The 134,010-nt window shown below is 41.4% G+C and overlaps 3 protein-coding genes across 6 annotated transcripts; all 3 read right to left on the bottom strand.

Moving 5' to 3' along the window:
* Positions 1 to 29,589: 29,589 nt before the first annotated feature.
* Positions 29,590 to 74,673, bottom strand: ZC3H13 (zinc finger CCCH-type containing 13). 3 transcript variants are annotated; one of them, XM_059493436.1, is made up of 20 exons: positions 74,446 to 74,673; positions 68,500 to 68,622; positions 67,953 to 68,062; positions 62,671 to 62,782; positions 56,398 to 56,506; positions 54,622 to 54,761; positions 53,736 to 53,896; positions 52,218 to 52,415; positions 50,617 to 50,790; positions 47,521 to 47,831; positions 46,053 to 46,517; positions 44,883 to 45,065; positions 41,250 to 41,793; positions 40,467 to 40,570; positions 39,003 to 40,019; positions 37,626 to 38,135; positions 34,694 to 34,849; positions 33,884 to 34,084; positions 30,668 to 30,831; positions 29,590 to 30,087 (listed from the first exon to the last, which is right to left on the bottom strand). In XM_059493436.1, the coding sequence occupies exons 2-20, from the start codon at positions 68,614 to 68,616 to the stop codon at positions 29,917 to 29,919; spliced, it is 4,947 nt and encodes a 1,648-aa protein (XP_059349419.1). In that variant the 5' UTR covers positions 68,617 to 68,622; positions 74,446 to 74,673; the 3' UTR covers positions 29,590 to 29,916. The 3 variants fall into 3 exon arrangements, with proteins under 3 accessions (XP_059349419.1, XP_059349418.1, XP_059349420.1); XM_059493435.1 differs by having other exon boundaries at positions 68,500 to 68,625; positions 74,446 to 74,669; XM_059493437.1 differs by having other exon boundaries at positions 34,700 to 34,849; positions 68,500 to 68,625; positions 74,446 to 74,669.
* A 1,193-nt stretch (positions 74,674 to 75,866) lies between these two features.
* CPB2 (carboxypeptidase B2) lies at positions 75,867 to 88,960 on the bottom strand. Its single transcript, XM_059466127.1, has 11 exons — positions 88,864 to 88,960; positions 85,464 to 85,539; positions 83,471 to 83,595; positions 83,271 to 83,379; positions 82,646 to 82,747; positions 82,017 to 82,121; positions 79,293 to 79,409; positions 78,752 to 78,842; positions 77,369 to 77,571; positions 76,259 to 76,343; positions 75,867 to 76,135 (listed from the first exon to the last, which is right to left on the bottom strand). The coding sequence occupies exons 1-11, from the start codon at positions 88,938 to 88,940 to the stop codon at positions 75,951 to 75,953; spliced, it is 1,275 nt and encodes a 424-aa protein (XP_059322110.1). The 5' UTR covers positions 88,941 to 88,960; the 3' UTR covers positions 75,867 to 75,950.
* A 9,490-nt stretch (positions 88,961 to 98,450) lies between these two features.
* On the bottom strand, positions 98,451 to 128,976 carry LCP1 (lymphocyte cytosolic protein 1). Of its 2 annotated transcripts, none has more exons than XM_059466249.1 (16): positions 128,780 to 128,976; positions 119,300 to 119,389; positions 117,262 to 117,413; positions 116,441 to 116,570; positions 115,338 to 115,470; positions 114,665 to 114,746; positions 112,431 to 112,596; positions 109,238 to 109,380; positions 107,126 to 107,221; positions 106,423 to 106,618; positions 105,891 to 105,969; positions 105,576 to 105,690; positions 104,605 to 104,738; positions 103,507 to 103,630; positions 101,276 to 101,400; positions 98,451 to 99,898 (listed from the first exon to the last, which is right to left on the bottom strand). In XM_059466249.1, the coding sequence occupies exons 2-16, from the start codon at positions 119,364 to 119,366 to the stop codon at positions 99,766 to 99,768; spliced, it is 1,875 nt and encodes a 624-aa protein (XP_059322232.1). In that variant the 5' UTR covers positions 119,367 to 119,389; positions 128,780 to 128,976; the 3' UTR covers positions 98,451 to 99,765. The 2 variants fall into 2 exon arrangements, with proteins under 2 accessions (XP_059322232.1, XP_059322233.1); XM_059466250.1 differs by lacking the exon at positions 128,780 to 128,976 and adding an exon at positions 128,476 to 128,593.
* Between the last annotated feature and the right edge of the window lie 5,034 nt (positions 128,977 to 134,010).

Genomic DNA, 134,010 nt, shown 5'->3' with positions numbered 1-134,010 from the left:
CATACGTAAGGCTGTGGAGATATGCAGGCAAAATTGATTGCTTAACATCTCCATTTATTAATTGCCTTAATTTAACAAAGGAGGGCTCAGATAGCAAAGCTAAATGTAAAGCGCAGGGAAAAACCCCTCCAGTGAAACTGTTGCAAAGTAGCAAAAATAGGTTAAGCAGACTATGTTTTAATGAGGGAGAAAAATCAAATATGCAAAGACAGTTACAGCTCCTTGCAGGGGTTAAGCAGAAGTAGAGCTTGCTACATAAATAGATTCTTACTGTCTGTGCATTCACAGGCTTCAATTTGGATTTTCACTGCTCTGAAGTTTTCTAAATTTTATATCCTGCTACTTCACAAGAGTCCCAGCACACAAATAACATTTTCTCCATCATTGAAAAGAGGAGAGGTCAGGTCTCAGGTCTGGAGTAACTTGGAATAACTCCATTTAGAGACAGCAATGTTTCCCTGATTTACACTTGCTGGTGGATCAGGTCTGTTGGACACAAAACATGGTAATTACTGGATGCTGGAACTATGGGAGCATAAAAAGGCACAGAGCACGCTTCTAAAAATTATGAAATATGTGATGCATGAGAGCATCGCACACACAGAGAAACTTGAGCTGAGGGAAAAGTGGCTTTTAAATCAACAGAATAATTAAACATGCAGAAGGCTTTTCCTTGTCATTCATCTGCATATCAGTGAGCAGGAAATTACGAATTAGCCATTAGATAGTCCTAGGCATTAAAAAGGAATTAGGGAAGTGCAACGAAAATAAACATGCTTTTAGGTATTATTGCCAGTGCATATCTCTGCTGGTGGGCAGGGATCCTTCTCGAGCCATTGAGTCTCATTAAACTGGAGTCCCTGTAGCTGGGTTTTCTGGGAGGTGACTGAGCTGAAGCAGCTGAGGGAATCAGAAAGCACATTAATTTCATGGGACAATCCTGTGTGATGTGTTGCTCTGCTTGTTAATAAATCAAAGAGAGTTAATTTAATTAGCTCTCTGCCAGAACTTCCTATCAGAGTACTATTTAGGCTTGCTAGCTAAGTACTCAGATGGCTTATTTAGCCTTGGTAATCCTTTTTCCCTTCAAAGCAGAACAGAGAAAAGTAGCTTTTCTTTCTTTTTTTTTTCTGCTTTTTAAAAGTGAGCCCCATGCTGGAGGTGAGGCTGCTGCTGCGGACAGAGCAGCTCCCATACAGCACGGGAATTAGCCTGGGACTGTATTGTCACAACTGCCTCTTCCTAAATCAATACTGCAATCCTGCCTCTGCCAGACTGCAGAGGCTGTGCATTAAAAAAAAAAAAAAAAAAAGAAAAAGGAAAAGACATCAGTGGATAAATAAGTGCAAATTGTGAATGCTGGAACAGCTGACTACACAACCCTTAAAAACTGCTAAGGATGGGAGGAATATGTATCCCTCAGTTCCTAGCATTTGGTTGTAAATGAAAACAAGAGATAATTTTTGCAGTGCTGAGTGACACTTTGAGAATATTTTCAGACAGACTTGAGGACAAGTGAGTGAATCGATTTGCCTAAAAACGTATTCTTTCTCTCTCTGTTCCCAAAGTAACTGTCAGTGAGCCTCCAGCAAGTTATTATTTGTTTTTTCCTGATTTGTAGTTAGTAGCCGCACAAACCTCGATACCAGGAAATTTCAGTCTGCAAGTTACCAGTGCAAATATTCTGCCATCAAAGCCATAAATGAGCTAAAGGTCCTTGCTATTTACACTGGTTATTCCAGTGGAGATCATTTCTGTTTGACTACTGACTAAATGCCAAGACTTGGGGAGCACCACCATATCCATGGGCAACAGAGATGGATCCCCCCATCCCTGCAGTCCTGCTAACCTCAGAGCTCTGGGAATTCTGTGATCCGCCCCCCTTGAGACCCAGCTGCCCTCCAAGAAGAAGTATCCCTAATCCCACAGGCACATAGAATCATCTTCAACCTGAAAATGTGTTAGTGCCTCTGGGCTGGTATACAAAAAGGATTGTTGTTCTCCAAACAAAAGACCACGTTCAAGGATGGGTGAGGGACCTTTGCAGTGCCCAAATCCCTGTGTGCATCTGTGTCCATCGTACTTGCTACATGTGACTTTCTGAGGAGCATCTGTCTGCCACCAATATTTGTGGGGAAGGATGAAAATGAGCATTCAGTGCATCTGAAGGTAACTTGTGCTCAGTGCATGAGCTTACATTCGTGATGGCACATCTGGAAAATATTTTACTGCCCATATTTTGTCCAAAGATTGTCACACAGCACCTGCTTACTGCATTTCAACACTTTTAGCACCTGCTTGATGAGGGACCCAGCATCCACTAAGACACAGCAGCTGGCTGTGCAAGCAACTTCTCTTGCAAACAAAAATCAGCAGCATCATCTGGCATGTGGGTGTGGATCCAGCTCTTTCTTCTGCTTTCACATACAGAGGCTCCGGACCAGCATAACTCCATTAATTTGAGCTCATGGTGGTCTCACCCAGGCTTGGGAGTCCAAGGTCTGCTGCCCCACCTGGCCTCACAGCATGGAGCAGTGTGACATTCCTTAATGCCATTATTTAGCTGTATGGATGCAGCCAGAGAGAGGAAAATGTGTTCACCTGCAAGGGGTGCTTGGTGAACCCCATTTCACTGCTGGCTGCAAATTTCTGGTGACTGCAGCTGTTACTTCCAAGATAGTTAATTCCATAGCAGACAAGTGGGAGGTGGCAGAAGTCCATGAGCTAAACCTCCATTAGGATCTAGATTTTGCCAAATTAGCAGCTCAAGTGGCATCACTGTAACATGCACAGGATTATAATGCTCTAAGCACTGAGCTGCTGCTGCAGCTGCCTCAGGTTTGCAGGGTAATAGGATCAGCCAGGCACAAAAGCAATAGCTGTCCAGTTTTTCAGTCTGAGCTGCCAAGGTGAGAGCAGAATCCTCCTGGGAAACGTCAAGTGTCCAGGCACTGTGTGACTTGGCAGGATGATGGCCTGGAGATGGGCTACTCCATCCAAACCCAACATGAGATTTTGGGTTTCAATCAGATTTGTTTGTTTTTCTGACTGGGCACTTTTGGGAGTCACCTTCCTGCATGCTGCCTTCTCTCTTCAACAGCCATAGGGGAAACCTAACCTGCCACATTACCAACACTAGTCTTTGTCCCAAAAAAGGAGAGAAGATGCTGCTTGGGGGTATCAGGAGTGTCCATTCAGGCCCCTCAGCAGCCTGCCCATGTGTGTGAGTGCTGGTAGGATTTCTGGCAAGGCTGGCTGATGCAGGACGTCCTCTGGCTTCACACTTTGTATTTCCCTGAGAAAGGAGCCAGAGGACTTGCTGCCTGGCTGGGACATCAGGCAGTTTTCTGCATCCTTTGGATCCAAGCAATGTACAAAGCTTCATGTGCTCTCCTGGCCCTCACAGCAGGTTTTGAGGAGAGGTTTTTGCACTGTTATCATTTTCCTGTGTTGTCTTTTAGGCAAGAACATATGAAAAGTCTCACTAGGCCAGTGCAATGACTCCTCCAGCCCAGCACCCTGTCCCCTGCAGTGACAACAGGAGATGGCACATTGAGTTGACTTGTGGACAAGGATCACCACCTGCTGTCCATTCTCCTAGCATTCCCGAAGCACCTACAGCTGTCATCTTGGGGCATTGGAGGGCACGTACATAAGGAATCAGAGCCTTTTACAAGCAGCAGCAACTTTTACAACTGGAACAAGCGTTGCAGTCCTCCAGCCTGGCCCCTGTAAAGCATGTGTCACTTCACACTGGCTGCTTTGTGCTTTGATTGGAGCCCATTCTTTCCAAAATGTCTGGCTTTGAAGATTCCCATGAAGGAGACCAGTGGCATCTCTTGCTAAGTTCTTCCAAAGATTATGTATCTTCACCACTGGCATTTTTTATCAAATTTTCGGTCTGAATTATTTTTCTACATGATCTTCTGACTCCAAAAGGTCATTGTGCTTTCCCTCACTGAGCTGGGGCAGTCTCTGCCATCACAGACTTTCTGCATGTGAAGACCCAGTTATTGCCTAAAACCTCCTCCACCAAACACAATAGACAGGTAGTGTTTGCTTCACAAAGCGCCTTTCTTGCCCAAGGTCAGGTCAGTCTTGCAGCTTCTCTGTGTATTTTCTCTACTTCTTTTTCCTCCTCTTCCTCCCCTTTCTCCTCTCTTCTCGAACCTGATCTGCTTCTCACCCCCAATGAGTAGAGAAGCAAAGAGACATCATGGTGCTCTGGTTACAAGCATGACCTGTCCACTCCTCGGGGTCTCCATTCCACACCTCCACTTTGCTTGCAGGGCAGGTTTAACACCAGTGCAGCTACAAGGAAGCCAGAGCTGCCTGTGGGCATGGAGGAGAATCACAGACCTCCCCCAAAAATGCAGGGAGGTACTCCCTCCTCTCATCTTATTGGGCGACTACAGTGATGGGAAGTGAGAATATAAGCAGATTTTTTTCTCTTGTTTAATAATCATCTGTCTTTTTTCAAAAGCAAAGTGTTGTCAGAAGTTGTTTGCTCTACCAAAATTCTTTATCTGCGGTGAATTATTTTGCCAAATAAGTTTTCAGAAATCCATTTTGACTACATTCATTGATATAGGCAATAGCTGCACTGGAACAGAACACATGCTTTAAGCTAAATGTCTCAACAGTTTTTATTTTCTCAGAAGAACAGTTTTAATTGGGCAAGAACTATCAAAATTAGTTAAATAACATGCCATTTAAGATATCAGTGATAAATGCCACAGACGATCTTTCAAAACTTGTGAGAAAACAGAATTTGCTGGACTGTAACCAATTTTGCAATTCTGACATTTTCCCCAGTGTTTCCTGAGTGCTGCCTTTCTGCTTCCTCTGGGCAGCTCACCTTCAACCGTGCATGGTCATTGCCCTCAGAGCTGCCTTGCAAGGCTGCAATCCAACACCATCATTGGAATAACTGGGGATGCACGCTGCCATTTTTTTACACCCTTGGGCCAGGTCTCCCCCATCTGTCACAGAGAAAAAGTCATTTCTGTACCCCCTGGCCACCTGCAGAGCATTGTCACTGCACAGCTGCTGAGCTGATCTCTTCCCTGCTAATCTTCCCTTCAGCAGAGACTTAAATTTCTCCCTGGTATTGGAGGGCACTGATGTGGCAAGATGTGTTTTTCTTTTATTCCTTTCAAAGCCATCCTTCCTACATTAATATTAGAACTACATGAGTTTTCTAGTTCTTGGGTCAAGAGGGAAATTCTTCATTTCTCCTTGGGGTACATCTGCTGCTGAGGGAAAAATGTTGCTGCTTCTACCGTCTTAATTTTGTCCTTTCACACAGCTGCATTAGGTATTCTCTGCCTTCCCCTACTCACTTATTAAAGGAGGAGTTTATGGCAGTATCTCATGCCACTTCTCTGCAAATGTTATACCCAAGAGAGCATCTCCTTTAACTCTCACCAGCAAGCCAGCAGCTCAATAAAGGCACTTCACATTTTCATGCTGTTACTCGATAAAGTAACTGCCATCATTTCCTATTCATAGTGGTTGCCTGGTGCCCAAATTACCATAAAGACCTATTGCTTTCAATTGCCAGCCTAACAGTGCCCACCGGAGCCTTCTGCTGCCCCAGGCCACAGCGGCTGGCTAGAGGGACCGTGTCTGCCTGGCGATGGAGCGAAGAAGCTCCTGGAGCCAGGAATGACGCATAGAGGAGACTCCTTTTCCTGCTGACAGTGTGAGCAACAGCTTCTTCAGAGGCAGCCTCTGACTCCGAGGAGGTTTTAAGGGATGAGGAGCTTTCCTGTGGCTGGGAGGCATGCCTGAGAAGCTGTCTCTGCCCTCTCTTTGCTCCCAGAGCAGTGCCGAGCCAGGGGAAGTGGCAATCAGCAATGCAGGCTGGTGGCAGCTGTGCTGCTGCCCTTTAATCTCCTCAGTGTGCTCTCAGCTCCAGTGCTGGTGTGCAATCAGGATGCTGGGGGCCTCCCTAGAAGCCTGCCAGAGTCCCAGTGGGCTTTTTTCAGTCCAGCTGCTTTAGAACAGACACAGAGGCACACGCATGGGGATGTGCAAAAGAACAGATAGGTAGCAGGAAGGAGACAGACTCGCTGCGCTCATGTCAAATGGTGAGAAGATTTTTGGGACTGCAGAGGAGCCCTGATAAACCAGGTACTGCTGCTCCTGTATAATCTGATTCCCCCACCAAAGAGGATGGCATGGAGGAAGAGGTGGAGGGCTTTTATCCAAATGACTCAACAACACAAAATGAAGTCCCTGCTCTTCTGGGTCACAAGAATGATAAATTATTCAAGTTGGGAATGGTTGGACAAGTGACTGAATTTCTGACCCCTTTTCTAAATTTCCAATCACTTTTCATAAGAGTTTCTGGGACAGATTACAGCAGTATCTTCCCTTGTAGTCCTGGTGAGACCAGGGGCCACCTTCACTCTCTGAGGGTCTCACCAGCTCCTGTCAGCTAAAGGCTCGCAGATCCCACAGATGACCACTTGCCAAGATGCACATGTAGCCTTTCCAAATCTGTATTTAGTCATTTGAAAAATGTGCCTGCCAAAGCCAGTGTTTCTGAGGCACTGCTGCAAAGCTCAATTAGCTAATGGCACAGAGACTGGGAGCGATGAGGATGAGAGGCAGCATCCAGTGCCAAGTGCTGTTAAGATGATTACCGTGTCCCAGCGTGCCACCAGAGGCGCCCGTCCTGCATGAGCTACACCCAGGAACAGCTTGCTTGGAATTGTCCTTTCACATCTGCACAAGTACCAAAGACATCCTGGCAGCTGGTGGCATTTTTCCAGCCTACACATAGCTTAGGTTGAGCTATCGAAGTCAGAGATAGCGCAGGGACCCATCTGCCCAGAAACTGGGCACAAAAATAGATGTTGAAGAAGAAGGAGGGACAGATCCTCTTCCTATGTTCACATGTGGTGGTCCCATGATGCCAGTGGCATTTGTAGACAGGTATCTGATGGCAAAACTTCACTCTTAGACTATTTATTTCACCCTCAGGATAACCTCAGGAGGAAAAAAATGAGGTGGCTCCCCTCTATTTCAGTCCTCCCTGAAACAAATTCTGGGGCTGTCCTTCAGCTCAATATACCCTTGTGATTATGCTGAATGAAGTGGAGATGAAGCAGAGCAATGATTGCAATTGCCAGGTGTCCAGGGCAGTGAAAGCCCCCCTGCTCCCTCTGGGCTACATTCTGCAGGGATTGTGTCTCCCTGTGCCCCTGGATTAACATCTCACAAGTCAGACACAGGCTGAGGTGTCCAGGTTCTGCATCACACAGCCCATCTGGCCTTGGATAACGTGGCAAATACCACAGCAAGAAATGCTGGGGAGGATTTTCCAAATATGACCTCTTTTTGACTCCACCCCAGGTGGAAGAGCAATGCAGTGCCATGTTTTAGGTGTAGCTGGAGTCATGGACAGGGCAAAGGATGTTGGTAAAGGAGTGGAGAGGGGCAGAAGGTGACAACTGGGGGGGGCAGGACTTCTGCCTATAAATAATTCACCTTCCTTGTGTGGTAGAAGGAGATATATCTGAAGTTATTAACCTTGGTTATAAACCCTTAATTCACTATTTCCATGGAGCAAGACAGCATAACTTCTCTTTGTGCTGGTGGGCATGTCACCCAGAGTCCCTCTGGACAGGTAATTCCTCACCATTATAGGCTTTCAACAGAGCTTGAAGTAAATTTAAAATATGTAGCACTGGAAATGACAATAACCAAATGAATACTTGCAGCCACATCACATTTCTGGTTTCCCTGGGGAGAGCAGTTTCAATACTGACAGAGTTGCCTGTTTTGGGGCACAGCCACATGACAGACCTTATTGCTTTTCTTCCCGCGTTTGTAAATGTAACTAAATTAATTTGATTTATATAGTCAATAAACAGGTGCTTTTGCCCCATGCTCTCAGACACAATTGTCAAGTGGACTGCTCCTGCAGCCACTTCTCCACCAATAATAACATCTTTTAGTGGAAAATAATAATTTTAAGGAGCAATGGCCCTAATTGCATAATGTCTTTATGGGGGCTCTGTTTCCCAGAGAACAACTGATGTTTTTCACAACGAGATCAGTTATCATCCCTGGGGATACAGCCACCTCCTTCCTGGAATGCTTTTTCATGCTGGGGGATGCTGCCTGAAACCAAGAGCGCTACTGTCAGCACAAATCCCAGCTGACACCACGCGTTCCTGGCTGTGACACAGCCAGCTCCCGAGGGGCGAGCAGGGCCTGACCTTGGGCAGCCAGCAGAGACCAAGGCTGAAAGCTCCCAGCCTGGGATATAACCCTGCTGCTTTCTGCGTTACTCTGGGGGGAAATTCCCAGAGCCTGCTCTCCAAGGTTTTCCCAGCAAAGCGACTACCTCGAGTGAAATGTCTTGGTGTGGAAGCGTCCCTCTGCTGGCGGGAGAAGCTGAGGGAGCCTTCCTGGTGTGATTTGTGTGCAGGAGCACTGGGACTAACAATGTGTGTGTTGATCCTCATGGCACACCACACTCAGGCAGTAATTCAAAGCCTGATTTCCTTTCTTTGGGGGCTCAGGGTTTCAGCTGCTTTTTGACATTTCTTACCAGGAGTCTAAGCCCTCAGTAAAACTGAGCATCCAGATGGCTCAACACAAAACCCTAAAGCAAGTTCTCAAGACCATCCTGACTATATCTTGACCTATTACTGGAAAATAAACAGCTCCTGCAGATCTCTTGCCAATAATTAGCCAGCAGGCCCCAAACTGCTCCTCCTCAAGCCCTTCCAGCACTGCCACTTTCCCCCTGAGCTGTTGCCCTCAATCAAGGAAGGCCCAGTGAGCAGATGAGCCCTGACCTCCGCCTCGAGGCCACCATGCTCTGGGCTCAGGGGGTCTCAGGGGACTTCCTTCCACAATGCTCATTGGTTTACATTTTAAATGGCAATTTAAAAGCCATGATACAGCTAACACTGAAAACACAACTTGTTTGAAAGCAATCCCTGTCACACTGCATAACAATGGCATGCCTCAGGGTTTGTCTTGTTTATTTTTTTTTTTTTTTTTTGGTTAATGTAAAGATATCAAATGATCAGCTGACTCTCGCGGTGTTATTTCACCTCTCCATATGAAGCAAGCCCATCAGACACACTTTTCTTAATTACTCAGCAGTCCCACTGAGATTCATTTATCTCCAAGGTTAAAATATGCCAGGCATTTAAAGTACAAACCAAATTATTGTATTAAAAGTTTGCCAGAAGGAGTATCAGCCTTTTAGGGGTGTAAACTTCCCTGTTTGAATGATTCAGAAAGGTGGCTGTGATATATTCAGTTTAATTATTTCTTTCACTGGCTTTATAAATGTCCTCTCTACTATCTACAAGCAGTGTACATCTCAATTATATATGACATGTTTGTTTTTAACCAAAAGCAAATCAATAAAGGGACTCCACTTTTTATTTAATCTTGCTGGTGCATGGCTGCACACAACCTAAAACCCCATGAATATAAGCTGAATCATAAAAATCCAAACAGCTACTTAACAAAGCATAAAAAATAGATGCCAAGTCTTTGTTTTTTGGAATTGGGCTATAAACCATGCCCCTGCATCTGAAAAGCAAAATAGCAGAACTGGAGGATAAGACATGAAGCAGAATCTTCTGGCATGGTGGCTTTGAATCAAAGTCCAAGATGAGTCATCCTGCCTCAAAGAATACCTACCACCCATCCTGGCCCATGGCCCACCATAAGAAAGGAGGAGCTGGGACAAATTGCAGTCTCAAAGTACAGATTGGAAATTTTTTTCCTTGAATTTTAATTTTTCAATTTTTAAAAATCCCAATATCATTCAGTGCCTGATCCAGTGTGCAGCCTGAGCATTGCCACCATATCTGCATTTCTGCTGTGCCTGCTGAGGGTGAGGTGTTCCAGTGCACAAGCACAAGTGGGATGAAGTCATGAAGGAGGACCTCACCCCTCTGGTGATCTTGGCTCCTGCATACATTTCCTTTGAGCAAAGAAAATAAGCACACTTTTGTTCCTCCAATACACCACTGGGGAGTCCTGGCCACCCTGTGTCTCTTGGCCTTTTGGTGCCTGGCTGAGCCTGCCTGGAGCTGGAGCCCTTCAGCAGGAGGGCAGAGGTGTGGGCTTGGGGACAGCATGGTCACATCCCCACGCCAAGATTTGGCATAGAATCTGCGTGCTCCAGGGTGAGGCAGGGGTGGGAGGTTCCCATGGCACCCTACTCTCACCAGAAGGAGCATTCAGACCACACATGGGTCCTCAAGCCCCTGGGAAATCCAGCCTTTCCCCGCTCATGCATTTTTCACAATCACAGTCCCGTTCATCTCCTGCTGCCCAGTCCTGGAGTGGTGATCTCTTGTCTCCTGTCGCTTGTCCGGGTGTGGCCACATCCGTGGGTGAGAGGGGCTTCTGTGCCTCAAAGGCCAGAGCATGGAATGTGGGGGAGGAGGAACACAGCACCCTGATTAATTCACACTTAGCAGCTGTTTCTAGTATTACGGGTTTCCATCATGAGAAATTGGGGCAAAGAAAAGAGCTTAAATGGCTTTTGCTTCTTGTACCTCTGATTTTCCACTGTTTGCAGATCTCATCAATTAATTTCTCCTGAAGAAGAGAAAGTCCTTATAGATGGTTTTCCAAGGCTTTGTGACTAATGTAATCAGAGCCCTGATGGGTGTTGAATTTGTGTTAGAATGTCAGTCTCATTTGCAGGTAACCTGGGACAGATCCACTCCACTTCACTTTGCTGGGCTGTAGCCCAGTCAGATCTGTGAGATGCACTTTGTTACTGCAGAGGTGCCCTCAGGGCACTGCATCAATTTGGGAATACTTTCTGCTCCTTTTCAACCCTCTGGACCACCAGGTTATTTCAATGGTGTAAATTAAATAAACTGTATTCAGTGGCTGACTGGGGTAAATAGGAATTTCTTTAGCTATTAATCTGGTGTGAGTAAGGCAGATGAATGTATCCTGGCAATATTGTCATTGCACATTGATATTTCAGCTGAGGATCTCAGGGAACATTATGTAACAGGGGACAGGGCAGGGGGGTGTTTTGACATTGAGTATGAGAGTGTCCCTCACAGATCAACACAGGGGTAGAGTGGCCCATTGCTGCCTGCAGCAGAACCTGTGCAGGGCCTGGAAGTTTCCCTCATTTCTGTGCCCTACTCCCTGTTTCCAGCTCCAGCCTTCTCCTGCTTCCAGAAGTAAATCTGTTAGTTGGTTTTCCCCTGACACCAGAGGACATGAAATTCCACTGGTCTCCAGGGCATTTAAATGATGCTGACAGGCTTCTGCAGGGCTGAGCCAGGGACCCTTTGACCATGCACTGACCCTTTGACCACAGCACCACCTCTGCGCTTGGGCAGAAGGAGGCAAAACATCTGGAAATGAAGCAGGGTAAGAAAGGAGCTAAGGCTAATGTGTGACTTGATCTGCCAGAACTGGTGAAGAAAATTGTCCCTGATGTTTTCCCGTGAAAAACAGCATTTGCACTCAATACATGTTTTCAAGTACATGATTATTTTAATGATTTTTCATGATCTGAAAAGTTTTGATTGTCAAGAAACTCCCAAATGTTTCTGTTTTGTAACCTATGGGTTTCTCATGCAGAAACTTGAAAATCAGCACAGGCAACAGAAGTCCCTAATTCCAGGGGGAAAAGAATCCCATCAGCTCTGGCTGCAGCCTAGAATCAACCCTGAAGGTAGTACCCAAGAACAATCTCCCATCCCATTTGCTCAATTCAGCATCAAGGAAAACTTTTCCCTTGTTTAGGGCTGCAGAGCAAGCTTCCTCCTGCATCCTCACCAGAGGGAGTAACTGTTACACCACATAGCAAAGGGAAGAGGCAATGACACCATGTCCTTCTTCTGGGCTCTTACAGAAAATATTGAGAGAGGAGAGAAGTGGGCCCCTCTTGCAGCAGCTTTCAACCCATTTTTGTGCTTGAATCACATTTTGATGAAAGCTGGGTCAGGAAAAGCCCAGAAGCGAGGGGCAGTAAAACTGGGATGTGCAGCAAATGCTAACAGGAGAGTGTATTAAGAGGGTTTAAATGGGCAGCTTACACACAAAGCATTTTAAATCCCATGGTAAATGACAATTCTGTTCCTTTGCGCCTTATTATTAAATTGTGTTGGATTAATTCAACATTAAGTGGTATTTCTGTCTCTCTCTGTCATGTGGATGCACCATTCCCATGATACACAGTGTTTCACTTGTGCCTCAACCAGCAGAGTGGAACCAGCTTCTGCTTGCTGAGGTAAGAAGTGGTTTTCTCTTCCCTACTGCTTTCATAGACTGTTTTGCTAGATACTATAGGGGAAAAGGAAGTCTGCAAAATGGGGATATTGACTGTTCAGGTTCAGCTTGGCTGCTTCCATTCTTCCTAATAAAAATCTGACTATCTTGGAGAAATTTTACACTCATGAAAATTGCACTGTGCTGCTACCAGACAGAATGGTGATGTTCCACTTTGGAGAACACAACAATTAAGAGATAGCTCTTCAGGGCCCATTTTCTCAGGTGCTCTGGGATGTCTTGGCATATAAGGAATGATGAACCCTCAGTTCAACACAGAAACAAATATCTTTTAAGAAAGTTCACTTTTCTTACACCCACACTGAAGAGTGAAAGGAGCAGCCCCGTGAGCTGTGTTGCTCCTTTGAAAGTGACCCTAGGACTGTAAACCAAAAGTAATGGGTTCTCTGCAAGATTTTCCACTGATCTCAGTCATTTGGACAACTTTCAATTATTCTGTTTTAGACCTCAAAGCTGGACTAAAAATAATAATTAAAAAAGAAATTTAAAATAGCAGCAATTCCTGGAAATTCTCCTGAGCTTTCTGGTACAGTCCTAGTGCCATGTATCAGGAAGCAGAGAGTGACTGCATAAAGCATCTGACATTGAATATATAGATTGGTGGTGTCTCAACCCCTGTTTTAATCTTTCCATTACCTATGATATTTTTTACAGAGAAAGTCTTGTTATTTAGAAAACAATTTCTTGCAGCCTTCAAATAGAGGAGAAGCTGCAGCATCTTAATGGAAGGTAAATTACTGGTGCTTTCACAGCCAAAGCCTCTCCCTGGTCTGATGGAAAGGTTACCCATTTAGCACCTCCTCTGTCTGAGCACTACTCTCCATGAACACGAATTTGGCAGAATTTGTCACAGTGCACTCTGTACTGGGAAAAGCTTCTCCACATTTGCTGTGAGGGGTAGTGATTTCATGCCAAAGGGGATGAAATAGCTAATAAATAAATAAAATTTCAGTGGTGGGGAAATCCCATATGGAGGGAGCATCTGGTAGGGGAACTGGCAGGGAGTCAATGGCCCTGGCTGCAGTGGCTGCCACCCCTGGCTGCCAGATGACCACACAAATTCACGTGGTCTGTCCCCACCTCCCTTCCCCGAAGCAAATGGGCAATTACATGAAAATCGGATTCCAGCCAAGGTGTCTAGGTGGGAAAGGCAATTCCTTTAATCCACTAAGCTACTTTAGTTCCCCATCTTTATCTGAAACTCACAGACAGAAAGTGTCACTGGGAACCTGATGGACTGAACTACTTAATGCAATCAGCATTTCGGGGCGCAAGTTGGGGTTTCTTGGTTACCTTGTTTAAAAGGGAAACAGCCAAAAAACCCCAAACATTTTATTACAACATTCTATTGGATGTTGGAGACGGCATTTTGGAACCAAATCCTCATCAGACAATCTGTGCAGGTCAAAAAAACGATTCAGCATAGGATGGGGAGGACAGAGTAGCGTGGCGTGTTTAGTCTCAAAATGTCTGCAAGCCTGAAAGTCTGTCTGCTTTTGAAAGCAAAGCAAATTCACCACAAATGCTAAAATATGTGGAGCTGGTTAAGTCCATTGGCCTGCTAGCAGACACCGTGTGACATGTTGATTTTCCTGTCTCTCGCTGTTATTTGGTAAACTACAGAGGCTTCCCACACCTCCACCCTGAATCCAGCTGTCACAGATCCAATTTGGGGAGTGCACCAGCATCGCAGTGCTTGGACGACAGCAAGCAGTGTGATGAAAGTCACTTTTGACATCAGGCTTTTAAAGCTGTCCCCAGCTCTTATTGTTCTTAGATTTTGGCATGGGAGAACTCCTCTGACAAGAGGTAATGCTCAAACTTGCCTCTAGCTCTTCCTGTGGGTGGGCAGCAGGTATGGGGCTCGGGGGATACTTCCTCTCTCCCGCACCCTTGTACCGTCTCAGCCCAAAATTTCCACGTGAAAGTCACAGAGAGACTAAAGAAAATTTGGGAAAAGATGTGGAGCTGGCATTGAATGGGGCAGGGAGTTCTCAGCTGAAACTGCTGCAGCAGCATTCTGACCCCACGGCTGAGCCTTGGGATGTCACACTCCCACCCCGGGCCCCTGCTCAAAGACATCTCAAAGCCTTGACCCAATTTCCCAAAGCCTTTCCCGCCCCCACCACACCAGTCAGCTTGACACAAAACTTAAAATGCTTCATTACCCTTCATGAGGTCATTAAAGGCAATAAAGTGGGGAACTCTGGGAGGGGAAGGTTACTTCCAGTGCCACTGAAGCAGGGAGGGGTGTAACAGCTGAACAACGTGCCCTCATAGGGCTTTGAAAGTCAAAGGCAGGGGCACCAGGATGATTTGTTGTTGTATTTGCCTTTGTAATCCACTCAGACATTTTACTCCATAAAGAGTCCATTCTGCATTTTGCTCTGACACCCTGATCATATTCCAGGGCTCCCTATTTGTCCTCTTCACTCACAGGATCAGGAGATGGCTGCTCTTGGGCAGCTTCACCCCTGCCTGTGTTTTACTGGGAAACAGCATTCTGCCCCTATGGCCATCAAGTCCATTTCCAAACAGTAGTCATTACCCAGAGTTTCCCTTCATCCATCTCTCCTTACTTCCTTTTCCATACACGTGCAATTCTGGAGCTTTTGTCCTACTATGTTTTCCCTCTTATTCCTTTTTCCTCTGGAAATTGACACTTCAGAAGTTTCTGGCTCTTCTCTCACCCTCAGGTCAGATCTTTGCTCCTCCCTGGGCAAAAGTTCCCAGCCTAGGACCCAGCTGAGGAGGCAGGACAGTGGTGCCCTGGAGAAGAGACCACAACCACCTGGAGAGCGATCTCCTATTTGTGCAGCCCTGAGTCTGGCTCCTGACCTGAGGACATCACAGCTCTCCCTGTGCTTCTCTCACCATCTCTACAGGGATCTCCAGCTGTTTCCTGAACCTCATGGCTGTCACAATCATATCTCCAAAACTGAGATGCACCACAGTTTAGAGGAAGTTTACTCCACAGCCCTTCCCAGGGGGGATTACTGGCAACAGACATGTGGGTGAGAACCAGGAGTAAACTGAAGGCCCCCTTGAAAACAGGGGAAACAGATGTTCAGAAGGCTCACACTCCTCATCATTAACTTCAGAATGTAAATGCCTGATAATTCCTCATTTTATTGCCCAGCCTCACAGCTAGTGTCAGGAGATCAGGCAGGGATGCTTCTTACCTCAGTTCTGAAGGTCAGAGCAGTGGTGGGAACATACCCAAACAGGAGAGGGAAAAGGGAGATGGGGACCACTCTGCAGTGGTTGGCTGTGGTTGGAAACAAGTGTCCTGAGCAACTGAGAAAATGAAATATCATGGTCTGAAAGCAAAGAGGGAAAGGGGGACACCTGTCCTGGACAAACAGGACTGCTGGAGTTGAAGATTATCCTCAGATGGATTCCTGATCATGGCTTTCCAATTTTTATCGGTAGAAAGACACAGTATTTTTTTGCTTAAAAAGAATCTTGTAAAAGACAAGTCCCTGAATCCAACGTGAATTTGTTGGGAGCTAGATCTGTCCTGGAAAGCAAATTGTTTTCCTCTGTGTAGATTTTTACTACCTGATGACTACACACAATACATGCTCTATAATTTTCTAACTCTTGCATATTTTTCCCCCCAGACATTTGTTTGTACTTTTGTCGCTTGCTTTTCCTTTTCATCTTTCCTTTCCTCTCTTCCCTAGCACTGTCACAGCTCAGACCCAGCTGACAGTGGTTAGGATCCCAGGTTTGGATGTGGTGGTGAGCTGGGAAGGAACAAGGTTTTGCACTCTCTGACCTTGTCACTGACCCCCACACTGAAGCTCACACTCCCTTGGGATCTAACTCCTTGTGTACAGAAAGGATCCTGCAAGAATAACATTGATAAGGAGATTTTACTGAGGACAGCACCTGGACAATTTCGTGGTGTTGTGTCTAGAAGGTTCCTGTGCTTACTGCAGCAGCTCAGCTGGCCTCTGCTGCAGAAAGAGGGACCTGGTATTGCTCATGGAAGAAGGTGCAATGGAAAGCAAGAGACTGGAAGACACAGGACATGGAAGGGGTCCCACAGCCCACAGCATGAAGGAGTGGCTTACTGGACCTTGATGCACAGTGGGAAGCACTGGACCTTGATGCACAGCAGGAAGCAGCACTGCTGATAATATTAAACCTGGATTTACAATGCAAAGGCTTCACCAGTGAGCTGTATTTCCATGCAAATGGATTTTTATGAATGCATGTAAGGAAAAACAGCAGCATGGATGAATGGAGCGGAGCTGAGGCAGGCAGGTGCATCCAGCATGAGCAATTTACTGTGTTAGTTGGGAGACCAGTGGAAACTCCTCTTGTGTTCTCTTAATGTGTAGAGTTTGGCTTAATAAGCATAGAAAACATGCATATTTATTCTAACCTTTAGCAGTGCTTACCCAGGATAGGTCAAATATATCTTTGAAGACAGCATGACCACAGCAGTATTTCTCAGGGATCTGAGTAATACAAAGGCACCTCTAAGTTTTCCACTTAACAGACCTCTGTATATCATCATGGACACTTGTCCACACTTGAAATGTGGCCATTTAATAACCATGAAGCAACTGGAAATAATAAATGAGAAAATGTCTGACTAGGGCCATACTAATTATTTGTAACAAAACCAATGTTTGCACTGCAGCCAATATGATGTTGTACGTGCAACATTAGCTTTGGTTACTGCATTAAAAGGTCAGCATGAAATGAGGGGTAGAAAAACATCTCTGGTTTGTGAACACGTGCTGTAGACAGTCAGGAGTGAGTTATTACAGCCCTCATCCTGATGTTTAAAAAAGCACAGGGGTGTGTTATTCTAATCACTCACTTACCATTTATGAATTTCAGCTCAAACTAACCAAACAGAAATCATGTGCACTTGCACAAACTACCTCTGATTAGTAGCTAAGGCCCATTCCCAAAAAGACCACAGGCACAGAGAGACTCTGCAGCTGTGCCTACAACCAGGATAACATCTTGGCAGGGAACAAGCCTCCATTATCCTTGAGGAATAAAATATGCACAGTAATCAGGCAAGGGAGATGTCCAATGTACAGTTAATTTTGGTGAGGCATATTGATCATTTTACAGTAGTAATGAAGTGAGGCAATATTTAGAGGTCTCCAAGGGTTTGCTAATCAAGAAGGTTTTGCCTTGGTGCTTCAATGTGATGCATTAAAGATCACATAGACAACAGAGAGAAGCCAGTCCATGGACCACTAAGTGATGATCTCTGCTATGACCACACTCCCGAAGTGCAAGACTCTTATCAGTATTCAAGTGTGCCTAGTCAAAGACCATGAAAGAAACCTGTGAGATGTCAAAGGCTGGTCACAGAGGAGTCAGGCATGCAAGGATCTGATCTCACCTAGACACATCCAGGTTTTGCCAAGGGGGTGTGTGCAGTGTGTTAAACATGAAGCCAGTGAGAATTCAGGCAAGATAAAACCTAAACATCAAAAATACAGGTATGCATGAATGCATTTTTGTCATACTGCCATTTTCATGTTATAAATTTTCTGCCTAGTCATTTTTGAGATCATTTCATACAAAACAAATGTAATCACACACTGAATGGGATATTCAGATCATGGGATGCAGGCACATACAGAGTCAACACCTCTGAGTGGGGAAGGGACTCTAGTGACAGACTGATATCCTTTCTGAATTACTAACACCAGACATTCAAGGACAAATTATTCCTTTCCAACCTTTCTTTTTATGGACTCTCTCTTCTCCCAAAAGATGTAATGTGTGTGTTAAAAGGGAGCTCAAGGCAGTAGGTAACTTCTCATGCAGAGAATTATAATGCCTTCCAAAACAAATGTTTAATATTAAGCATGGGCACCTTGCTCCATGGCTAAAACCTGAGCACTCACTGCTAAAAATGCTGTGAAGCACAAGGGCAATCTGGTCACACTGCCTTTTACTGTGGCATCAAATTGTCTCAAGCAGAGGGTTTATCCAGTTCATTAATATGAAGGGAGTTTTGATCTTGTTTGTCTTTTTAGGATGAGCAGATGACATTAGAGTTTGTGTCGGATTTTGCCTTCCTGATCAGTGGAACCTGCCTCCCTCAGATAAGTGTGACAGGTTTAATTTATGCCACAACATAACAGTGATGAACAACACTGAATCTAAATAAGATTTTTGACAAAGCTTTCTTACCAGAAGAGGAAAGAGCACAGTAATTCATACACACACATACACTCAGTTGTACATCCACAGCCACTGAACCTTATGACATTATTAATGGAGATGTTTGGCTTTGTTATTTTTAATGCCTAAAATATCTTCTTTGTTGGATGGCTAACTTTAATGTCATATTGGCCTTGGATTTCCCCCCGAGGGAACTTGCAATCTGTACGAACAACCCAGTTCAACAGAGAGGCCCATTTAACACTCTTATTAGCTCAGTACAAAGATTAATTAAGCAATGATCTTTTCCAAACATCTCCTCATCAGTGGTTAATAACATGTTTGTTAGTTAAATTCCTAAGGCTAGATCCATGATGAGGAATGTTCTAGTGTGCTGGTTAACTGTTTTAGCAATTGTTAAAGGTTTTATTGTCAGTGTAAATTGTACTTCAGAATTTGTAACAGAAGCAGTGCTCATAAATTTTTATCTGGAAAAAAAAAAGTACATTTAACCATGTAGATAGAAAGTCAGTCATTTAACCAGTGGGAGTCTAAGACTCAATTAGAAGGAAAGCCATATTAAAGATTACTATATCTCTAAAATGGTCTTTGCAATATTCTTTACAATGTATTTTAAGACATACCTAAGACTTCTTCTGGCTTTTTGAATGTTTTTTGTTTAAAATAGCTTTCTATTGCCATCTTCCATGACTCCTTTTCCAGCAAGCTTCTGTGCAGCAGCCAGCCTACAAGCAGCAGCACATGTCAGCACTGGAGGGATGGAGCAGGCCAGTGGTGACAGCTAAGAAATAATTGGGATCAGGCTTTATATTGCTCTGTCCACCACTAAGCCAGGTCAAAAGAAGTATGAAATTTAATTTTGTAAGTCTGGAAAAAAACTTTCCCAGCTCTTGATCAATGAATCACAAAGCTACCCTAGTCTTGAAAAAGCAAGAGGGAAAAAACCCCAACACTCCAAATTAATTTAGGGTTACATTGATTTCTCCTCCATCCCTTTATGGGACCGTGTCAGCATTTATCAGATTATTGTCTGCAGATAAAATATTTCTTTTGTAGCTGTGGACTTTGTGCTTTTGTGCCGTGCTTTAAAACAGTGACATCACGTAAATCCTCCTGAAGGTGCTGATTGCAAACATGCTTGGGATATCTCTGCCCACAGGCAGCCTGAGGTGTGACAGCCCCCTGGGCCATGGCCAGCGTGTTGGTGCTTCTCATTGGAGCTGTGCATGGCCAGGAGCAGCACACTGAGCCCATGGCCCCTCCATGGCACCAAGACCACCACGGGGGCACCCCACAGGCTCAAGCATGATGGCAGTAACTCCATGGCCAGATCAGAGAAATTACCCTCTGGGAGCTGTAGTAAAAATATATATGTGCATTCCAGTAACAATCAGTGACAAAAGCCAAGAAAACTCCTGCTCTTTAACTAATATTCCCTTTTGATACAGAAATCAATACTGTGGTGATTAGGTGCTTTCAGAACAACACAAAATACTTCTAAAGAAAAAAATAGCCCCACGTGATAAATCTTCCTCTGCTGCTCTCGGGTGAAGAGCTGAAAACCAATTTCTATGGTTCAGAAGCAAGCAGGGAAGGAAAACATCTTTCCAGATATTGGATTTATCACTTTGGTAGTACATCAATTTTATCATGTCATTCTCTTCACACTTCACATTGGTTTATACAGGTGAAAATTAGAGTTGAATCTCCCATACATAAATGTGATATTTCCTTTCTATCCAGATGTGCATGGTTGAGCTGAGCCTAGAACTGATATATGCTTGTTGCCAGAAAAAAAAAGTCTGACTCTCAAACTCTATCCAGTTGCCTTATTTATTAACTACCCAATACATTTTGTTATAGGCTCCAGCAATTTAAGCAAAAGCAGGCTGGTTTATTCTTACTGAATTTGAAGAGGCTTAAATTGCTTTTCCTCAAATGATGCTGAAAGTGGGACCCTAATTTGAGCATTTCCTTACGAACAGATCTTGTGTTTACGTAGCCCTCCCATGGTGGCATTTCAGTATAAATGGTGATGCCATTGGTACTATGTTCAGGAAAAGGCTCATGTGTCCACTCAAACCTGTACAACAAACAGAACAGCAGCACAACTCTGTTTTTCACAGGTTTAGAAATGTTTTAAAAGCACTGTTTATCCCTCTTCTTTTTTGTTTTAAGCTTCAGATCTGCTAAGGTTCCATGCTTCCACTTTGGCCAGAGGATACCGTGATTTACACCAAGCTGTCATCAGGCAGCACTCCCATTTTTTATGTGTAGTTATGAGTGCAGCATTAACTAGACCAAACAACAAGACAGGATTGTGCATCACACACTGCATGCACTTTAGATTCTACTGATGAATAGGCAAGGCCACATTCATAATTTGTGCACTAAGAAAGAAAAAAAAAGTGGGTGAGATTTTAGCAATAAAAATGGAAATTAAAGGCATGAATATACCAAATAGATTTTGCTATCATTCCAGAGCAGACAGTAGAAAAGTCACAGTTGCCCATTTATGTTTTGACAGTTCATGTATCAGATGAGATTTTAAAAGAGGAGTACCACTGTTTGGGGGAGTGGAGAACAGAATAGTTGCTGCAAGGTGTGGGTTTAACGGTGCATTTATTATATGCAACTTGCTGTTGGATAAGCTGGCAAAAAAAGCCAGTTCCCTAAAGAAGAAAAATTGAAATTCAGATCATGCAGGAAAAATGTCACAGTCAGACATGTTATCTGTCAATTTATCTCTCTCTTACTGTGGTCCTAACCAGACACCTCAAAGGGAAATTCAAAAACCATCAGACAGAGCCTCTTAATTTCTACCAGAGTTAGACACAGGCTGACATAGGCTGCTCAGCAGCTCTTACAGTCTCCAAGAGACGAGCTGTTCGTGCCCCACATATGATACCCTGAAAGTTTCAAACATGCCCAGGATGGTTCCCAAGTGCAGGAACGTGACTGAGTCTGAACGACTGTGTGATGGAACCTGGCTCGCCCCAACATGAATTTTTCCCAACCAAATGCTCTGTGTGATCTGGAGCTGGGTCAGGGACTTTTCCCAGCAGGCAGCTATCCCATTTCAGGAGTTAGGACAGCTTGCTCACACAGAAACAAACTGCTGGATACCACAAGCTCACCATGTCTGACAGCCTTCCCCACTGTGTAGAAGTTCATGTAATAGAAGCTGGTTTAGACACAGTCTTAGTTTACCTTCTAGAAACAGCTGTATATGCTCACAGCATGCCTAAATATTTTGAAAATTTTGTTAAGTTTTAGCTTTTGCCACATCCTACAGCTTGAACTCTAAACCTAATTAGACATTGTGAGAAAAACAAGAATTTCTATTTCATTGTTCAGTTCTGCCAGTCTTCAATTTTACTGAATATCGACTGAGCTTTGTCATAAGGAGCAGAAAAAAATTATCTTCCATGCTTCTTTTTCTGGACCACTACTTCACATAATTTAATAATATCTATTACTCCTTTCCTTTCTAAGGGCACAATCCCAAGAATTTTAATATCCTTGATATAAGATCTTACATGCCTTTCCCAAGTTCTCACCTGCTTTGCAATAAGCTTTCTTACATTAGAAACCTACTCACTGTGCAGTTTCTACCTCTGCATACATAATTTTTTTCTGTATATTCTTCTATTTTTGGCTTTACACATATCTCTCTACATCAGATTGAAGTTTCCTGTGAACTGTAGGTTTCCTTCTGGCACCAATACCACAAATTTATGGCACTACAAGGTATAGACATTGATTAAATTTTCTGCTTCAATGTTATGTCAATATGGTGGGTTGACCCTGACTGGACACCAGGTGCCCACCAAAGCCACTGGATTCACTTCCCTCAGCTGGGCAGGGGAGAGGAAATATAATGAAAGGATTGTGGGACAAGAAAAGGACAGAGAGAGATCACTCACCAACTACTGTCATGGGCAAAACAGACTCAAGCTGGGGAAATTTTATTTAACTTATTATCAGAGTAGAGCAATGAGAAATAAACCCCAAGTCTTAGACCCTTAGAGAACCTTAGAACCTTCCTTCATTCTTCCCCTCTTCCGGGGCTTAACTTTAGTCTTGAACTCCCTGTCTCCCCCACCTCAGCGGCACCAATGAATGGAGAATGGAGGCAGTGGTCAGTTCATCAGTTGTCATTTCTGCTGCTGCTTCCTCTTTCAGAAGGACTCACACTCTTACCTGCTCCAGTGTGAGGTCCTCCTCTGGAAGACAGTCCTCTATTAATTTCAACCTGCGAACTTCCCATGGGCTGCAGTTCTTCAAGAACTGCTCCAGGGTGGGTCCTCACAGGGTCACAAGTCCTGCAGGCAAGCAAGCCTGTTCCAGTCTGGGCTCCTCTCTGCACAGGACCACAGGTGCTGCCAGGAGGCTACTCCAGCATGCACTGCCCACAGGATCACAGCCTCCTCTGGGCATCCCTTTGCTCTAGTGTGGGCTCTTCTGCGTGCTGCAGGTGGATCTCTGCTTCCAAGGACACCCATGGCCTGCAGGGGCTCACTCAGCTGCCTCCCCATGCTCTGCACCAGGGGCTGCGGGGGAGTCTCGGCTCTGATGCCTGGGGCACCTCCTGCCTCTCCTTCTCCACTGGCCTTGCTGTCTGCAGGGCTGTTCTCTCATATATTCTCACTCCGCTCTCCATCTACAATGGTCCAGGCTTTTTCCTTCCCCTTCCTAACTGTGTTATCCCAGAGGCACCACCACTGCTGGGCTCAGCCTTGGCCTGTGGGGGTCTGTCCTGGAGCCAGCTGGCATTGGATCTGCCAGATATGGGGGAAGATTCCAGCAGCTTCTCACTGAACCTATCCCTGTAGACTCCTGTGAGCAAATCCATGCCGAGCAAACCAAATAAAGTCACTTTTGGACATCTTGATGCTGATTGGCAGGACTTGAAATGAGCTAAATGAATTAGCCACACGGCAGCAAACACATCTCTTTGGGTTTCCCTCCAGTTGCAATTGTGATTTGCAAATTTTCTCATCTTGCTTCTCAGTCAGCTCCTCCCCAAATCACAAATGTACAGGTCACACACTGTGAGCTGTTTGTGATGAGACATGATCAGTTAATACTCTGTTTTGCCTTCTGTTTCCTTGTTAATTTTAAATTAATGTCATTTCTTTATTCTTCACTCACCATACCCTAATTTTTTCCTGCTAACCTTGTGTGAGACGTTTCAGAAGTCCCCTGAAACCTCTTGCTAGCACATTTTCTGTGAGCATGCAAGGCACAGATGCAGGCACAATGTCTAAGAGCCAACCGTATGTTTTGTGCTGGCACAAAGCACCTCTGCAACTCAGAGAGAAGTTAAATCTTGTGGGCACGTACTCAGATCTCAGTAGCCATCTTAAAAATACATATCAGGAGCGTAGGTCCCTACCTGCTCTGTTTCTGACCTTCAGTTTTTTCTCCCCATTTCTCAGTTTTTCAGAAGACAGAATTCATATTCCATGCTCCTCCTCATGTTCAGAGCTCTTCGAGTCTGTAGGTTGAATCCAGCTTCTGAAAGCACAGGGAAGCAGACCAGGTGAGAATCCACAGGTACTACAGAGAGCAGTAAAACCACTCTTTTTCCTGCTGGAAACATCCATCTGGAATCATGTTACAGCCACACAGCCTGTTTCCAGAGCTATTTCACCAATGCTTCATGTACTCACCTAGCACACCTAGATCCTTCTGGCTCCTTCATTCTGATGAACGAGCTCCCAGCTTCTAGGACTGTAAAGCCAAGCTCCTGGGCTGAAAACTACAACCTATGCCGCTCAAATTCACTCAAATATGAAAAATGAAACCTGGGCTGAAAACTACAACCTATGCCACTCAAATTCATTCAAATATGGCCCATTTCTGTTACTCCCTTCCTCAAGTACTTTCCAGGCAGTGCCCCAAGCACTCCTCATACCCATAATATATCCAAACAATGAATTGAATCATTATCTCAATGAGAAGAACATTTTCAATTCCACTCAAAACTGAGAACTTTCTTAAAATCCTCATCCAAAATCCTTTGCTTCAGTCTTCCCGTGGTTAGGATTTGCATGCTTGCAGCTATCACAGCCCTTTCACAAATGAATATACACTTAAAATCTGGCAGCACATTGCTCTGTGCCTCACCAGTTTGTACTCACATGTATTCTGACACTTCAATTTTTATAGGTAGTACCTCACCTCCATCACCAATGAAACAAAGCAAGCCTGTGGTAGATGCACCCCCAGCAGTGAAAGCTGACATTAAGAAATTGAGCTTTTCCAGAAGATGTTTATCTTCCCCCTTTTATCAATTGATCCCTGCTGATAGGGCAGAGGCAACAATACTCGCTGTTCAGTACAAAACCAGTCTTCTTCCATAAGACTCTGGGCATTTGTTTTAGTACTTGTCTCTGCCACATGGTTGGTCTCCTTTACAGAGTTTGATGGGACCAATTTTCAAATTTTCTGGGGACTAGTTGTTGAAGAAACTCCTCACATTTTGACATTTGGTCACATTGCTTTACTTTGGAGTTTAGGGCTTTGTTTAGAGCTTTTTATTATTATTTTAACAATTCATTTGCCATTCTCAATTGCATCCAAATCCAAATTGCATCCAAAAACACCTTGGACACCCACACTGCCCACAATCCCTTACTCACTTTACAATGTGTGCAGCGAGACCAAGCATTTGGTACTAGAACTTTGGGCCTCCAATTGGCATTAAAACAAAGACTTGCACAGTAAAAACAGCTGCTTTGTAAAAGGACCCTTTGAAAAACAGACTTTGACTGCTACTGCAAAACAAGAGGTTCCTGAACTCTTTTAGCTGGTAGCAAATTTAAAATTGAACACACAGGCTGTGTCCAGCTCCACTCAGCCTGTCCCCTGCTGAAGGGCATCCCTACAGGAGAATACAACTGTGTCAAGGCAATTCAAATAAAAGCCTTAATCTATCAAAATTGTTAAAACTCTGCCTTTTGAGTACACTGTGCAGATGGCCCACTGTCAAAATCCCTATCTCCCTTCACTAGTTGAAGCAGCAATAGCCCTAAAGTACTGTTTGGGATAATGAATGTGACACTACCCCAAGATACAGGTCACAGTCCCATTTGTGTCTCGAGGCTCTAAAATCTGCTCTGCCTTTGAATCCTTTCTGGCTGCAGGAGCTGGGCCCAGCATTTCACTGAGACAAAAGCCTGGTTCATGCACCAGCACAGGCATAGCTCGTTGTTCTGCAGCACCACGTGCCAGTGGCACCTCAGGGATGCTTAAAACTAATTTATCATCCAACTAGGCACAGCATGGGCTTAGCAGCAGAGAGGGCAGACATCTCTAATCTGGTTCAGGGACTGCTTTAAAGTCGCTGCCACAGCTTAAAAGAAGAAACTGAGTAGGGAGAGATGCTTCTCCATGTTTTCAGACTTGAAGCCAGAGCACAAAGAGGCACCCAAGGCACTCATTTAGCCCCACTGCCGGATACATTACAGGCTCTTGTATCCTCCTGAAGCCTTGCAAAATGTGAAATGGACTTCTTCCACCCATTCTTTTTCCACACAAAATCAAGCTAGGAGAGAAATGGGAAGAAGGAGAAGATGCAAGAAGACCCGTCACAGAAATGATGATCAACACAGGGAAGGTGTGGAGGGTCCAAAGATGGGAGGTCCTAAAGCAAGGTCTGCAGTTCAGACAAGTTTCATGCCCTTGTCTGAAATTAGGATGTGGGCAATTCTCCTTTTCTTAAAGCTATTGTAAAACTATCCAATGACAGTTTTTAACTTGCATTCCCTGCAAACTAAACATTACTTTTAGTTAAAATGATGGAGACCAAAATAGTCATACACAGGAACTTCACACTTAATGGGCTCTACCTGTACAGTAATTCCTGCCAGGTGAAGGGAAATGCTTGAAAAAAATCTTAGTGCTTCCCACAGGAAAACACATTTCCTCCCTGTAGTACTGTAACATACTTTTTCAGTTACAAGTGTTGCAAATTGAATAAAAGTGAAGGTGTGTAAGAGGCAATTTCAGCACTGTTCTTTGTATAATCCCAACAAATGATGGTACAGGTCAGCACTGAATTTGATGGGACCATATAACTTCAGGACATACTCATAGTAGGCCATCAGACCTACTTTATTTTGCATTTTCTAGGGTAATGTGAAATATTCTTCTCCAAACTAAGTGTATACATACACCTTGACTGTTTTACAGGAAGATGGTTTAAAGCACAGTGTAATTAAATGCCACACCATTGATCTATTTTGTGTACTGCAGTCTTAGATAAGGCTGTTTCTAGCTATCAAATATTTTTATGTCTTTTAGAGACAGAGGTTAAAATAGGCTTTAACATAACTGGTAGCAATGATCTGATACTTTCAGCTTAATGGCAGCATTACTATAGCTATAAAACAGGTGAGAACATCTAAATGCTGAATAGAATTGGTTTAACTCTTGCTCAGGTGCTACAGCGTCTAAGATGTTATTTTTTATAAGCGTATATAAAATCATCAATGACATCGCAAATAATAGTTAGCAAGCTAAGAATGCCCAGCAAGTGAAAAACATAAAATTAAGTTTGGCCTGAATCACGTCATTTAGTAAGAGTATAAAAAAAAAAAGAAGGCAGTGATTTCTCACATTATTTATATTTGATATGAATACTATACACTGCTGTGTGGGCACTCAAAAAAATAGAATTAAAAACAGAACTAGAAACTTCCTCATGTCATATTCAACAATTCTTTAAATGTAGTGGAAGACCATTCAGGCACTGGGTGTTACAGAAAGCATGGTAGTAAGAAATCTCTGTACTTGAATTGCATTGCTGTTCAAAGTCAGGCCTTTGCCTGAAGCCAATACAACTGTCTGCAATCACAACAGATGTGAGACAGATCTGCTGTTAGCACACTCAACATCCCACCACAGTGTGCTGGTTCAAGTGGAGAAAAAGGATAAGAAACTGATATAAACTTGTCAAAAAATTTAGTGGTTCATAACTCATTTTCAACCTGTGTGAGAACAAAAGCAAGTTGCTCTGCAGCAATCCAGTATCAAGGTATAGCTATGGATTTTTATTTTTTTTTTTGATTCTCTATGAGCAGAATTCGAAGTAACAGTTCAAGTTTAATGCCAGGAAAAGTATAGAGGTGTACACAGAGACTTAGTCTGAGGTTTTAGAAGTCTTGGTTTCATATGGAGGACAACACAGACTACCTAAAGATACCTTACTGGTATGATCCAAAGATCCCTCACCCCTTTTGTAATAAAACAATTCTTACAAAATTGAGCCCAGGCTTGACAAGTCCCTAACATGCCTCTGAAATCTTAATAACCAGCAAAAACATAATTGATCACTGCCTCTACAGCTAACATACAAAACCTCCTGAAACTCAGCAACTGTGAAACACCCTCAGGCTGCTGCATAGGATTGATCTGCCCTGATAATTAACAGAATATAAAAATCATCACAGAACGTCCTGAGTTTGAAGGAACCTAAAGGAATCAACCAAGCCAGACTCCTGGCCCTGCAGAAAACACCCCAGGAATCACACCATATGCCTGAAAGCCTTGTCCAAATGCTTCTTGAACTCTGTCAGGCTTGATGCTGTGACCACTTCCCTGGAGAACTGTTCCAGTGCCCAACCACCCTCTGGGTGAGGAATATTTTCCTGACATCCAACCTAAACCTCCCATCTCAGCTCCATGCTGTTTCCTCTGGTCCTGTCACTGGTCACCAGAGAAGAGATCAGTGCCTGCCCCTGCTCTTCCCCTTCTGACAATGCTGAAAACCACAACGATGTCTTCGCTCTCCTCCAGGCTGAATGGACAAAGTGACCTCAGCTGCTCCTCCTATGGCACCCCCTCAGGGCCCTTCACTTTCCTAACTGTCCTCATTTCAGACACTCTTTAATAGTTTAATGTCTTGTTAGTATTGTGGCACCCAGAAGTGCCCCCAGCACTCGAGGTGAGGCCACCCCAGCTCAGAGCAGAGAGGGACAATCCCCTCCCTTGTCCAGCTGGTGATGCTGTACCTGATGTACCCCAGGACAGGGTTGGCTGCCAGGGCACTCCTGACCTGCCATCAACCAGGGCCCCCAGGACCCTTTCCATGGGGCTCCTTTCCAGCCTCTCATTCCCCAGTCTGTCTGTACTTCCAGGGCTGTCCCATTCCAGGTGCAGAATCCGGCACTTGCTCTTGTTGAACTTCACATGGGTGGCGATTGCCCATCTCTAATTTATCCAGGTCTCTCTTCAGGGCCCCTCTGCCTTCCAGGGAATCAAGAGTTCCTCCCAACTTAGTGTCACTGGGAAGCTTAGTTAGCCCTTAATGAAGATGTTGAAGAGCACATGGCTGAGGATGGAGCCCCACTAGTGACAGTCACCATTCTGCTGTCACCCCATTCACTATAACCCTGGGTACCTGATCCATGAGCCAGCTGCTCACCTATCGCATGATGCGCTTATCCAGCTGTGTCCCGGAGATCCCTTTTGTCCAGAATGGTACTTGAGAGACAGTACCAAAAACTTTACTGAAATCCAAGCAGATTACATCAACTGGCTTTCCTTGACCAACCAAGTAGGGTTACCTTATTGTAAAAGGAAATCAGGTTTGAAAAGCAATTTCCACACAAAGCCTTGCTGGCTGTGACCAATGACTGCGCTCCTCTTCAGATGTTTTTCAATATGCACCAGTCAGTCCCTTTCAAAGCAGGCAGCATTTCCAAAATGCAGTTAGTCTCATAAGTACAGACACCTAAAACTGGTCATAAATAATTTCTGCAAGCTTTTTTTTTTTTCTTGCCTTTTTTTTTTTTTTTTGGTTTAGTTTAATTTTTTTTTAACTTTCTCTTTAATCAACAAAAAAGGAGTCTTAACTGACTGGACTAGGTTTTTGTGTCCAGAAGGAATTAAAAGAAATTTCCTTTACATTAAAAACCTACGTTAAAGATGGAAAAGAGCTAGAGTTTGATCCAAATCCACACCAGAGGCTACTATAAGAAAGAGGATTTGGAAAAAATAAGGCAAATAGACTCACAGCTATTTAACAAATTTCAGAAGTGGACTGAGGGACCAAGGTGGTGGTGGATATACCCATTCATAATAAGGAAAAAGAGACACCGACAGTTTTCAGTTTTTCTCAGTTTAATATCATTTGATGTTATAAACTGCTAAACCCAGACATTTTCACATTATTACACTTGATGCACCATAAAACAGGTTTATGTTACAGTGTAAGGTTCAATATTACAAAAATTGCGAAGACCTCCACACAGAAGTCTCAATTTTTCACTCCTATTCACATCTAAAACCAATATTCTTAACTGTGTACAAATGGAATATTTCTTTTCATCTTCTAGAGCCACTTTACAACCACCAGTTCTAAACAGCAACACCAACACTGGTAGCGAGAAATCAACTCAAAATCAAGGAAGTGCCGCTGCAGCCATTTTCTCAAGTCACACACACTTCCTGCTGGAGAGCTGGCTGTGGAATTTTGCTGTCCTCTGTCTTTTCCTGCCCAGGAACCTGGCACACAGTCTTTCGTTTGAATAACCGTAGACTCAACCGTAACAAGTCGCTGTCCATTGCTGCAGAATTTGTGTAAGTTTGTTTTGTTGCACCCTGTTGAAATTGGAAATGGAATTTTAAAAAAGGAAGAACTGAAAACAATGTCTTTTAATATGCAAGCTGGGAAATTAACCTCAAGTACTCTCAATAATTACAGGTTAAATCATACTAATCATATCACTAGAAAAGACCTGGAGAATTAATGATTTTTCTACTAGCATACAAAATCATAAAACCCACTGCAGAATTTTAATTTTAACTTGGATTCTTACAATTCTTATAAAAGCACATGGAATCTTAAGCAAGAAAGTCATTCAACAGTTACCTTTGAAATAATATTTTGCCTAATTATTTTTATTATGTATACTCTAAATATAGAAAATGTATCTCCAGAATTTAAACACCAAAATGATAAGAAACAGGAACTAGCTTTAGTCTCAAATTTAAATTAAGCTCTCATTTTATATAAAAAATAAATACCTGGCAACCTCTCTAAATAAAAGTCAGTTTATTATTTAAAGGACTAGATCTCCTTCAGAACAGCAAACACAAAAATTATCTCTCAGAGAAAAGCTCTGCTTAGGGGCATCTGTGTTCCCACACTTTGCCCCAGCACTGTCAGCAGACCACTTGCCTTTTCATTCTTCATGAGCTGCTTCCGAATTGCAGAATCCCTGCGGAAGCAGAGTGCTTTGCAGCACGGACCCAGATTGCTGAGAAGACCTGCTCTCTCTTCTTTCCGCCGAAGTGCAGCCATGTTCAGTGCTCCCAGTTCGTGCTCAAAAAGGTTTTCTGCATCTAGAAAGAATTGAGATTTGCAGAGATTAATGTACACATGGTATTTTTGAACAGCACCATACAATCATATGAATTTTCTTAACGTTTTTACTATTTGTATTTCTGCCTTCTAAACAATATCAAGGTTTGGTAAAAAAAAGTATTTGAGTTTATAAAATAACACTAATAAATCCTTCACCATGGAAAAGGAAGGATGGATAGCCTTGTATTTAGTTTCAGCACTGGAAAGCAATATTGAGACAGCAATCACTGGGAAGCCTAAAAGTCAAGTGACAGCTTTGGACAGAAGACGGGGTAAGATTTATGGTGAGACGTGTGATGGACAAAAGGTGTTTGCTTACCACTTGCATTAATCATAAAGTAGCCCAAGTTTCACTTTGCAAGACATCAGGTAACTGTGCTAGTGTCAACACTGTTTTTGTATGGCTATGCAGAAGTGAAACACAACTATCTAGAATAATTTTTTCATTTGTGGTGGATGAACCTGGAGAACAAGTCAGCAGCTGCCAATGGACTACCCCTTCCTACTGGCTCACCTAAAGCATTTAACAGAACTCAAGGTGACAGGACCAGTCCTTCAACACATCAACCAGAAGAAACAGTGAGCAGATAGAACACTTTTTGAAAAGATGGCTGTGAGGTGAATCTTGCCCTGCAACAAGCCTGTTTCTATGAAATGCAAAGACTAAAAGAGCACACAGGGCTAGACCAGAGCTCCTTGATTTATAGCCCTTTTACAATAAATAGGAAGACTGTCATGTAATAGACAAAAAGCTGGAAAGATACATGGCTGAGTCCAATCCAGCTGCCTCTATATAGTAAAGCTGGGTGTTCAGCAGAGAATTTAACACCTCACTCAAGATGTGAAGAACCCTGGGGAAAATACAGCAAAGCAAAAAAAAAAAGGCAAAAACAAAGACTGCTTCAGCAGCTTGGCAGTATGAACACAGAAGAGGGCAAAGATGCATTTTTTAAACCTCTCAGAACATGGATGAAACTCAGTAGTTTTTAAACAAGGTGTAAAGAAACAAGAAAGTTACATGAAATGAAGGGCAGGTTAAAGAGAACTGCTCTGAAGTCAAAGACAACCTCAATGGACAATCAAAAAATGGAAATAAATGACAAGACACAAAAAGGCCACTTCAAAGGTAACATGGACAGCTTGCAGAGTCTTCTCAGATGCCTGCTGAGCATATCTTGCAAGTAAGCATGCCCATATCCTTAGAGGAACAATTGCATATAATAGACGGCAAGTCAGCTAAAAATCTCAATACCATCACATCACATACTACAGATTTTTGGTTCCAAAGAAAAAATAATTTAAAAAGCACACCCTGAAACAAGACATCATTTCCCTACTTTCTGCATTTAATAGTATTACGAGAAATATTTCAATTTATTCCTCAATAAGAACAAAGATGGGAACACCAACCTCAGGAATAAGACAGGGAGACAAACTATACAACCATGAAGTCTAGTGTGAAAATGCTACACTTGCACTGTTACACACACTGAGCACACCTAGCCCAGATTCATTCAGTTTTCAGAGCACTGTATTTGTGCCTTTCTTTAGACTACATGTGCTGGGGCTGTGTAATCTCTACACACAGAATATTCACCTGGCAGATTGCAGAGGAAGTGCATACACTTGAAAGCCTACTGGCAGTGTAGAACTCTGATGTGTGAGACTGCACACACACACCACAGGGAAATCAAGAGAGGCACTCCAAATCCCCTATCCTCTCCAGAGCAAAGTTCTGCTGACTCCAAGTATACTTAAGACAGTCCAAAGGCAGTGCTGGAGAGCCTCCTATCATCACTAAGGACTTTATTTCTAGGGAAGCATGCAAAGGTTGGTGAGATCAATTCAGGAATCATTTCAAACAGCCAGGTGGAGAGATCCTGCAGTGCAATTGCTGTTGCAAGGAATCCCTGGTAAGAACTGTTGAAGAATACAGTGAAATTAAAGCTCACAGGGAGAGAGACACAGTTCATACCTTGACTATATCAGTTTGTATGCTCAGGAAGACTCAGTGTTTTATTTGATTAAAAAAAAAATGTAAAAGCAGGGGTAATAGCTCACAATTCATACAGTTAAGTCATTTAAATGGCTTAAGATGGAGATCAGCACAGCTAAAAGTTTTGGATATTCCCCCCCCCTACTTATCTGAGACTGTGAGGTTCTCAGAACAAGACCACTGCACAAAGAATAATGTAAAGTGAAAGGCATTGTTTCAAATTAAGAACTGGAATTTACTGAGTTAAAACATAAGCTCCACAGATACTATTATTTATAAGCCACAATTTTCTAACATTTAGATCCTGCAACCATTTGCATAGAGGTCTTATAGAAAGCAAATGTTTCATAGTCCCAAAAGAACCATTCTACCATGCAAGTTGTTGCAAGCAGCTCAACTAGTTTCTGAGATGCGAAAGAGAAAAATTAGTACTCCTTCTCATGGAAACGCCCTGCTAACACTCAGAACTGTAATAAACAGCAATAGTACAACTGATGCCTATGTCATTTGTCATGCCTGTCTTATGACATACACTTTGTTCAAATTCCAAACCTGTAAATTATTGTATTTCCCACTTTTAGTAGAGGTATAATATACATATTTAACTTAGTGCCTTCATTCTGATCCAAATCCCCTATCTATGAATTCTAGAAAGGATTCTTAGAATGAAAATAAGAAATCTTGTTTCTTTTTTGAAATACTACTACTATGTAATAATACAGTTCACTGGAAAAGATATTTAGCTCTCTAAGAAACTGCTAATACACTTTAGGCTAGGAAAGCATGAATGGTCTCACAAGACGAATATTCTACTAAGATAAAATCAATTTTGTTGTTTATCAGTCTAGACTTCCTCACCATTGCTGAAATCAAAACACTAATCTGACTAACATGATGCTGTATCACATTTCTGTAATTTTCACACAATACTGATTATACACTTTCTGTGGTCTTTGAAACCTAAAGTAATGAACACATTTCATAAGGACTTTTTCACTACACCAAAAAGACAGTTTAATCCCCACAGAAGTTACCTTTAGGTTTTTCCAACACTCTCTGGCATGTCTCTTTTATTTTGGTGAAGAGCTCTGGTCCTGCCAATCGCTTGGAAATGCCAACTCTCAACATAACAGCACCTGGTGTGAATTTTAAGAGCGCAGCTCCAGGCTCACGTGGTTCTTTTGGCTGCTTTGGCATAAGACTGGACCAGTCTACATCTATAACATCCACTGGATCTGCAAAAACATTGACAGAGAATGAGTTATCACATCACCACCCCTTACTACAGCTGATGAATTTCACATGCTGTGCACACAGCTGTCTCCTGAAAGCAATATATATTAGACAAACTTTGTTCTGCAGACCTCTTGGACCTTTCATGTAAGATTGTCAAAACTCACTTGGATGGGTAGAAAATGGCAGAAATACAAAAAGAAATAGAAATAAAAAGCTATATGGATTAAAAAAAATTCAACCCATGCCTAATATTCTGTTTTATTTTTATTGCAATCCCTTTGTGAAAGGTTGCTCAGATCCTGCTTAGCCAGCAGGTTTGGAGATATTATTTATGCATTCAGAAAAGCCACAGTACAACTGAACATGCTAAGATGGATTCAAATTAAATGCTCAGAAAGGTAGTTCACAGAGCCCAGATTACCCAATTGAACTTAGGACAATTAAGCAATTCCATTCTTCCCAATGCACTTGGAAAGCATTCAAGTACAGACAGAATCTGCTCACAGACTGCACTCCTAATTCAGAAATACTGTCAACATCACAACAGCATTATGTGCACACCGATCTAATCTTTATATTCAAATAATCACAAAAGGGGGTTGATATACTTTTACCAGGCATCTTCTCATCCTCCTGTTGATCCTCACGCTTTTCAGCATCACCTGCCAGAATTTCATCCAGTTCATCGTCACTGATAGGCTCGTATTCTCCAGCACCAGACCCCAGTGACTGCACATCATTAGTCTTTGCCTCATCCTCTCCTCCTGCAGAGACAGATACATACTGTAGCTTAAAGCAATCATATTTGTTTTCTAAACATGCTGTACACTGCCTGAAGACAAAAAGGCTTAGCAAAATTAACTGTTAGCTTTTAAGAACAAGTATATTCAACATAAAAACTGGTATTAACCCAGAGAAACAGTGAAGTTATACCTCCCATATACAATGTAGCAGTTTGAATTTTACATACACTGGTCAATTTTTTGGTGCAGTATTAGTCAAACTACTCACAGAAGGCCATTTTCACAACATACATGTTGATGATCTGATATCTGACATGAAGTTTACAGTAATAAATAGTTTATAAAAAATTAAGTTACTGCCACAAAGTCTTTCAGATGCTTTAACATATTAATCCAAAATCAGGATTCAGTCCAAAGGCCCTAAAATAAGTAACAAAACTCCAAAATACAAAAGGTAACAGGTATCCTGAATGAAACAATATGTACAGAATTTTAGATTCTTTGTAGCAGTCACAAGAAGAGCTTCTAGAAAGCCATGTTAAACTTCTTTTAGTTGTTACCCTCCTTTCCATCCACATACTATCTGCACACACAAATACATGTGCTTAATGTGGAAATATTCCTTAGGACCTGTGAACACAAGACACTCAACCACTGAATTCTGCAGTTCACAAAAGGGACATCCTCTCACCTCCAAGACTGAAAGATCTGACTCAAGCACTTAAAAATTCCATTGCTCCAAACTCAGGCTTTATTATGATTCTCCACCATGGGTACTAACAATGAGCTGTGACACACAAACTGCACAGAATTGACAGGGATCCTCCTCTGTGAATGACTATTCTGATACCTTCCAGCTCCCTCAGCCAGAGTGAAACTGCTTCCAGTTTAAGTTCCCCACCTGTTCTTTGGGGTTATTTTCAGCTTGCTTTTGTGAGGGGAAAAAAAAGTAGCCCAAGTAAATACCACATACCTTCCTAACATCAGCCCATCTAACAAGTTTTTCCTTTTTAGAAAGGAGAATAAGGTGATCCACACTAGATTTCATTTTGTGTCTTATAACTTTAAATATTCACTGCCTGTAAGATCCATCTGCTGCATCCACACTGATATACCACATACATTAGTTCACCAGTACTATGTGCCTGGACCCATTAAAAATTTACTGTAATAAGAAATTTAAAATAATACAATTCATAGTTCTCAATGTGTAATTTTTAAAAATTATTTTGTATTCTGAATTTCAAGTAAAAATTTGATAATTTCTAGACTATCTTTTACGATTCTTATGTGGAGTTGTACTTATATATTAATTCTGCATTAAAAGCTCAACTGAATGGAGCAATGTAAAGACGAGTTACAAAGTAATGAAGATAATGAAGTATACTAAATCTTAGAAAATCATAACCATACTATATACAATATTTTAATAAAATGGAATGCCATCTAATATTTTACAAAATAGATTTTCCTAAAAAAAAATAAGAAATCCTAAATATACCATAACACCCTACAGATGATAACCTGCAGAGAATTTAGAACATAACCTTTGAAAAACAGACAAAAGCATACATAACAAAACTGAAAGGCTAGACCTAAGAACACATTTAACATGCACAGCCTATATGGTTATAGATGCCCCCTTGGAAACAAGTCATGCACCCAAGAATGGCCTTTCATGACCTCTTTTCTCAAGTTACATGGTACCCTCAGATTTATCACACCATGCTTTTCCTCTAGTTTAAAAACAGTTAATTCTGTCTATTGTAGCAAAATCAGGCTTTTCCAGGCTCATTTCAAATACTATCTTTGTCAAGTGCTTCCACTCCACTGGAAGGAGTGGAAGATAATCTCCTTAAATGAAACTTTCCCAACAGGATCTCTCACCTCTAAAGACCACTTTGTGAGTAATCAGGTACAAGACCTAAGTACTAAATATTCCTCACCATGCTCTTGAGACAGCATTTGATTTAACTGCCCAAATCAACAATGAACACTACAGGTAATTCTTACTAAGAACAGCAAACACAATGAGCATAACCATAACATACACCATTTACTCTGGATTTAGACTCTTTCTTTTATGTTGTTCATGTAAAAGCACTTCCCAACTCTCTATTCTTGCAAAGCTTAAGCTTCTAATCCATGTAACAAGCTGCTAGGAATTTGTCAGTGCTTGCCCCTTTGTAAGCACACTTACCTCAGTATCATTAGGGCCAGTAAAACAAAGCTGCATTTTCAGCTGATATTACTGAGATCACCTCAGATAAGGTTAGATCTGGAAAGATCTGTAAGATTACCTCAGGAAAGTTATTTTGGGACCATTGTGCCAAGCCATACATATGTTTCACCTACTAATCAAACAAATAGTTCTATGATAATTGGGCTCTGGCAGAAAAAACCCCCTAAGAAACAGTTCCAAGTCCACATTCTTTCTTTTTCACTCACTACCTGTCACTCCCAAAGTAAGAAATAAATCTTAAAATGATATAACAAGGCAATTAAATTTTGGTGTTATCTTTCAGTAAACTGCTTATTCAGAAACATTGCATTTTTGTGAAATTAGCTCGGATAATTTATGCTTCTTTGCCTCAAAACTTCTCTAGAAATTAAGAAACAGCACTGACATAACTAACAATAAGAAAGATGCTCATCAGATTTCTCTCACTGTCTGCTTCCACAGCAGAGAAGCTGAAGCCAATAAGCTTTTCCGTAAAAAATTATTCTACTTAGCGCTATGCTAAAAGAGAAAGAATAATACACTTGTTAGTCCAGGCTCTTTCCCAGAATAGCTCACCTTCTAGACTCTCTACCTTTTCGGCCTCATTTCCATCTTCAAAGCCTTGTGAAGGTCCTAAATCTTTGTCTGTTTTCTCCTTCTCTGAAGCCGCTGAGTCCCGGCAAGCACCATCAAACTCCTTTTCGTGATCTCTGTCCAGTTTTGTTTCACTGTGCTTTGTTGATTCCTTTTGAGAGGAGATGTCAAGAGTTCTCTCTCTCTCCCTTTCAGCAGGATCAGGCAGCTGCCGGTCCCTCTCTCTCTCCAGCTCCCGTCTTTTCTCCCTGTCCCTCTCTCGCTCCCTGAGTCTGTCTCGCTCCCGGCTCCTCGGCCAGTCCTTGTCCACATCTCGGTCCCAGTCCCTCTGCCTCCCCTCTCTCCTGTCTCTCTCTCGTTCCCGATCGTGGTCATGTCGATCTCGCTCCTGGAGCCTTTCCCTGCTATCAAAGGACCCAGATCTGGAATGAACCTGACGATCTGACTCAGGGGAACTTCTTCTTGAGCTGTGGCTTCTTGAATCTTGACGATCTGGATAAAAGATTATATATATAAGCATGACTATGACACATAAATGTAATACCATTTTACTAGACCAAAGCATTTTAAAGATTCAGGAATGAAAATATACTTCTCAAAAGAAGCATCATCAAATTAACAATGCTTTCACATTGCCTTAGAAGATTTAACCTTACTTAAAAACACGAAGTAACTTTTGCCACTTCCAAATTTTTATAACATGTCTTTTAAAAGCTACAAATGCCTTAGTTAACAAATGATGAATTCAGAAAAATAATTTCAGGCATGTAACCATGAGAAGAACAGAGAACCAAAATGCTTTCACAAGAAAATATTTTTGTATTGATGCTGTTTCAGTTTTAAAATATTTTACCTATTGTTTTTTGCACAGCAACTACACACAAAAAAATGTGACAATTTTGATTTGCAATGAAGATGATTTCCATGTGCATTAAAAGTATGCCTAACAGGAACCATAAAAAATGTACGTAATTTTACATAATTTCAGGAATTTCCATACCAAAATTAACACTAATAACGAATTTAAGAAGATTATTTAGATGATAAAATTACCTCAATGTTCTGTTAGCACAAGCATTTTCTCTATGAGGTTTTTCTGTCCTACAATTTACTTTCTTCCCCAGACAGCATGAACCAAATCCAACTGAATGTTTTGGTGTAAACAAAATGGTAATCCTGCCCACTGAGAATCAGCTTTTCAAATATATTAACACTTGCAGAAATCTTAATTCATTCTAGTTTTACAGTGAAATGCAGACAGGACCTCCCTCTTCTATCACACTAATTAGAGCCATGAAGAACAATTTGGGACTTGGACACAGAATGATAGGTCAGTGTCACTAAAATATAACTCATTACCTGAAGATGTGCTGCGACTGGGCTCCCCTCGTTTCAGCTGATCAATTCGGGACTTCCTTTCAGTGATTTCTAAGCTCTTCTTCTCCCTGTCCCTGTCCCTATCCCTGTCCCTAGAGCTACTGTGCAGGATCCTCTTCCGTGCAGTCTGATCATCTCCACTGCGATGCGCTGACTCATTGGAGGGGGATCTGAGCCTGCTGGAGGCGTGGCTCCGATTGCTGCCGAGGCTGCTGCTGCGCTTCTGGTCCACAGGCTTACGGTGTGCTCCATCCTCTATAGTAACATGAGGGGCTTCCACCTTTTCTACCCTCGTCCTGTGATTTTTTCTGTGGGAATCGTCAGCGGTTCTTTCTGGAACAACAATGTCACCACGTTCAGGAACATCTTCATCTGACCAGTCACTAAATGTTGTATCTTCTCTTTTCGTGGGGGCTTCTGCCACTGCTTTCTCAGGTGGTGCTTCAACCAGTTCTTCTTTAGTTACAGGAGGGGTTCTTGGGCCTTTTTTCTTTTTATGATGTGGAACAATTTCTTCGTCAGATACTTCAGAATCACCCTTGGATCTCTTCCGCTTTTTCTCCACATTTTTTCTTTTTTGACCTTTCTTAGGGGAAAAGACCTGGCTTTCCTCGGTTGCTGGTTCATTAGTGTACCTTTCCACCCCACTGTCATCATCTTTCTTCTTCTTTGTGGTCTTTTTCTGTATCTTAGATTTCTTCTTGCTGTCATCATGCATTCTATCAGAAGCATCTCTTTCTTCAGAAGGACGGTGTCCAAGATTTTCCTGAACCCTGGACCGGGAACCTTCTGAAGCATCTGGCTGTTCTCTTTGCTTATCTGCTGAAGAAACTCTCTCTTTAAACTCTGGCTCTTCATAGCGTCGGGAACTTTCCTTTCTGTCCAATTTTCGCTCTTCTTCTTTCCAGCGACTCTGCCGCTCCTCCGTGACGTGAGAGGGGCTCAGTGACCGGGATTCCTGTGGCCGCACAACCTGGCTCAGGAGTCTGTGCTTTTCATCTGCAAAATGAGAAGGAAATGAGAAAAAGAACATCCTGTTTTAAGAAGAACATTTTTTCATAGCCTTTATTGTGTAGGAGGAACATGTGAGCATTTGCTGTCTTCTGCATGCCAAAAAAAAGTATCCATTAAAACACATAGCCCATTACTTCAGTTAGATTTCTTAGGTTTTTCTACTGCTGCAGCAGCAAAAGACAATTTCCAATTTGGTAAACATGCACCTTACACAGAAGATGTGGAAGCCACTATCACCTTGTAGACATAGCACATAGTGACAAAATGAAGATAAATGACAAACAAAGATGAAGAAAAATTGTAGTGCTCATAAAAATATGGAGAACAGTTACAAAACTTTCCCCATGTTTTATGTGTTTAAAATTGCAAGTTATTTTCCATAGACAGAGGATAACCTGTGCCCAGCTGCAGAGAGAGCTCACTCCCACTTACTTTTATCATCTCCACTGTTGTAGGCATCACTATCAGGAGAATGATCACGGCGACGTTTGGGTGATTGACGGGGACTTGGACTGCTTTCGTTTCTGTGACGCTTCCTGCAAAAGGAACATGAACCAGCAAATTTCTTTAGGATGCTTTGAGTTTACCATCAATACAATTCCTGAAGTCTAAGCACCTCATACAGAAGACATTTAAAGATGTCATGAAGTTCTGTAGTTTCCTAAGTTGCCATTCCAAGTAACAGCTATGCACTTAAAGGAAGCACAAGACAACACTGAGGATATTTTTCGTGCCTTCACTGGTAGCTTTCCAGTGCTGGAAATTTGGTAGTACAAAGGGTAATGCATATTCCAAAGAAATTTAATTAACAAAGTCAACAAACCCTGACCCAGATGGCTGCTATTTGAATTTCAGACTTCATAATGTACCACAGTTTTCTACTATGTTTCCATTAGAGACTGTATTATTAAAGGCAAGACAACGCAAGCATACATAAAAGGGAAAATTACATTGTCAGACTCAACTCTTAGCTCATGAGCAGTTCCATGATTCAGCACTAACAAAACACTGGAATAACTTCACCAGCATAGTACCAATTTGGGGGCTACCAGCATGTGCCACACAGATGCAGGGGAGACAGTCCCACACCAAGCCTATGCATAAATAGGTTGTCTTCTTCCTTAAGATACTCCCCTGCCTACTAACTTACCAAATTCAGCAGTAAAAGACTACAATTTTTTTTCTTTGACTGAAGTAACATTTAGATCCACTCACTTGGATTTTCTTTCCTCGTGGACATCTCTTGAGCCTCTTTCTTCTCGAATATCTTCTCTCTTATCCCTGCGGTCTTCCCTTCCTTTTTCTTTGTCGTCCCAGTCTCTCTGGCGGTCTCTCTCTTTGTCTCTGTCTCGACCTCTCTCCCTTTCACGCTCCCGCTCCCGATCTCGCTCTCGTTCTCGCTCCCTTTCTCGTTCCTCCCGCTCTCGTTCCCGCTCCTTCTCCCTCTCCCTCTCTCGTTCCCTTTCCCTGTCGTGGTCTCTGTCTCGGTCCCGCTCACGCTCCCTGTCTTTGTCCCGCTCTCTGTCCCTCTCCCGTTCCCGAGCACGATCTCGTTCCAACTCTCTTTCTTTCTCCCTCTCTCTTTCCCGGTCTCTTTCTCTTTCTCTCTCTCGGTCCCTCTCCCTCTCTCGCTCTCTCTCCCGGGCCCTTTCATCTCTTCTGTCATCAGACCGATCCACCCTTCGCTCCTCTCTCCTCTCATCCCGCTCGAGATCGTCACTCCGTCCTTGGTGCCGTACCGGCGAGCTTGCTCTCTGATCTGCAAACACAAGCAGGTTTGATTACCAAGTGCTGAACAGATATACACAGCTTCCCCTGCACTAATAAAAAAAGAGCCTTTGTCTTGACAATCTAGATCTTGGTTTGCATTAAATGAAAAGCAACTCCCTGCAGAAACTTGAATATTCCCTTTGGGGAGGAAGGAAGACAAAAAGCAGAACTAATTTTGAAAGAATTTTTCAACATTGAGGAAGAGGGCTTTGCCTACTAAACCGAAAGTTGCCAAAAAATCTTTACTTTTTTACCGGATTTTTCTGAATAGCTTCAAAAGACAAATGTATGCATCACAATGTAGCTATTACTGTAGCATTACTCAGTGATTCCAAATCTGGTATAAAATCTTAAAAAGCTGAGAGGGAATGCATGCATAAGAAATGTTAAGACTTCTGTACAAAGATTTTACTTCCTAAATCTATTAGGAATCAAGTACTTTACAAGGATTCAAGCTGTTTACAACACAGAGTAAAAGTTTCTGCAAAATTAGAAATATTGGCTTGTCTCATCACAGACAAGATCCCTGCACAGAAACACACAACCAAATCTACAAGATAGGGAGAGGCAAGGATGAGATAGGGGAAGCAGAGCTGCCAGAAGTTTTAAATTGTGTTCATTGCAGAGTCTTACAGTTTAGAATCTGAGTTTCCTGTTGTTCAGACAGTGGATTAGAGTCAGAGGGAAAACTAAACATGTAGAAAATGACTGATCCAGAAGGATAGTGAAATCTGATTTGTCCAATTGTATTCATTCGCCACAGCCTTATCTATGTGTTCTTCATTGTATTTTGGATATTTTTGAGCATTTCTATAAGTTTTGACTACTTCATAGCAATTTCTATGCTCACATTAGTAGTATTTGAGCCACAACAAATCAATACAACTATTTTCCTACAACATATATAGAAGAACACTACACAAAAGAGGGAAAAAATGGCATGAACAGAGATTGGTATTTCTCGGTCCATTACTCTGAGGCTGAGGGCACTTTGCTGTAAATTGAGACAATGTCCACTAGGCGTGAGCGGGCAGAGTTTGGACAGAACTAAATCAATAAAACGTGCATTTCCATCAGTTTAATCAATTTTCATCCTTGAGTGAATTAACAATGATTTAGTGCTCCCCTGTTACCACATAAAATTAAAAGCAAAGCTGAGTGACATTTCTGCCTTTTTAAAAAGCGAAACCATCAATCCACGCAATCGGTTCTGTAAACAGGTTTCACATTTTTTAATGGGGCCTACAGCACTGTAATATGATTTACTCTGCATACCAAGTATTAGATTTTTATAAAGAAGTTCTGCAACTCCTATTTGTTATGTCAGTTTTGGTGACAAAACATCCACATGAAAGTCTTATCTGAATCAAACACTGCAAGTGTATTACACAATTAAATGCAGCTAGTCAGCACTTCTTATGTGACTTCATTTTTTGAAGTACTGCTCCAGTGGTTGTTTGAAACACTCGCATATTTGCCTTAGTTGAATAAAGACAGCTCAAATTTGCAAGCTTGCATTTAAAAATCATACTCCTTGGATATCACAGAATCAAAATATATCTCAATTTTTCTCAGAATGACAGACACTAAAACTGCAGTCTAATTAGGGAAACTGTCTTGAATTGTAAATCTGAGGACTTACTACTACAAAAAGTGATCTAAGTTTTTAAGGAAGAAGACAACAAATTTTGAATTTATGCTCTCTATTTTTCCCCTCAAAGGGAAACACAACCCATTCAAAGCAACTTCCCTCCTAGAAATTTATTTTGTTGTCATTGCATGCTTTTATTTCTAACTTTTTTTTTCTGTTGGTTTGGGGTTTTGTTTAGGGTTTTTTTGGGGTGGATGTTTGCTGTTTTTCTTAATAAATTAAATACCTGCTAAGACATGAAGAGTACAGAATTATACTATATATATCTGTATGATTTATTTGGGCTGGGGAGGTGAAAAAGATGAAAGCCAGACTGCAAAAGCCAACCCCCAGGACATGTTCAGTCTTCAGGATTTTTCAGCTGACATGAAAAAGGAAGCCTGGAGTTTAGGTCTGTTGAAATCCTGCCTTGAAGATGAGAGAGAATCCGAAGCAGAGCCTTTCACAGGAACAAGCCACAACAGATCAGTTTCAATAGGCTAAAAAGTATCTTTCGAAGTGGCATACAAAATAGGTCTTTGAAAAACTGAAATTACACAGCAGCTAGAATGTATCTGTCACCTGTAAATCAAAATTCAAGGCAGAAAATAACCCACTGTAATTTCATGTTTAGTCTTCACAGCTCCTCTTTCAATTTTCACGCTATTTTCATTTCCCTAACTCCTTCTGTTCTCTTAATTGGTGAGCAATACAAATATATTCCAGACTGTAAGCTGGTCCTAAGCTCCTTCAAGCCAACACCGTGCACTTTCTGGTACAGAAGTCTGACATCTTACATACTATGTCAAAATAAGTCTTGCACGCTGTTTTCCTGATCATTGGTATCTGTATCAATGCTTAGTTAATGATCATTGACAATAGCAAAGCACTCATCACTATTCAACTTCCCAGACAATAAATATTTGAATTAAGCATAAATTTAAACTGTCACTTACTTTAGTAGCAAGTAGTCCATAATTGTCAGTCTAGTTTAGGCTTTCTCCAAAACACACTCAAGCAATTTACAGAACAAAAACATAATGTTTCTATACAGGCAAACAGAATCAGTAACAAAACGCAATCATGACTCTAAGCTTAACATGCTTGTGAACCACGAAGTGGAGGAGGAGGCAATGGAGTTGTACAATGAGGTCCCTTGAAGTTTAGTTTTTTTAATAATACTTGGATGAATAAACACAGAAGATGCCAAAACCTAGCCATAGGGCTGGAGAAAAGGTGACAGCATTCATGCATACACTGCCAATGAATGATCTTTCAACAGAAGTTATCTTATGTAAAGGATAGGAGTAGTGTCAGTGTGTGGTGTCAGATGAGCTATTTTTGAATTGGTATGGGGGCAAAACAAGATAGAAAAAGGAGGGAAACACACACATTGATACATGTACATTTGACTAGAGATGTATGAGTAAAACCAGGCATTAAAATACCTCTTTCTCTGTTGTCACGCCTATCCCGTTCACTGTGTCGTCTCTCAAAGGACGAGTCCCTTGCTTGATCGCGACTGTCATAGCGATCCCGATCAGCATAGCTACTCCTCGATTCCCAGCTGTCGTGGTAGTTCCCACTACTGCTGTGACCATCAGCCTGGGATCCTCTGGTCCCCCGACTTCCTAATGGACATGGAGCAACACAAAACATGAGCTCCCACATGTGAGGAAATCCACTGATATTTTATACCAACTGATGTACTAACATCTAATAAATTTGAATTAGCTGCTCATGGGCTGAAGATTTTAACATCAAACTCTACTTAGCCAACAACTCAAATTTCATATGTTTTAACTGTTTAAAGTTATTATTTGCAAACTGCAAAATCAAGACTTTCTGAATCCTCATGCCCTGGTCATAGTATGAGGTCTCCTGACTAGAAGTATCAGTCCAAAAGCCAGTTCACAATTATTCTGAATAGGCTGTAAGCTAATAGTGCAGCAAAAATAGGCAGAGAAAGCAGTGATCATTCTCCTGTAAAAACTGCACATAATTTCCCCAACGAAAATGTTACAACAAGCCTGAAAAAGCAAAATAAATTATAGATTATTAAAAGTTGTTGTTTTTTATAATTATTATTATTAATGCATCAGACTTCAGAAACCATTTTAAAGAATAAAGTCACACTTTTTGGAAAGCAGATGGGGCAGGGTGGTGAAGCAGGGAGAGGTGGGTGTGTGTGAGAAATGGTTTCCAGGCACCACACACCATGCAGTTGTTTTTGAAAGAGCATAAGAAACCTACTGCCCAGTGCTCTGAGATGCACTACCACCTATGAATTTTCCACTACAGATCAGCATCTTGTATTTGTAGCCAATGGGAAAACCTAGGGTTCAGAAACATTAAACAGAGTGATGTAAGGGTTGGGCTTTGTTTTAAAATGGGATGGCAGAATACCAATGTTATGCCACTTTATTGAATGGAGAAGACAGAAGTGCTATAAATTTCAACAACAGTTTTAATTTAATGACAACAGAATTGAACACAGCTTTAAAAGCATGAACTATTTGGCAGTACTTGCATATCAAATATCAAACAAAGCAGTATGAATGCAAATCCTCAATGTCTTCAATGATAGGGACACATGAATTTTTTAAATTACGCAATACCTTTGTCAGATAATTCTGGACCTCGGCCTCGACTTCTGCCAATTCTATCACTTCTACTCTCATTTCTGGAGTCACTTCTGGAGTCATTCCTTGTTTCAGCACGAGAGCTCTCCTCTCTGCCATGGGATCTCCCATAGCTACGCAAGTCATCCTGATACTGGTCATCCTTTTTATGGGCATCTCGACTCTCTCTGTCCCTGTAGTCATGGGAGTCTCGCGTGGAGCGCGAGTCCCTCTGGTCACGGCTGTCCTTGGTGTCCCTGCTATAATCCCGCGTGTCTCTGGAGTCTCGAGTATCTCTGGATTCCCGCGGCTCCCGCCGATCTCTGGTGTCTCTCGCGTCCCTCCGGTCTCTTCCATCACGAGACTCTCTGTCATCCCTGTGGTCCCTGGAGGTACTCTGCTCTTGGTCATAGTCACGATCATCTCTTGTTTCTCTTTCTTTTTCTCTTTTCCCTCTTGTTTCTGTAAAACGTTCAAAAGAATGTTGCTTAATCTGAGCAAGCAAGTATTTAGCACACAAAGAACACTAAAACAACATACTCAAAATACACTTACCAAATCAAAATTAATACATCAATAGGACAAGATCGTGCTGGGTTAACCATCATACATTCAGTAAATTTTAATGATCTTATTCTGAATATTAATCTCTACAAATATTTACCCATTCAAAACACAGTAAGAATAATAAAAAAAATGTCAAACATACTAAAGAGCAAGAGCACTTCAAAAATTTTAAGGTAGGGTCATTATTCCTCCTATCATGGATTCCTCTTATTTTCTACACACACACAGACACACTCCCAAACCATTTGTGCTATATTTAGACCACTTCTAAGGCCCCAGTGCCCTGTTGAAATCTGTTGGTTTGGGTTTGGGGGTCTGTTTTGTTTTGGGCTTTTTCTACAACGTATTTATAGTATTACTGCCATAGAAAGGTAAGTTTACAGCCAGTCTAAAACACAGCTGACATACATACTCTTTGTAATCTGTCTCTCGAGGCAAACAGCATGTTTGCTCATCTCATATTACCCAAACAGAGGGAATGACTGTTTCTTTGCAGACACCTCACTTAATGTCAATTACAGAGACAACAGAAAGCAATCAGTGGGGACTGGATTTGGGCACCTCCCAGAAAAGAATAATAGTTACTTCGGTGTAGCCTGCTGTGAAAATCACTTTCGTACTGACACCGCCATTGCATTACACACAGAACACCTACACAGATACCTTCAAGCACCTTTACAATCAGCTGAGCCTACATAAGCAGTTCTGCCAGGGGTACATTATTACACAGTACCTGCAAACAGCATCACCAGCACAGCCAGAGTAAACACAGCCAGTATTTTCTTCAACTCCCAGCCACTGGGATGGGTGCACACAATGCCACAATTTGAAAATCAAGTTTCAAAATGCAATTTGCAAACAAACAAAAACCACCCTGAAGTGCTATTTTCATTCATACCGTCCCGCCTCTCGTGGCGCCTGTCATGAGACTGTGAAGTCCGATCGCGATCGTGCCTTCCCTTGTCTCTGGCAGGAGAGCGGTGTCTCGAAGGACTGCGCTTCCTCTGAGGCGGAGAGGAAGAGTGTGGGGGGTAGGGGGAAGATGACCGCCTTGCAGGCGGGGAGGCTGTCCTTTGATAGGATGGAGAAGGAGTCCTTTTGCGGTGTGGGGAAGGAGAATGTCTTTGAACAGAGGAGCCTGACTGTGAGGACGAGGAGTGATGTCTGGAGGATATGGGAGAATGGTGCTGACCTGATGGAGAAGCAGACCTGCAAGGAAGAGTTAAAACAGGCATAATAATTTGACTTAAAAGGTTCTTGACATACCATACAAAAAAGCAAATACAATAATTTTTGTATTCTCTACCCTCTGACCACTGAAAATACATGCTGTTTCTATAAAACATCAAACTTGGCTTCCCTCCAGGATGGCAAGTATATGTTTTCAAAATAGGCTTATCTTTAAATGAGTTGTTTATTTAATGCCCAGGAAAAATTTCTCCAATCCAAATTGTATTACATAGCTACCAGAATGTAGGGGAAGGAAGGAGGAGTCAGGAAAAAAACATCAGTATCTTCTTTCCCATTCCCAAGCAAAAACCAATTTTTCTTCAATATAAAATAGTTTTTTGGAGTTCATAATAAAACTACACAGATCATTTTTATGAGATGTAATTAAGATTTTTTGTTTACAACAGCATTGAATTTTTTTTACAAAAAAAAGTGTCTTCTCCCTATACACTTCTAAATACATTTTATTGTAAGGACTGATCTTTAAACAGTTCTTAGGTCCAGAAAAACCATACACATACCTACTTAAAATGTTAGCCAACATGACTACACAAACATGGAAAACTCACATCTGATAGAATAAGAAAACGTACACAAAATATTTCTGATCTTTGAAATTCTGTCACCAACAAAAGATAATTTACACAACTATAAAAAATTTCCTCATAATATGACTAACGTGGGCAAAAACACACTTCAAGTCTTTAGGCTCAGTAGTGGTGTATTTTTCCCCTTATCAGCACCAAAGTAACTTGCAAATATCTTTTCTCATTAAATATATACTGTCTTTAACTCCAACTCCCTTCTACTTCACAAAACTCCAGAGCTGACAAAGAGAAGAGTGGGAGTTATAAAGCCACACTGGACAACATATCTTCACAAATCTCAATGTTCCTGAGGAAACAAGTAGCCTGCATGCCTCTAAGATGACAATTCATATGCAAATGAAACAGATAACCTGGAATTAGTAGTAAAACTTCCAAAGTAGTCAATGTAAAATTCTGTCAAAGATAGATATGACTGACAGAATCCAAAATACTTTCATGACTTACTGTCTTTAAATTAAGATTACATTTATTTTTCCCTGTTGAATCATTATTTTGAGACTCAGAGTTACCAAGATTGGCTTGCATGGAATGCTTTCAATGGTATGGAGACAAAATATTTGAAATAGCCTTCCCTGCTTCTAGCAGAAGGCCCATTTATCTTCCCTGCTTAACATTCCCTTGCACAACATTTGATACAAGCAGGCAGTGATGAGCAAAATACTGGATGTCATGCTTTAACCCCAGACAGCAGCTAAGTACCACACAGCTGCTTGCTCACTCCCTTACCCACCCCCAGCAGGGTGGGGAGAAGAATGGGGAAAAAGTAAGGCCTGTGGGTTGAGATAAGAACAGTTTAAAAACTGAAATAAAGTAAAAGACAACCACGATGGTAACAATAATAGCAATCAAAAGGGAGATAACAAAAAGAGAGAGAAAAAGAAGAAAACCAAGACAAACGGTGATGTACAACATATCTGCTCACCTCAACTGATGCCCAGCCTGTCCCTGAAGAGCAATTGGATGCTCCTGGCGTCCTCCCTTAGTGTATACACTGAACATGATGTTCCATGGTATGGAATATCTTTTTAGCCAGTTCAGGTCAGCTGTCCTGGCCATGCTCCCTCCCAGCATTTTGTGCACCTGCTCAATGGCAGGCTGTGGGAGACTGTGGTAATCATTACTAAAACATCAGTGTGTTATCAGTCTTGTTCTCATGCTAAATCCAAAACACAGCATTGCAGTAGCTACTAGGAAGAAAGTTAACTCTACCCCAGCTGAAACCAGGACACTGGAGTAAGTTAAAAAACAGGGAAAAGGCTACAAAAGAGATGTTTTGCAGACTCCCTACTACTGCTCCAGGAAGAACTCTCTTCCCTATGAAGAATCCAATATAGCAAAAATGTCCAGCAGTCACATCTACCACAAAACAATCCAATGTTGTTGCAGCTGAACGGAGTCACCACAAGAGCCAAACAGTTTGCTTACAACTCTTTGGATTGCTGAATGGATGGGTTTTATTTTGCTTTTGATAAATCAGCATGCAGAAATATGTATGACGTCTGGAGCTTCCCCCACCCTTCAACAGAGGTGCAGAAAATAAGAATGCCTTGCTTTCCATTATACGTACATGGGACTACAGTAGTATTTAGCAATGTCATCCTAAACCTGAGCTTATACACTTTCAGGCCAAAATAAGGAGCCTACTCCATTTTTAATGGATGGTAAAACATTTTTCAAAGTCTCAAGAACTAACAGATATGATATCTTCCCTAAAACTTCCTGCAAGAAGCTTTGTACAGCATTCTTTAGCCAGTTGTGCCTGCTTCTCAAGAAAGAGGTGCAGAACCAGGACCTGTGTATCATTTTACCTGTTCTAGAAGAGAAAAACTCTGCCCATTTCCAATCTCAAAGGTAAAATATTTTTCCACGTTCCACTTCTTAAAAAGGGGAAGGTTAGGGAGGAAGAAAGTTCCCAAAGGCTCACAGACTGACTGTATCTCATATCAGACTTCTGAAGTTCTACCTGAAGGCAAAACATACGCATGACAGATACCCCCCCGTGTAGTAACATTGCAAAGAAAAAAAAAGTCTCAGAGCTTAAGTGTTTGAGGCACAAACATTCACAACAGACTCACAAACAAGTAGACAAACCAAGAGAGGAAGTTTCCAAACCAGAAGCATTAAAGGAAATAAAATCCACAGAATTGACCTCCCACCTGCGCGAGGGTGAGAAGTTATGTTTGTGAGTGGCTGCCTTGGCTGGAGCGCGGGAGGTTTGCTTTCGCCTTGCTGCAGGTGGTGAGTACTCCCTGGAAGGGGAAGAATTACTGCCAGAGTGATCTGCAGGACTGGGAGAACGCTTCTGTCGACGGGAGCTTTCAGACGGATCCCTGGGAAACACAAACAGAAGCTTGTTTAACAGGCTAAGAGGCATTAGCACAATTCTAAGAAACTACAGACACCTCCAAGACAGAACATGTGATTACCATATCAATTACCATATGTTATACAGTCATTTGTTATGATTTCACATATGAAATTACCTTAAGCTAGCAAATCTCAAGAATGCAAGATATGCACTAAATTTCTTGCTACACTGGACTGTAAAAACTAGAACATGGTAAAACAAAAAAAAACCTTATTGTAATTTTACCTAACATTTCATGTGGTGGTAAATCAGAATTCTTACCAATGGAGAAATATTTTGCTACCTTATTAAAAAATTTCTGTAATATCAGAACTTTATTTACGCAGCTCCAAGCTCAAACATATTTTTAAAGGCTAATCCCAGCAGCAAGTGAATGAAAGCAATCCATTAAAACCTTCAACTATTTCACTGACCATACCTCAAAGAAATTTGACATTTCAACTTCATTTTTATTATGTAGGAGAAAAAAATGACAAAAATCCAAAAGTGAAAAACAGAGAAAAAAATGACAAAAATCCAACAGAATACTACAAGGCTGTAGTCACCACAGCAATATCTGGTTATAGTACAATGATAATACAAGTACTGTCATGGTGCTTTCAGCACTACCTAGAATGTTCTTTTCTATTGCTTGTGACTTCCTTCCAGTAATGGAGAGTGTGCAGTCATGAGAGAAATAAAATACTTTCAAGTAAGTATGGTGGAATTTATGTAATCAATTAAAAATGCATGATTCACTGCTCTTCCAATCCTTAGTCTGCTATGCCAGTTACAAAGTACAACGTCACAACACGTACCCTACTTTCATCAGGAAAATTCAGGACATAAAAATGCAGATCATGTATTGTTCAGCTTAAGTGGACAAGTATGCTCCAGGAAATAACAGAATAGTCATAGTACTCCACCATTTTTTAATATATAAATATGTATAAATGCAAAAGTGAAGCAATTCTAAAATGTCACTAGTCTTGGACAACCTCAAAAATACTTGAATCTACTGAAGATTAGGGAGAGTTTAAATGCACACTGCCAACTTGTGAAGATATCAGTCCTCTAAGATTTCAGAACAGCATGCAATCAGACCAGTGAATGACTTCAATAAAGATTTTGGCAAACAACCTGCTCCACTGGTGAAAATCCAACCTCTTGAGAAATAATGAATCCTTCAAAGAGGCATTTCACAAACGTACTAAGTAATGCAATTAAAACCTACCAATCTGTTAGTTATAGTCTATCAACCCACCTACATAACATACTGAAAATACTTCACTGAGGATTGAAAAGGTTGTTGGCAAAGTAGGTAATACCACCCTTATTATTCAGTGTTCTATAGAATTTAATTTTAAAAGCAAGGTTAGAGTTAAAAGCTAATGATGCAACATAACTTACCTCTGCTTCTCTTTTTTCTCCTTGTGCCTTTCAAAGTCACGCCCTCTCTCTTTCACGTCCCTTGCCTTTTCTTCTGAACGTTCTTTTGCTTTATGTTTTTCCTTGTGTTTTTTCCCCAGGGGAGTTTCCTCTTGTACTGGAGGAGGAGGGCTAGGGGTACGAGGACCTTTCTTTTTACTCTGAGTACTTTTAGAACTCCTAGAGAGAAATTAACAGGGTGGGGGGGGTATAAAAATGAAGAGTTGACAACTATTTCAAACAATAATTTCTCAGACATTGACAGGAAAGTTATAACATAACAGGCCTTGAAGCTTTTAGGATGGGATTTACCAACTCCCTTAGCAAGCACGATTCAATAGCAGAACTTGACAGAAAGGTGAGTAGAGATGGTAAAAATTTATGTTGAGCTCCTAGATTTATAGCCTTTTTCTTCCAAAGGAAGTGAACAAAAATAGGAATTGCTCCTATTCAGAGAGAACCGGTTTTCAAAGATAAAATGCCCTTACATGAACTGTGTACATCAGAACACAAAAACCATACAGTACTTTGTTTATACTCCCATTTCTGCAATGCAATATCCTAATGACACACACAAAATTACTTGAACTACTCATGTTTTCAATTTAATGTTAACTACCAGACAGGATGAAGCATCTAAACATTCTTGAGTATGCATCTCACAATATGAAACATTATGTATTTTCTGCATAATTTACCACTAAGATAAATCCTATCAACTAGGTATCACTGCATAGGTCAGTAGTATACCAGCACATGCTATACCATTCCTGCAGCAGAAACAATGTCATTCTGTCCCTGTGTTAAAGGGGATTTTAACAAATAGGTTAAACAGGGGATTTTCCCAAACACAGATGTGTCTGGTTGTACAGCTGCAGTAATTTCTTTACTATCTAAAAGCTGCAAACAACAATTCAAAATATCTTATGGCCAGCAAGAACTTTAGAAGCAGCTTTGGTGATTGACTTTGGTGGCACTGCAGCCAGTTAAAATCCTCTGATTTTTACATATTTTATCCTTAATTCTTCCCTGCCCCCCCCCCACATCCATCACTTCTTATTCTCTCCTGAATTCTCAGAAATTCCCTGCTTAAAAGTCACATATTTTATCTTGAACAGTAACATGCAATACCAACAGAATGGGCAGTTGGTCAAATTTAAACATTTAGAGAAGCTGCTTCACAGGCTGCAGTATTTCAAACAGAAGTGTTTTCCTCTTTTCAATGGTTTGTATTTTCTCATTGTCTCACAAAGATTCTGGAGATTCAGAGAAAAGATCTACTTGTAAACCATGAAAATAATCAACTGAAAACTACATCCATATGACAATTATCTGCATAAGATGATTCACAATGCACAATTTAGAGATCTTCTCCTGAATTTATATAATCAGGGGCACTGAAAGGAAGGAAAATGCAAAACATTATTTATGAAAACTCCAGTAATAAATGTAAGTGTGGTTCTCTTCTCATTCTCTTGCAAGATGCATCTATATACTGACCTCTGCTGCTCCAAAAGTGGTGAAGAGACAGTAGATGCTTTCTTGTCTTTCTTACTAGCTGAAGATGATGATTTGGGACTGGATCTTCGTTTTGGAGATTTGCTGGACTTTCGTGGTGATGGTGATGGTGATAATTTAGATCTAACCACCTCTGGAGAAATCTTGAGGGAAAGAATATAATTAACCAGTAATATATCGATGCTCAAAAATGTAACTGCATGCCAATATGTGTGTCAAACATGTAAATTCAGCAAGTGAGAGAATATGAGAACCATGTACATCTCTCCTTCAACCTCACCACATTGTTTGTGGAGAACAGCATAAAAGGAAGACAACATACAAAGTGTGGAGGAAGAGAAGGTGATGCACTCTGTAATACATCACAAAAACTGTAACTTAAGGTTTAAAATCAGTATACTCACAACTAACACTCACATTTGTCTGAAAAAGAAAGACATCCTTAGAGGATTTTTTTTAGTCTTCCTCAAAATTTTAGATTTTCTAACAGCTACAGCTTTGTCTCTGCCACTCTATTCTGTTACTACAAGGCAAGCAGGAAAACGATATTAGGAAATGCCTTGTGTTTTCCTTTTTCTATCTTCTCTGTTACAGATCTTACTAGTTTTGTATCACTAAAATGCATTAAATCTTACTCATTTAATAGCTGACTTCACAAAGGAGAAAACTTGGTTACTGTGCTGGATGACTGATCAGATACTCACTTCAAGTACTCAAGTCACATACTAATTATATAGGTGCCAGTTATTTACTATGATGTAACACAACTGTGCATTTGTAGCTCAAAAACTAAGTCTTCTGGGAAACAATTACAAGCCTATGAAGTGGCTGATGATTTGTTTTTATTTCACATTTACATAATACAAACCTCTTTTTTAATTACTATTTCCTCTCGTTTCTCCATGTTTTCCTGTTCCAATTTCATGAGTTCTCTCTGAATCTTTTGGCGCTTCATTTCCAAAGACAGCTCATGGTCATAATCATAATTAACATCTCCATTATCAGAGTCTTTATTTGAAGAAAAAAAAATAAATTGATTAGTAGACAATTTTTTATGAAAAATACAATAACATTTAGCATACTAGATGCCAACCATAAATATTACACCATGACTTTTAAGCAGTGCATGAATTGACCAAGGAAATTTGGCATTCATGCCAAATTTCTTCTCCAATTCTGTGTACAATCCTGAAGTAATTCCAGTTAGTTCCATACAACCTGAAGTTCAACTCTTAAACTTCATTAAAAAGAACACCTCAACTTCTTTCATGGACATTCATCCGAGGAAGCAAGGGAAACAAAGTAAACCACTTTATATTTAAATAACAAGAAAATTAAAACTGTTTGTCTTCTCAGGGAGTGAAAATATGTAGAGCACTACATAACTGGGGAACTCACATGAAACGGATTCATATAATGATGCATGATACTGGAGGAGTTTAGTTAATACAGTGTCTTACAAAACAATTGAGATACTTAATTAATTACATGTAAACACTGATTTTAAAATAAGAGAGGAGTTATGTATTAACCCTTTCATTGGATGAACATACACTTCAGGAGTTTACATCTGGTTTTACAACACTACCACTGTTTGGTTTTCACAGTAGAAGAAATGTTATTTCTCACACTTTTTCACTAAGTCATGGACAGGTAATATCTTAAGCTTCCAACCTGGCAACTGAAATCTTACTGAAAATTGAATTTATTCACTCTGTTATATTAATTTTGTTTATGGATATTTAAGTCTAATATCCAAAAAGCATTTTGGGAAAATATCTGTCAGAGAAAAGACGACTTCATTAAAAAGTTATTAGCTTTCACTCCCTTCCTACATACAGGAACTACATAAAAGGTGAAATTCATTGCAAATATATTCATTATATGTGAATTCTCTCCGATGGGATCAGAATTCCCATTTTTTTCTTGCAACGTTGTAACTACTTCTGCAACACAGATTGTCAGAAAACTACAGAAACACCACAGCTCAGTAGAAGTTCCTGTAACATCACTATCAGGTCAACCTGGACTCTAACAGAAGTGAAACTTAGGAGAGAAAAAAAGTGCCCACAGCAACAATGAAACTTTCAGTAAGTACTAAAAGTCCTCCAAATTCAAAAACTCCCATCCAGCAACTCATACAGAAATGACTACAAAGGTAATGCAAGACACTTAGCATTCTTCAAGTATTTTTAAAACATAAATATTTCACTGATGTCCACCTTCAACTGTTGTTATTCTAATGGAGACCTCGTTAATGACAGCTTACACCATTAAAAATTATGCAACAAAAATGGCTGACTTTTGAATTCAAAGGAGTTCCACCTTCTTCTCAGACTAACAGGTTCCAAAATTACTTTAGATGCTACTTGGATTTATCTAGTGACCTTAATGTGAAAGATTAACCATGGAGTAGACTACACCAAAAAAAGCCTGTTTTTAAAGCTAGTTGGTTAACCACTGAACCACTGTAGCAGTCCAACTCAGGTAACTTGTTAGTTCTCCTCAAAAAAAAAAAAAATTACCAGTTACTGCATCAAAGTATTCTGCTTAGAAACCAAATCTTGAAGCATTCCACTTGACAGACAGCCCAGAAATCTCACAGTTCTCTGAGGCATCAGGGGACTGTCAGTTCAATACATACCTTCTCTGTTTGTTTCCCAATCCCCATTTTCCTCTTCGCTTTCTGGTGTTCGCTCCTTTGTAATTTTGATATCCTCCTTTTCTCTATGTCTTCCTCGTGAGGACTCTTTCTATAAAGGGAAAAATGCTGCATTAGAGTAAACAACTTTATTTCAAAAGAAGCCTGAAGAAGTAGGTGTATTTTACATGGTATTTTGGGCTTTTTTTTCATACCACAAAAAGCATTTTTCCCTTTAGCCTGTTGAACAAATACTCTCCTAAACAAGCAGAGACTCCACAGGCTACATGTTCTAATGCAATTTCATATAATCAGAATGCAAATAGCAGATAAGGAAAAGAGAAGAAAGGATTCATAAAATAAGAAGGCTTAAAGGCAGAGCAAGAGTCAAGCACATATCAGAGAAATAGGCACCAAAATAAGAGATTAAGTTCTAAAGACCAGAAGTTTAATGAACATTTTAAGAGTATATTTTTAACAGCCTGAGCAAGAATCCTCAGCCGTAAATAAGAATATTTACATTCAAGGCAGATGAGCCTCAGAAGTGGAACCATTTAACTCTTCAGAGGATAAAGAATATGGAAGGGGAGGAGATAATAAATAAACCCAGACACCCTTGGCTGGCAGAAGGGGAAAAATTCTAAAGCAACACAATCAAATGAAGTTCCACTGACAGCTTTGTGTTTGACTTTCACTGTCTCCAAGAGAAGTCTAACTAATGCAGTAGCACCCATTTCCCATGTCCTGTGAACACCTAAGAAAGCCAGAGACTATCTGTACAAGAAAAAAGACAATTTCAAGTCAACTGATGCTGTGATGCTCTTGTGCCCCTGCTAAATTCCAGTACAGCTACATAGCTGCACCTCTGCATCTGCTGAAGCAACATTCTCTGTGGGATGCACTTGGACTCAAGTCGAACACAGGAAAAAGTTTCTTCACTACTAGCAAAAGAAGAAAATTCAAGCTTAAAGCATCTCAGGTTAATTTAATAAATAGGAAACCAGAACAGCAAAATCTGTCCCACAGTCCTGTTGTTCTCAGCTCACATAGTGCCCTCTTGTTTTTCTGAGGATTCTTTCATGTTGGTATGTGGGAGAAACATCAAGAAAAGGAGATGCTTGAGAATTTCACTAGCTATTCCTTATTGGTACTTAAATCTTGATTTAATTTAAAACCTTAACATCACCTTAGAAATACACTGAGGAAACAAAATAAAATTGCAGTCAGTCAGTCACTCAAAAATGAGTAAAATTCAACTATTCCTTTTTATTCAGTAACAATGTTAAAAACTTATCTCTAATTAAATAATGTAAATCTCTAAAATTATGCAGAAGGTCATAACTTACTGAGTCATGCTGGTTTCTGACAGCAATTGCAGACAAGTCTATATCTACTAAGCTATTGTCTCAACATGTACTAAAGACATTCAGTCTTTGGGCCAGAATTCTACTATGCCCCAAAGAAAATTACTTTAAAAGAAAATTACTCTGATGAGATCTAAAAATATGTAAGCATAAGAAGTCTTCTCTGCAACCATTCTTTTCTTTTGTAAGACTGTTCTTATTTTTCTAGCCCACCGTCCATGAAGGCCACAGCCGTTCTATTGGGCTGTATACTTCTACATACTTCAACTATGCCCTATAACATAAACAAAACCCTAATTTCTTAAATATGAATCCTAGCTTCTATTAATTCAACACTACCTCTTACAAGCAAACTGAAACATGAACAGTAGGACAACCTCTCTACGCCAATTTAAAAAAATCTCCCAAAGAAAATTCATCAAATACCTTGTCATCAAAGAAAGTGCAGCAAGTCAGTGCTTCAAGTCCTGTTTAATGACCCATGTTAAAAATACTACACAACCTGTATGTATCATGCCTACCTCCTCAGACTTACAAGCCAATACAAGCATCTTGCAAGAGCCTGTATTTTATCCTTTCAGTGGAAAGATTCAGTAGTGGCACAATCGTATTTCTACAGAAGAACTGAGACCAAAACCAGCTATCAAACTGAAATACTGAATATAGGGGGAAGCATTTCACATTAATGTTGCTTAGTTGTCAAGAAAAAAGATTTTGACAGCATTGCACCTTGAAAAATAAATATCAGTTTAGAAATTGAGTATATTTTTCCTGGGGCATGCTAATCAAGAATTTAAGTTATGATGGTTTAGAACACATACCTAATTTTTCTCACTGAAAAGTCTTCAACATATTCCTTTTACTTGTTACACTTGTAACACATTTGATTCCCTCATACTATGGGAATTAAATATTTCCTTCATATACTTAGAGATCTTTTTTGTCCCTCCCCTAACAAGCCAAGAATAAAGTAAGTTCCTAAAGGCCAATAGCATGACTGTCACTGGTACCTGAAGATGCTGTATATTCACTCTTGTTAACAACTTCTCTGAAGACTCTGAAAAAATGCCATTTACTAGACAAGAACCACTATACTTACAGAATTATATATTTATTTATTAAAAAACAATGTAGCTTGTCTTAAGAGGAAATGATTTAGTAGACTTTGTCTATGCTGTTTTTAGGTATATGCTCACAGCTAAACATAGCAGGTGTTGGATAGATGTTTACAGTTTCATACGTTGATGTTTAGGAGAGATGCCATACAAGAAAAGGAAAAACTCATGACATTATGGCTGATTTCTGTGAGATTTTATTTAATGTCTATTCAAGTTAAAGTTCTATGTCCCATGTGATCAGCCCTCTACCGCACAAGACTTGATGTCTACTTGAATAAATTTCCCACTACTGCCACAAAAGCCTGGCCAAGTACAAAAGGACTCATCCAATCTGTAAAACATGCTTCTAGCCAAGAAGTGTTACTTTGCCAACACCGATGGTAAGAACAGAAAACTGATACAACCTACAATTCTTGCATTGCAGAAATCTCAGTTTCAACCTTATCAGATTGCACACGTACATGCAGCAGCAAAATAAAGTCATTCCAAAGCACAGATTCCTTTAAATCTACAGTAAGCTACATGTATTACAGCTACAACCTTCTGGGCAAGCTAGTACTACAGTACTACTTTGCTCCAGGTATATCTTTATAGTGTAAACTACTACCATGCTACAGAAACACATACGTAAATGAATCTGAAGTTCCCCTGACATTAAGTGGTATTTGTTCCCATTTCAGAGATGGAAGACAATGCTGAGTCCTATTTCCCGTGGAAATAAAAGCTACAGTGATAAAATCCACAGATACGAAACAAGTGATACACATTCCTTACAAAAACCTTCCTAAATGTACATTAAGCTCCTCCCACTGTTTCTCCCAAATCACACACACCTTCCACGTTTAGACTTTAGGTAAGACTTCATACACACCAACATAACTGTCTTCTCATAATTTAAAATAAAAATTTTCAACTGAAGAAGTAACAGCAGGAACCTCATCTAATTATTTGTATAATGATTCATACACTAACATACAGTGCTGAAGTAATTCCAAACACAAATCCAAGAAACACAAAAACAACTGAGTTTAATGTAGGTGTCCACATAACACAGCATATCGTCTCTGCAAATAATAATACAAAGCATGAAGAAATAAAAAGGGATATAGTGTATAAACTGCCAATATAGGAAGTTTCTTCCTAAATACATATAGATAGTACTAGTTATGCCTCCAAAGAATAAAAAAATCTCTTCTGAAAAGATTTTATCCTAGTTATACTGTCTTAGATTCTGGTGGAACCTATTCAGCTTTGCATGCCTATCTTCTGACAGCCAGGCAGAATTATTATATATAACATAAACAGCATTTCCCCTTGTCATTTTCAAATTTGCCACCCTTTCTACTGGGTTAAAGTACGAATATGACGCATCTAACTCACATTCTCTCAAACATACATTATATGCATTCATTCCATGTCCTTTCTTCTCTCCAGTTTATTTTTCACCTCTTTGCCCACTTCAGGAAGACCTTTGACGGTATTTTCTTGCACACAGGTGATGACAACCAAACAGCATTTCAAATAAAACTGGACCATGAATTTCTACAGCATATTATCGATCATTTTCTATTCCATTTTAATATACCTGAATGTTTGCTTCTACAACTGTGACTTCAATTGGAACACATGGTTTCATTGAGCTGTCCACAATAACTTATTTTTCTATTGAGTGGTTTCAGTTACTTTTAAAAAATTCATTCATTTTTTGTTTTAAATACTTTCTTCATTGTGCATGACCTTGCACTTGCCAACACCAAGTTTCAACTGCCATTGTACTGCCAAAAACTATCTTTCCCAACCCCCATGGCATTCCTCAGACTTCAGTAATCCCAAGTACTGTTTTCAAATCTTCTGCAAAGTCTGACATTTGGAATGTCCAAATCTTTTCTACATTCTTTAAAATTATAGTTCTTTAAATGAATTACAATAGAATTCTGTGTAATTCAATTTCAAATAATCTAAAATTTTCCCCTTAGCTGGCTTCTAAACCTAGAATACTATACCTTCTATTCTTTGACTATCTATACATATGCCTCAGAAGTCTCGTTTCAAAACAGGTCTGACCTATGAGAGGCAGTTCTCTCTTAACCACTACTCTCCATCGAAGTTTCAGTCTAGTAGTCTGGTGAAGCACAGATTTCATCTGCAGAAATGTTTCTGATTGGTCTTTTTTATTTTTAACCAAAATTATGAAACTTCTTATGGGACAAGCTACTTTTCATTATTTCAAAGTTTTCTTATCAAGCTCTGCTGTTACCCCAAAAGCTTTAATAAAGTATGCAAACATAACATATTAGATCTCCACCGTAACAGCAGCTGTACCGATGGAGCAAGATTTCTCTCAGCAGTTCAGCCACTTGAGTCTTCTGTCCTTTTAGATATCCTGGTTCTTTGCAAAGCAACTCTTGACGACTGTCCCTCTTCATCTATTTGTTCCAGAATATTTTCTTTGATATCCTGTATTTTGAGAGTTGCCTCCATGGAACTAAAACAAAAGGTCAGCTGTTTCCTCAATCTTCCATTTTATGAGATTGAAGCAGAGTATTTTTTAATCTGCTGTGTGCTTAATCTATAAATAGTTCTTTGATTCATTAACACTAATTCTCCAATTCCTTTAGATTCTTGCTTCCAGTTCACTTTCACTTGGGTTTTAGTTGTTTAAGAGTATTTTATTATTACATTAAGAGTACACTATAAAAAGCAAGGTTAACTAATCAAAAGTAAGAATTACATCAAAATTAGAGTTGCACCAGGACAGAAGTTACAGCGAATTTTTAATGACGGTTGGAAAAAAAATTTTCCCACCAACCATGTACTCAATAACTGAACAGTTTATTCAAACTATTAGAAAATAAAATAAACACATTTCAGTAAAAAGATTGAGAGTTTACAAAAATTAACAGCAACTGAAAACATGATTGGAAGGTAAGCCATTCAGTTAAATTTAATGATAGCAGCTGCTGCTGATTTATTTACAGCTGACATAAAAAGATTTATTTCACACAACAAGTAGGAACAGATCAAGAGGAAATGATAGAACATTGTCAGTACCTGCAGAAGCAAAACTTAATTTTTACAAATAAAACCTTTTAAAAATTATTCATATGAAGACGATGTTAAACATGGTGCAGGAACACAGTGGTGCTACTGCTTCATAGGTACAGGGTCACACTACGAACTCTAACCCTATTTGTCTGTAACATCAGAAACAGGTAACGCAATTTGAAAATAATTAAATTTTGATATTTGAGGGCCACAGGGTTGCAGAAAGATGCTTACAAAATAAGAACAATAATGAATTTTTTGCAAAATTCATTAATTAAGCAGTTGGGGTGACTGATGAGTGTGTGAGGGGGAAGGGAAAATGAACCAGCCCAATCGTAACTGCATGGTTAATCATCAAAGGCAAATTTGGCGTGAACAACTTAGATCAGGATGCATGAGTAAGTGTTTGGGGGGAAATAGTGGACAACTGAAACAATGGTTAGTATACTTTCTTGGTAATAATCAAAGAGTCTGCACTGTTATTAAATACCTGTTTATCAGTATTTATAACACATTTTATGTCTGTGGGGTTTATAAATCTTTGGGAACCAAAAGACCAGAAGCACTACAAAATTGCAAAACAGTACAATTGTTAAGACACTTCATAACAAAAAATGTGATATGCTATGTACAAAATGATCAGTTCCTTAAAACATTTTCAATATTACAAGTCACAACAATAAGGTTTCTAGGACACACTGCCCAATTGTTACTGAGGGATTCTGGAGTTCTGCAAACTCCACTCTTACCCTAACAGGAGAGGATGATTCCTCTGTACTTCGTTTCTGTGGCTCTGCCTCAACATCTTGACGTTTGTTCTTCATTCTTTCCCGAAGATCTCCAGTGGGTCTTTCTGGTGACCTGTATAATACAGAAATATAATATAACCAGTTCTATGGGACTATTTTTAAAGGAGTATTATCTGTCTTTTAATTAGTATTTTATTAGTATATCCAGCAAAATCTAAACCTCCCACCCAGAGGCAAGGTTGATGAGTAAGAAAATATTCCATTCTAAAGGGCTTAAGCATCATAAAAACTTTCCTTTCAGAAAGTCAAGGAAGACTTGACTCTAAGAAGAAAAATTATTTTTATGTATATATGGCATTACTCAGTTACTACTCTAGATCAGCTTCCCATCCAGAATAACCCTTTTCTGACCATCATGCAGATGTGCTTCACAATCACTCTTACCAAATACTTGAAGATTTAGCCTTCTCCTTAATCTAAGCTGTAACAACTTTTATATAAATTACATAAATATGTCTCTCTATATATTACATACATGTAAAATCACAATTAATGCAGAATCAAACTACTATAGACTAGCAATGAAAGTCACAGAGAAGCACAACTCTGAATGTGGATGAAGTCTGCAAGCAGAGATAACCTAAGCACCATCCTCCCATGGTCTAGGTGAGGCTGCTAAACAGGAAAACATTGCTGCAGGACCATGAACCAGAAATGAACTCCTGGAGGCCTCTTCCATTTTCCATCTTGCACTAACAACTATTTCATTATTTAATTACAAAATACTGGATGAACTCTGCTAGTCATGAACCTTTACGATATAGTTTCTGTAAAAGATATTACTGTGATGTGGGAGGAGGAACATCCTACACTACTGTAATTTTAGTATGGATTCATGAGCTCATTCACCCCTTACGTGTTAGAAGAGAACAACCATTGCATTGCTGAGGCACTGGCACAGGTTGCCCAGAGAAGCTGTGCATGCCCCATCCCTGGCAGTGCTCCAGGCCAGGCTGGATGGGGCTCTGAGCAGCCTGGTGGAATGGAAGGTGTCCCTGCCCACGGCAGGGGGGTTGGAATCAGATGATCTTTAAGGTCCCTTCCAACCCAAACCATTCTGTGATTCAAACAAATTCCTAAGCTAAGGAAATGTAGGGACTGTTTCAGAATACCTTTCAGTTCAAGAAAACAAATCTTCTCTTCATATACATTTGTCTTGATACTGAGTTTTGTACTTCTGTGATGGCTGTTTCACAGTCAAGGCATACAAAAATTTAATATCATTTCATTTTCAATCTGCACATATTTGAAAAAGTAATTTTTTTCCATTTCCTCCTCTGCACTGTTTCCTAGATTTAATTCTTTAAACTGCATCACGGGGTTAAATGTACGAGGATCTACAGAGACAAAGATCAATGACTGCTCTAATTTTTTATAGCATTTGATTCTCCATGAAATTGTAAGTACAGGGCAATCTAGATCAGAGGAAATGTACAGAAGAGTAGAGCTCTGCTTTTTTTCATCACCAAGGATCAAATAATAACCAGCATACAAATATAAATAAGTTATTTTCTTTGCATGCATGACTATATGATCCTTAAAGTGTCTGGATTTAGTAAAGGTTATGATTCAAAGTATTTTTCCCCTTCCTCCATATTAAAAAGGTAATCATTTGCATTACCAAAACTCTCCGAAGCATTCCAACCATCAGCTATCTCAACAAATAAACTGTCTTTCAGCATTAAAGTGTAATTCAACACCTTAATTTTTAATAATATTTAAGCCACAAATGCAAAGGATTTGGATTAGTGAAACTGAAAATTAAGCTAAGGAGCAGAACGATTATCAATAATGTATTTGTAATATTGTTCCTCAAGAGGAATACCTTCAGGAAAAAATCCCCTTAGCTGAAGGAGAAAGCAAGAGAACACGCACTGAGTGCAGCTCATGTACCTTAGAGAGTCACATCTGACATTTTAATACTTTTATTTAAAGTTACAAGCTGGGGTACAAAACAAAGTATCCAAACCACTTGGATACAAAGTATCCAATTTTACCGCCAATTAAAAAAATTTTTGTTCCCTCCCATGCCGAAAAAAAAGTATTGTGCTAAAGCATTATTCAAATCTACTTAAATATTATAAAAGCTATGAAAAAAACCCACAAAGTTAAAAGGTACACATTCAGGGCTGGGGTTTGCTGGACAATTTTTTGTTTGGTTTTGCTGTCACTGGGTAAGCTTTTTTCAGCTTTAGGAGAACACCAGAAAGTCATGGTAATCACCCTATCTCTCCTTCCCCAAAGACATCATAACCCTCCAAAAACTCTAATTAAATAAGACTGACAATTAGTCAAACTTTAAGAAATAATTACTCATGAAGCCATGACTGTTTTCAGATGCTTTGGCTGAATGCACAGAAAAACAAGCTGGTCTACTAGCTGATTTTCTTTTATGTGTGCCACAGCTTCAATTCTACATAACTTTCCCCCAGCTCCCTCCAAAAGGGATCTTTGGTTATTCCAGGTCCTGCTCACTGTTGAGCTTCAACAGTTCATGACAAATTATCTCTGCAGCTTAAGACAATGTAGCGAGACTGCAACTTTCAGTTGCAGAAAAACTGAAAACAGAACCTTTCACACAAAAGGCATTATGCAATTTCTTTCTAATATTTTGAGCTGGGCCTATCTTTTACATAAGGCCTGAAATGAAGAATTTCCTCGTTTCAAGTTCTAAGGCAGTTAAGTGATTTCAAACAGCATTACTTCCTGCAACAGTTCAGTTCTCCATGTTCAACAGCATTTAGGAAATGCACATTTGTAACAGTGACTTGATTTGCTCCTGTACTTCTTACAGTGTCAGGAACAGGTACCCAGCAACAGGCAGACCTTGCAACACACCTACCTGAAGATATTTCTGTATGCCTGTGTGAGAGCACACTTGTGCATAGAGGCAGATGACCAATATTTGTGTATTATATACACGTTATGACTGCTCAAGAAACACCGCTCTGTTTCCAGTTTCCCATATTTGAAACTTTCAAAATCCATACATTCTTTCCTAGTATGACTGATGGTTTGGTTTGGTTTTTAAAAGCAGTGTGATGATCCCAAATAAAGAGGATCAGTCAGACTAAGAAAAGAGCCCAGCAATGGCATAGATCCCAACAATCGTATAAAGGAGCCAGCCAGGAAGTTGCCAAGCAACTAACCAACAATCTACAAGTGCAGAAAGAGCAAAATTCCTCATGGGACAGCATGTTTACACACAGCTCTTAGCTTCACCTAAATTCTGATGTTGGGAAGACTGGCAGGTCTAATACTGAATTCTCAATACTATCATCAGGTATGCTTCATGTAAAAACACGTTAGGATTTATTTTTATAGCAAGATTAAAATTCATGCTGTGAAAGGCAGCATTAGCGCTAAAATCAATCTTTATCATACTTCAGAATCAAGTTTTCCTCCCATGTTTTGAACTATGGGAGGCATTATGGTCAGATAAAACCATTAGCAAAAGGACTGACTGCAGGCAGGTATGGAACTTGAGGCAGAAGGTATGAAGACAGAAAGGCAGCAAGAGATGCTCTGTCCCACCCAACTCATTGCAAAGCAGACAAGAGCTCCCTGGCAGACTGACTGAACACAGGCAGACACACTGCCACTTTGCTATCCCAGATACTTGAACAAGAATATTGCTTTAACTGAACTGATGCAGAAGCAGCATTAGTTTGGCTTGCCTGAAGCCAATAAAATTGCATTTGAAATGCCTGGATAACATTTGTGAAAATCTCTCTAATGTTAAATGGCATGAAAATGCCACCATTTTATTATGTATATATTATGTACCAGCTTTTTCTATGCCTGGCCAAGAACTATTAGTGGAAACTTTTGAAGACAGGCACAACTCTTTCATTTGTCTGGTTGGGGGGGGGGGCTTCCTCCCCCTTTTTACTTTTAAGAACATCTTTATTAAATGCTGAATGTGCCAAGCAAATAAGCAGGAAGGTTTGTCCTTTGACTTTTCAAATAGTCCTAGTAAAAAAGTTAGCAATAAGAAGAAGGAAATCAACGTTTTTCTTAAATGTCACTGGTGACAGTGAAGCAGAAACACAGCTTTAATCATTAAAAGAAATGTCACTTTTCTTCAAATGACCAAGCAGAACTACACACTGAGTGTTCCAAACACTAAAAGCAAGGAGAAAGTGACATTTTAACTGTTTTAAAATTTAATCCCTACCAGCAAATCGCTTACTTTATTCATTTGGAACATTCAGCACAGAACACAGTAAAATTTTTTACACACCAAAAGAAACATTAAACTCAGTATTATGCATTTTGTATCCCAGCTGCTAGCACCTAGGAAGCAATGGAAGATCAAACAAGCAAAGTCAAGATCATCCTAAGAGCAAGCCACATGAATAGGAAAAAGAACCAAAGACAGAACCCTAACATCAGGCCAACCTTCCTTTTGTTGCTTTACTCTTGAATGCTTCAGTGTGCCCATCCATAATCTACAGGTAATATTGGCATTATAAAGGACAGCTGTTTGTAAATTGTGACGCCTTCACAGAAAGAGATACTATGCTAAAATCATCTTTTTGTCCTTTATAGAAAGAACACTACAACCTTGCTGCCATACTTGGCTTCAGTTAAGTTAGGTGTTACGCCACACAAAGGACAGTTGAAAAAACAATTAAATTTTAGAAACATATGAAGAGACATGTAACAAAAAATACTCTTTTTTGAAAAATTAGGTAACTTTTTTGATCTCCCCCTACAGGACATTTTCCAATATCTGATAGGTACAATCACAAAGCCATGTATTGAAGAGAAGTGTCTTCTCACAACATGAGAGAAACAACAGACATTCATCATGTAACATAGCAAAGGCAGGAGGGCTGTGAGTGTAAGCACTGCTGTAAGTAATTGCAAACCAGCATTTTAGTACAGGACAGAAAAGTATACCAGAAAGCTGCAGTGACACTATGCCAAAACAAAAAAGTACTAAGGTACCTGAACTTCCCATTTCAAGTAATATATAGTTAATTTGCATCCAGTTGACTATTCATTTTTTAAAGCTGTATACACACAAAAATCCTGCACATTGCCAAAATAATTGTTTTAAGCAGCTTCATAAGGCAATTGGTTATTGATATAACACACAATTAGGCACACCACAGCATTTCACTTAAAAAAAAAAAAGACCAACAAAACAAAAGACAGAGTTGCAAAAGCTATTTTCCTACAGCATGTGAAGAATTCAAAGTGAGTTCTTGATTTACCTTCTATAACTGCTGCTATAGCCTTTACCTCGTGGTGAAGGGCCATGTACGAATCTACATGTGTTCCCATAGAGGCAGTTGCCAGTCTTCAGCCAGTTACGGCACTGTGTCTAAGAGACAGACATTACTGGGTGAATTTCACACTCCTTTCTGGAAATACCATTGGTGTGAGTGTGGCAGAACAAACAAATGACTCCACATTAAGTCCCATTTAGCTGTAATTTCTGCCCATCAGTAATATAATTGATTTTTTAAAAATAATCAACAAAGAGCATCAGGTCTGGCAGAGAAAAATTTAGGTTGGTGGAAACACTATTAATATGCACAGTACTACTGCTCCATCCAGAAGCTGGCACAACACACGCTATTTGAAAATTCTTGTATTGGCATGTTCAACAACCATATGTTAAGGAGTTCTTTTCACCTTTACTTAACCTCAGTAACATCTGAGTATTTGCTGCTTGTGAGCTACTCTTTCCCACCATATAAATCCTGGAAAAGAAGATGCTGGGGTGGGGAGGAAAAGAAGAACACTTTTACAACTCACCTCTGCAGTACTTCCAGTGCTGGGTCCAAGCCTTTCAAACACACTGGGTCTTCGGGATGTGCTATCGGATATGGTCTTGGTATTTTCCACTGTGACCTTCCTTCTAATTTTTGACATTTTGTACTACTTCAACCAAAAAAAAAAGCAAAACTGTAAAATCCTTCAGTTTGGGGCTTTGACACTGAACTTACATTAATAAAATAGTATGAAATACGTTGCAAGAGTTGCTGCAGAGGTGATGAAGAAAGAAAAAGAAGTCATAAATGAGTGAAATGTATCTAATAACACGGAATGTTTCTGACTTGAACTAGTCAGCTGAACACCAGTTATGACAATTTTTCATTTCATTTCATGACCTGCTTTGGATTCTTCAGCTTCCCCTTGGGAAAGATCATATGACATGTTATTCATTTAGGCAGCAAACACCACACAGGACAGATGCTTTCTTTCATTGTGTATTTTTGGTGCACGAACTCAAGTGACTTAAAGTGAATAGAACCTTTAATATTATTTCACCAACCTCTCAGAAACCAATTTCAACCACTAAAAACACCTCCCAGTTTTGAAACAAATTTTGAAAAATGAGAGCTTTATTTTTTTCCCCCCTTGTTGTGTATAACAACCTGCTGAAAGCCATCTTGCTATCATCCACAGCCTGTGTTTGTTGTCAGTCTGATTTCTACAACTATTTGGAATTACATGAGTTTAGGAAAAAAACAAAAAGACAACTCCATAATGATGATGCACTTCTTAATCTGCTCAAAAAGTAGCTCCTCCTCATTAAAAAAAAACAGATTTTAAAGTAAATACAACATAACTTTGATAAACAAGAAGCCACAATTTATCTTACCTGAGAAAGGAAGGAGTTATAGGGAAAAAAACCCCAACCATATTTAAAGAAAAGGAATATATATTTTTAGCACTACAGACAGATTGTACAAAAAGGGCCTCAAAAACTAATCTCTATTCTTTACATTCTTACTTGATGAAAACAAAAATAAAATCAATTTAGGAACATCTGCCAGGTACTCATCAATTTATATACCGTTCAAAAGCACACCTCTTTGTTGTGCTGCAATGTGCCATCACCCTCATTATTAGCCAAACACTACTCTCCTACCCTTCTGCTTCGAGGCGCTGCACGCATCACCACATCTAGAACACACGCACACACACCAACTACCTCATACACAAACAGGTTACGAATGACAAACTGCATCCATACAGCCAGAGTAATACACATTTAAACTAGCATCCACCAGAGAGGATTAATACACATTTTCACCATCTGATCAGCAGTATGTTCCCACAGTTTCCATACAGTAAGGTTATATTTCAGAGAAACAAAATATTATCGTGTCAAAACGTGGACACTTCATTATCTGAACCCTACAGTTATTGCCATGACAAGATTTCCCTAGGAGTCTGACACCTGTGCATTTTCTACAAGCAGAATGCTGTGTTGAAGCTCTTGAAGCACTTTAGCTCCTTTATAAACAATGGAAGAAAGAAAGCTTACACTGTCTATTTGAGATTTCTCAGTAGACCTCTGCTCTACTGACTCCTTCTCCAAGCCTCTGATTATCTGAAGAATTTTATCTCACAAAAAAGGTTCAGATAATCAAGACATTAACCAAGATGTTCAGGGAGGGTAGAAGTTAACCATACGGTGTATACCAAACATTAAAAACAATGGTTAACATCAATTAGTGGAAGCAGACAGTCAAACATTAGAATTTCCAGTAGTATGAAATTATTTGGGTTAGTAAGAACTGTGGAGAACAGAGATTTCCAGAAAGATCTGAGTTAGAGAATTGAGTAATACAACAGCAGATGAAATGCAAATAAATATAATGCAATGCACACAAGGAGAAATGACTTTGTCTAAATAGTTGATGAGACCAAATTAGTCCAGTCTTCTGAGAAAAATAATTAGGGGTCATTGTGGACAGCTCAATGTGCAGCAATAGTTAAAAAGTCTGACAGGATAAACCATTAAAGTTAGAAAGCAAAACAATACCACATCTCACCTAGCTGAGCACCCTTCCATTTCAGGATTCTCACAGAATCTCAGAAAAAAACTACTAAATTTCTACAGCTTCACGCAGTCACATTCTTTTAATAGAAGATATAAAAATCAACTGACACATGCAAAAGCATTTTTAATAAGACAATCATATAACAAATGCCTAATTTGGATTCAATATTTACAGTTAAAAGAGCCATATCTGAAATTAAAAGAGTTAGATAAATGACACTGGCAATGGCATTGGGAGAAGGTTCAACACATGAAGGACAGATGAGTCTAATACACAAGTACACACTGACATCGTAGCAGCATACAGAAAAATCACATTAATTTTGCCTCAATTCCAATGTACTTTTGTTGTCATAGAAACAGAGGCAAAACTTTCATTTTAAATGTTAATTTTTACCCAGCATTTAGTACCTTTTTGGAATTAGCCTGTATAGGAAGTTATGATGATGACTAGGCTTAAAAAGAGAGTACAAACACGGAGAGGATGAAGAGGCACCATCATCCTAACTGAACGGATAATTTTCCAACCACCTTTTTCCCTGCATTTTTGCAGATGGAAATTAGGAGGAATACCATTCAACCCTAAATCTTCTAAGGTTTGTAAAACCCCCTATTTAAAAAAAACAAAACAACTGAAAATGAGAAACAAAAACCTGTGCTATTTTGGGTAGCAATCTGTCAGTTCTAACCTCATTGTCTGGTCCATATCTACCAGTTTGCAATTAACAACAGATCCTTTATTAACAGAAGAGGTATTTCATGATAGATTACTCTAAAGAAACAAATCCAGCATGCTGTGAGTGCACAGCATATTATTTTTTGTATGCACATACTATCACATGAGGGCCTCCCTCGTGTAACAAGAACTGCAGTTCCACTGCTCAGTGAATACAGATGTTATCAAAGGCTGCAGGATTAGAGCCCCGACACATTACTCTGAGGCAAACTGAGGAATTTCACTTTGTCAAACTATGCATTTCAGAGACTGTGCTTGCAAATGCAGTCAGTCCCATTTTCATTCTTTGAGAACGAAGTGAGTTGGAAAAATACAGAGATTATTAAAACAATACTGAAAATCTCGAATGGATAACGACGTTTTTTTTTGTTTCTGAGAAGGTTCCTTGCTCATAAACAAGTACTGTAAGTTGAAAAAATTATGTGTTTAATTTCCAAATTTCTCAGACTGCACATTAATGGACAACCACGAACAATTTAAATGGAACATCCCACATAGGTTCCCCTTCTGAAACATTTTCACCTTGTGCTGTTTTGCCACTGATGATCAGAGCCCTGCTATCAATCCCACGCTGATGACCAGTGCAGGGAGTTCCCATCACACGTCTGTGCCTCTGAATTGCCATCTCCTTATGAAACACTAATGTGGGATTAGCTGTGAGCACCAGTGTGGACTGAGCCTTAAGCACTCTCAACATTTCAAATAATTACTACCAGGATTTAAAAAAAAAAAAAAATTAAGTAATTTCTAAGTAAAACATTATACACTATTTCGGGCACATGACATTGCACTGCTGACTCTTAGGGGCACTGAACTTTCTGCTACTTCCGAAACAGAATGAAGTTTCTGAAACTAAGCAAAGTTACCTTTATCTTTCTTAAAATAAATTCTATACCTAAAATTTTAACTGTAAATTATCACTTTTCCATGCATAAATAAGATCCATGACAACCATTAAAATAAATTAGAAATACCATAACACTAGGATAACTCATTCATGGATGCATCTATGTAATTCTTTAATAGAAATAACTTTCCCAGTTATTTCAGTTGCAGAAAAACTCAAAACAGAACCTTTCACAATCTGTTAATGACATTAATTACACTAGCACTTGAAGGAGAACATATCACAGTGTTATTTACATGAATCATCTAAAATGTGACAGACTTGAGAGGAGTGCACCTATTGAGCACTGACCAATGAACTGAAATCCATGAGGCATGATATAACTGACAGCATTCACTGAAATTCTGTAATTTTTATTACCAACATTCTTAAATTTTGGTATGCTTAACGTTTTTCTTCAAAATCAGTGTGATACTACTTAAGTCATAATCAAGAGATATCTGAAACACCTCATTTTCTGTTGGAAAAACCTAATCCAGCCCCCCCAAAAAATGAATCCTGAAGGATTCTACAGGAAACCTTGAAACTGAGATGTAACAGAACAAAAGCAAAGTTCAAAACCAAGAAAACATTTAAGGAGATAAAAATCTGTTTAGGAAGTCCAAGACATCACTCATAAGCATGTCAATGTCTGCACATGCACACCACACCACACAAAAGCTATGCACAACATCACTCCAGAAAATCCTACCTGTGAAGGGATAAACAATATGCCATTTCAAATAACAAGTGAAATTACTTCAGTCCTATAGATATTCAGATACAAACTCATTATTAACACTCCTTGATAAACTAAATACGTGTTGAAAACTAAATAACAGCTTTGAGAACGGTTCCCTGCACTTTTTAAAATTAAGAGCTTTTACCTGAAAATATTTTGGGTGCTATTACCATGTTAACATTTCTGTGTCACATCGCTAATAAAATAGCAATATTTGAAGAAGCTCCATGGGTTTACTACCTAAAAATATTACTCAAAATGGTAACATGCATTCATAATGAACCTTCCAAAAGAGCAGTCAAATACTCACACAGAGAAGCCTATTTGACAGAAAACTATAAACTAATCCAAATTGAAAAACTCCTTGCTGGTAACCCATCACCACAGTAACCTGAACCTATCCCTCTAACCTCACATAGGATATTCTCCATTAGTAGCAACAAGCAACTGCTAATTATGTTTGCACAGGTATAAAATCATGGTTGGCTTTCCACAGGCAAATAAAAACATGGGGCCCCAGTACCGTATCCGGAAATACAGAGTATTCCCTATCTTGTCTAACAAAGTCTTCACACTCAAAGAAGATGTTTCCCCAGACTAAGAGACAGTCTGTGAAGACTGGAGTGGACCAAGCTCACTGCCTTAGTGAACTGACATCACCTCCCATCTGCGAGCTGGATCAGCACATTGCCGCGCCGTCACTCTCAGCACACACGCCGAGAAGCAGGGTGTATTATCTCGGGCACAGCCACATAAAGCCACACTTGTTCAGTTCTCAGGTGCATTGGCTGAGTCTCCTACGTGCACAGAGGAACCGTGAGTGTTCCATCACCAGCCCAAGACCCCTCAAAGCGCTGGCTGCTAACTCACTGAGAGCCCAACACCTGACCTTCAAGCACTCTCGCAGGAGGCTGACAAGAAATCAATGGAGGAGCGAGACCCCATCGAGAAGCCACAGGCGAGGCCCTGAGTAGAGCACCCACAACACACTAACCCAGCGTGCCCGGCTACGAGCTCTGGAAAGGATGGGAGTCAGCTGTAGGCGCTACCTGAAAGGATGGTGGTGCGTGAATTCCTACAAGCGAAATCAGTAGTCCCTCTTGAGCACATAGAGCAGAAACTATTTTACTGCCAGAAAGTGGGAGAAGAGCACTACTGAAGTGGAAGAAAAAAACCCAAACAAAACCAAAATCCAACCAAACCCCCCCACGATCAGGGAATGTCCGACTACACGGGAAGCAGACTCCAGCACGACCACCGACTGACGGAAGGGCATCCCGGGCACACGGCGGGATGGCGCCTCCGGGCGTTCCCTCCGCCCCTCCTCGGGGAGCCCCGCGTCCGCCCCCGGCCCCGCACCGAGCCGGGCGAGAGCGCGGCCCTTCCCCGCCGCTGGCTCCGCAGGCCGAGCGCGCCCGAGGCCCGGCAGCCATGGGTCGGGGCCCAGGCTCGGGCCGCGGCCGGGCGGGGGGAAGGGAACGCGGGGGGCCCGCCCCGCCTCTCCGCCCCACCCTCCGCGCCCGCGGCCGCCCCGCCGCACTCACCTGCTCCTTGCGCTGCCGCGCCGCTCCCCGCCGCCTCCTCCGCCGCCGCCCGGGGCGGAGAGGGTGGGAGGGGGCGAGGGGGGGGTCCGTCCTCCCGAGCCTGAGCGCGGAGCGGCGCGGGCAGGAGGGGGAGGAGCGCGCGGAGCGGCGCGCGCCCCCGCGGACCCGCCGCTCCCGCCCCGCGCGCCGGGACAGCCGTCGGGGGAGCGCCGCCGCCGCCACCGCCTCCGCGCGCCCTTCCCGGCGGCCTTCGCGCCGCCCGCGCCGCCGCCGATGATGACGGCGGTGACGACGGCGGTGACGTGGCAGCTGGGAGGGCGGTGGCGAGAAGGGCGGAAGCGGCAGCGCCGCCATTTTGGGGAGGGCGGGGCGGGTTCCCGGCTCCGCCCCCGGGCAGGGGCAATGGGCGGGCGGGGGCGCTGGGGCAGAGTGAGGGGAGGAGGAGCTGAGGGAGCTCGCGGTGCTCGGCCTGGAGGGGGCTCGGGGGTGACCTGACCGCTCCCTACCACCGCCTGAAGGGAGATTTAGCCAGGTGTTCTCCCTGGCAACAAGTAACAAGACGAGAAGGCCTGCTATTAAGCTGCACCAATAGAGATTCAAGTGGCGCATTACGAATAAATTTCTTCGCAGAAAGGATGATTAAACATTGGAATGGATGCCTAGGGAGATGGTGGAATCACTGTAGCAGGAGGTGTTTAAGGAAATACTGTACATGTATTGTATTGTATTGTATTGTATGTACGTACATGAGTGTACCGCACACTACTCAGTGCCCTGGTGTAATTGACAGGGTGGTGTTGGATTGTAGCTTGGACACAATGGTCTCAGAGGTCTTTTCCAACCTCAATGAATCTGTGTTACCTTGATCTTCAACTAGAACAGGCTGCTCAGAGCCCCGTCCAACCTGTCCATAAATATTTCCAGGGATGGGGCATCCACCACCCCTCTGGACAACCTGTGCCAGTGCCACGCCACCTTTATTGTAAAAAATCCTTCTTTCTTAATCTAAACCTGCCCAGTTGTGGTTTGAATCCACTTTTCGGAGTCTTCAGGCCAGTGCTTGGCTGCAGGACTGTAGTGGAGCAGCCTCTGGGCACTGCCGCTCGCTGGTTTGGCCACTCGTGTGTCCCCGCCTTGCTGTGCAAATGGGGCTGTTCTGTTGTAACCAAATCCTGTAATAACACAAGTGACCTAAATGAGGCAATCTCTTCTGTGGAGGGAGTCAGAGACCCTTTCACCTGGAATTCCCACCATCTAGTGGGACATGTGTGCCTTTTCCCGCTTACACTACTCTCTATTATACTTGTGGTGCAGTGAGCTACTCTTATAGAGACAGGTATATAAGTATGGCTGAAAAAAACTGATATGTTCTAAAATACAAGGGGTGCAGTCATTCTGGGGTTTTGCCTATGTACAAATAATTTTAATAAAGGAGCAAGCTTTTTTTTTATTGCATTTTTGAGAGTAACTAAGTGCAGTCATGCTGGAATAAATTATATTCAAAATCACAAATTTTGTAGAACGTGTTGAGCTATCTCTTTGACAGCAGAAAGGGCTTCTAAGCAAGTTGGCTTGATTTCTCGAGGAGGAAGCAAAAATCCGTAAGTTCCTGTGTCACGAAGCTCAAAGGTAAAAGAATATTTAATGCCAAGATCGTAAGCCCAGTCGTCAGATCCTCCAGGAGCTAAATCTATGTGAGGAAAGGAAAACAGAAAAATTGCCTGAAAGCAGAACTTTTTCTGTTCAAAAGCTGTCTTCTGATCCTAGAGAGGATATATTGTCATGACTTTCATTGCCATAAAGTCATACTTACAGATTGTTTGTGCACCAGCACCAGGTCTGTAAGTTTTCCAAGTTGTCCTCTTTATAGCTTTAGCTGCTTTCTGTGCCAGACTTTCCTGAAATTAAACAAAACATTATTATCTTTAAGGCTGTGTGACAATAGATAAAATGTACGCAGTTAGAATTTACTTACAGCATGCTCAGGATTTCACACTAGTTAAATAATCATATAAAAGGTTCCAGAAAACCCACTGAATGTGGTAAAAGTTTTCAGCATATGCCCATGCTACAGATTTTATTTCTGCTGTAGACAGATAAAAAGTATAGATGGGACCTTATCCCCACTTCTGGCAGTAAACTGTTGTCAAACCATTTGTTCTCATTCATCTCATATTTTTTCTTTTCTGCCACAGTACTTAAGTCACTCTTTATTTAAGTAATATTGACAAATGTGTCAGGAAAATGTTTTAATTGTGAGAACCCTACTGTTAAGCCATGAAGAAGACTGAAATGCCCAGAATCAGTGCACCTCTCTGCTTTACAGGGAAAGAGCAACTGTTCTGTTTTGAACTCCACTGTTTTCAATGAGAGTTTGTGCTGTGTCATTTGGTGGCTCAAGAAAGTAAAATTCTACATATGCAGGATATATTTTCCATCCTACCAGTAATTTTGTATAAATATCCCTTAAACAAAAGCCTTAATAAAAGTAGCCAGTATCCACCAGAATACCTCATTGCTTAGGTATGTAAAAGGTGTTTTCGAGAGTCACACTCCCAATTAATTTCAGAGTTTATATAAACCATAAAACATAATGAAGAATTTGCACATATATATCTTTTCAAGATGTCCAGAACAACAGGACTCTGCTCTTCTAGCAGCACCTTCAATATCTTAGATGTTGTTGATGTATAATCAATCTGGAATAAATATTTTCATTTTTCTGTAGCTTTCAGAAGCAGCTTGCTGACTTGCACACTACTAGACCAGCCCAGACTTTTTAAATTTGTTAAGAACATCAAGAAAAATGTCATTTCCTAATTCTTGATCTTCCCAGCACAGTGACTCCTTCATTACAAGACTGACCAAGCTGGGTGAATAGTTCTGGAATAAGTGTGAAACTTCAGGAGGTGGGAGGACTTACCAGCTCTTCGTGGTCCTTGCTTTTGTTCGTAGTGTAAGAATATGGAAACAGCACCAGCTGGGAGTAGGAGTGCATGGTGATGTAGGCTTTAATGGTGTCCTTGTGGTCTCTGATAAAGCGAGCCACTGCTTTCACTTCAGGCTCAGACTCTGGGTAGGGTCCACAGTATGTCTCGTGGCATTCAAAGTGAGATGCTCCTGGACCTTTAACCAAAAAAATAAAAGTGCACAGTTTTACTCCTTTACTTCTTCACTTCTGCATTTCTGTTCATGAAAACTGCAAGAGTATGAAATGAAAGAGCAGAGTAAGGTGCTAATACACAAGAAATCGTGGATTCCACCATGCTATGGAAAGAACTCTCATGCTTGTAGAAATCTCTGCAAGCCTTCCAGGATTTCTCACCTACTGTGCTCTTACAAACAATCAAGAAGAAGATGTAAAAAAAAAAAGTATTCAGTGACTGGATAAGAAGTCTTAGAGGAGAGGATGAATATGCTTCATTTAAAATGATCACATGATTGTGAGATCGCATCTTAAATCTAGAATACTACAGAAAAAGGCAATTCTACATGATTATTTAATCTTGTGGGAAAGCAAACTCCCAATGGGAAGCTGAAGAAACAAAAATGAAAATTTTTAAGAAAAATTGACGCTGAAACAAATTATCAAGAAGACAAATAGGATTCACCACTTCTGTCTTCACAATAAGACCAAATAACTTTCTGGAAGCACTCAGGATCTTTAGGGAAAAAAATGTGCGTTTTTCTTGATATAACCACCATGGATGGTTTAGCAATGGGCTACAATGACTGAAATCCATTACAGGACTTTAGTGTCAGCCCTGAGTGAAGTTAGATCTGATCTATAGGGTAACATAGACAGCTATTCTGCAGGCTGAAAAAAACTTGTCAAGTACTAAAGTGCCTGCAGTATTAAATATGATATAATCTTCATAAGAATCACAAAGGGCTAAAAAATCTTGGTCGGCTAGGCATTATGGAAGGATGACTGAGCTGATTAGTTTGTACACCACAGTGGAGCAGCTGGATGGTGCAATAGGCCTTGGGTGACATGGCAAGGGCCACCTCTTCTCTTTTTCTTTCTACCCACAAACAGCCTCCTCAAGGTGTGTCATGGTGTGATGCAAGGAGCTCTGTTGGGCTGGGAAGAGGTTATTCCATGGTGTGTCATCTGAGGATGAAAAATCCTGAGTCCCAGAAACAATTACCTAAAGCTGGGAAAGTTGTCACTGGTTCATAACAGATAGCTGCATTTGTCTTTGTACTAACTTCATGGAACAGTACATGAAAATGTTTTCAAAATCAAAAATTTTAATGGCCAAAAGTGAGGCAGGGGTACAATAGGAAGAAAATGATGTCCTACCACACCAGTGTGCATCAAAATTCCTGTTCATGTCAGTACCGATGCACTTGCTGTTACCATGTGAGGAGCGGCTTTTCCTCCACAGTCGATTCTGTGGAAAGAGACACACAACACATGTTCAGAGGAAAGTGCTGGAAAAGTCAATGCACCACCTCACTGATTAGTTAAGTGTGACTTCCCACGTGGGCCTCTACAGTCCTGTGCTAGTGAGGACCGAGGAAGATTCTAAAACCAGTCTGCTTGCCAGCAAGGCTGGGTGATAAAAGGAAATGTTGGGAAGGATCTGAAATGATCACATTCTGATCTCAATGGAATTTGGACTGTGGAAGGAGGGCAGAAGACATACTGTTTGGCCAGGCATGTGAGTTTAGGAGCATAAATCAAACCTTCTGTGGGGAAAGATGCAGAAATTCCAAGCACAGAAGAAGAGTTTGGGGTGTGCAGTTTCAGGATGATAACTATGCCCTAACCATGCACAATGATAATCCCCATAAGTAGCAAATCAGTACCTTGAACAACCTTTCAAAAAAGGGCTACATACAGAGGGGTGGCTCCACGTGTACGCATAGCCATCCACATTTATCACAGGCATGACGTAGAAATCAAAGTGCTCCAGAAGCGTTGTCATGGTCCGATCTCTCTCACGCACATGGATTGCCTGTAAAGCACAGGGGAAACATATTAAGAGCATTTGTAATTGTTATTTTTCTTACCTTCCTGCAAAGGTACCTGGTGGCAGGTGTAAAATAATTGTGCAATTATCAGAGCAGACTACCTGAGTCTGATAAGGCTCATCATGGAAATGGTTAAATAGCAAAGTAGCTCTCTGCTCAGAAGTGCCACGGGGAAAAATTGACACAGTCAGTCAGAGACACTGCAGTTCTTTAGTGTTAGTGGGTGGTCATGAGACAGAAATGAAGCCTATTAATAGGAAAGTTTGAGCTTTTGCTGCCTGTGTAAGTAATAGAAACCCTCCCTCCTGCCCAAAATACAGCAAGCTCCAAAATAACAAGTAATACTTCAAATGGCTGCCATACATTATATTATTTATTCTGGTTGCATTGTGAGTTTAATGCAACTATGTGACAAGAGTCAGTATGATGTACATTGCTAATTTTGCCTCACGGCTTATTTTGAAGGCTTTAGTGATGTTGAACCTGGTTGTTGGTCCTTGACAAAGAAATAAATTTTAATCTAGATGAGTGGGTTTGTTACTATTAGAATAGACTAAGTCCTTCATCATCCTTGTTTTTTCTTCATGCCTTACTTAGATCACCTTTTTTCATTTTAAATCCTTCCTAGTTATCCTCAGGCAATGGGCTTCCTTTGACTAAATGAGAAATGTCAATCTTTCTACAATCTTAACGACAAAATTAAATTATAAAAAGTGGACCTATTATAAAGAATGCCTAGGATTTGCTAGGGAGAACTGATGATTTTAGTGCCTGTTTGTAGATGTGTATTAATGTCAGATTTAAAAACATTGCTTCATGAAGAGATACAGAAACAAAATTTGAATTTAAACCACGTAAATTAGATCAAAGGAATGGAGAACCTAAATGTTCGGCTTGTTACCTCTGAAAAATGCTGCAGGGACATGTCACTGGCAAAATGACAGCACAGCTGGTAATTATTGGGAGCAGCATGAAAAGGGCAAATGCATTTATATCCAGTGGAACCTTGCAAGCTGGGACTATCAGTGGGTCACAAGGTACATTCAGATGTATTTGTCCCTAATTCCTGAAATATCCTTTCAAATATTTTAGGCATTGAGATTTTATAGTTGTGATTGATAACAAAAATAAATAAATTTATTATATTTTTATTGTTATTATTGTTATCATCATCATCCACATTACTTAGCTCCATCATGGCCAAATCATAATTCATGCTTCAAGGACTCATCTATGTTGTTCCTCTGACTACAGTACTGGTGACTGTGAAGTCTCAGTGTCATGTAGTTTATTTTTACTGTGAACTTTGCTTTTGTGAAAAAGTAATAATAAATTATATCTCAGAACATTAACTGAGCAAAATGGGCAACCTTGTCTGGGCCAGAAAGGCTCAGGAGCCTTTTCCTGGTCCATCCCAGGGACTGGGTCAGCAGCTCAGCATAAGGAGTTGAGTAAAGATGCCTTAAGTTCAAAAAGACCAAGGCAATGTATTTTAAAATGCAGTTGTAAACTGTGGATGTTGTTTCTTTTGGTGCAGCTTTGTTCCGTCTCCTGAGCAGTGTAGATATAATAGACCTTATAATCCTTGTAGATTATAAAGATAATAATAAATATCTTTAGTATTTTGTAGATACTAAAGATAGATGTGCCTATTTGTCTGTGGCCCACAGACAAATGCCAACAAAACCAGCCACATCAAGGCTGGTTGACCTAAGCCCATGCCATCAGTGTTTAATCTACCAGCTCAACCCATCAGTGATTTTCTAGTATCCATGAACTGGTACTACAGCTGGATGTGGTTGGTCGTGTTCTGGAGGTCTGACATGAGGGTGTCACTAGGGATAATACCTGAAGAAGAACGTGGCTTATGTGGCCTTTTTCCCTGCAGATCCAGAAAAAAAGCAGGAGCACAAATGAAAAGCATGGAGTCAGGAGAAGCAGTGGCAGCAGACACAGGAGTAGGTGATGCATCACAGCCAGTGGATTGCTGCTGTGGAGCTGTGCCATGTCTGGAGCAGCCAGGTGTGGGGTACCTATTGCTCTAGGAAGGCATGTAGAGCAACACCAAGGGTTGTAGGACAGCTTGAGCTCACCCTGTGTGTCTTCTGACTGCCCAGGCAGTGCCAGTTGCAGTAACATGGACACAAGTCACCATGTGCTGCGTGACTCGGAGACAAGAGCACTGCTGCAATCCACAGGGCAGCACAGACATGGCCCTCGCAGACTACCAAACACATGCTTTTCCTGGCATGCCTTCTCCATCGCTGACCACTCACAGCAATAAATGTCTCTGCTGAATTTGCTGCACATACTTTGAGGTTTCTTTCTTGCTTGATCATATGTTTGAGCTCCTTTGCATTTGCTCCCAATGACTTTCTGTTTCTCTCACACACACATACCCTTATCTACTGGCACACACACACACACACACACACACACACACACACTGCTATGCTTGCAGCTTAGACATAAATATCATGTGTTGGAGTAAATGGATTAAGGCTTTATGGATGCAATTGGACAAAGGTAAATGGCATCAAGATTTTTTGCTTTGCTTTGAAAACAGTAATCAGATGTGATTGTGTACTCACATGACCTATGAACCACAGGCAAAAAGCAGGAGAAATCCATTCTCTAGCGTGGATACCACAGTCAATCCATATGGCATTTTTTGATTTTTCCTTGCTTTTAGAAATCTGACAAAAGAGACATTGCATTCAAATGTCACTACTGGAAAGGGTACCACATAAAAGTGGAAGTGAAAATGTAACCAAGATGGAAGAAGAAGCATCTGTCTTGTAAGGAGAGCTCAGACCGATCCTGGGCCAGGTTACATTTACATACAGTCAGAGCCATTCAGGCTGCCTGCAGAATCCCAACACAGGCACCAAGACTAGAGCAAGAGCTCAGGTCAGGGGAGTCTGCCATCAGCTGGGCAGGGCAACAAACTAGATTGGCTTCAACATCAACAGAGGAGGGTATCCAGTATTTCATGCCTTTGCATGATGGCCTAGATGTGGTAACTTCCTTTGAACCAGAGAGGAACCTAATCTGGTCAAATGCGTTTGCAACAGAATGCATCTTGCTAGAACAACTTAGGACTTCTAAAAATCACAAAAAATAAGAATGTAGGTATAGATTTAAGGAAATGTCCTGGCCAAACCCCATCATTTGCTTACAGTAGTACTTGGAAAGTTTTTGCAGTAAGTCACAGGTGTACCTTCAGAACATAAAGCGGTCGCTTTTCATAGGATGATCCAATATATATTTTCTGGAGGAGATCAGAATGGACTTTCACTATTGCCTCCATCCAACGGTATATCTGCAAGGGTGAAGTTAGTAAGTGGATCTACTTTTTACTTCCTCCCTGAAAGTAGTCTAGATTTAAATTCATTCTACCTTCCAAAATTTTTATCTGATGGAAAGGAAAAACTAATGATTTAAGCCACCTACCACATGCCTGACTCTAATTTTTGTTAAAAACAACGGTAAGATGCAGTCACAACACAGTCCAAATGTAGCCCTAAAATTCCTGTTTAGTTCTATTTGTTTAAATTGTTATTGATTTCATGTTTTAAATATTTACATGTTTGTTTTGTGACTTCATTTTGCTTCTCTGTTTACTGCCTTTGAATGACAGTTTGAGTCAATACACGTATGAGAGATTTTGTCTGGTGCTTCTTTCTATCTCTATGAAGGCATTACAATAAATAGACTCTTAATTGTTGTGCAATGCAGTGGTAATTATTAACTGCTGATGATTTCTTTCCCTTTATATCCATTCTCAACCATGAGACAAATTTCATCCTTTGCATCTACAGATGTTGACAACAAAAACAGCTTACTTCTTGCATTGAATGGTAGTTTTCATAGTATGAGGAAGATCCACGAGCATTGACTGTGTCATTGACAGTCTGTTTTTCAATAATTCCTTGAACATCTCCCATCAAGACTCTGAATAACAAAGGAAGAGCACAACCTCCTGTTAAATAAATGACAAACAACTTTAAAGAATCTTTCATGACAACAAATAAAAAATACATACTTGTGTTGGATGGCCAGTTGCCTTAACTGAGATTTTATGCTATTTATGCTGGATGCCCTGACATAGAAATGGACTTCTCTGTCCTTCTGGATGTTTTCAACCACAACAGGTTGCCAGAGAATGACCTACAAAGTTTCCAAAAACATTTTATTTTTTTTAACTGAGGAAAGAAAAAATATTCTTACTAACATTTAATAAGCATTTTGAAAACAATCAAAGCATGTTTTCAATTTAAGAGACTCCTTGTAACAAGCAGTTTAGTGTTCCTTGTGATGTGTAGCATTCTGCTACTTCTGGAAGTGAAATGTGTGTAGAAAGAAAGGTTTATAATGACTTCTGCACAGAAATTCATAAATCAAGAACAAAGGCAAGAACGTAACCTTTTCTAAGATAGTATTTCTAGTATAATAGATATATTTAGCTGGTTATTATATTACATGTTTTCAAGTCTGCTGAGAGTTATTTTCCCTGAGGGTATTTGGAGAATTAATGAAGATCAGACCAGTCTTTGTAGTTATTGTATTCTCTGATGACTTTGATCAGCGAGGAAATGAGTGCCAGAAGGAGTTTGAATATAAGTCAAGTTGAAGAAGCAATACAGAAATTAGAAATTGGAAAAAAGTAAGAAAATGAGATTGTTCTTTGTAAAATTAAATATTTTACAATAATAAAATCAGAAGCCAGCATATTCCATAAAAGACTGAAACTTCAGAACCAATAATACAGAAGGATCTGGGGGTGACAGTTAGCAGTAAATTAGGCATAAATTTGGAGTGTGGAAAAAGTCAGCATAATTATTGGATGAATTTTTGGGGCATACAGTATGAAGCCACCAGACAATAGGGTTTGTTTTTTTCCTTTATGGTTCAGCTGCACAAGGAATATTGTTTGAACAATAAATGGTAACCATTAAAATTGGTTGGGAGTTACTGTTTGTGTCTACCCTTTCCCTTTCTATTCTTTTCTTATAGCTTCCTCAATTTATAGTAATGGAAACAAATTGTCTGGTTTATAACCCATGAAAAATATTTGGTTGGCATATTCCCATAAATGACTTGGAATAAAACACCACAAGCCCTCTCGCATTGAATGTACTGCAGTTCTTCTTCCTGACTTCTTGGGGCTGCTTGTACAAGAAAGTGAAGAATGACAGCAGTAAATAAAAGATGGAGGAGCAGAGGTTTATATTGGTACAGAAAAAGAGATGTATATGTGACTTGACTTTTGAAGGTGGAAAAGAGCAAGGTTATCAAAATGTTACTGAGAACTTAAGGGAAGGATTAGAAGATGCTAGTGGGGACAGCAGAAGGATTTTGGAGTGGGCATAAAATGAATAGAAGCCAAGAGAGACAGAGAAAGACTGGGTGTAGACACCTTTAAAAGCTCTTAGTCATATGAAACCCATCCTCAATCATCCTGTAAATTATGTGGATTGAAGAAATTGTTACACTTTTGTTGCAGTGTTGACTTCAACCTGGGAGGGTGTGATTGGGTGAGAAAAGAGAAGTCTCACTTAAATCAAATACTCCTTTATCTAATGAAAGATGGAAGTAATAATAATACAAAAGTATTATTTAAGATATTTTTATCTTCTAGATGCTACCTTTAAAACAATACCACAAAAATCCAGTCCTGATCTTCAAAGGTGTGCAAGCCATATATAGGTCATGATCACATGGTCAAAAGTGCTGAGGCTCCCTAGCAAATGTTTTTCTACTTACTGTGTGTTGGTGTTTTCCCAGTTTTGCAGTGCCTTAATACACAAAATCAATTGCAGAGATATGAGCTCCGATATAATTAATTACTGAGATATTATGTAAATACATGTAAACCAGAAGGTAGTGAGAAATTAAAACCAAGCATTTCCTGAGCTGATGTATTAGAACAAATAAATGGAAGTGGGCTAGATCTTTCTTGTGAGGGAGAAGACGTATTAGGGCATTTGGGGGGAAAATCTGGCCTAGAGTTCAGAGAGACAGAATAATCTGTTTACCTCAGTGGTGTTCAGTAAATCCTGAAGAGCTTCAACTTGTTCATCAGTTTGTGGGAGAGCCCACAAAACTTCATCCCTGAAAAACAAGGGTATTTAGGTGAAGCACAGGTCCTTGGAACAGCTCCAGTTCATGCAAAAGGGAAGAAGCAGGCTTGGCCTCCCTCATCTTCCCTGGCTTGGGTGCCATGAACCCAGAGACACTTCAATAGTGAAGATGCTGAATCTGGTTCCAGCCTCTGCATCTACCAGTCATCAAAATCCATGAAAGAGACGGTGCAGGGCTTTGGTAGCCAATATTTACTGCTGAACACTGAGATTGCTCCTGAGAGCTGGCACCAGCACCACAGCCACCAACCCCAGCTAACCCACAGTGCAGCAGCAGCAGCTGAAAACTACCTGAGAACAGGAAGATGGCTCTCCTATGGTCCCCTGAGTTTCTCAGCCACCATTCAGCAGAGACATCAGCCCTCCCAGTCTGCCAAAAGCCCTCACAGGTTTGGCAAAAGTCAAACATGATGTTTTGTAGATGTGCATTCCTACTTTAGTCAAGTTTTTCTGGTCTCCTCATTTGTGTCCCTCTGCTGGTATTGTTTCAGATGGTCTGCACCTCTGTCCTCCCCTTTCCCCAGTAACTTTTATTCCCTTTCTATTTGAAAACCATGGTCTGGACATGCTGTCCATGACATGGTGCTTCCAAGCTACTCCATGCCTGATGCCACTGTTGGTGACAGAAGTGAAATTCACTTTCTGGAAAGAAAAAAAAACCAGCACTCTGCATTGAGTCCTGATCATCAGTGTACTTCAAGTCATGTAGTAAAAAATTGCATTGGATGGGTAATTAAAATAATTAGTGTGTGTAGAAGACGGTGACTCAGGAGTGTCAGACCCCTCTTTCCATTTCCTGGGCTGGGGTGGCTCTCAGCCATCTAATCACGTGCAGCTGGTGGCACTGTATAAACCAGATCAAACACGATCAAAGTCCCCACCAGCTCTGTCTGCAAAGACTCTCCTGAAAAGAAAACAGGCAAGGCTCTCAAAACTGAGGTTTTCAAGCAGCATAACATGATTGTCACAGCTTGTTGCTGTGACTGATTTCAAGCGGAAACCTGACAGCATCTGGCAACCAGGTGATTCATCTTTACTTTTAGCCAGGCTCCAAGCAATCACTGTTGTTTCTCATGCAGAACCAAAAACATGCCAACTCTATTTTTGCCTCCACCATCATTTGACAGAACATCAAAAAACAATCAGGGATAGGCAAGGTGGGCAGCTTGCCTATTTCTTTAGTGCACTCTGAAGTGTGTGTTTGAGGCTATTTTAAAAATGAATGTCTTCTCATAGCTGAGGGTGTCTTTTCACACAGGAGCCAAGAAAAGGCCTCCTGCATCTGGTTTCATTGCATGATTCCCCCAGCCTGAGAGCACCATAGTGGGGAAGCTGATGTGTACTTGTACCCCACGGTTTGTTGCACAGCTATTTCATCCCAGTGTGGTAAGTACTGAACAGGTGTTACAATTCCTCCCTAGCTCTTGTGATAAGACCTGAATACACTGAATAAGCTGATCAAAATTCTGCCCCTGCACTTCAGTGTGGCAAGTATTAACTGCCAAAAGTGTACTTGTTGCCCTTCTCAGTTCCTCTGCTTTGATTTGGCATTGTACCCTCTTCTTTCCCATTCTTTGTAGAAAACACCCAGACAAAAGCTTTAATTATTACCCTTATACCAAGCACAGAATCAGCCCTCCCAGCTTCCTGGCCCTGCCTGCTGCCCCTGTACAGCTGGACCTCTTTTCTCTCTGTTCTCATGCCCTCTTCCCTGACTGCTTTCAGTTTGTCCTTGAAAAAAGCCTTCTCATTCCTTCTTCCAGTGTTCTGCCAGAGACCCATTGGGCTCTGTCCCTGTTTCCCATTCTTTTTCCCTTCCCTTTTTCCTCTTGGTAGAAGTCCAGCTGCCATCCCCACACTACCTTACTCAGATCTTACCCTGTATGTGAGTAAGTTACACTTCAATTAATCTTAGATGGGTTTGATATCTTCATCTGAGCTAGGCACTCTTTTAATAAAGAAACAGGTGCTTTAGGGGTTGGATTAACCTGAGCTAATTTAGATGTGAGCTAATTTAAAATATGTGTATTTAGAAGGCAATTTATTTCAGGTGTGTGCTAACCTGACATGAATTGCCTTCCAAATACACATATTTTTTCCCACTAGCAGTACAGAAAGGTGAAGGGGACTTGTTCCTACACAAAGCTGTGTAAAAATTCCATCTGGTCAAAAATTCCATTCTTTTAGCCATTTTCATAACTGGGGCTGGGGGGATTAGGCTCCTGCTTTCCAGTGGGAAACACCATATTCTTCTTTGAGAGTCAGATATTCAGTGTTCTATTTAAACATGAAATAAATAAATCTTCAAGTAGCACAGAGCAATATTGTTCCACTGAATTCACCTAAACCCACATTTGTTTCCCCCCCTACTTTAACCCTCCCACCTGCATAACAATCCACAACAAAATATTATTGCAACACAAAAGGAGAGGAAAGATCCTCTTTTTAAGGCATAAACTCAATGGTGTTCACCTCTCACAAGTCTGTAGAGTGGTGCAAAATCACAGAAGGGATATGAAAAATAATTCACATTTTATTTGTGTAGATATTTCAGTTATGGGAGCAGGTTGTATTTAATCCTAGGTTGTTCAGCTTTGCTTAAAATCATCACATGAGGACCTTATCCTGTAAGTTCTACTTATTAAAACATCTCGGGTTTTTAAACCAGTGGAACATGCAGAAAATACAAGCACTTTGCCTGTCTTCATCTCTGACATATGTTCTCATCTTTTAAGAAAGCATTTGGTTTCAGGGCATTTCTGAAGTTTATCAATAGGTAACAATAAAGCTGGTTCTGAAACATTGTACAAATACCAAATGGTTATTCAAAAATGATTTATGCCTGGAAAAACCATCATAAAAGCTGCTTTGGAAAGAAAACAGATTGTTAGCACTTTCTGAAATGGTTTCTCTTTCTACCTCAAGAAGTAATTCATTTAAGATCTTGTTTTAAGGCGAATGAAGCAAATTATTTTTCCCATTAAGTTTCCAAATGCCCTTTATTAGCATTCAGAAGTACTGAATGAACAGAATTGATTTGCACTTAGACCAAAAAGAGTAGTCTTCATATGATTAAAAACACAGGATTTATGGATGCAAAGAAGACTTAAAATAATTTCATTTCCCCCACCATCTTTATGTTAAATTGAACCCCGTATCCAATTACAAGGGCAATAAATATATGTCAGCCTTTGACAAATGTTTTCTCATGCAACTCAGAATTATTTTGCATCAATACTTTCCCTGTCCCACCCACCACACACTAGAACACCCAGCAGCATCAGTAGATCTTTACCGTGGAATAGTGAAGGCATGCTTCTCTGGAACCAAGATAAAAAAGGTAAAAAAGAACAGGTAAAGCTTCATCTTCATGACGTTCACAACAAAACCAAATGCAATAGGAAAGACAAGGGTTCAGGACTCACATTATTGATTTTTAAAATGTTATTTAAAGAGTAGTTAAAATTTAATATTGCTTCTCACTTCAACCCCAAGCTCCTGGTGGCTAAGTCAATATGACAGAGCTCCCTGGGGAGGTGCTGCTCATATTGATGTTGTCCATGTAGGAGAGGATAAAATACATTTTGAACATTTTCATATTGACAAATCACTTTGTCATCTCAGCCTTTTATTCTATTGCAGCTACGAACCACAGACATAAGAAAGAACAGGAAGCACAAAGCTTTTGTGATCCTCTAATATTTGTGGAGGTCCAGCAGCGTGCTGTGCATCCAGCTGTCTTATAAAGCATCACAGCCAAGCATGAATCTGGTTCAAAGCAGTGGCAATGAGGTTAAGTCCAAACAGAAAAATTGTGAACAGGAAACCTCCTTTTCCTGGCATTTGCTAGTAGAAAAAACAAAGAGCAAGTGAGACATATGTTTTTGTGGTGCTTTGACATCCATGTATTTTCCTTCTGGATGTCACAAGTGTTACTTTTCAAGAAAAAAGTACAAGTGACTCTTCATCTCATTATTATTAATTTTTGCATGCCCCCAAGATTTTGCTTCTCGTATCTGTATCCACAGGTGTCCATACAGGACATGCTGAAGAGCTGTGTGAATTTGGCATGTCCAGAACAGATAGGGATCTTCATCTCAGTTCCATACTTGAACAAAAAATCCAAACTTGACTAAGACACAGATAATTATCCTGGTTTAAGTCCTCTTCCAGAAGGAATTCATTCCAGAAGAGGACCGAGGAGTGAATCAATATGTATGTAATGGGGACAGCAGGGAGCCAAGACCTGGATGTGAATGGGGGAACGAAATTATTTGATGCTCTAGGTGTGGCTTAGGATTATAGCTATACCCCAGCTAAAAAATGCCTGGGAACAAGTCCTGGAGCTAAGGTTAGGTGATGCAGACTAGATTGCATCCATGAACATCCTCTAGAACAGCTCTGAAGTGGTGTAGATCAGAGCCAATTCTCCACCTAAGCAGGCAGCCAGGCTTTTGGAAGTCAAACACAGCCCTGAGTTTGGTTTTGGTTTTGTTGGTGTTTTTTATTTTGCTTTGATTGTTTCAGAAGGGCAGCCCTGTGCTAAGAAGCCAGGCAGCTGAGTTTTAGGTGACTGAAGTCAACAGAGGCGAATCATGCTCCCCAGTGGGTGTGCTGGGGTTAATGTCTCTGTGAAAATACACCAACACTGAAAATCCCCAAACTGGAGTTAAGCACAAACCAGACACTAAGAGGAAAGGCAAAGAAAGGCTCATGGGAAGTGAAATCACTGATGCCTTACCTAGACTTTTTAGTTCTTATCTTTTCTAGATGTTGCTCAAACAAACAGGAAGTTCTGGTAAGGTACAGAGGCCATTCCCAGTAAGGGCAGTGCTCTGCCAGAAGGGTTGATTTTTAAACCAGTGGTTCAGATGCTCTTTCCTCACACAGGCAAAAGGAAGCTGTCAAATAAAAATAAAATGCAGGAGAGAAAACTTGCTCATCCAGACACCCTTTCATGTGGAATTGTTTCATGTACAGATACGACAAAAAATTTGATCTGCTGAGCTAGGTTTAACAGAAGAGATTGAAAAGCTGATGGAGTTGGGTTGCTCTTACTGAAGAAAGGAAAGGATCATATCTCTACATGTCTTAGAGTGTTAATTAAGTGGGAAAAGGGAACACCTTCTATTGTCTACTCAAAAAGAGAATTTTAGACAAACAGTAGTTTTAAGACTTTTTTTTTAGTGTTGGTGGCTTTTCCAGGAAATTCTCCAGTTTATTGCAAAGAGACTGTTCGCATGGTGTTTGAAAGCTACTGATTTCCTACTTGCTTTTTGGTTTCTGGAATGCAAAGGAAATATTTCATACAAGAAAAAGAAAAAAAAAAAGGTGTTTGAGGAAACTCTACCTGCAGCAGTAAATTTTTTCATAACCTTCAAGGACTTCTAAGTACCTGGGAAGTATTTCTCAGATTATCTGGGAAGAAAAAATGCAGTCTTAAAAAACACTATGAAGGACAACTGTCAAAACAATTGAGTTAATAAAAACATTTAATTTTGAGAGTTTTAACTGCTGCTTGATTTTTTCTAAGGCATTTAAATTACTTTATTGAAAATTAACTTGCATTTCTACAGACTGTTTTTAAAACCTGGAGGAAATAAGACTAAATTTGGAAACTGTTGCAAGGTGAGGTTTTAGTTGAATTTGAGGAGATTTGAAATCCTCCTTTCTTGAACAAATCTATTTTTCTCTAATTAGGAAATTCATCAAAACTGATCATTCCCAGCAACCCTTTTCACTTCTGCTAACTCAGCATTCCCTGGTGAAGAGTTGCTTGGTCAAAAATTCTGTCAGAGTTCAAAGATTTTGCTGCACTTGGATTAATTATTCCTTCTCCACTGGGTAGTCCGTGGGCTGTGCTGACCTGATACTTGCAAGTGTTGCCATAGCAAATGTGACCAGAGGCCTTGTACTAATGGGGGACAATTCCAGTTGTATTGGTTTGTGTTGACTTTTAGGGTCCCTTTGGGATATGCACAGGCTTTCATTTAAAGAGGGATGAGCAGGTCTTGGTTTTCAGAGCAGATAATTAATAAAGTATTCTCTTGATTTCTTTGTTGAAAAATATGCATTTGGGAATTAGGACTGGTAATATATATAGCCTCCTAATGCCATAATTATACTGCTTTAAAAAATGTAATCACACTTTAAAGGCAGTTCTAAAGAGATGTCTTCACTCTTTTGACTGGATGCTGTCTCTCCTCTCCCTCTGCACATTCACATGTAGTAACACCAGTGTCCCCTGCACAGAGACTGGGTGCTGTACCTCAGCCAGACCAGGCTCTGGTACATCTTTGTGTGGTGCTTTAAGATGTCAGTGCCCAAAATGGTGGCAGCAGCAGAGACCAGCACTCGTGTTCCTGCTAAGTCAGGGTGTCTATCATTGCTCAAGGTCCCTTTGCACACACTGGGATGCTGGGCTGTGCCTGGGCTCCTGCAGACTGCTCTTTCTGGTGAAAGAGAGCAGACCTTGAAAAGCTGTCAGATAAAGCAAGTCAAAGGACAAACTTCTTGAACTGCTGCAGCAAGATGGTCTCAAGCAGTTGCAGCAGTGCCACTGAGTAATGTCCAGTGACTCTCCTAAGTGTCACCCTTGGTTTTCTGTGGCTGTATTTCTCTTCACAGAGAAAAGCAAGGCACAACTTCCCAAGGATATTTTCTGAGAATAGCAGCGAGGAACCTCAGAGAAAGAAAAAACAATTCTTATCTCAATTGCTGCTCCTCTTGTTGTGCACAGGTGGAATGCATGGTGGAAGATTGTTTACCTGAAGAGAATTGGTAATTGGATTCTGGTGTGGGTGTTTTGACCAATTGAATCTACGTGTGTGTCGGGACTGTTGGCTGACAGTCGCAAGATTCTGTGCAGTTGAGTGGAGTGGAGTGCTTGTGCAGATTCAGTGTAATATGGTGTAGTAAAGTATAGAATAATATAGTATAATAAAGTAATGAATTAGCCTTCTGATATCAATGGAGTCAGATGCATCATTTCTTCCCTTTGTCGGGGGTCACTTTGCTTTTCCTATAGTTTTCAGCAACCCAAGTGTCATGAGATTTCCCTTATACTCAGCTGTAACCTAAGTGTGACTGTCTTCTTTGATCCTGGGGCTTGCACAGTATCCAGCAGCAAGATTTTAAATAACAAGTCTCATCAAGATCCTCAGATCTGAGTCTGTATTTCAGTGTGTGCTAGAGCCCATGCTAGGCTGCTGCTGTCTGTTTGTAACAGTACACCTGTTAACAAGCACGCCCAAGGGGCAGGAGGAGCAGAGGTCAGCTGTTATCAGCAACCACATCCCTCAGATCTTTTTCCTTGTTTGGGATTAGCATAGTCTGTTATGGTTTTGATCATCCAGAATCCTCTTGTTTCCAGTTAATCAGGGAGTCCCTCCAGGGATGGGTAATCGTGCTGATGCACGTGTGTGACTGAAGCAGAACATAAAAGCCAAGTGAGTCTGTGCTGTCCTTTCTGGTTCTTTAAATTCAGATGCAAATGCAAAATAATCTCATGAAAATTGCTGATGGGCCCTTGCCCTTTTTTTGGTGCATTATCACTACTGATGGGGCCAAAGGTAACCAGTGAGTATCCTTCCCACATGAGGCAGAAGATGACTAAAATCTAACTAAACTCTGATCTCTGTTGCTCACTGTGCAATGCAGCTGAGTGCTGTTGCTCATGAGCCACACAAGGATGCAATTAGTGTAACAGCTCTTTATTATGAATGTGGCAGAACAGAATTAGAACTCAATTTACAAGTCCCCCTTTCAAACCCATTCAGCCGTTAAGGCTGCATCATCTTTCAGTTTTCCAAGGCATATAATTGATAAATGATTTCTCCCTGCACACCTCAGCTCCTCATCTTTATTCATGAACCAATTAATCTTTGTAGGACACTGTGATCATTTGCATACATGGCCAATGTCACCAACCTCTGTTATTTCATTCAGGAAACAATTTTGCAGCCCATGAAACCACCAGGAGGGAAAAATCTGGACTATGTCTAAATTTCTGTTGTTCTGGAATTTCTCCCTCACATCATTCTCAAATATAAAATCAGATGCTGCTTGTGCTAGAAAATGATGGATTAACCTGGGAGGAAACACACCTCAGCAGTATGTTTCAATCATGGTTGATAGGTATGAGCAAAGGCTGGAAATACTTGTTTGAGGACTCTGTTGTGCCAACCTATTTTATTTATTAAATCTTTTCTTTTACTCTGTTTGCTAGTCAGCCCTCCTGGGTTAGCAGAGAGAAAGCTGCAATAGTGTATGCAAGGTTTGGGGCAAGTGGGGAGGTGTCTGTACTGTTTAAACACTTTCTCCATGAGCTCTGCCTCCTGAAGGTCTGTTAAAAACCACCACACAAACAACACGTTGTCCAAGCGACTCATGTTGGTTTTTTGCCAGTACACCTTGACTTATTTGCCAGTGTCTTAGCAAGGAGCACTTGCAAGGCAAGTTTTATTTTTGGCAAACAAAGGATATCAAAGAGAGTCCCAGGAGCACTCCAAGCAGAACTTCTGAGCACTTGAGGAAGGTGTCCAAGTGCCACCTACAGAGAGCACACTCAGAGAGCAACTTTGGCCGAGTTGTACGTGAATGCATGCACACCTGTCTCCCCCTCTGTGTACAAAGGTTATGTGTGGACATATCCAGAATGCAATTAGCCCTGGAGCAGGGATGTGTTCTGCCTGTCTCTGGACGGATCAGCAGAATTTGCTTTCTTCTTTGCACTCCTTGCACTTGCTCACATTTCTTGCACGGCGTCTGTCAGAGATTAGAAGAGTGGACCCTTCCTTTGGGCTTTTGGAGAATGCTGGGACCTGTTTGAAAGGTGCCATGGCCTGTTTGAGGATGCTGGTGAAGAGAAAGCCCACAGAGCAAAGGTCCTGCCCTCTTTCATTCACCCCTCTCCGCTGGTGTGGTCCCCACCACCATCAGTCTGTGCAAGCAGATCCACACTGCAGAGACAACCATCACTACTCTAGAATTTGGCTCCAAGTGCAAATTTGGGAAGTTTCTACACATTTTGAAATTTTCTAGAGGCATTTGACTGGTATGCAAGATCTGATCACTGCATGGACAGCATCAGCCCAGGAAGGTCTGAGAAGCATTATGGGCACTGAGGCCACGTTTCCCTAACGCCAATTGTGATTTGACGGTGCAGCAAGCAGCAAGCAGTGGATGTAGGACTGGTGGGCAGGGCCTGCATCCCTCCTCAGGATCTCTGTTTTCCCTGCTATGGCTGAGTGAGCCTTTCACAGGCACATTACCTAACCACAGGATGGTTTCACTGACACCCAAGCAAACACAGGCCTTGAGGAGAAGGCATGGCAAGGCTGGTGCTCCTAAGCCTTGTTCACCACCTCTCAGACATGCAGGGTGTTTTGCTTTTCATTTTCACATTGCTTCTCTGCCTGCGTGAATCAAAGCATCACCACACATGTGAAGCACCTGCTAGGAGAATTCCAGAGTGGATGTGTGGGGCTCCTCTCTGTGCTTTGTGCATTTACAGATATTAATTTCTGTACTTCTTTAGATCCTTAACAAATGCCCAAAGTTCAATGTGTCTAGGTGGGATTGGTTATGTAGCTTTCTGCTTTTTTCACAAATTTCAGGCACATTGTAGTAACACCAGTGAGCAGATGGCCTGTGTGAATTCTGGCCAAGCTTTGGACAATTTATCATAGATCTGGAATAGTAATAGTGGTTTGCATTCTGGGAACAAATTAAGTTTCCCATAAAGCACTTTGAAAAGTTTTCAGGGCACAAAAAGTAAATAAGATGCAATGAGAAACAGTCCTTTATAAATATAGTAATTTTACTTGCTGAGTACTAAGAGCTGTGTGTTACTTTCAGAGCAGCAAAGGAATTGCCAGGGGAATAACACATTTTTCCTGGTGGCAGAAGAGAACCACCACTGAGCACTGATTGACAATTATAAAAAATAAAGTAGAGCATTATAATGTGAGCTTGGCCCTAATTCACAGTTTTCTCACATTAAGCTGTACAAAGTCCACAGATGCAACCTTACCAGTACACAGTGCTCTTCTGATTCATGCCCTGCTAACAGCTTCTTAGGTTTGTGGGCAAACTTTAGCTCCAAAGTGGCTCACCACACAGCAGGCAATGAGAGTTAGGCATTCAGTGGTGCTGCTCTCGCTGCTTGCCTTGTCTGCTTGCCTGAAAAGCACTGGGCTTGAGTGGCTGAGCAGCCTGAAAGAAAACGCTCCCAAATTCTTGGCAAGTCTGTTCTTCATATGGTGGAGGAGACTGCCAGAAGTGGGACAAGACAGAGAGCTGACTCTGAGGAGCTCAGCATATGGGTTTGCAGCATTGGAGGCACCAGGATCCATTTCTCCACCAAGCTGAAAGCAGCAGTCACTGGTACTTGCTGCAGGACCAGCGCTGCTCCTGTGCTTTTTGCAGACAGCTGACTGAGACCTATTTTCCAAAGGTTCTATTTTCCAAGCAGAAGCCGGATCAAAGCTGCTGCTCATTTAGGCAGCAGTGGACACTAGACCTCAAGTTTGTGATTAGGCTCATGACAGAATTAAGCTGCACTTAGAAGGATGAGTGATGCCAGGTTGGGGTTTTGGTTCAGTCCTAGTTCTGGAGGAAATAGAGACAACCTTATCTCTACAAGAGCAGAGCAGCCAGCCAAACTGCTTGCTCTCCCCTTTCTAAGGCTAGAACAGATGATTTCTAGCTAGGGTAGATTATTTACAAGAAGGTGTAAAATCCTCATCATACACCTAATTATGCTTTACTACTCTTTGGGGGGACATTTCCTTCTAAGTCCATCTGGTGATCAGACTGTACCCTGAGGCATGTGGATTGATTGCCCTCATGGTTTTTCTCCTATTTAGTCTAAATGCTGATGCTTTATTTTTATTCGTGTGAGTGTCTAAGCCTTTTTGAAGCATTGAAAATTATGATAAATTGTGCAATGAAAATCAATAATGGAAGTGCTTACAAAGCCAGCTTGATTTGGGAATGAATCCCAAAGACAGCTGCTTTCTCTAAGAGGGATGGAAAAAGTTTGAGGAAAGCAACGGCAAAAAATTCCAGATCCTGGTTGGTATTTTTAGTGATGTTTGTCAGAGGCTTAACCCTTTCAGCACCTGCTGAGAGAGACCTTTATTACAGGCTGGTATTAGCAGTTCATGAAAGCAAAACCTCAAGTCCATCAAATAAGTAAGAATACTCGATTAAACAGAAATACACTGAAAAGTGAAAATATTTCTACTCCTGTACCAGAATGCAGCTATTCCCACACCTTCAGGGCCACGACAGATTTGTCTTTCAAGTGAGATTCCAGAGCCAGGGCTGAAGATCTGGGAGGGATTTACCGTGGCATCCCTGCCAGCAGCACTTACTCCCTTTCGTGCACGGGCGAGTGCTGGCTTTGTGCCGAGGGCTCAGGATCCAGGTTTGTTCCTCCGTTCCTCGGAGGATGGCAGGGCTGCAGGTGGTGTGGGAGCTCTGGGTGCAGGGAGTGCCATCTCGTGGTTATCTGTCCCTGCTGCGGAGTGCGGGATGGCACTCGGGGATGCTGCTCCCCAAAGCCCGCGGGCAGAGCGCTGCCGACGGGAAGGGATGCGTGCCAGGGAGCTGGGAAGCTGAGGAGGAGGAAAAGCAGCCCCTTCCACAAAACATGGCACAAATAACATCGTGCATCACCTGGCCCCTCGCCAGAGTCTGAGGCAGAGGCAGCTTTCAGTCCCCAGAGCCCCTGAAGTCCCATGCCTTGCCTAGTGGGAATGCATGATGTATGGAAACCTCCTCTCTGCTCATCTCAGCAGGCTCCTCTAAAAATCCTACCCCTGTGCAAAAAGCTGAGTTGCTAAGAGCTGGTGAATGGAAAATGCCTGAAAATCCCTTCTGCTCTCTGGGGATGGCAAACACCTGCATTCATTTGGGGTCAAGGGAAAAGCCGTCTTTCTCACCCTGGTTCTGCTGCCATGCCCAATCTGTCATCTACTTCATCCCTCATGACTGCCCCTGAGTCTGGGGTAACACCATCTCCCTGAAACAAGGAACCTGAAGCAGGGCTGTCTTCAGGCAGGGTTACCCAGTCCTTTCAGATCTACACCATTTATTCAACAAAAATTGGCCCCTTCATTTTGCAAACACACACACGTGCATGAGACTCACACAACAAATGGCCATCCCACCTGAGAGAAGCTCTGCAGTCAGAGTTTCCTCTCTCTGGTTTACCTCTGAAGGACTCCCAAGTCAATCACAAAGGAGGTGGAGCTGCCTTTTCAGTGCCCCCCCTCTTCTCTGGCAACAGCAGGTGCCACACCAGGAAAGAGGAGGAGGAGTAGTGCAGGGGCCATGGTCTCATAACTCCCCTTCCTGGGCAAGAAGCTGGGATGGCATCTCCATAGTATAGCACTTTGGATGTTCTCCTCCTCTGGAAGTACTGGGAAATACTGGGACCAAACAGAATGGGGTTTAGGATGCTGTACTTTTCTCATCTTGTATTAAATTCTTAAGAGGAACAGGGCAGTCAGATCAGATCAGGATCTGGCCATTCCTGCAGAAACAAGGCAGCATATTTGCATTGCAGAATGCTTAAAGAAGCAAAATTTATGGGTACCTGGGCAAAGGAAGAGGATGATGGGCAGTGCACCAAATGGGGAAATCATACTGTATGTCCAGCCAGAACAATGTCCCATCTTTGGCAGTGTCTCAGAGGGGAATTTTCACAAATGGCCTAGGAAAGAATTCTTTCCATTCTCTGCAATCTGTGGTTTCAGTAACAACGCAGAAGACACATTCTCAGTGAGCCCACAGATTATTTTTACCTCTGTCCCCATTTCAGCTCCATGACACACACCAACTAGCACATCCACTACTAAAAGCAAGGACTACACATTTGGCTTTATAGAACATTTTATTGGAGGGATTTCTCATGTCATAGACTATTGGTTCTTTGTTAAGGCAGTTCTGAAGGGCTGGAGGCAAGGTAGGGGGAGAGGGAGAGAACTGTGTCAACAGGAGTGCATTAAGGCAAAATTCCCTCCTTTTGCATTTCACCACAGTAAAATCCACATAAAGGCCAGTAAATGTCTCATGCCAAGGAAAAGATTCAGTGCAAATATATCCCACTGACTATCCATAGACAGGGCTAGGACCTCAACTGAGGCAAATTTACAGTGCCTTGTTAGCTGCAAAGCAAAACTGATTTAGCTCTGTTGAGGGTCCCAGCCCAGGTTCAGGGGAGCATTTTAGTACGTGTTTCTTATGCTAGCACAGGTATAAATGCTCTCCTCAATCAGAGCAACAGCCCCTTGAGTGCAAGTCTGTGAAGTTCACACTTGAATTTTTATTGTCTACATAAATATGTCATTCTGCATCCCTTTGTTCACTTCTCATTGTATTGCTACTGAGTACATTCCCTTAGTTTCTTTAACATGGCTTTCATTACTATCATTCTTTGCAATCATTTTAAAGCATATTATGACATAAAAATGAATTATCCTTTGGAGAATGTTTGTTGCCAAGGTTCCAGAGTTTGGATGTTCTTGGAGGACGAGGCTGCAGTGTGGTTTTTTTGGTGAGAAGTAATGTAATCTGTGAGCAATGCCATGGATGGCAGAGGCATAACTTGCAGGGAAAAGTACTGCTCAGTTTACATACCAGCAACACGTCACAGACACCAAACACTTATTTCTTTCCACAAGAAGTTCCTGAGAGGATCCTACCTCTGCAGAAATAGTCACTACTACTTGCATTGGCTTGAGGAAACTTGTTTTGTTATTCCAGGTGCAAACTGAAGGTAAGTATGGCAGAAATGCTACAAAAAGCATGACAACATTTTCAGGCAGAAGCAGAGTATAACATTTCACAGTCCTAAAAGCTGTCTGTCACTGGGTGACCTCCACAGAAAACCCTGGTATCCATTAATGAAAGGATATGCTTAGGCCTCAGTGTTGAAAACTTGTTTAGGAATATGAAATGGCTATAGCTAGCAAAGTGGAAAAATAAGGCAAAGAAATCAAGCAGAAAGTATTTCCTGGATACATGTGAATGAATACACAACTTCTGCATGGTTCTGCCTGGAACCATGTATAACACTCATGCCTTAAGAGCATGAGCACCTTGCATATTTATTTGATACAGAGAACAGCATCCAGTTTGAAGGAATCTATAGGACAAATAACAGACATCAGTGCAAGTCTTTTGTGCTTTAAACTTTCTTCATTCCTTTTCCCATAAGGCAAGCAAACACTGTCATGACCATTTTGGGTTTTACTTCGACCAGGTCTTCTGGAAGGGCATAGACTCTTGCTCCGATTTTTCTTGCCATAGAGATGGCATATCTGCATTGCAGACGTGGGAGAAAAAAAAAGGAAAAAAATAAAGACAGAAATTAGTGCAGAAGCAATAATTTTCCCCCTGTTAAGTGTTTTACATGATCAATACCACAGTGGGTTTCACTGATTTAGCAAAGTTAAACTTTTCTATAGGAACGTATTAGACAAGTTCATAAAGAACTACATTTCTAATAAAAGGCAGAGTGCATTCCCTGATGGTTAGAGCACTGATTACCTGCAGGATGGGATCTGCAGGTCCTGGTACAGAACATTTAATCTTCCATCCCCTAAAAGATTAGCCTCAAAACCATCCATTATGACCTTGCTCCCCCCTCAATCTTTGAGACTCAGACTTTGCACATAAACAAACTTGCAAGGATAGAAGCAGAAGGCTCATGTCAGTGGAAATCAGTGTTGTTGGAAATCAACATCTGGGGACTTATTTCAGTCATACCCAGAAAGTGCAGGTTGACATTCCCATCTACCTGCTCAGAGACACTGGCTGTTCTCCAGTGAGTTTGTCTCTTCTATGTTTTTAAAAAAGCTAGAAAATCCCAGGTTCTTTCCACTTCAGAGCACATACATTTGTGAAATTTCCTCCAAAATGCAGAGAAACATTGGGAACATGGGGGAACAGGGGTGAGAAATGAGGGAAAGAACAGCAGAGGAATGAAGAAATAAAGTACAGAGAAAAGTACACATAAGATTGCAAAAAAAAGGAGAACAGATGGTAGGAAATAGAAGGGAAAAGAACAGTGGGAAAAGTCTTTACAAAAATAATGGCAGCTCTGATTGCTTTACAATCATCCTTTTCTCCTTTGTAGTTACTGCACAGAAGAGAAGTTAAACTGATGATCAGACCAGGAGGTGATCTGTGTAACTCTGAAAGGAGAGGGACATGCCCCCAGAATTGACTCTCTGCTAGGAAATCATTTGCATTCAGGGAAAAAAAATCAATACCCACATCTAGAGAACCAGTTTTTCAGGCATGAATCTTGTTCTGCCCCTTCTCTCTTAAAGATGCCCTTTTTCTACCTGTAGGTGACTAAAGAGCTGTCACTAATCCCTCTTCACTATTGGTTGGCATTGTTCCCTGATATCTGAAAGAATTTTAAATTTAATATGAGAAAATAGGAGCTTGTGAAACCAAGTGATTTCAATCCTTTCTAGGGATTTATGAAGCAGGAACTACAACATTACACACTGTATTTCCATTGATACTCTTTTTACTACCTAACTCCCTGCCTTCATGCTTTTAACTCAGCTGGTATTTCTCACATGAGGTTGTGCCAGATGAAAAGGACAGCAGAGTCATTTTCAAAGACAGAGTTAGGACAATGTAAGCAGGTAACTCATGCTAAGTACCACTGGGCAGAAACATACTTAGCATTATTTAGTTTCTCCTCCTCATTCAGGTCCTCTGTTTTCAAGAGGTCATACTTGATTGACCCTGGTTGAATGGCATCAATGAGATCCAGGACTGGCATGCTGGTGCTGATTTTGCTATCCTGCATAGATAAAAAATAAAATTAAATGCAAGAACAGGATGACAGAACTCCCACAAAGCCAGAGTCTAGACTCAAGAGCAATGGACAATTCAGTCAAATACCATCTAGATCTTTACAAAGGGCTGCTTAGAATATTTTTTTTCCTAAGGCAGACTAAGGACTCTTTCTAGGATTTTTTGTTTTACCCAAGGGATGAAACATCACAGAATCATTTAGGCTTGAAAAGATTTTTAGGATCAAGTCTACCCTTAATCTAGCACTTCCCAGTCCACCACTAAATCACGTCCCTAAGCTCCACATCTACATATTTTTTAAATCCTCCAGTAATGGTGACTTCGCTAAACAGCCTGTTCCAGGGCTTGACAACCCTTTGAGGGAAGAAACTTCCCCTAATATCCAATCTAAACCTTCCCTGGCCGTTTGCAAACTCAAGATAATTTCCTCTTGTCCTGTCACTTCTTACCTGGGAGAAGAGACTGAGCCCCACCTGGCTACACCCTCCTTTCAGGCAGTTGTAGAGAGTGATAAGGCCTCTCCTGAGCCTCCTTCCCTTGAGGCTAAACACCCCCAGCCCTCTCATCTGCTCTTCATAGGCTCTGGAACACAAATCCTTTCTCAGCTTTGCTGCCTTTCAGACATGCTCCAGCGCCTCAGTGAGGTGCACAAGCTACAACTCAGCTTGTAGTGAGGGGCCCAGAATTGGACACAGGATTCAAAGTGTGGCTGAGAACAGGGGGCACAATCCCTGCCCTGGTCCTGCTGGCCACGCTATGGCTGATCCAGGCCAGGATGCCATTGGCCTTCTTGGCCCCCTGGGCACACTCTGGCTCATGTTCAGCCACTGTTGACCAGCACTCTCTGGTCCTTTCTTGCTGGGAAGCTTTCCAGCCACTCTTCCCCATGCCTGTAGTACTGCCTGGGGCTGTTGTGATACAAGTGCAGGACCCAGCACTTGGCCTCATTGAACCTCATACAACTGGCCCTGATCCATCAATCCAGCCTGTCCAGATCCCTCTGCAGAGCCTTCCTACCTTTCAGCAGATCACCATTCCCACCTAGCTTGGTGTCCTCTGCAAACTGACTGAGAATGCACTTGATCTGCTTGTCCAGACCATCCATAAAGATGTTAAACACCCCCAAAACTGAGCCCTGGGGCACCACTGGTGACAGACTGCCAGCTGGATGTAACTCTGTTCACCAACACTCTCTGGGCCTGGCCATCCAGTTTTTACCCAGCAAACAATGCAACTGTCCAAGCTATGTGCAGCCAGTTTCTCCCAGAGAATGTTGTGGAAAACACTGTCAAAGGCTTCACTAAAATCCAGGTAGACAACATCCACAGCTTTTCCCTCACCCAAGAAGCAGGTCACCTTGTCACAGAATACAGCGTCATTAAAGCAAAAGATGGGGTGCAGGGCTAGTGCATTTGCTTCCTGTGGGGAGATGATGCTGATAGACATCTACTGATGGGAGGGGTGAGAGGGACCAGCTGTGTGATTCCTGAACTCATTACATGAAGTTTGATGGATCTGTTCCTGCCTGGTGCAAACTGCTGATTTATGTCCATGGAGTGTTCCGTAGCTTGGGAAGTGTCATAGATACTGTGTGGTTAGTGGAATTGGAATTTCTAGAAAATTGTCCATCTCTGTGTATGTGTGGTACCTTGCAAAACAGGGCAAGGTACCCCTGGATGGTACTACCAGGTTATAAATATATTGCTATTGTTCATTTTAATACTGCCATTTGTAATTGCTGTTGATTCATAACCAACTACACAGCAGTTCTTTCTTAATTCCAGTCATCATTCCTGTCTCCATCCTTTGATTTCCCAAGCCAAACTGGAATTCGAGGTGTTTCCTGTAGTGTTCATATCATATTTCTATTACTTTTTCACAATAAAGTCCCTTGAATAAAACCTATATATTTGAACAAGCTTTTAAAAGGGAATGAAAAAATAATCAAGCTATGCAGTGAGTTATATCATAATGTAGAGTGTGTGTGTATAGGCATACACACATCTATATGCCATACACACATCTACATACCATACACACATGCACTCTGAATAAGATTCCTGAGCAGAGATTTCTGAAAAAAATCCTGTACCTTGAAACTGGAGATGGTTGAATTCTTCCCAGCTGCAGTGAGTGTTTCATTGACCCAGCTGACAATGATTTCATCATTGACCTTCTCTCCACCACCAATGTCTTCAAGGATATTCAGGGTGTACCTTAAGAGGGAAGCCAGGATATTGGCTCAAAGTCTGCTGTAAGCTCAGAACTGTCCTGTATGTGCACAGCTTGTCTGGGATCATCCCAATGATCTGATATTCCTCTGCCTCACACAGATTCACGGTGCATATGATTTATATTATAACACAATTGTTAATCTAAAGAGTTTAATTCATCTCCAATTCATTAATCACTGTTTTGAGAATGTTAAAAGTTTTGGTTACTTAAAATTCCTGGAATTCCTCTCAATGTATCTCATTGTAAAATTACTCATCCTCATAGTGCTTAAAAAATAATCACTGATTTTAGAGATAGAAGGGAATCCTTCTGCTCACCTAAGACGGACCTTCTGCATAAAAAACAAGCCTGGAGTATTTTGCTTATATATCAGCATACACCTTGGAAAGATATCCCAAACTGATGGTAAATAATCACCTCATCCGTATTTTAACTACCTTACTGATAAGCCCGTATCTTTCTCTAGAGTCTGAATTTAGTTTGTATCCAGTTCCTAACTAATGGGGCTCTTTACTTTCAGTAATGGCACTCTTAAACACAGCAACATGCACACACAGAGAATTATATTAAAATGGGGAGAGGTACTGAGTTATACCCATTCAGGAAGCAGCTTACAAAACTACTGCATCAATTCCTTGTTTCTGGGACACTGTCCCCATTCCCTGATACAGAGACTTTTTAACTTCTTTTCTTCTCTTCTATGCAACAAACATTTCTTGTTGCTATGCAGGTAGTGACAATAATAATCTTCTGCATGAGCTGACTGTAATGGCCTTGCCCACAAGATGTGTGCTCTGATCACATCCTTAAGAAGGAGTGAGCAGAAGGTCACTGTGCCCTGGAACTGAAGTGCAAACAGAGGAGTGAGAAGGCTGTAGCCTGTGGAGCCTCCTCAGTGAGAGCATCAGGAAACTACTGCAATGCAAACTGAGCACACCAAAATGCTCTGACCTACCTTCTCATCAGCTGCCAGATTAAGGCCAGTGTGAGCGTACGGTTTCCTTCATTCAGATCTTGCCCAGCAATGCCAACAAGGGAGAATTTGGCTTGATTCTTTCCCAGTTCCACTGCATAGTTGCAGTTTTCAAGCTGTTATGGCAGGGTCAAAAATATAGGAAAAAAAAAAAAAGAAAGAGGACAAGACACTATTACATTAAATTCTTTGGATCACTCAGCTAGATCCTCCTGGGCAAACAGGAACACTGGGCTCTGTGATAGAACAGCTGATTGACTACCAGCAGGCAGATCCATCCCAAAAATACCATTCTGAACATTTAACATAGAAGAAAATGCTATACTTCATTATTAGGGCCTGAAAAGCAGATTAGCCTGGAAAATAAAAGTGTATGGCTCATGGGTAGCTCCAGCATTGTGGCATTGCACTGAGAAAAAGGATTAGTGTCCCAGCCAATATTTTAGATTGGTTGATCACTCTGGCCTAACTGGATGCAATTACTCATCCAGATAGTTGGGAGAAAGCTTTGCATTTAGCAGCAACTGTGTGATTGGTTCTTGATGCATCTGATCAAGAATGCTTATCATCACTGTCTTCATTTGAAGTGGAGGGCAGTGATCCAGACAGCTGCAATTAAGCTGGTGCCATGCATCTCACGGTCCAGATGCATTACAATCAGTGCCTAAAGCAGTAGCAAAAGGGATCTGCAACTACAGTTTCTAAATACTGATACAAAAGTTGTCAAGTCTTTTTATGTAACAAATATTTTTTACCTGTCAACAGAACGAGTGAGTCTAATGTAGATTTCTTTTTCAGAATGAAAAATTATCCACTGACAAAGCACAAAAATCATTTAAGGTGCTCTCCTTGGAACTGTAGAGCAACATGAATACCCACACTGCCATTTGAAATTATTCAGGCATTCACTGAGGATAAGGCATCACTACTGGAGATATCCTAACTTTTTGTACCTTCTTCATGTTGCCACCCAGTTTAGGATATGGTGGTTTGTTCACCCTGTTCCAGTCTACTGGCACTTTGATCTTTTCATAGAGTTGGAAGATAACCAAGGCATCTGACAGGTCACTGAAAACAACAAAAAAGGTACATTATTGTCCAAAGAACAGAGGAAAGAAACATGATTCAACTATTAGCAGAGGTAAACTTAGTTCCCTGGGAAACACAAAGCAGCATATATTCTTATAGGGCCCAGAAGTTTTTATATTCTTGCAATCAACTTGCTGGCTGTATTTATCATCTGAAGGAAGTGTAATACCTCATCTTACCTGTACAAGTGATTTACTCGTGGATTAACACCGAGGGAGTTCATCCAGTTCCTAAATGTCCTTTCTTCCCTTGTCTCACCTAAAACAACAGACACATCAATCAAAGGCCTGCAGAACACCAGACTTCAGTAATGTGTCTTGAGAGGAAACCCTAAATGAATTTACAGCCCATTGTGTTGTCATCTTATTGCAGGGCTTCCATACTGTTGTCAACTTATCACAAAAGTTTCATATCTTCTTGGTGTTTCTCATTGTCAGCTCCTCAGAGCACCAACTCCAGCTCCCTTCTCAACCAGCCACCCCACTCTTTTATAGCGCTCTTCTTCTCATTGGTTACAGCTGTGGCCTGTTAAAGTCAAGCCTACTCCTAATCTTTCATAACTGGCCCAGCTGCAACTCCTTAGGGGTAAGATTGCTTTATAAACTATCTTTATTTTCTTATCTTCTATCCCCCAACAGCACTGAACCATGAACAGAAGGAGATGCAAGGGAAACACCACAGTGCACCGTGAGATATTTGCATTTTCCTGACCTTCAATGGAGCCCCAGTCAATGTCCTGGTTCTCTGGCTTATGCAGGGCAGGGTATTTGTTGAACAGGTTGGCGATGAAGGCCAGGTTGAGCTTGGGGTTGCCGCGGACGACGTCGGTGGCGGTGACGAACTGGCGGCAGCCGAGGCGCTCGGCCTGCTGCAGCATGCACTCGGCTCGCTGCACGTCATCCTTCTCCTGCCCAGCACAAATGGGATGTCAGCCTCATCTCCCCAGCACTGCACCCAGCCCACCTGGGTCTCCTTGTGGGCCTCTAGCTGCTAAAGCAGCTCCTTGATGGATTTACAGCTATTCCCGTTCCCACTTTTACTGATGGCAAGTCTGTGTTTTCAAATGGGCTTTGCCAACGATTCAGCCACCTCACTATATTGCTTTTACAGCCAAATTCCATATAAATGTGATGGACAGTTAAATGTATTTAAATACACTTGTTACATGCTGGTAGTTTATCAGTATGATTAAATGGTTGCTGAAGTTTCAGAGTTACTAGCTAACAAAAATCCAAACACATAATTCTTAATTCTTCTTTAATTCTTTGGAAGCTTTGATTTCTGATTTACAAGCGTGTTGCAATGCAAGAAAGAATTTGCTGGTTCTGACATCCCAGCGCAGCCCTGTGTTGGCCAGGAATGCAAGTAATGGACAGAAAATATTGGCATTTACTCCAAACTTATCTCATCTTACCCTTAATCCTGACATGTCAATAGTAATAGCTGGAATGCCTTCTTCATCTCCCTTGGGGGCAACTTGGTCCAGCAAATGGTAATAAGCTCTTGAGTCCTGTGACAGACAGAGAAATTAAAGGGAAGAAAAATTACATCTAAAGCTCAGCCCTTTGCTTGCCAGTGCTCCCCTGAACAATGTGCCTGCATGCTTCATTTTTATTACATCGATCATTGGGCTACATAATTAAATTAATTAAGCTGGAAGCACTTAGCAATTCCTACTTTATGCTGTGTTTGCCAAATCTATTTCTCCCCTTCTCCAGCACAATATATATGTGCTGGAGAATGCCCAACACACGAGACAAGAATGCTGTGTGTGGAACTTACAGAAGGGGCAGCAACAACAAAATGATATCAGAATTCACTTAATCTGAAGGTAAAATTAGAGGTAAGAAAATGCATACCTTTATAATGCTGTAGAAGTCAGGCTGCTGAGCATTTAATAAAAGAAAATGCAGAAGGAGAAAGCAGATGTTTAAAGTAGATTTCAAAGCAAGGCTGGAACAGTTGTGGAAGAGAAAGCATAGTTTTCAAGGACAAAAGTTAACACTGACAACAATACCAGCATTTTTCAGGCAAAAGGGCAAGAACAAGACAAGGGTTTATCATGTTGTGTCTTTAATCTTTTGTGAAATACAACGCTGCTTCCATATGTGAAAAATATTAACTCACTTCAAAAAGAGCTCAAAGAACTGAAAATGAAGCTACATTTTAATGTCTAGAGACTTGACTAACTAACCCAACTGATGCTCTTCAAAATATTAAGCAGAATACCTGAATTATTTTAAATATTTTACATCTGTATTACTATGTACTGTATCTAGGAAGTGGTTATTTACAACAGAAGTGAGGTGGGGAGACAGACTCAGTTAGAGAATGCCTGTAAACACTGAAATCTTGAAAATGTGTGCCTTCTTTTCCAACTGTAAACACCAGAATTGTGATTTAGCTTTCAGCTGTAGATAAGATTTAACCAGCTGAACCATAGTCTTTTTGGCCAGCACACAGAAAGATGGGAAAGACTCCATTCCCTTCCCTTTTCATGGATATTCTCCAGTCACCTCTACCCAGTCAACCAACAATCTGTTACAATAAAAACTGTACTATCAGATGTGACTCTCTACCCCTCCTGTTGCCTTCCCTGGTGGGTTTTTTCTGTATTTCAATTAAATGCTTGTGCTTATGTTTCAGTCCCTAGTGAAGCCTATGACCAGGTACCATGGGAGCTGGATTTTTCCCAAGCCATTCTGGGAGCAGAGAAGTCAGGTGACATTGGTGTGCTGGCCAGCCCCTGGCTTTCTTGTAAGCCAGCTCAGATACCCTCCCTTATACACCCTCTACAGATCTGGAATGCTGTCTGGGACTCACACTGGGTTTTAGGATCTGAAATTCATCAGTGGGCACCACTGAAGCTCAGCTACATCTGTCTGGGAACAACAAAGGTCCTACAGAGAAAGCTCTGCTGAAATCTGCACCCACAAGCTCAAGAGGTCCTGAGTATATGAAATAATGCTGCCAGACTACAGACCCAGCCTTGCACGAGTCTCCCTGTCTAGCTGTAGTCCCAGTGAATTATTGCAATAGTCCCAGTGAATTGAAACTCACAGAAAACTGCATTCAGGGCTATAGCAAATGTTGGACAGAGGAGCACATAGCCTAGGTGACGGAAAGATCAAGGGGAATTGGAAATGCTCAATCATCTTTACGTGTTTGAGTAAGGTCCAGGCTTTTCCAAACAAAAGTCAGATCAAGAGTAATTTAGGGAGATTTGGAAAGGAGCTGAGCAATAGAGGCAAGGAACTGAAAATACAGCATCTAATGCCCTGTCCAGAGCCAGCAGCCATTCCTTTCCCAGGCATCTGGTGTGCAGGAGCTGGCAGTGATAACTGGGAGGTCAGGAGGAAGAGAAGGAATACTACTAAGTGCAAAGGTAAACCCCAATGAAAGCATTTTATGTACCCAGCTCCACGTGTTCAGCTGTTAGGAGTGTTTCAGTGCACAGCCCATGTGGAGGGCAAGAATTTGGGTGTAGAGCTGCTGTTTTGCTTTTGTTGGTCAGTATTTCTCATACCTTAATGTCTGAGCTGAAGTTGTTGACTTTGTTGCATCCTGCATTTTCCAGATGATAGTTTGCCCATCTCAACAGCAGGTCCTCCGGAGACAATTTCATCAGATCCTCCAGGCTCTCTCCTTCTCTCAGAAGAGCAATCAAGGCTAAGCAGGAAAAAAAAAAATAAAAATAATGATGTGACTACTTGTCAAAGAAAATGTATAACTGTTTTCTCTCTTTCATGTTTTCTTGCCCTAGTTTGTAAAATGTGAGTTGCCAAAATGTTGCTAAAATTCAAGCTGGGTTAGCATGAGAGAGGATGTAAACAGAAAAAGAGTCTCACCAATAGAGTCCAAGGTTGCAATTTGTGTATCTAGTAGTGGATCATATTCAAGTGGAAGACAATTTCAGTGTGGTCTAAGAACTGCCCATGAGTATAAAGGTCTTATCAACCCTCCCTGCAATGAGCAGGGACAACTTCAACTAAATCAGTTTGTTCAGAGCCCCATTTGACATGACTTCGAATGTTTCCAGGAATGGGGCATCTACCACCTCTCTGGGCAACCTCTGCCAGTGTTTCACCACCTTCATTGCAAAAAATTCCTTCTTCATATCCAGTCTAAATCTACCCTCTTTTGTTTAAAACCATTACCCCTTTTGCTATTGCAACAGGCCCCACTGAAAATTATGTAATCATCTTTCTCATAAGCCCCTTCAAGCATTGAAGGCTGTGATAAGATCTCCCTGGAACCTTCCCTTCTACAGGCTGAACAATCTCAGCTCTCTCAGCCCACCTTCTTAGGAGTGCCCAGCACCCTGAGCCTTTCTGTGACCTTCCTCTGGACCCACTCCAACAGGTCCAAGTCTTTCTGTGCTGAGCAGTGCAGAGCTGGATGCAGTGATGCTGAGCACAGGGGTAAGCTTGGAATGAAAATATGAACACAGGCTTTTTGCAGCTTAGATGGAAGAAATCTCAGTGACCTTCACATTGAAACTGGATTCACACAGGCATTCTGCAACACTTGCACATGACCTCATGGGCTTGTGGGCCAGCAGGGCTAATTCATCTGTCAATTCAGGAGATACTCTTTTTACACAGACAAATTGATATTATGTTCACAAAAGGAGGAACAGGCAGGATGGGAGGATTGACCCTTGAAACTTGGACCATGAAAGGCTTTAGAATGAGTTTTGAAAGGAACTAACAAGGAAACTAACTATTAATGTGGTAAAAAAAGGAGAGTGTGTTACATTGCTCTGATTTTCTTCCAGTATCTTTTGTCAGACCTTGAAAGAATTATGGATTGGCTACATAAAGGAAACAGTGGAGACAGACCATAACTGGAGATAATTACACAGATAATTTGATATAGGGTGCAATGGGGTTAAAGTGGACCAGAGGGGGATAATAAAAGCATTTGAAAATAGACAGAGGATTTTATGAAGAGAACAGTGTTGACACTGCCAGAAGGCTGGAAGAAGGATTCTTGTGGAGTTGACTGTGGATTGATTTTTGGACTAATGTTTTCTCCTTTTTTTTTTGCATCAATTATCTTGGCACAAATACTTACAACATGCTAAAAATGTGAAGATGATAGTCAGTAGGTGGCATAGTCAATACAGAGGATGATCAGGAAACCAGACAGAAGGAACTAGATGACAGTAATAAAAATGGAATGCAATTTAATAGTGCCATGTTCAAAGACCACCTCTGGGGAATTAATATGAATAACTGCTATTAGCTAAAAGCTTATATGAACGAAGGATGAGAACCTGAGTGGATTAGATGTCTTCTAAGCTACTCTGAGCCACCATTTGATATGACGTGGGGAAAATCCAACATGATATTAAGTGCATCTTAGGTAATTCCCACAGAGGTTGGGATGTATTACTGCCTTGATATAATGTGCTCATGAAAATTCATTGGAAATACAGGTCTCATGTTCAAGAAAGGGGAGTTCTACCTGAAACAGCTGCAGAAAAGGGCTATGAGCGAAAGAGAGAACCTGAAAAAAATCAGAATTTTCTTGGCTTGTATAGCCTTAGATGAAGTCTTAGATGAGAAGTGAAGGAGAAAATACCAGAAAGGAAAAAAATAGCAAACAAGCAGGGCAAGGCTACCTACAAAGGAATGGGAACTGGTGGCTCTGGCAATGAAAGGGACAGAAATGTGAAAGGGGTGGGGCAATGAAGGTAACACCTGCACAGAAACTGGAGGAAAGAAGTGTCACTGTTGGGTGAGGGACTGTCCAGAGGCATGGGGAACAAAGCAGCAAGATGAGGTGCTGTGCGGGCTGCAGGTACACCCGCAGCCTTCGTGATGAAGCTACTTCATGGAGAATTTTGGCATTGGTGAGACACACCTGGAATGCTGGGTCCAGTTTCTGGCTCCCCAGTATAAAAGAGACATTGACAAACTGAAGCGAGTTTAGTGGAAGGACACAAAAATGTTTGGATGGAAGTTTGTGATATAATGGAAGAGGATGAGAAAACTGGGACTATTTAGCCTGGAAAAAGGTTTGAGAGGGGAGCAAGTATTGTCTTCAACTATTATAGAGAGGCCAGATCTGCACTTTTCCAGTATGCACAGGAAAAGGATGAGGAGCTGGGGACACAAGGTGCCAGAAGGGAAATTCCAACTAGATTCTAACTAGGAAAAAAAAAAATCAGAGCGAGAGTGGTTGGGCTCTGGAACAGGCTGCCCAGAAAACACAGGAAAAGGCCCTGAGCTACCTCATCTGACATTAAGATGTTGTACTTAAGATGTTGTATGGGTGAAAGCAGGTGGCTGGATGGGTGAGTCAGATCTCCAAGGTGCACCTCCACAGGTTACTTCCAGCCTAAATTATTCTATGATTCTATAATTATGATTTCACAAATAAAGATGTTTGGCAATCAAGAGCAAGAAGGAGTCAAGCTTCCTGAATGCAGATTTGCTTATCCCAGATTTAGCATCAATACACCAATATACTTGGATGCAGACCACCATTCCTGATGCAATGAGCATTGGGCTCTGAACACACAACTCTGCAGAAAGCCTTGGACTTCTGAGTGCTGAAGCTTGTGAAAAGCAAGGAAAATTAGACCAGTCAAGAAAACAGACAACAAATACTTGAAGAAAAAAATTAAAATCCAGTTGGTTTTTTTTAATAGCTTTATCCTAAAGACTCTGCAGTGATGACAGTGGGGCACTGAAAGGAAGAGCCATACATACCTTCATTCCTGCTGATCTCTATGTCAGCAAAGAGTCCAATTTTGATGACTTGCCACAAAAGACCCAGAACCAGGTAAGGTTTCCCTTCTTTTAAGTCTTCAGCTCCAATGTTAACAACATGGCACCCAATGGCTGAAGCAGAGTTCAGGGCTAGGTTCAGATTTTCCTAGGAAAAGATGAGGACTTTTGAATGATGCAGAACTTGAGAGCTGAGGCTACAGGAAGGGAGCACAGCCAAAATGAATGAAATCTGCAGGCAACTTCATTGCATTTAATGCAATTTAAGCACACAGAACCATGTCTTTCCGGAGGCAGTGCTCCAGGTGGGTGCTCTGAGTGCTCACCAGAGGGGAATACAAGGACAGAACCATTTCCCATGACCTGCTGGCCACAGTTCTTTTGATTCAGCCCAGAATACATGTCTGGCCACAGCAAGCAGGGGAATGCAGACTCCCCTAGGGATTTACAGACAGATTCTGGGTCTCAACACAAAGACAGAAAGGACCTCATTTTGGCAGAAGTGGCCAATGTCAGGTCACAAGGCACTGGAGCTCAGGGCATACAGCTACATTCACAGTGATGTCATGGCTCAATGCTGGTTACCCAGGCCAGGCTCTCCCCAGGTCTACTGCTCGAGCTCATGCTCAAATACAGATGTAGCTTTAGCATGGGGCAAACTCTCCTCTACTCAGTGCTGCACACGGGGAGGAGGAAAGGAGCTACAGCCCCATCAACTGGCAGATATTCCAGGCTCTCCTCTCCCTGAGCACTGCAAAAGCCCTGATACCTAAGACACAAGTAAGCTGTTGGCTGGCAGTGTTTGCAAAGAACACGCTGTCCCAGGAATCAGTGTGAACAAACCTGATGAGTTTTTAGCCTTACAGTTCAGACAAGGTCAGAACTGGTAATATCTGGACATTTTCTTTTTGAACTTTGGAGTATGGACTCCTGGTTTGGGAGCATGCAGAGGAAGCTGAGGGATTCAGTGATTCACAGTGACAGGCAGAAATAAAAGTGATATTTCAGGAACATTATGTTCCTTTGCCATTTCCTGTCCATTTAAAATAAAGGGAATAAGAAAATCTGATCCTCAGGTCTACCACTATACAAAAAGGTGGCTTTGTAAACAGAGGGCAAGCAAGGCAGGCAAAGAGGCCAGGAAAATATAATTTATCACACAGCTTTGCAGTTTTTCGCATGAATTTCAGCACTGCTGTCATGACAGGGAGATCTGATTAGATATAAAATGCAGAGAGAGACATAGTGTAAATTCTCATAAGCTAGAAAAATTGAACCATTTCAAATTAATTGCCTTTTCTCCAGCAGACAGCTGTAAAAGGGTTAAGTTAAAGTGGAAGCTATATTGATCAAATCATGTCTACATGTGACAGGGATTGATCTGAGCTGCATCATTAAGTTATGCTGCTGACCAAAATGATTAGAACTGAAAAATGAGGTATACAGCATAAAAATCCAATTTAATGGCTTCTGAGCTTACTTGAGTCTGGCTAATGTTCCATCAAATCAGAGTAGCTGAGGGCTAAACTGGGTTAGGTTCATATCTATTCCATATATCTATTTATACTCTGTACCAGGTAATAGATGTTGTTCATATAAAAATATCTCTTTACATACTGCTGTGTGAGAAGCACAATAAACTTTACGTAGTGAAAATTAACACCCTTTTTGTCCATTTAAAAAATCATAGATATGTGCATGTGATAGAAATAAAGGAGGGATTCAGTATTCAAGGTGAAACACTGGCTTGTAAAAGGCATGCAACAGCAATGGTCCAATTCCAGGCATGTTGCACTGGCACTTCCAGGGTCACAGTTAGTATTTTGGTGAGGACATCAGACTGCAACAAGAACAGTTGAGAGTTCAGGTCCATTGCTGTGCCTTAAAAGAGGGATTCAGCCTTCTGAGAGATACTCCAATGGCAATTGGTCACTGTATTATCTCTGTGCTCTTGCATTCATAGAGCATCTACCACAAAGCATCTAAAGCTCTGATCTGGTGAACATTATTCATTGTGTTTGGTTAGTCAGGTTGCTCATATGTGTGGAAAGAAATGTGAATATAAGTCTTTGTGTTTTTATGACATGGACCTGAGCATCTCACTGTGTCACAAACAACTTTGCCTGACTGTGTTGGGCAGAACCAGCCTTTCCTCTAAGTGATTACACAAAAGCATCCTAAGGGGAAAAGCAAAGGATTTTGCTGTGTTTAAGTACCTGTATTGTGAAGGGTGTGAGTTTCTTTTTGTTGATTGTTCTCTCATCAATGGTATCTGGCACTGAAAAGTTGATCATCTTACTGGAAATAAAAGAGAAAAAATAACAAGAAATACATTAAGCTATATGTGCACAAAATACAAGTTCTCTACATTGCAGGACAAGTCAAAGAGCTAGAGAGTTACTTGACAAAAACAGATTATCACCCTCTGCTTTTACATATATACACAGAGGCACACACTCAATACTTAAGCAATTATTTTGAGCTACACACAGATTGTACTATAGGTACAATGAGGCCAAGAATGCCACAAGGTGAAGTTGTATGAGAAGTTTATTGTGCAGAAAATGTCTGTGGAAGCACTCACTATTTTGTGCTGTTTTGTGTGAAACACCAAAAGTCCTTGGGCAAAAATAAAACCAAGCAGCTCCTCAAATTTCACTTACTTCATCTAATTGTAAGTGTCTAGAAGCAAGAAAAAATTCTCATTAAGCATGAAATATGCTTTATATTTCTGAAGATAAAAGAAGCACAAAACCCTAGCATTATCAATGCCCTGAGTCTGCAAACACTCCTGAGCTTAATGTAAATTCAGCAGGTTCACTTTGAACAGAAATGTGAGTTTTTGCAGACTCATGGCTCCCATTTGTGAGAAGGAAAGGTATCATTTACCAAAGCACTATGCCATCACCGACCGCCTGGAAGAGGTCATCTGTCTCTGGATTCATTGGCACCACGTGCTTGCAGTCAGGGTCCTTCTCAAGGGCTTTGTTAATCCAGTTGACAAAGGCATATTTTTCTTCCTCTGTGGACACAACGTCAAATCCATCAGTTTGCTGTGCAGCGCCTGTACCATCATTTTACTGACACAGGGAGAACTCCTGGGGAAGCCTTTCCCACCAGTGTGACTGATCAACAAAACCCTGCATGGAAGAGGCTCTCAGGAGACCAGCAAAGGAGCTGAGGACAGCAAAGGGCTTGAGCTGGTTAATACTCCCTCAATACCCCTTCTCACTCACTGGGGGTTGCCTGGGTCATGAGATCAGGCATATTACAGAGACTGGTAATGAAGTCCATGTGCTTCTAATGTGTGGTGCAGATGTTAAGCTCTGCAAGTGGTAATTTGTGCTTTCACTGTCATTTGAATGCAGTGTACCACTCTGCTAAACAGAAACCCCACATAACTTCAAACAATTCTATATTGCAGATTACAACCTCTTCATGTGGAATATCTAGAAAAGCCTGGCCAGGACTGGGCTCTGACAAAGAGCACTCAGAGGGTAATGGGCAGATGTGCCTGTAGCTCAGCAGGGCTGAAGCACAGCTATCCTGTACCAGCAGCTCACATGGCTCCAGTAGCTCCCAGAGGAGGTGCCCTCCAGGATGAGGATGGATGGAGCCCTTGGAAGCATCCTCTGTTCTCCCTTCCCCAGAGAGAAGGGAGAACAGAGTCCCCAACTGCTGTCCCTGCAGAAGATTGCCAAGGGTAGAACCTCCTCCCCATGGAACTGCTTCAGAGTGGGCTGTGCCCAGGAGGTAACAGCAACCAACTTTCAGCTTGGAGAAACAGGCTAGGAGAAAAGCCCTGATGGAGTTGTACCCTCCATGGGAAAAAGTCAGGAACTATCAGGTTGCAAGGAGAGTTTACAGAATGAGTGCCTGCTAAAATGCGCAGTGAAATGGGTTATCAGCAGTGGGGAGCCTCCCTGGTGAGCAGGGGCGGCAGTGGGCAGGTGTTTGTGCTGCTGCTGTCAGGGAGGGCCAGCTGCACCCACCTGAGTAGGAGTGCTGGGTGCCAGCACTGGACTGCTCCGACGTGCCACCAATGGCACAGATCCCCTCCTTCTTGTTGATCTGCTTCCGGAATGACTTGGCAACATCATCACTCTTCAGGTCTTGGAAAATCTTTCAAGCGTGAGAGAGGATTTTAGAATTTTGGAGAATTAAACCAAGCTAAAAGAGTGATCTCTTGGGCCAGGAGACACATTCTCTCTGCTTCATGAATAGGGAAGGGCAGCTTGAGTATTTTCAGTGGGTTTCTGGGTATAATCTGTGTATCATCTGCTAGGGTACAAAAGGATTCAACTCAGCTTTTATGCTTTCAAATCAGGGAACAAAGATCAGTTAGGTAATAAAAATGTTACTTTGGAGCACAGCAGTTTGGGTGTGAAGAAAGAGCAAGGAAAAATCTATTTCTCCATCCCAAGGGAAATTCCACTTTTTTAGAATTTGCTTTTGACCCAGTTCAGACCAGAAAAATAAGTTCTTTGATTAAAAAGTGCCCCCTGAAGATTTCAGTTTCAATCTGCTTACATTTTCTGTAATCATCTAGCCAGAACATCATCTTTTTGCAGTGTATAACTGAAAAACTGTATCTTGCTGCAGTTCAAACTAAAAGATATGACATTTATGCAATGAGCAGCTGTATTCACATAAATTGTCCAGTAAATTGCAGAATTTTTCGTTTGGTTATTTTCTGATTTCAACTTTTCCGGAGAGGAGACTCATTGGATTAATGAGGTGCCCATGAGACTCTGTGCTTGTGCCTCTGCTGTGCCCTGGGGATCACTCTGAGTGACTGAAATAAATTACTTACTGAAATAAATTCATCAAAACTGATCCTGCCATTCCCCGTGGTTGTCAGACTCTGAATGAGCTCTCTGGCTTTGTATCCTGGGAGAGGGAGATTGGCAGCCTTCAGCACCTCTGTTAAATCATTGGTATCGATGAAGCCATTCCCGCTGATATCTGCAAAGATTAAAGCAAACTTTTACATTCCACATCAGCCCAATGACATTTTCTGCACATAAAGGCTGATTTTGATCCAAGGAAAGGTACATTTTATACAAAGATTTGTTGTCTTGAAATCTGGTGTTTTCAATTGCTTTGGTGTTATTCACACTCAAGAAAGAATTACAATCCCTTTTTAATAAACAAAACCTCACAGTGATGAATTGATATGTTTAGGCATATAAATATCTTAAAGCTAGGTTTAAATGGATATAATTTCCATTCCAAAGTTTACACACTGACAAATGTGATCTATAGAGGAAGCATCCTGTCCACAGAACAGCTAAAGAAAATAAAGTTGACACAATACACATATGCACTTATCCATAGATATAATTTGTGATTTTAGCCTGTTTTCTGGATCTAATTACATCAGAAATAGGCTGGAACTGCATATGCAACTGCATTCATCCTCAAAATTAAAACTTCTGTGTTTCTCTGGGATGGTGCTAACATGAATACTCCTGCTGAGCTCCCTGCAAGTATTTGGTAGAGAAGATCACCAATACAGGGTAGTATTCGATGAGAAGATAAACAATACAGGTTCATAATCCTTTATCCTCCACTTAGTGAAAAACTCCACAGATAAAAAGTAAACTTTAGTTTATCACATGGAGAGTTTCTGTTCAAACACTGTGGTTATGACACAGATAAATATATATATAGTTATATGGTGTATATATATGTGTATATATACATGTGTATATATATATGGTTATTTATATTTGGCTTTTAAGTATCTGTGTCCTTCTTTTTCTGCAGGCTTCTTCGCCCCATCCTGGAGGCTGAGGTGATTTCAGAGCAGTGTGAGCTGACTTCCTGCATAGGAAGTTGCAATTTGAGTCACATGCTACAAAAAGACACTCAGGTCTCAGCATCAGTAGCAGGATTAACAGGGATTGCAAAGAACATCCCATCCATCTCACCATGGCATTCAACAAAAGGATCTGGACTTGGAGAGGGAAATGTCTGGGAGAGGAATGAGAGCTTCCTTCCAGCCTTTGGGGGAGCAACCAGATGTAGTGGAAGGTGTCCCAGCCATGGCTATGGGGTAGGAACTAGGTAATCTTTAAGGTCCCTTCCAAGCCAAACCATGCCAGGATTCTGTGATTTGCCTTCTCAGGGCATTGGGTGTACGGGACACTCAGAGGGACCAGATTTTTAAGATTGCCAGACTAGACTATTGTGTGCTCAGAAATCAACCTGAATCAGCAAGGACAGCTGATGAGTGCATAATCCAGTGAGGCTGATAGGAGTTAAGTGAGCTGTGAGAAGCACAGTCATTTTCTTAGAATTTGGGTAGACAGTGATGGGTCTGTGTGACTTTAAAGGAGACAGATCAAATGAGCTGTCTAAAGGTTTGGAAAGAAAACACACAGTAGAAATATGGGGCCTGAAAGGTCATTGTGAAGGGATTACAAGTTTTTAATCCATTTGCACATTTGTCCTCTCCACATTCTTCTTTCCCACAGGGAATATTCAATTTACATTAAAATAAAACATTTTTTGCCTTCCAAATAATTTGTTGTGAATAAACAATATTCTTGGGAAAATGCTTGAGAATATTTCCAACATGGTTTGCTGTACAGCTTTTGAGGGTTTTTTTTTTTTGTAAATCCTGCTGGAGCCCCAAAACCCCCTGTGCAAGAGGCCAGTGCTCTGCAGTGAGCTGATGTGGTTTCATCTGGGAGGCCTGCAGTGGCAGGAAAAGGGCTTTCTGTGGCTGATGTGTGATCAGTGCTGGAACAAACTCCATTTCCTCACAGCTGGCCAGTCAGACCATGAGAAAAGAGCTGGCCACAGGTTCACACCTCAGCAGTGCCTCTGCTGCTGGCTGCACTCACCAACTTTGCTGAAGGCCTCCCGGAGCTCTGCCATCTCCTCCTCGGAGAAGTGTGCTGCTGATGCCATCCTGACTTCTGTGAGGGGCAGGTCTGCAAGCAGAAGACACTTGTTTCATTTGGTGCTTTATGAGTTTGCAGCTGTGATGAAACAGAGAGAGGTTTTCACTTGGGTTTTCAAAGCTTTGGAGCTGCTCGCCATAGCTGCTAACCCAGCTCCTCTCTGTATCCTGAAATCAAGCGAAGGGATAAAATCCTGTGTAGATGAGACACAATTCCATGTCCCTCCTGTTGTTTTGCCAGGCCCTGCTCAAAATTACAAGAGTTTTATTTATACTAATTTAACTGGAATTAAATCCTACCTCGGCTGACTTTCATTTCTCATGGAGAAAATTGACTAAATGGTGCTGGTTCTTGTTATTCCCCCTTGGAAACTCAATTATCCAGTCATTTCTTCAGCAGTGCTGGCAGAGAAGCAGCCCTGGGTGCTTCCCAGGGCTCTGGGAGGAGCCAGAACCTCAGGGGACATTTGCACCACTTGCCTTTGGGTACCTAATGAGGAGGCTGCTCACCCTGACAAGGTGGAGGGATTGAGAGAAGCTCCTTCACAAGGTGCTCAGAGCACCAGGTCTGGCTTCCCAAAAGTCAGCTACTTCTCTCCCTGGATATGTGGGAGTTTAAGGATTTTCCTCCCAAGGTGCCTAAGTTAGTGCCTGAGGCTGTGTGGCTTTAGGAATGTGTGGCCAAAAGGAGTTTTCCTGTCTTTCCTCTCATCAAAGATATAAAACAGGAGCAAGGATTAGACTTTCACTTTACAGGCACTTTCCTTAATAACCAGGAAGGGAAAGTTCACTTTCTTTTATGGCATCACTAAATACACTGCCAGAAGATGCACATTATCCCCATCTGCCTTTTCATGCACCTACTGTCCCTTGCATATATTCATGAGGAAGCTGTTCAGGAGACAGACTATCTATTATTCTATATTTGTGAGAATGACTATAGTGTCCTATGTCTCTTTAAGTATTAATTAACCAAACAACTATTTAAATAGAATAGAATGGAAACCTGAGCTGATCCTAGGAAGTAGTTGCAGTAGATACAGTAATCAAATGAGGGGAAAAAAATCAGAAATGTGCCATTCCCAAACTAAAATTCACACTGCATAATTTAAAAAAAACCCCTAGGTTTGCAATTTGTGTAAAAACACAGAGTTATGTACAGCCTGTTTGGGCTTCAGAGTCAATGCTTTGCAGAACTCATGCATCGATTCCTTGTGTCTGTGAAAACCACTATGGACACGGCTTTGAAATAAACCAAAAGCAACTCATGTGGTTAATTCCTTGTCTGCTGCCTCCCAGTAGTATCATGCACCCTTTTCCTGTCTAATCACTGTAGTTTTAGGATGAGGACAGCAATAAAAAAATCTGTCCATTCACTCTGACCTTGATAACTAGAGAAGTGCAGCAGAATCCATGATGCCATTGCTCTTGCAGTTGGTTCTAACCACCCTACTTTCAAGGATTGCCTTCAAAAACCCCTATGACCCACTGGCAATGTGAGCTATGTATGTTAGGGTAAAGTTACATCCATAGTCTTCCCCCAGTCTGTCCTGGTATCTTTCCTGCTTCTGATTTCTCACTGCCAATCTTTTTCTGTTGTCTGCTCTGTGTTTTTACAAACTGTGAGTTAACTAAAAGGCAGCTGGACACGTGAAAATCTTACACTATCAGCCAGAAAGCCCATATTCCACTGCAAGGTCATTCTTTCTAGTCCAGTCACTTGATCAAGTAATATAATTTGTAACACAACTTTTAATAGCACGAAGACTGTTCTAGGCTTAAGAGGTAGGAAACATTACAGGCTTTTGCCTATAACATTACTTTTGCAAAGTAACCTCAAGAAAAAAGTATCACCAACATAAAATGGCATCTTCCAGCTTACATAAGAAGTTGTGACCTCTGATATGTAATTAAGTAATCTGTTAAGCACAGAGAATCCTATTAGAAGTACATATGTTTACATATGTGGACATTTATACTAATAATAATAGGATGAAGGGCTTTGCTGTAATGGCCTCTTTTGATTTCTTTATGTCAGTATTATCTACTGACATAAAGAAATCAAGGTAACTAAGGTTGTGAAGGTAACCACACTTAGGTGAGCAATCAGATTCATCACAGGTGCACACCAAGAACGAGAATTGGTTCTCCATCACCTGAGGGGTGGTTCTCCTCAGGTGACAGAAGGATGGTCACTGCCTGCTCCAACACACAACTGAGATTCTCCTACAGTTTCACCCTCACAGCACCTCTTGACTTCAGCCTGTCAGTTCCAGTATATAAATCCACTGGGTTTGCTGATTAATACCCCAATGTGGTTTCACAACACTGAGATTCAGAAAGGCACCAGAATTTTTAGATTTAAAGGCTTCAGAGTTATTCCCAACAAAAAAATCACTGTCACTTTTTAAATTGTTCAAGTAGGAAAAACAAAACATAAGGAAATCAAGTGAGTGAAAGTCCAAAGCTTTAGCAACACACAGCAAAAAAAGGAGAAAATCCTCTTTCAAAAAGTCACCTTTCAGTATTTAAAATGCTTATTTTGCTTAAATCATTAAATGGTAATATTGAGGCACAGAGAGATGTAAAATGCTTCTGGATAATAGTAGGAGAGGTCAGGCCCAATATTTTTTACTGATTTAACCAGCCAAGAGCAGAGCCACATGCTTCTAGAGTTCAACTTCTTTCAGCACTTCACCATCCCCCATGCAAACTGAAAATACTTTGGGCATCCAACAATCCTGGGTGAATAGTCCAATCACTGATAACTCACAAGGCATTCTAAGCACACAATGCACTGCTCCATTCCAAACTGTTTGCAAAATCAGTATGACCAGGCAGATGCAGAGAGAAAATGCAGAGGGTGATATAAGAGCAAAGGAGAATATGCAGATGAGCAATGATGATGAGCCATGTGAACAAGTTGAAAGAGCTCCTTTGGAGGGAACATTTGTTGAGGAGCCACCTGAGGAAGGAGCAAAGGGAAAAACAGCTGGTGAGAACCAGACAATGGCTTTGAGCAAAGTAATGTATGGCCAGAAGCAAAGAGAAAAGCTGGGCAGGGGAGAGGTTTGGCAAGACAGAAGGGAGTTTAGTATAGACTGAAGACAAACAGCTTAGCTGTCAGCACAGATGAGATATTGAAGATCAGGAGCAGCTGGGAGGAAAGATCTTGAACTTGATGTGATGGAAGATCAGTGAAAGAGATGAAGTGTCTCAGGGAGAATGAGGTGAAAGTGAGCACGTGCTTAGATGCTGAGGAGGGGAAGACACCTCCCTGGGTCAGTGCAAGAAAGGCAGTGGAACTGCCAACAAGAAATAAATGGAAGGTCATAAACATTCAGAAGGAAAATAGAAAACTCCCTGAGATAGTCTGAGATTCAGATGGCTTCAGGACGTCCGGATTACAACACTGCCTGGAAGCAATACTTCTTTCTAGTTTGGCAAGCAGCATAAACCCACTATTGCAAAAGCAAAACAAAGTTGTGTAAATACACTCTTTCCTCCCCAGAAGACTGCTGAGCTACCAGTTGGTGTAAAAAAGGGAAGACGTTCTCACCTAAGCTGCTGAGAATACAAGCAAACTGGTACCAAAAGAGCCACTAACAAAGCATTCCCTTCCCTGCCATCATTTCCAATATGTCACAGCCATGCCCTAAAGCTTCCTTGTATTTGACCTTATCCTCAGAAGAACCCATGACCACACTGATGTTTTAAGAGCTCCAATAACAAACTATTTTTGGACTGGAATATAAAGGAAGAACTAAAATAATCTTAAACCTGAACATAATTGCTAAATTGAAACACAGGGATATTGATGTTCTTCCATTTTCTTTTCAATTTTGAAGCCCTACTCAGAGGAGCTGCCTGGTTGTGCATTGCTTGGCAAAGTGTACACCCACCATGCACTATAAATAATAAATGGCAAAGCCATTAAAACCTCAAGGTTTCCAAGACTTGTATTAAATGGTTACCTTGTTTGATACTTTTCTCCACTGCTCTGGTGTTTAAGCTTTGTTGCAAGCAAGGCAATGAAAACCTTGAAGACATGAAATGGCACTTCATAGATAGACATAAAGTTGTACCTTTCCCCAAAGCAAAAAAGTACATTTCATGGAACAACATTGCCTTTCACAAACATATTTAGTTAGGAACAACTTAACTGTCAATTTTGTTTCAAGAAAGTCAAAGACATTATTAAAATTTACTCACTTTCTACCATCAGGGCTTTGCTTTGTTAAGGCACTGGTACTTTGCTAATTATATGATAATTTGTCTGGCTGTTGGAGAGGGGCATGACACATGTTCCCTGGCATATATAAATTTCCTGCTATCATCTCTTCAAACTTGCTTATTTTTTTCTGAAATATGATGAAATAAGAGGCATTGGCTGTTGCAAAACAGCTGTCAGCTGTTTCATGGGGCAATGTGAGACTGTCCCCCTGCACACACAAAGCTGCCTTTCACTTTACCAGAGCTCATAGCTCTAGCTCCTTTTCTCTTTCTTATCTCACAAGTTCAATTTCCAACATCCAGCTTTCTGTAGGGATGGGGAATACTTCCCCAGCTCTCTTCTGCAATAGACTTTCCCTCCCAGCTGACATAAAAGAGGCAGCCCCAGCAATCCTCCCCCAAGGCACAGCCTGCCCTGGATCATGCCACCAGCAGGGAGGATTCAGAGAAGAGTCCTTAGAATTGTGCAGAAACTCTTGTGACAGATCTGAAGCATCTTGAAGGCCAGAAAAGTACACGGGAAAACACGAGTTATCTCGGACATATTCAATATTTGTCCCACATTTATTGCACCTTTGCATACCTGCCTATTCCTGGTCACTCTTCAGAATACCCCTGATAGGATATTCCTCCCCAGAAATATTTCCCTCTACCTTTCTCCCAGAAGATATCACACATATGTCCATATATCCATATGCATTTTTGTTCAAATTATTTGTCTCAGCTGATTCTTACAGTGTGGAAGGCTGAGGAGGAGACAAGAGGAGATTGAGCTAGATTCTGATTCTTTCCTTCTGAAGACAAGTTTCTGCCATTTTAATTGTTACTAAAGGGTGAGAAAAAGATAAACAATACAGTAGATCTCATGTTGAAAGAAGAATCAAGGCTACAAAACTACAGCAGTGTGGCCTAGAAGTTCCTCAATTTGAAAGTTTCATCTTGTGCTCATCAGCAAAAATCTTTGACTAAAACGCAGCAGGCAAAGCCATCTTGTTGGCAATCAGCCAAACATGTTCTTTAGCATAATCCAGAATAGCTCATCTCTCAATTAAACTTCAGTCTCAGCATATTTGCTACTATCATGCTTTTCTCCTACATTTGTATTATTAGCTGTTATTTCTCTTACAGTTCTGATCAAAATAATGTACTTAGATCACCAGCAGGGTGATCTACACTGCACCCACAGCAAAATAGGATAGCAGCTTTAATGCTGAATTGAAGTGAGGTGCCAGTGATCATTTGCAGTGATAGCTCAGGGGTACCCAACCTCCTTAGACAAACAAACAATCCCATCGATGTCCTTTATCCTTGTTTGGTGTCACAGCTTCCAGGCACACAGAGTGGATTGGTTTTTTGTGACAGCTTTTTTTCTGCTCATGATGCAAGATGAAAACCAGAGTTCATATCTCTCTTCCATGCTGGTGAGGTTACTCAGACAGCTGCTCACTATGGCTGACAATATCAGCAAACACAAACACATTTGGAACCTCATGCCAATTAGACACATGTCTTACACAAGGACTTTGAAAATCATTTAAGAAGCATGAACTGCAATATTTCAAACACATGAGATGACTTTTTCATGCATAACATGAAAAAAAGTAAGTTTTTCATGTTATGCATGTTGGGCTCTGACACTTTCCCTACTGAAATAACTACAGATAAATAGAAGTCTTTTTAAAAATTTCCTCAGAGATGCTGAGCTAAATTTTGAATCCTAAAGTAGACAAAAACATCCTCTGTTAACAATGGGTAACTTGGATCCCAGTACCTTCAGTTTGGGTGGCATCTTGCTGTTTAAATCAGCATTCAAGACACCAAGAGGAGTCTTTGTGCAGATATGGCAAATACTTCCTCCCTAGTACATTACAAAGATTCATGAGTTAGCCCACAATAAATGACAATCTTCACCTCAAAGGTTTTTTAAAAGACTGGTGTCTGCAACAGCAAATCTTGCCATGTATGTAGGCACTGGGATTATTAAGATGTTGCACTTTATCTGGTTTTTTTTTCTTATACAATTTGAAAAAAAAATACCGAGAAAATACATTTATCACTGTTCAGAAGGAACACAGCAATGCCCACGAGTTATTTGTTAATGTTCCATTTCATAAAGGACCTTATTTGTCAGTGTGATGCCTCAGTCCTAAATCAAATACTGGTCAACAGTAGGGAAGGGAAGAGAAAATCCACAGGGTCTGGAAAGAGATGGAGATCTCTTTCCAATATACCACTCAGTGGCAGGGAGGGATAATCCTTCCAGAAAATTAAGACATTGAAAAAGCAGAGTTCTGAACCTATAAATACTCTCCTTATGTGTCATGTATCTATCAGATACACCCTACTAGGGAGATAGCATTTAGGTGTATATTAGTTTTCAATCAGAGTCTGTACAATTTTTCTTTAAAAAAAAATTGATCCAGTACCCTACATTTCTTGTTGAGTCACTTACCTTTCTCATCTCTTTATCAACACAGGCTAGCTGGCTTTAAAGTGAGAACATCTTTCCATAGATAAAGGAACATTTTGATTATCAAACTGACAAACAGTTTCAGTCATTCAACAGGTGTCCCATTTGGCATGGAAACCCCTGTCCCACCCAGTTCCATCTTCACTAACAAAGGTGGGAGAAGAGGAGAGCATCTGCAGGGTCTACTTTGGATATAGGTATGAGAATCTATCACAGTACAGATGGGCTGGCAGTCGGGCATAAAACCTTGAAGGGACAGATAGAATCTTCTCTTCCTATTCCTGTGTGCTTCAGCCTGAGGGTGAGGGGTCAGGTCGTGAAGTACTGACCCAAATGTGCTGAGGCAGCCTGGTAACTGATGCAAGAAAGAGAGGAGACAGCCTCTGGTTCCAGCTCATCTGCAGGAAAACAGTTCCTCTGTCCACGGAAAATATTAAAAACATGTTCCAGCTGTAAAAAAGAGGTTTTTAGATAGAAACACACATTTGCATTTGCCTGGTTCCACAAGGATTTATAAATCTGCTGCTGTCTCTCCCATGCCAGGAGTTGAATTCTGTCCTCAGTTTTGCAGGACACCTCAGTGATTCCAGCAGTGACCAGGCCCTTCCACCCACAAAATCAGACCAGGAAAAGAAAAGCACATCTGAACACAGCCCTCCTTTACAGCTGTGCTGTTGCTTGGACCCTATCCTGTGATGGTGCTGTGCTGGGAGCTGCAGTGTGCAGTGGGGAACTCAAGCAGCAACTAGAGCAGCAGAAGGCACAGCCCTCCTGCTCCCCTTTCCTCTGAAGAATGATTTGGCTTTATAGCATGGTCCCCAAGCCTGGTCACTGGATGTCCCTCTCATGCCTCTCACATGCCACCCTCCTGCTTGTTGGCACAGCCTCCATGTCCAGGACACCCTACTTGTTTCATCAAGGGGCAGGAATTTATTTTCCATCCTACAACTTTCCCCTCGGATAACTGTGGAAATGCACAGAGCATCCAACAGACTCTCCTGTACTCTGTCCTGCAGCACCTAAACACTGTTTCAGATTTTTTCCTAAATAGTTTTCATTTTGATATATATTGTACATTTTGCATCAGCATTTCACTGGAGTCTGCTGTTTTGCATGAAGGAGCTGGGTATGAAAATGAGCTTCATTTCTGAATGCACTTTACTCCCCTGATCTTCCCTGTCTCCTTCCTTCCCCTTTACTCAATCTCTTCCTAGTTCTTTCATGCTTTATAAAAAACATATGGTAATGACTTTTACAGTACGTTCTCTATCAAGATAACTCTACTTCAAGCTATACAGCTGTTTTAAACTGCTCATGACTGAAATCAGAAAGAAATGGGGTCAAAAAATTGAGAGCAAAATCCAAGACAATGTAGCGTGTGGTAGGTTCTGTGAGTAAGAGAAGAAGAGCAACACCACTAGATTTGTTTAAGTACAAACATCTTATGACCATAATAATACTCAGTCCAAGGAGACACTCTAGTCAAGCTGAGGAAGCAAATTCAAACCCAGTAAGATAACACATCCCTTTTTTGACCTTCAGCTTCTAAGCTAAGTAAATCTGGACCTTATGGTCAGGATGGAAGCAGAAATTCCCGCTCATGTTACCAGCAAGCAGGCAGGTACTTCCCAGCCCCTCCTGGCTCTGGCATTGCTTCTCAGTGGAGTTTCCCACGGTTTCCACATCTCCTGTCTACTCATGAGATCTTCCCCAGCTCAGGAGGCCAGACTGCTCCTATGGGTGGGCAAGAGGGGAGGAAGGTGAAACATGCTGGAGTTCCTCTGTGGGAGGGGTGCCAGGGTGTGATCTGCTTTTAGCAAGGTGGTCAAACCCCATCTGCTGAGCAGCCAGCTGCATTTGCTAGAGATAATCTTCACCTGACACCTGGAGCAGTATGAGATCAGTCAGCCAGCCTGGTCTGAGACGTTGGTTGCGATAAGAAAGACCTAAAGTTGCAGTGTTCAAACCAAATCCATGTGCTGAGAGAATCGCTATATGACAAAACCAGCAAGGCTACTGCTCTTACAAAGAAGATAGTTAAACCTGGAGGCTCCTGTTCACAATAGTACCACCTAAAATATCTGTAGACATTCACAACTCTCAATTCATCCAGAGTCTGAGCTGAAACCCCAAAGAAGGCAAGGGACCGGCCTGACCAGGTTCACCAGTCAAGATCCTAAAAGGCAACTATTACATTAGGACCCCCCACCATGTCACTATTTTAAAAGCAGAAGTTCCTACTGCAATCCGGCTCTAATATGAATCAGTTTTATTTATCCACTGGAAAGTAAAATTACATTTCTAAAAACCTGATATAAATGTCTTAACAGCCAGCAGATTACATTGTAAGCACTACAAGCCAAAATACATTATACTTATGAATCAGAGTTTCTCATCACTGAAATTAAAATTACCTTCTTACATGGATCCAGTCTTCAATCAAAATAATGGCTTCTTACTTTATCATGCCCTTCTAAGCCAATACCAACTCCAAGACTACCATTCTACTCAGCCAAAAGCCACTCTGCCAAATTAAATCTATCAAACACTTTCCTGAAGGTCAGTAGAAATGCTGTGCACAAGACTACTGGAAAATGCGTCATGCTAATACAGAACCTGCTGTTTTTTCATGGCAGCCACAATTTCCTGTGCAGTTAAACTGCTGGGGCTCTCAGTGAGAGCAGCCTGCCAAAAAAACACCAGATGCTGTGATCTTACCTCCTGGGCTCAAGCAGTGGGTCAGAGCAACGAAGAGCTCAGCAGTTGCAAATCCAACGGAAAGGGCAGAACTTCTGAAAGAAACCAAACGTCTTGTAGGGTGGAGGGACTGCAAAGCAGCTGTCACTGCAGACAAGGAAACTCTTCCTTTTCTGCAGCACAGCTAGGCAAGCCCAAGAGTGCAAGCCCACAACTGAGCCCAGAGAGGGAAGTGAGTGGTGACAAAACCTCATAGTGCAATAGATTTTTGTCTTTATAAGGGAATCGAAGCATGCTCTGGTCTCTACCTCTTCACCTCAGCTCTCCTCCAATAGGGCCACTGCTCCGTGAGTTTCCTCTTAGTACCGCTCTTGTTCATGGAATACAGGCACGCTCAAAACGCTTCCTCTCTTCACTGGTAAGGGTGGCTACACTTGAGGCATGGAACAGAGTGACACCTCACCCACCAGGCAGGGCTGGCTGCCAGGCCAGACTGAGGCACAGTCACCAGGCATGGAAACTCCTCAGCATTGCCACACAACCTCTGCCAATGCTGGACTGCCCTCCCTGTGAAAACTTCTTCCGTGCAAGTGCTTGGAATTTCCTTTGATGCAGCTTGTTACCTTTTCATTATCAGTGTTCATCGCCGACAAAAGGCTGGCTCCATCTTCTCTGTGAGCTCTGATTAGGGTGGTGTGGATGCCAAGATCCCTCTGAGCCTTCTCCTCTCCAGGCTGAACAAGTTGAGCCCTCTCTCCCTGTCCTCTGACCTGCTGTGCTCCATCCCAGTAACATCCTGGTGTGTCCCTACAGTTTGTCCAATCCTTTATTGAACAGGGAACACAGCCCTCCTCACACCACCTCACAACTAACACAGATTTCAAGGACACATTTCCCAATGCACTGAGGCCACGTGTAAAAGTGCTCGATGGATGCAAATATAAACCATCTTTCAAGCCCCAACAATGCAGCAGTACAGAAGGCTTATATCTGAAAACACATCATGAGAGAAAAGTTAATAATTAGTGCCACAGGGATTTTAAGAAATGTTCTGCCTTAACAGCAAGATTCTTGCCACTTTCCACAGGCCGAAGAATCATCTTTCAGATTTTTCAAAACTTCTGTTCTTTTACCTCTGAAAACAGGCAGGTGAAAACAATAACCAAACTGTAGGTCTTTAATGAAAAAGCTGTCATTCCCTTGCCCATGAGCTACATGCTGTTGTAAAGAGGTTCAAGGAAGCCCTTTCATGAACAAATCTCCATAATTAAGATCCATCCTTGAATCAGCATACTTTTGCTCTCTTCAGAGGTACGTTGAAACACTTTCCAGGCATTTTTGGTTACTCACTTCTATTGAAAAAATACTTCCTCTATAGTATTTGATAAGGTGTGCCACAGCTCCTCTTTGTTTTCCAGGATATTTTGCATGACCTTTTCCAAATCCTAAATTACTTTTGTTGGTCTCCATGATATCCCATTAAATGCTGCAATGTCTTTTTTGAGACAAGGAAGAGGGCACCAAAGGGATGTGTGCTCTAAATCTAACATCCTACTCAAACAGGAAAACTGGGGTGGGTGTTTCCTTATCAGATATATTTGCTTAACACTCTTAGCATCCTCTCTTGAGTTGTTACAGCTTATGCAGAAGGCAGGGGAGCAACTCAGAGTTTCCACCATGCTGTGTGGTATTTTATATTTACATGACCTAGACTGAGCTCAACACTGTGTTCTCAGCACTGATTCAATACCAGCACATCCCATAGGCACCAGCTGTGTTAAAGAAGCATTCAAACAAGCTTGAAAATACAAGGAGAGCAAGGATGAGATTTAAAGTATGAGGGATTTATAAGGCAGACATAAACTAAACACATGTTTGACACGTGGATCATGAATCCCTTTTTCTGCCTCATTTCAAGATCTGCTGGATTGTCCCTGTATAGCTAATGCTGTCTCACCAAATATTATTAAACCTTTTATTATTAAAATTTAGATACAACCCAAGCTGAAGTCCTGTCATAACACAGTATTTACACCCTGCCCTGCGCATCCTTGAAGTGTCACACAAATAGCAATTTTACTGGGCAGCACTGAAACACACTTCAGTGGGACAGTGCAATAGTTATCTCCTACCTGTACCTGGTTAACTTGTACCTATGTGTGGACCTCTGTGTTGTTGCTGACAATGTAGGATTCCATGATGTGTTGTTGCTGACAATGTAGGATTCCATGAGAATCATGTCTCTAAAGTAATTTCTTATACAGGGCATGATATTACTATAGTCCTGGTTTCCTAGAAGGGTGTTGAATTGTAACTCTACAATATAAAATAGCTTGCATTTTGCCATAAAGAATGCTTATGGCTAGGAACAGGCCAGCTGGTGTTAGGACAGGCTGTGCTGTGGGACTGACTTAAATGTCCATTACCATTACTGTCCCACCTCAGAAAAACAATACACTTGACCTACAGCTTCAGTCTTAGGGCCAAAATATCAATGCAACTGCTTTGAGATTTATGTGTATTAAAGGTAAAAAAAAAAAAGTAAAGGAGAGGTGGTCCTCCAATTACAGGAAAAGACACTAGGAAATATCAAAGATGATTGTCTATAAATTAAGTACCATAAATTCACATGCACTGTGTTCAATCACTTGCAGAGAGAGGACTATAGCTGTTAACAGACTATGCCCCTGAGACACAGCTGAAAAGGTCAAAACCAATCTTTTCCCTGCTGCTGTCACCACTACGCCACTTCACAAGTCTTGCCCCTTATTGTGCCTGTGCCTGAAGGGCCTTTCTTTCCAAGCGCTCTTGGCAGTGCTGACACTCCCATCCTGCTGCCTGTGCAATGCAGTCACACTTCACTGCAGATCGGCCAGACTGTGTTACCACAGGCTCCAAAGCCTTCCATGAGTTACCTGCTCCTTGCTTCCAGCCCTGAGCCAGGGCCACAGCTGAGTGACAGAGCACTTTCACTTCAGCCTCCTCGCCTGCCAAAGGCCTCTCACCTCCCTCCCCTTCACACTAGCTGCCTTGGGGAGGGCAGAAACTGTTGTCATCTTATCACAGGTGTTCCATACTGTTGTCTCCTTATCACAAAAGTTTCATATCTTCTTGGTGCTCCTTGTGGTCAGCTCCTCAGAACACTGACTCCAGTTCCCTTCTCACCCAACCACCCCACTCTTTTATAGCACTCTTCTTCTCATTGGTCACAGCTGTGGCCTGTTACAGTCAGGCCTGTTCCTAACCCTTGGTGATTGGCCCAGCTGCAACTCCTTAGGGGTAAGATTGCTTTATACACTATCTTTGTTTTCTTATCTTCTATCCCACTACAAGAAACTGCCTGTGCTCTCCTGCCACAAGGCCTGGACATTTCCTGGCAAAGTGACAACCCAAAAAGCAGGTAGGAACCAGTAATCCCACTTCCACCAAAGAATGGGAATTATATTTGAAGGATCTGGGGCATCTGCCTAAGAAGAGGTCCAGCAGCTTTGGCAGTGCTGTGTTCTGGCAGCCAGGAGCGGGTTTGCAGGGATGCCCAGCTGAGGAGGGAGCTGGGCTCTGCTGTAGCTCAGTCGTTTCCTTATGGGCACTCGGGCTGTGTATTCCTGGGTGGGCCTTTCCTGGCACATCCCCCTCTTGGTGCTCTCATTTTTAACTGCCCACTGCAATCTCCCGAGAACTTTGCCTTCCTGCAGGCTGCTTCTGCTTCAGGAAATGCCTTTCTCCAAAAGCCATTACTTTGCAAAATCACACGGATATAATGCCATGTGCTCCTCGGCCCAGCTGATTTGGTCACAGGTTGTAGGCCACGCTCTGGGGTGGGGAGTGTATGGTAGGGAGCAGAGTGGGGACTGCAGCGCAGATCTTCCAAGCTGAATGAAAGCTTCTTGTGGACCTTGCAAAGCATCTGACTAAATGCCAGCACAATTTTAAATTAACCCTTTGAGAGGAACATCCTGGTCCATGAAAAACTACGGCAAATCAAAATAATGGAAATAATTTTAAAATTATCTCCTTTTAACAAATAGTATCTTGCTCATATATAAGTACAGAGGACCTGGTCTAATTCCCACTACAGCTTGATGCTGAGTTGTGCCTTTATTGTGTGACTCTGTCCTTGTTTCTATGAAAGTCAGTGACACTTCCTGTAACCACTAACTAGTGATTTAGGCACTGAACTGCCTCTGAATATGGACCCTGAGAACCTCAAAGCTGTTGAAAGGTAAATGAGGCTTTGTGAGGCAGGAGTCATTATTCTGATGGCATGTGCTCAGTTGGTAATCTGACCCACTGCTGGATCTGTGTTAGCAGTGTACCCTGAAATGCCACCTGTGATCTCTGCAGGAGAGAGAATACTACAGATGGGGCTTTGCAGAATGCATGTGAAACTCAGACCTTTTACACTGTGTTCCTCCTGCATTATATATGCCAGAAAAAGCTCTGAGAATGCAAAGCAATGCTGGGTGATCCCATTGAACCTGTCCCAACATGGATGCTGGGGTCTGTTGAGAGTGGAATCATGATATTGTGAAATATCTCTTGGTGCAACAAGAGCTTCTCATTCTTTGTCTGAATCTGTCCATGCAGGAAGGAGTAGGGTGGATCTACCCCTGCCAGAGCTTTGCCTCCAGCTGGAGTCTACCACCATGTCCTCCTTCCCTGAGAAACCTGATCTCAACCCCCATTCAACAACCACAGCCCATAGCAGGAGTCACCAATCCCCGCGGGCCTCTGGTGTGGGCATTCCCAGTAGAGAGGAGAGGGAAAGTGATGGCCCATGCCATGCACACAGGTGGGAATGAAGGCAAGAAGCCTGTGCCACACAGCAAATATGGCAACCCCAAGTGCCCATCAGCAACAGGACATTTATGCTCAGTCAGGGAGGGACACCCAGGCTTGCATACTGGCAAGGCTGGAGAAAGAGGAATGTAGAAAGAAGTTCAGTCATACTGAAAAGCATGATTTTGGTAGGGTAATTCTCAGATCAGCAGCTCTCCAAACCTCACCCTTTCCCCTGGACCTGGGCACAGGAATGACCAGGAGGATAATGGCCAGGAGATTGGTTTATGATTTCACATGCTTGTGCAGCTTTCAATTTCCAAGCCCTTTACTCAGTAATCTGTCTTAGAATCTTCTAAGGAAATCTTTATCTCAGTTTCACTACAATTTGTCTTATTTGGGAATCAAGATGAGCCACAAAAATCAAATGAGACATGAGTAGACTGTTTTCACAAAGAAGGCCACTTGTATCT

The sequence above is a fragment of the Ammospiza nelsoni genome, chromosome 2 (genome assembly GCF_027579445.1).
Source record: "Ammospiza nelsoni isolate bAmmNel1 chromosome 2, bAmmNel1.pri, whole genome shotgun sequence".
Taxonomy (NCBI): Eukaryota; Metazoa; Chordata; class Aves; order Passeriformes; family Passerellidae; genus Ammospiza; species Ammospiza nelsoni.
The sequence above is the reverse complement of the archived record's forward strand: the minus strand, read 5'-3'. Positions and strand labels throughout refer to the sequence as shown.

What these genes read in the sequence shown, in the direction of transcription:
- ZC3H13 (XM_059493436.1), bottom strand. Translation starts at nt 68,616, where the DNA reads ATGTCAAAAATTAGAAGGAAGGTCACAGTGGAAAATACCAAGACCATA. An exon ending in CAGTCGCAGCACATCTTCAG is followed by an intron (nt 38,136 to 39,002) that starts GTAATGAGTTAT and finishes TCTTTTATCCAG; the next exon opens with ATCGTCAAGATTCAAGAAGC. An exon ending in AGTGTTGGAAAAACCTAAAG is followed by an intron (nt 30,832 to 33,883) that starts GTAACTTCTGTG and finishes AATTCTTTCTAG; the next exon opens with ATGCAGAAAACCTTTTTGAG.
- CPB2 (XM_059466127.1), bottom strand. Translation starts at nt 88,940, where the DNA reads ATGAAGATGAAGCTTTACCTGTTCTTTTTTACCTTTTTTATCTTGGTT. An exon ending in GACCGCTTTATGTTCTGAAG is followed by an intron (nt 82,122 to 82,645) that starts GTACACCTGTGA and finishes CTCTTTTGTCAG; the next exon opens with ATTTCTAAAAGCAAGGAAAA. An exon ending in ACACGTGGAGCCACCCCTCT is followed by an intron (nt 78,843 to 79,292) that starts GTATGTAGCCCT and finishes CTCTTTCCACAG; the next exon opens with AATCGACTGTGGAGGAAAAG.
- LCP1 (XM_059466249.1), bottom strand. Translation starts at nt 119,366, where the DNA reads ATGGCATCAGCAGCACACTTCTCCGAGGAGGAGATGGCAGAGCTCCGG. An exon ending in GGAGGCCTTCAGCAAAGTTG is followed by an intron (nt 117,414 to 119,299) that starts GTGAGTGCAGCC and finishes TAATCTTTGCAG; the next exon opens with ATATCAGCGGGAATGGCTTC. An exon ending in GAGAAACTAAATAATGCTAA is followed by an intron (nt 99,899 to 101,275) that starts GTATGTTTCTGC and finishes TCTGCAATGCAG; the next exon opens with ATATGCCATCTCTATGGCAA.